The sequence below is a fragment of the Diplotaxodon limnothrissa genome, linkage group LG20 (genome assembly GCF_057381915.1).
Source record: "Diplotaxodon limnothrissa isolate DT_005_m linkage group LG20, D_limnothrissa_male_GT1.1, whole genome shotgun sequence".
NCBI classification, from domain to species: Eukaryota; Metazoa; Chordata; class Actinopteri; order Cichliformes; family Cichlidae; genus Diplotaxodon; species Diplotaxodon limnothrissa.
This window is the reverse complement of record NC_140615.1, coordinates 30,148,253-30,292,431: the sequence shown is the minus strand read 5'-3', so window position 1 is coordinate 30,292,431 and position 144,179 is coordinate 30,148,253. Positions and strand designations below refer to the sequence as shown.

At 41.9% G+C, this 144,179-nt stretch overlaps 4 protein-coding genes across 6 annotated transcripts; 3 read left to right on the top strand and 1 right to left on the bottom strand.

Annotated features, from left to right (window-relative positions):
* Window positions 1-41,743: 41,743 nt before the first annotated feature.
* On the top strand, window positions 41,744-59,053 carry LOC146611167 (mitochondrial carrier homolog 1-like). 2 transcript variants are annotated; one of them, XM_085345153.1, is made up of 12 exons: window positions 41,744-41,980; window positions 47,100-47,184; window positions 47,268-47,374; window positions 49,109-49,168; window positions 50,074-50,131; window positions 51,768-51,819; window positions 51,951-52,010; window positions 52,102-52,195; window positions 56,794-56,841; window positions 56,927-56,994; window positions 57,865-57,940; window positions 58,569-59,053. In XM_085345153.1, exons 1-12 carry the CDS (start codon window positions 41,828-41,830, stop codon window positions 58,632-58,634), a joined length of 927 nt encoding a protein of 308 aa, XP_085201279.1. In that variant the 5' UTR covers window positions 41,744-41,827; the 3' UTR covers window positions 58,635-59,053. The 2 variants fall into 2 exon arrangements, with proteins under 2 accessions (XP_085201279.1, XP_085201278.1); XM_085345152.1 differs by having other exon boundaries at window positions 49,106-49,168.
* A 4,264-nt stretch (window positions 59,054-63,317) lies between these two features.
* LOC146611166 (solute carrier family 2, facilitated glucose transporter member 1-like) lies at window positions 63,318-78,464 on the top strand. Its single transcript, XM_085345151.1, has 10 exons — window positions 63,318-63,335; window positions 65,062-65,154; window positions 68,191-68,351; window positions 68,479-68,719; window positions 70,338-70,500; window positions 70,838-71,025; window positions 71,387-71,491; window positions 77,035-77,136; window positions 77,529-77,732; window positions 78,258-78,464. Exons 1-10 carry the CDS (start codon window positions 63,318-63,320, stop codon window positions 78,462-78,464), a joined length of 1,482 nt encoding a protein of 493 aa, XP_085201277.1.
* Window positions 78,465-82,544: 4,080 nt separating this feature from the next.
* On the bottom strand, window positions 82,545-96,023 carry mthfr (methylenetetrahydrofolate reductase (NAD(P)H)). Of its 2 annotated transcripts, none has more exons than XM_085344467.1 (12): window positions 95,945-96,023; window positions 95,243-95,501; window positions 94,161-94,399; window positions 92,118-92,228; window positions 91,851-92,044; window positions 91,200-91,450; window positions 85,763-85,897; window positions 84,621-84,801; window positions 84,091-84,273; window positions 83,903-84,004; window positions 83,695-83,814; window positions 82,545-83,304 (listed from the first exon to the last, which is right to left on the bottom strand). In XM_085344467.1, exons 2-12 carry the CDS (start codon window positions 95,485-95,487, stop codon window positions 83,089-83,091), a joined length of 1,977 nt encoding a protein of 658 aa, XP_085200593.1. In that variant the 5' UTR covers window positions 95,488-95,501; window positions 95,945-96,023; the 3' UTR covers window positions 82,545-83,088. The 2 variants fall into 2 exon arrangements, with proteins under 2 accessions (XP_085200593.1, XP_085200594.1); XM_085344468.1 differs by lacking the exon at window positions 95,945-96,023 and adding an exon at window positions 95,641-95,931.
* Window positions 96,024-97,719: 1,696 nt separating this feature from the next.
* On the top strand, window positions 97,720-121,381 carry clcn6 (Cl-/H+ antiporter 6). The gene is made up of 23 exons (XM_085344141.1): window positions 97,720-97,812; window positions 99,107-99,163; window positions 99,308-99,373; window positions 100,701-100,766; window positions 100,842-100,908; window positions 101,394-101,500; window positions 101,708-101,834; window positions 102,715-102,782; window positions 102,930-102,988; window positions 104,482-104,614; window positions 105,108-105,221; window positions 107,152-107,318; window positions 109,978-110,086; window positions 112,088-112,217; window positions 112,351-112,504; window positions 113,956-114,112; window positions 114,198-114,304; window positions 116,289-116,475; window positions 117,433-117,593; window positions 118,937-119,093; window positions 119,177-119,284; window positions 119,371-119,496; window positions 119,610-121,381. The coding sequence occupies exons 1-23, from the start codon at window positions 97,738-97,740 to the stop codon at window positions 119,688-119,690; spliced, it is 2,583 nt and encodes an 860-aa protein (XP_085200267.1). The 5' UTR covers window positions 97,720-97,737; the 3' UTR covers window positions 119,691-121,381.
* Window positions 121,382-144,179: the final 22,798 nt, after the last annotated feature.

Here is a 144,179-nt window from a genome sequence, read left to right as displayed (position 1 = left end):
CAAGAAAGCTCCTGACCATGCATGGAGGGTTTCACCCCAAGTCCAGCACCCTGAGGCTGTACGCTAAGCGGAAGGAAGGGGGCCGGGGACTGGTGAGTGTCAGCACCACAGTCCAGGATGAGACAAGGAACATCCAAGAATACATTGGGAAGATGGCCCCAACTGACCGAGTGCTCAGTGAATACCTCAGGCAGCAGAAACCCAAGAAAGAGGAGGGAGACGAGGAACCATCATGGAAGGACAGGCCCCTGCACGGTATGTACCACCGGCAGATAGAGGAGGTGGCTGATATCCAGAAATCCTACCAGTGGCTGGACAAAGCTGGACTGAAAGACAGCACAGAGGCACTAATCATGGCAGCACAAGAACAAGCTCTGAGTACAAGATCCATAGAGGCTGGGGTCTATCACACCAGGCAAGACCCCAGGTGCAGGCTGTGTAAAGATGCCCCAGAGACAATCCAGCACATAACAGCAGGGTGCAAGATGCTAGCAGGCAAGGCATACATGGAACGCCATAACCAAGTGGCCGGCATAGTGTACAGGAACATCTGTGCCGAGTATAACCTAGAAGTCCCGAGGTCAAAATGGGAGATGCCCCCAAGGGTGGTGGAGAATGACCGAGCTAAGATCCTGTGGGACTTCCAGATACAGACGGACAAAATGGTGGTGGCTAACCAACCGGACATAGTGGTGGTAGACAAACAGAAGAAGACGGCCGTAGTGATCGATGTAGCGGTTCCGAATGACAGCAATATCAGGAAGAAGGAACACGAGAAGCTGGAGAAATACCAAGGGCTCAGAGAAGAGCTCGAGAGGATGTGGAGGGTGAAGGTAACGGTGGTCCCCGTGGTAATCGGAGCACTAGGTGCGGTGACTCCCAAGCTAGGCGAGTGGCTCCAGCAGATCCCGGGAATAACATCGGAGATCTCTGTCCAGAAGAGCGCAGTCCTGGGAACAGCTAAGATACTGCGCAGGACCCTCAAGCTCCCAGGCCTCTGGTAGAGGACCCGAGCTTGAAGGATAAACCGCCCGCAGGGGCGTGCTGGGTGTTTTTTTTTTATATATATATACACACACACACACACACACACACACACACACACACACACACACACAAACACACTTTATTTCTTCATATGTTGTCACATTTATGTCAGCTGCTACTTGGACTGTGTAAAATATAAATTAGTGTTAAATAATCACAGAGGCTCACAGAGTTTATTGTGAAATCTAAACTGGCTCTAAGTGGTTATAAATGTATTTGGCAGCCAGATGACTTTAATGTCACAGTGAATTAAAGTCTTCTGACTGACCTGGTGGCCTCCATACGGAATGTTTCCGTACTGATAACTCTTTGTCATAAAGTACCCCCTGGTGGCTGAGTGTTTAATGTTCCCTGTTTGGTGGATATAAACCTTCATGTTTTATGGTACAGATATTGTACCAGATGGAGTTGCCAGAAAGGCCATACAAAGAAAAGTACTAGTGAACCGATGGATTTAAACCCATCAACCTGTTGCATAATAACATGGTTGTTGTACCAATGTTTGTCTAAATCCACTCCACAAAAACGAGTTTGAAACAATGAATCCAATTCTTTGTCACCAAAGTGTTTTCAGTTAAAACTACATAAGAATGTAGTTTGACTAAAGAATTTTTTTTTTTAAATATACCTGTAAAAATGTTTCCGTAATACAGACAAAACAAGACTAAACAAAGCTAAAGACAAACAAAGAAACGTGTTATTAATAGATTTACTTGTTGTTTATCTTTTCTCTCATGTAATTTTGTTCTGTCTATAAAATGGAAATGAGCTGCATTTTTTCATTTGGAAGGAACCGTAACTAATTTTGGATAGTTATCACTGTCGGATCATAAATAAATGATAAATGTTTAGTAAGTGCAGAATAACAGTGACAGCCAACATGTGCCAGTGGTATGATGTACATTAGACTGAAACAAACATATACAGGGAGTGCAGAATTATTAGGCAAGTTGTATTTTTGAGGAATAATTTTATTATTGAACAACAACCATGTTCTCAATGAACCCAAAAAACTCGTTAATATCAAAGCTGAATGTTTTTGGAAGTAGTTTTTAGTTTGTTTTTAGTTTTAGCTATTTTAGGGGGATATCTGTGTGTGCAGGTGACTATTACTGTGCATAATTATTAGGCAACTTAACAAAAAACAAATATATACCCATTTCAATCATTTATTTTTACCAGTGAAACCAATATAACATCTCCACATTCATAAATATACATTTCTGACATTCAAAAACAAAACAAAAACAAATCAGCGACCAATATAGCCACCTTTCTTTGCAAGGACACTCAAAAGCCTGCCATCCATGGATTCTGTCAGTGTTTTGATATGTTCACCATCAACATTGCGTGCAGCAGCAACCACAGCCTCCCAGACACTGTTCAGAGAGGTGTACTGTTTTCCCTCCTTGTAAATCTCACATTTGATGATGGACCACAGGTTCTCAATGGGGTTCAGATCAGGTGAACAAGGTGGCCATGTCATTAGTTTTTCTTCTTTTATACCCTTTCTTGCCAGCCACGCTGTGGAGTACTTGGACGCGTGTGATGGAGCATTGTCCTGCATGAAAATCATGTTTTTCTTGAAGGATGCAGACTTCTTCCTGTACCACTGCTTGAAGAAGGTGTCTTGCAGAAACTGGCAGTAGGACTGGGAGTTGAGCTTGACTCCATCCTCAACCCGAAAAGGCCCCACAAGCTCATCTTTGATGATACCAGCCCAAACCAGTACTCCACCTCCACCTTGCAGGCGTCTGAGTCGGACTGGAGCTCTCTGCCCTTTACCAATCCAGCCACGGGCCCATCCATCTGGCCCATCAAGACTCACTCTCATTTCATCAGTCCATAAAACCTTAGAAAAACCAGTCTTGAGATATTTCTTGGCCCAGTCTTGGTGTTTCAGCTTGTGTGTCCTGTTCAGTGGTGGTCGTCTTTCAGCCTTTCTTACCTTGGCCATGTCTCTGAGTATTGCACACCTTGTGCTTTTGGGCACTCCAGTGATGTTGCAGCTCTGAAATATGGCCAAACTGGTGGCAAGTGGCATCTTGGCAGCTGCACGCTTGACTTTTCTCAGTTCATGGGCAGTTATTTTGCGCCTTGGTTTTTCCACACGCTTCTTGCGACCCTGTTGACTATTTTGAATGAAACGCTTGATTGTTCGATGATCACGCTTCAGAAGCTTTGCAATTTTGAGACTGCTGCATCCCTCTGCAAGATATCTCACTATTTTTGACTTTTCTGAGCCTGTCAAGTCCTTCTTTTGACCCATTTTGCCAAAGGAAAGGACGTTGCCTAATAATTATGCACACCTGATATAGGGTGTTGATGTCATTAGACCACACCCCTTCTCATTACAGAGATGCACATCACCTAATATGCTTAATTGGTAGTAGGCTTTCGAGCCTATACAGCTTGGAGTAAGACAACATGCATGAAGACGATGATGTGGACAAAATACTCATTTGCCTAATAATTCTGCACTCCCTGTATCACATATATCATATATCCCAGGATCCAAATGCAGGACTCAGAGACAAAAGATAAACTAAAGGAGGCAAATTTAATTCTGTTACTTAGAAACTCAAAAAGAAATATAAAAATACCAAGGGCAGGGCAGGAGGAAACTAGGAGGGGAAATATGGGACTGATGGACTACATTTGAGAGGACAACATGATAAAGAACAGAGGGAAGCTGGGGACTTAAATACATAGACAGGCTAACAAGAGGATGGACAACAGCTGGGACCACAGCTAGGGCTAATTACAGACCAAAGAGACAGAGGAAGCAAACTGAACACAATGCCCACGGGATGAGAGATCAAAGTAAAACAGGAAGTAACAAACACAGAGACCAGGACTACGACGTGAACACTGGGGCTGGGGATGAACAGGCATGGAGACATAACAGACAGGGGACAAACAAAGAGAGACTGGACATACGAAGGCCCCATCATCATGAGCAACCAAGAACTAGAAGTAAAGAAAAACTCAGAAGCACAAAGAGACGATATTATACTGAATACAAAATAATACAGACGGAACATAAATCATTTTTAAAAAAACAATAAGAATGAAATACACACACATCAACAATAGATATTAATATTTGTCTAGTCTCAGCTCAGCCCTTATAACCTGAAATAATTATGTCAACAATAAACTAGCAGGAATAAAATGTTATAAAAACAATAGCTTGTATTATATGTTACAATATAACCAATAAAATTATTATAATCAAACAGAACAGCTTTTTGGTGTTATCAATATATTATTTTAGTAAAATAAATATATTCATAAGTTGTCAGTGACTTCAGTTCTTATAGCCCGACGACTGTACAATCATATTTCTTCTCTCCATAGCCTCAGCCATCAAGAGCCGGAGTCATGTGACTGTGTCCTGGCAGCACCAGCTACAGCTGATTTGGGTCCCTAATTTACTGTTTACAGGTGATGGTATCAGTCACCTCCTCTGCATTTTTCAATTGTGCTTCTTTTGTGTTTTCCTCTTGTGTTACAACTGGGTAATGTCAAGGACACCAGCCAGTGAAGCTCCTGAAGGTTGAATAGAAACTACACAATAGAATGACAGGAAGCTTGGATGGGTTGTGGCACTGGCAGGATCCGTCTGGGAACAGGCAGGAGAGGTTGGAGATCTGGGTAGGATGCATTTAAAGCTTCAAATAAAGGTGAAGTCGACAAGATGAAGCCACTGGAGAGATCTGTCTTAGATGGGCCATCCGTGTTAGAGGGGTAGAAGAAAGACACAGGGAGAGCTCAGCTGGAAGTAGGCTCGCTGGGCTCAAGATAGAGCATTGCTCCAGCATGCTCTTGTCATGCTACTTGTTCATGTTTGCAGTATCCAAAAGTATTCTAAATAGTATTTTTTCCCATACAATAGTGTCTTTGGAGTGGCTCTCCGGTGCATTCAGCAAAGTATGAACGAGTGTAAATGTTAGATAGAAAGCACTTACAAAGAAAAAAGTGCTTGTGTGAATGGGTGAATGAGCCAAGTAGTGTAAAGCACTTTGAGTGCTCAGAGTAGGAAAGTGCTATAAAAGAACCAGCCCACTCAGCTCAGAAAATACTACAATAGGTACTCAGTTAGTTATTAACTCACCAGCTAGTGAGGATTGCACTATTCACCACTCGATAGTGGTCTTCTACATGATTTGTTTAAAATGAGGTCCTGGATGTGACGGTATCTTCTGGTCAATGTCAGTTTTAAGAATTGAACTTTATGGTTTTAATGTTACTATTACTGAAAGGCAGCAGTGTAATGAGATAAAATAGCTTATGCTCCATAAAACATACGTACTTCTTTGTACTCTCCACAGTTGTTTTTTAGCCTCCAGTCTGCCTTCCTGTAACTTGGTGGCTTGGAGGGAATCTTTTGACATATTTAGGCTCCCTAAGAGCAATTACATGTGTCTCTTATCTTGACAAGGCATGAGTTTTGCTATTACTACAAATTCATTCTGGAATGTTTATGTTTGAACAACTGTACCATATTTCTGCAGCTACTGTTTATATAGTTGCCTGTTTGATAAAACAGAAAGATATGTTCACAGTGTGTTTTAGACTAAGGGCTAAAAATATTGCAAAATAAACTATAAACCCTGTGTAATCCCAAAAGGACGCGACACGACTGCTGTCATGTTTTGTGGTTTTTATCGTTATCTGCACACAATCTCCTTTGTCACTCTGGCACTTTGCAGGTTATGCTGCCCTGGCTCCGATGCTCTCCTGCAGCAGCAGCCTCCTTCTCCCCGGCCCGGCTGCTACTGAAATAAGGAAGGCATGATTAGAAAATGCTCACCCCTGTCCCGTCTGTAACAACTGAAAATAAAATAAAATAAATAATAACAACAAAGGTCGATCAAATGGACCAATACGGCAAGGCCGTGATGATCCTTTTGGCAAAGTAAATCCATTGGGTATCCTTGTTGGTCTTCAGACAACAATTCTGATGGCTAAAGAACCAAATGGGCCAGGCAAAAAAAAAAGAAAATGCTCACCGGCTGTGAGACACCAGCTTCCCTGACACCACACCCTGAACCCGTTGCTCCATGCCTCCCCTGCAGCCGAGCCACCAACCACACCCTGTTTTCTTTTTTGTTGTTTCTTTTTACACTAGGTCTTGTAATATCGGCAATATTACTTCTCAGTTATATCTTAATGTAAAAGATTGATGTATATGTGGCTGTAGCTCAGGAGGTAGACCAGGTCATAATTGGGAGGTTGGTGGTTCGATTCCTCCAGTCTGCATGCCAAAAATCCTCGGGCTAGACACTGTGAATGTGTGTGAATGTGAGAATGAAGCAAGATGTATAAAGTAGAAAAGCGCTCTAAAAGAATCAGTCCATTTGTAAGGCATTACAATTTGTGTGTCTTTCGACATTAAAATAACAACATACCGCTCTGCATAATAGTATCACGCACAGAGGGTTTAGCTGGTGGTGCTACAGATGTCACAGTGCCTGTCATGGTCCTGAGTCTGGGGACCCAGTGTTTATGTTTTTGGTTAGTAATATTCTTTGATTCAGTTAGTTTCTGGTTATATTTCTGGTGATTTCTCATTCTTTAGTTTTGTCTCTGTGTCTCCTTGTGTTACACGTTTCTTGCCTAGGAGAGCCACCTCCATGGGACAAGACTCAGCAGTCCATCTGTATCTAAAGGTCAAAGGTCACATTTTGGACAGATGGTTTGAAAGAGGAGTGGCGATGCCATATCCTCTGATGGAAGGATTCAGGTTACTGCGTTATACTGAGTTACACTGTGGCAGCCACTGAAGTGCTGTTTAAAACTGTATGCTTTCATTTTGGAAAATGAAGTTTGATGAATTAACTACTGGTTACTTTTTGCTGTGTAGCTGTGGAAATTCTGACAGTTGTCACTGGATTATTTTATAGTTGAAGAAATCTTAGAAACTGGAGGATTCTAAGTTCTAAAGCCTCTGCGCTCGTGCACCATCAGTCTGATTTAATGTGATGCTGTAAAGTTCAGGAGCCACTTTAAGGTCAGGCTCTCTCACACCCCAGCCCGTGCTGGGGGGCAGAATCCCTCACTCCAAATCTGCATCAACAACCGTGAGAATTTCACCACACCCGTGTCTTGCATAGACGACAAAGGATCAAAATTTAAGTATGGATTTTTGTGGTCTGACCTGTGTCCAGCTACTGTCCAGGGATCTCATGTGCAAATCAAACATAAATGTGATCTCCTGTCATAATGGCATCACCAAGCTGTAAACAGATTTGGACTATACAAAGGTGAAATACAGCCCTGCCATCCCAGCTTTTGCTTATGAGTGGAAGCTGGGAGACGGGTCTGTGGCAGAGCACTTTGTGCAGGCGGTGAACCATTGTATGTCTCCAGATCACTGCTTCATGGCTGTTGGAGACCTCCACTGTATGTTGCATTACTCCCCACAAGGCCCTGATGACAGATTTGAGGTAGTATGGTGCAACAGAACCTGCGACTGACAGGCTACAGAGGACCCCACAGTGTTATTCTCCCTAGACTAAATACTTACAAGAAATTTATGTTGTGCACATTTCATTGTGTTTGCTCAGTCGAACTGGTGGACACAACGGCTTCACAATGTTTGGTCCAAACAACACACCCTCCAGACTTTATGCAGTCTCACCCACTGCTGGTAGAGGTCCCAGATGGACTGGGCCTCGTTAAAGTATGATATAGGATTGATTAAGATTACAATGGGCTGAGGAAAAGCCATCTGTGGGAACCTGGGAGTTCCTGTCCAAAAGGATTGCCGCGTGTCAATCCAGACCAAAAATGATAAACAATTGTTTTTTCTTTTCAATTCAATTCAATTCGGTTTTATTTATATAGCGCCAAATCACAACAAAAGTTGCCTCAAGGCGCTTCATTTGAGTGAATGCGTGTGAGTGAGTGAATGTGTGTGACTGGACTGATGATGTGGACTAAAGGTTTGACTGACTTGACACTGAGACAAAGACTGGACCAAGTTTAGGATTAGTAAATGTTGATAAACAATTAACCAAGTCGGGAAGAGAAGGGGGAATGCTTTGCTTTGCTTTGTTTTGCTTTTGGCAGGAGCAGGAGGAGAAGAGAGACCAGAGGGGAAGAGTGTAGTTTCACATGAGTGTGGAGCTGCAGACTTAACCTTTTGGCTGCTAATTTTGGGTTGCTGATGTTTGTTTTAAGAAAATTCTGTTTTATTGACTGGGTTTATATTATGGTATTACATTATATTGTTGGGGAAATGCCAAATGCTAATGGGGAGAAAATTTTTGATATAACTCATGTTACCATTAACCAAAGCAGGCCACTGTAGAAGTCAATGAAATTTTATAGAGGAAAACAGTTAGAACCAAAGCAAAATTTAGGAATTATGTAGGGGATTGGTAGAGTTCTTACACTGAAAATACAGTTAGGGGATAACAAACACTGGTCCAAGGGACCGAGGTTTATTCACTTTAAAAAAGTAAATTATTGAAAAGAGTACAATTGGGAAGGGTATGTGATACTAGCTGGCACTGGAGGAAAACAGGAGCAAAGTAAGGAAAGCAAATTCATTTTGGTAAGCTCCTGATTACCATGACACTCAGAGGATCAATGTGAAATTAAAATACAGGAAATTTTGCATGAAGCACATGACTGATAACTGTTCTGTTTTAAGTTTTGTTTCTTATAGCACAGATTGGATCACAGTGAAAGAAGGACAGCGGGGAAAACTGAGTATGAAATGTGAAGTTCAGGTTAACACACAGGTTTTGTTTTTAGGAAGTTCCAAGGATGCAGGCTCTGGATGGAGCCAGAGCTGCAAAAGATTTGACATGGTGATTAAATTGATTTTATTCCTTAAACACAGGTTTGCAGGCCTGGAGCAAATATACCCGAGAGGAGGATCGCTGAGGTGTTTTGAGAAATAATTTGACTAACCTTTTTCTTTTAATTTCCTAAGAGGTGGTGAAACAAGGTGTCAAAAGGGGGAATTTCAGGTTTAATTTGAAATAAGGGGTTATATGACCATTTTATGACTTTTTAGGTGTTTGATAATTTAGGTATGGTAAAACTCACGCATAAGTAATTGCTTATATGCTTACGCTTAATTGATTGAAAATGTCTGACTTCCCTTTGATCTCTTTCAGTAGAATAAACGTTTATAACCATTTTCATACACACATTGCAATCGTGCTCATAGGAGTTGCTACTCAGTCATGTGGAGGTCAAAAGCTTCGTTCAGTGTGATTGTCTGAACTGATATATTGTAGGAATGGCTTAGAGTACGGATGGGTAAATGCAAACACGCTTACACACACATAAATAATAATTAGGCTAATCCTGTTGATTAGAGAGTCCCGAACGTGATAGTCTGAACTAACTATGAATACCTGAACGAACAATTGATGAACACAGTAGATTATTGAGGTGTAGCAGAGAGAGGCGTTTTGTTTTCTATCCTTTACAGGAGAAGATTCCAGAACCAGAGCAAAACTACAAAGGGGTTGGCGAGAATCCAGGAAGGATCAGGTTGAACGGATCGGGCCAAGAGAGAGGGACACGGATGTGATCCAAAAGAAGAACAGAGCACAAAGACACCTATCTGAAGAGTAGTTGTTTACATTGCAAAGAAGATCAAAAGCTCGTTAGACACAGGTTATAACGGGAGCATAAAAGTAATGAAGAGTAATGAGAGGGACTTTAGTAATAGTTTGTAGGATTTCTATGTTATGTAAATTGCCCAAACACAGTGTTCAGGCCGGATATGCGCTACCCGTTAAAGGGGGCGAAGAAACCAGGACTAAGTTGAACTCTATAGAGGATGTTTCCAAAGAATGACAAAAGTAATGTAGGACCTGTTGACAGGAAAACTAATTATGTCGGTTTTTAGTTAACAGTAGTTATTGAGCGAGTCAGTTAATTAGGTTAACTAATAAAATTAGTTCTTCTGGAAGATGATTGAATAAAGAATTATAAATGTTTTGATCACTCCTGAGTCCGGTTTTCTCTGTTCTAGCATGGGGATCAAAGAATCGGGTTTGATAGAAACTAGCCTCACGTGGCCAAATGCACTTCCCCTTGTGCTAATGCGCATTAGGGCTGCCACAAACGATTATTTTGATAGTCGACTAGTCACCGATTATTTTTGCAATTAGTCGACTAATCAGATCATCCATCCATTGGACGTACAGCATACAGCTTATTGCACCAGCATGCATCTGCTCTTATATAACTATCATTAGCTTACAGCTTTAAGTGTTTAAGGTATGTGCTAACTAAAAATAAAGACAGGATGATAGTTTATTACATTTTAATGAAATTTTCAGATTGTTTCGGTGAAGTTTAATAAACTCCTTGCTATCTAAAATATAACAGGACACCGGAGTATATTCTCGAGCATCTCACACTTCTGATAATCAGTTGTCTGCTTGACGTTTATTCAGCTGTGTAAAAACTATAACTTTAATCTCAGCCAAACCGATTTACTCAGGAACAAATAAAATACTAAAAAAAAAAGCCAAATAACATTTTTAAGTTATCTAAGTGACTTATATCATGTTTAACCTGAGTAGCAAAAGACGGCGGTGGGTTTGAAAACGATTTGCCGGGAGTCCGGTGTTCTCAGCGGCTCTAGTGAGCTTTGCCCCCGGCTAGCTATCGAGCTAGTGGGTAACAGACGTCTCCGAAAACGTCGGAGCGCTTTTGAAAATATGTGGTGTCTTGATAAACTGAGCAGATATTTGAGGTTTACACAGCTACATTCTCGCCTGAAAATGTTAAACGTTTATTTTGTGACCCAGAAAGAATAATAAGAGTAATATTAAAACTAACTAGCTGCCACCATTGTTGGAAACTGAGCTGGGCTGCGCTATAAATTCTGGGACACAGCTTCTTCTTCTTCTTTGGGGTTTAACGGCAGCTGGCATCCTTGTACATGCAGTGCTGCCATCTTCTGTTTCAGTCCGTTATTACACTCTTAAATCCTACTACCTGTGTCTTTTGGGATCTTACAAAGCTTCAAACGACGCGTCGACTTTTAAATCAGTCGTCGACGATTTTGATAGTCGAGGTAATCGTGACCAGTCGACTAATCGTGGCAGCCCTAATGCACATGCGCATGTCAACCAGACCTCCAGCACACCTTAGCCCCTACGGGGTGTTGTATGGACGTCCTGCCAGAATGAGGGCAGAACCCCCACAATGGACAGGCATGTCCACCCAATGGCGTAACAGTGAAAGCAGCCCTGCCCAGACCAGAAGAAGGACCTCTACACCTGTTTAAACCAGGCGACTGGGTTCTGGTGAAGGACTTCAGGCTGAAACACTGGAAGGCGAGGTGCGTCCCTGCTGATACTGCTGGGAGCAGCCCTCTGGTGGATGAATGTGGTAGATCCCAAGCTGCCCACAACACCAGACAACAACGGGCCCAACTCCACACTCACCACACTCACTCCTTTGGAGCCCAGTGGTTGGACAGCAATTCTCAGAGTGGGTTGCTCCTCCACACAAGTGCAGCCGTATTTCTCACTGACCAGAGCTCAGGTGAGACAAGACGCAGCCACAGGAAAGGTAAACCCATTGATTCTAACAATCAAAACTGCAACACAAGTTCGTTTCACGACAGATTGCCAGAACAACGATCGAACCTACTTCATCCTGGGCATGCATTTATTACTTCTAGGTTGGACTACTGTTATTGGTATTATCTGGGTGCCTTGAAAAACTCCCTAAAATGCCTTCAGGTGATCCACAATGTTGCAGCAACAGTACTGATGAAACCTTTGTGTCAGAGCAGTTAGTGTAAATAGATCTTATTGGACATTATTTATCAAGTTCAGATCAGAAAGTTTAATAGGAAAGAATATTTTTTAGGCCTGTATAAAATAAACAGAGCTGTATTTTCCTGCTCTAATCCTTCATGTGTTGGCCTTTATGTCCAGAACACATAAAAATGATGCTTTACATTCATCTGGAGAGACTATAAGCCTTTTTGATTTAGGATGTGGCTAATCTTCTGCAGGGCTCCAACAGCTCCCACAGATGGTATTACTTTATCCTCAACCCAAGAGGATGGAAGGATGTTAGATGTCAGTGTATTAGAGGATGTTATTCTGTTATTTTCAATTACTTAACATAACATAAAATCTTTTGTAAATGTTGATTTTCAGTTTCTGGTGAGAAATCATCTCTTTGTGTTGCCACTGGTAAAGATAATCTCATGAATAGAAATAGCTGTGGCCTTTCTTAATTTTCCTCATGGCATATTATCATGTCAAGGTTTAGCTGTATCACTTTGACACATTCGATCTAACCTGGGAAATTCTGGAAAGAAACTGCATTTTCTCTCCAGTGCTGAGGAGCTCTCCAGTATCAAACACAAAATTATCACTGCAGCATCACCACAAACCTCATATAACGTACAGCTCTGGGGTACGTATGAAGTGTTGGGATACTCACAAAAATCATCTTTGTATTACATGTTAATTGTTAATTTTTAAAAAAGTAATGGATTATATTATACAATTTTTTTACCTTACTTTTTCAATAACGTGGCACATGCATCGTCACATATTTTCTGTTTTTTTCCTTTCAGCTGCTTCCTTTAGAGATTGTCAATTCAACCTAGTTTTATACTAACAGCCAGCCAAACAACATGGCAAAAATGCTGTTTTATTTGGAGCTATGTGAATAAAATTGAATTGACTTGGCTTGAATTGAATTAAAAGTGGTCATAATCGTGTGGAAGGAATCATCCAAGGACCTCCTCAATCCCACTGACATGAGACTTTGCCTCCTCCTGTGTCTTATGTTTTACGGAGTCGTGGCTCTGCGAGGACATCCTGGACAGCGCGCTCAAGCTGGAGGGCTTTCATCTGCTGCGCGCGGACCGGCAGGCCTCTCTCTCTGGTAAGACCAAAGGTGGAGGTGTCTGCTTCTACATCAATAGTGGCTGGTGCACAGATGTGACAGTGATTGCTCAGCACTGCTCTTCCTCTCTGGAATACCTTTTTATTCACTGCAAACCGTTTTATTCTCCGCGGGAGTTTGCTTCATTCATCCTGGCTGCTGTTTACATCCCGCCAGATGCGGATGCGCAGGCAGCTCAGTGCGCACTCGCGGAGCAGATACTCCACATGGAGCGGACATTCCCGGACTCTCTCATCATTGCTCTTGGGGACTTTAACAAAGCCAATCTGAGCCATGAGCTTCCCAAATACAAGCAGTATATTAAATGCCCGACCAGAGAGGAGAGGACATTAGACCACTGTTACAGCACGATCAGCGGGGCCTATCGTGCGGTGCCCCGCGCTTCACTCGGACTTTCTGACCACGTCATGATCCACCTAATCCCCGCGTACAGACAGAGGCTGAAGCTCTCCAAACCTGTCGTGAGGACCAAAAAACTGTGGAGCAACGAGGCTGTGGAGGAGCTTCGCACGTGTTTGGAGTCTACAGACTGGGACACAATGAAGGCTGCTTCTAACAGCTTGGACGAGTTTACGGACACTGTCACCTCCTATATCCACTTCTGTGAGGACAGCATTGTGCCATCACGCACCAGGGTGAGTTATAACAATGACAAACCCTGGTTTACTCCTAAACTCAAAAAGCTGTGGCTGGAAAAGAGAAAGGCGTTCAGAAGCGGAGACAGGGACTGCTACAGAGAGGCCAAGTACAGGTTTACTAAAGAAGTGGACATTGCTAAACATCAGCACTCTGAGAAGATGCAGCAGCAGATCTCAGAGAATGACTCGGCCTCTGTGTGGAAAGGTTTTAGGAATATCACCAACTACAAGCCTAAAACCCCCCACTCCACTGATGACTTGCTCTTGGCCAACACCCTCAACGACTTTTACTGCCGTTTTGACGAGCCATCAGGCAGCCTTCACACCTCCAACGGCCCCAACAATAGAGACACTTTGGACACTCATTCCCCCACCTCTCCCCCCTCCATAGAGCCATCACCACCTTCAAACACTTCACCTACAACACCCCCCTCCTCACCCCACACAAAAGAGGATTTCACACCACCTCCTCCCACCACAACTCTTCATATTCATGAAGCAGGTGTGAGGAAGCAGTTTAAGAGTCTGAATGCTCGGAAAGCTCCCGGCCCAGACGGTGTGTCTCCTGCCACCCTCAGACACTGTGCAAACGAGCTGGCCCCAGTGTTTTCTGGCATTTTCAACTCCTCACTGCAGGCATGTCATGTGCCTGCCTGCTTCAAGTCCTCTACCATAATCCCTGTCCCCAAGAAACCTAGGATCACTGGACTAAATGACTACAGACCCGTGGCTCTGACATCTGTGGTCATGACCCTCACGGCCCCCCTCCTGGACCCCTGCATTTTGCATACAGAGCCAACAGGTCTGTAGATGACGCCATCAACATGGCTCTACACTTCATCCTGCAGCATCTGGACTCCCCAGGAACCTACGCCAGGATCCTGTTTGTGGACTTCAGCTCTGCCTTCAATACCATCCTTCCAGACCATCTCCGAGACAAGCTTTCCCAGATGAATGTGCCTGATCCCATCTGCCGGTGGATCACTGACTTCCTGACGGACAGGAAACAGCATGTGAGGCTGGGAAAGAATGTCTCGGACTCTCGGACCATCAGCACCGGCTCCCCTCAGGGCTGTGTTCTTTCTCCTCTGCTCTTCTCCCTGTATACTAACTGCTGCACCTCCACCCACCAGTCTGTCAAGCTAATCAAGTTTGCAGATGACACCACCATTATTGGACTCATCTCAGACGGGGATGAGTCTGCCTACAGGAGGGAGGTTGAACGTCTGGTGTCCTGGTGCAGCCACAACAACCTGGTGCTGAACGCCCAGAAGACAGTGGAGATTATTGTGGACTTCAGGAAGCACACAGCCCCACTCCCCCCCATCATCCTGACTGACACCCCCATCACCTCTGTGGACTCATGCCGCTTCCTGGGTACCACCATCACCCAGGACCTGAAGTGGGAGCCCACCATCACCTCCGTCATTAAGAAAGCCCAGCAGAGGATGTACTTCCTGAGGCAGCTGAAGAAATTCAACCTGCCAACACGGACGATGATGCAATTCTACACTGCAATCATCGAGTCCATCCTCACCTCCTCCATCACCGTGTGGTACGCTGGAGCCACTATCAGGGACAAACAGAGACTGCAGCGTGTTGTGCGCTCTGCTGAGAAGGTGATTGGCTGCAGACTCCCATCTCTGCAGGACCTGTACACCTCCAGGACACTGGGGCGTGCAGCTCGGATCTCAGCTGGCCCTTCTCACCCTGGACACAGTCTGTTTGACCTGCTCCCCTCAGGCAGGAGAACCTCTCGCCATAAGAACAGTTTCTTCCCCTCTGCTGTTGGACACATGAACAATAAACGTACGACTGTTCCCACCACTAACACATGACCCTACGCTGTGTTCACTGCATCATTCCATGTTTGGCACTGATCACCACCTGCACTCATGTATATATCTATCTACTTAGCACTTTTAATTCTTATTCTTATTTTTATTTATTTATTTATTTTTCACGTCTATTTAAGCGTAATTTATGACAGTATGTTTGCACTGAAGCACCGCAGCAATTTCCTAATGTTGTAAACCTGCTCAACATTTGGCAATAAAACCCTTTCTGATTCTGATTCTGATGTCTTCTGTAAATGAATCAGAGTCTGGGGACGAGGGGAACGACTCTCCCATCACTAGGAGCGAGGTCACTGAGAATAGAATTAGAATAGAATAGAATAGAATAGAATAGAATTCAACTTTATTGTCATTGCACATGCACAGGTACAGGGCAACGAAATGCAGTTTGCATCCATCCAGAAGTGCTTAGTGATATAGATATATTACAATATATATTAGCAATAATATAGATATGTAAGTATATTACAGAAATGGGTCTATTATGTTATAATGTACACGGTATGAAGTATGTTGTGAATATTCTATAACTATAAGTATGTACAGGCTGTAGTGAGTACAAGCTATGTACAGGATATGGACAGGATATAAATATGAAAAACTATACAGAATATGAAATAAATAACTTTACAGGAATCTGAGATATACAGCTATACAGAAATGGGAACTATGCAAGTTGTAAACAGTTGTAGGGTTAAAAATTATCGTATGTACAGAATTATTGTTTACACAGGGCTATACAGTAGTGCAGTTAAGGTAAGTGAGGGTGTGGATAATTTCTACAGAGGCTATATAAAGTGCTAGTGGTTGTGAGTGGTGGTTCACTCCATGTTATTATTGTGTGTTTGAGGGTACAGTTGTCCATTGTGTGTGTGTGTGTGTGTATGTTCAGTCCATGAGTTAACGTGGGTCAGATGTCAGGAGGCAGAGTTCAGGAGTCTGACAGCTGTGGGGAAGAAGCTGTTCCGGTACCTGGTGGTCTTAGTCCGGAGGCTCCTGTAGCGCCTCCCAGAGGGCAGGAGGGTGAAGAGTCCATGTGATGGGTGACTGGGGTCTCTGATGATTTTCCCAGCCCTTTTCAGACACCGCTTCCTGTAGATGTCTTTTATGGCAGGAAGTGGTGCTCCGGCGATGCGCTGGGCAGTTTTCACGACCCTCTGCAACGCCTTCCGGTCCGAGGCAGAGCAGTTCCCGTACCAGACTGTTATACAGTTGGTCAGGATGCTCTCGATGGTGCAACGATAGAAGTTCACCAGGATGTCTGAGGACAGGTGGTTCTTCCTCAGAGTCCTCAAGAAGAAGAGGCGCTGGTGAGCCTTCTTGACCAGCTTGGAGCAGTTGGTCGTCCAGGTGAGATCCTCGGAGATGTGGACTCCCAGGAACTTGAAGCTGCTCACACGCTCCACAGCCGTCCCCTTAATGTGGATGGGTGGATGTGGGTCAGCATTCCTCCTGTAGTCCACGATGAGCTCCTTGGTCTTCTCGGTGTTAAGCAGCAGGTTGTTTGTGTCGCACCACTCAGCCAGACGATCCACCTCCTCCCTGTAGGCGGCCTCATCGTTGTCACTGATGAGGCCAATCACCGTGGTGTCATCTGCAAACTTAATGATGGTGTTGGAACCATCAGCAGGTCTGCAGTCGTGGGTGAACTGAGGCAGTTAAATAACTTCTTGGTGCCCAGGGCACTGGGGTAGATGAAGTTCACCCTGTGTTCCTAAAGGCTCTGGATGTTGTAGGGCTCTCCTGGTTAATATATTGCTACAATATTGTCTGGAGATCTTGGTGGTGCCTCTGGACTGGGAGACTGGGATTGTGGTCTCCATCTTTAAGAAGGGGGACCAAAGGGTGTGCCCCAACTACAGGGGGATCACACTCCTCAGCCTCCTTGGGAAGGTCTATGCCAGGCAGTGTTGGGAAGGTTACTTTTAAAATGTATTCCATTACAGAATACAGAATACATGCCCCAAAATGTATTCTGTAACGTATTCCGTTACGTTACTCAATGACAGTAACGTATTCTGAATACTTTGGATTACTTAATATATTATCATGCTTTTTACAACAATGTGAATGTACTATTGCTGTGATTTATTACTATTACTGAAGGTCCGCGACTCCGAACTGTAGTAAAGGGACCTCTGACTAATACGGCGGGGTCCCTGTCGGCTTGTAGCCGAAAAATAGCTTTACTTTGTTGTGTGGGTCAACTTTTCTTGCGAGAGACAGAGAGAGGCATTGAAAGACTGCTCCAACGGAACTTATTGTTTTCGGAGGAAAACACGAACACGGTGTACAGTCGAGTCTTAATAGCTTACTTACAACTGGGCTCGTCAGGCACTCTTCTTGGCTGAAGTGGTTATTATTATATTTACATGCTTCCAGCTCCCGTTTTTCCTCGATGACAACTCGTACCTTTCCACTCCCCTTTTTCTCCCTCCTCGCGCTCACAGACCCATAACGTGTATGGCAGTCCATTCTCCCTGCAACACGGACTACACTGCCCATGATGCTACATTCTTTAGAGCTATGCTTGTAGCATTCTGCCTGTTAGCTTAGCACAACAACAACAACAACAAAAAGGCGCTCTCTCACCCAGGAAACACACAGTCGCAGAGAGAGAGAGAGAGAGCGTCGCCCTGTAACCATGGCAACCGTAACGCTGCCGCCTGGAACAACAGACCGTAGCTGTCAAACAAAACCCAAACAGTCCTGACCCGCGACAAAATGAAACAGGAAAGTACCGCAGTGTAATCCATTTATTTCAACAAAGTAACTGTATTCTAAATACCACCTTTTTAAACGGTAACTGTAACGGAATACAGTTACTCATATTTTGTATTTTAAATACGTAACGGCGGTACATGTATTCCGTTACTCCCCAACACTGATGCCAGGGTACTGGAGAGGAGAGTTAGTCCATTAATTGAACCTTGGACACAGGAGGAGCTCTTTTCACCACTTTTCATCCTGGTTGCAGGGTTTGAGGGTACATGGGAGTTTGCCCCTACATGTGTTTTGTGGACTTGGAGAAGACAACCATGTTCCCCTGAAAATCCTGTGGGTGCTTTGGGAGTATGGGCTGTCTATTGCTAAGATCTATTCAATCCCTGTATAACCATTGCAGGAGGTCTGCACTGCAATAAGCTGGACTCATTCCCAGTGTGTGTTGGACTCTGCCAGGGCTGCCCTTTGTGTTCATAGTTTGTATGGATAAAATTCCTGTGTGTAGCCAGGTGTTTTTTGGTGGCCGCAGAATCTCATCTCTGCTTTTTGCAGATGTTGTGGTTCTGCTGGGTTCATTAGGTGGTGGCCATCAGTCTGCGCTTTTCACAGCCAAGTGTGAAGCAACACCTCAAGTATGAGGCCATGGTCCTCAGCCATAAAAAGGTGGAGTGCCCACTCTAGATCAGGGACGACATGCTCAAGCGGAAAGTAGCCTGTTGAAGTTGCTCGGGAAACTCACAAGGATGCCTCCTGGGTGAGGTGTTTTGGGCATATCCAACTGGGAGGAGGCCCCCGGGACAGACCAAGAGAGGGATTACTCTTGGCTGACCAGCTGCAGGAGGTGGCTGGAAAGAGGGATGACTGGGCATCCTTATTTAGGCTGCTACCCCCTCAAATAAGCAGAAGACGATGGATGGATGGATGGATGGATGGATGGATGGATGGATGGATGGAAGGTATAAAAATGGTTATAATTTTTAAACAGTAATAGAGTACTTTTGTTAAGTCTCTTGAATTAAAGTTGAAAAATGTGACTTCAAATTTGCTGTGGTGGCGTACAGAAGCAAAGTTCCAAAAAGCTATGGATCTAACTTTAACTACATGACCTGATTTCAGTACTTGCTTCAGTTATAATTAATAAAACTCTAAAACTCCATCTGTTCATCTTGCCCTGGATTAATCCCTCTTTCTATGCAGACGTCTTTGCAAACCCAGAGACCCAAAAAGTGACAGCACATGCGTTTCTGTCCACGGAGTGTCTGCAATACCATACCGTTTGCCTGGAAATATAATTGACTGTGCTATCCTGTTTCTCATTCATTCTCATTCACCAACTTGTAAATAAACTTTCTCTCCATTTATGTCAGAATAGACCTGCTGACACCAGCCACTGTTCTGACCCCATCTCCCCATTGAAAGAACAGGTTGAAAAGCACGAGTCAGTGCTTAGTGGCCTTGCTACAAATCAGTACGTTCTCCTTCCAAAGGTAAGAGGCTCAGCAGAATGCTTCAACTTTGTTTTGGACAATCTCAGCCGCTCCCCACAACGTTGCATGCAGCTTTCTGTTTGCTCCATCTGCTTTGCCTTCTCCTTCACCTCAATTTTCTTCAATGCAGCATCCTAAGTAACTTTACACATACAGTGTGTATGTGGAGGAAAAAGATCTCTATTGGGGTGATAGTGCACTATAAGGTCATTAAGTTCCCCCATGTGTCATTTCAGCAGGTCAGTTTGACTTAAGTTTGTTTGAAATTTTGTTAATTGTTATCTTGAGTTTATTGAGTTGACCTCTTTTATTGGTTTGCCTGTTTAAGTTTTTTGGCTTTGTTAAATATCTTCTCATATTTTGGGGTCAATTAAACCCCTTTTTTAAACACCTGTGTCCTTTATGCCTTACTGCTTGGTCCCTGACAGTCTGGTTAACAAACTGATAAAAAACAAAACATGCTTCAGATGAGTCAGTATCTAATCTGTTATGTCTAGTCAAGTGGTCAGGTTTCAAATTAACTGTGGCTATTTACTGTTAAATAAGTTGTTCAGTAACTATGTAGCTGCTGAGGCTAACTGGACGGAGAAGTACTGCAAAGTCAGCAGAATGCCAGGAGTTAAAAGTACTACAACAGTGTGTGCACCTCCCGAATGATTGTAGCTCTAAACAACTGCATAGACACTTTATGCCAGTGGTTTTTCAATCATATCTATGTAATAGATTCCAGTTTGATCATGTAAATGGAGAGTCCTCTTCACACACTGAGGTTAATTATGGATTTCCACAGGGTGCTAGGAATGATTTGTTTACAATATACATGCAGAGCATACGTTTTCACTGCTATGCAGATGACACACAATTTATTGACCCATTCAGCCAGATAACATACACCAAATATTGAAATTGCAGGAATGATTTAGGATATAAAGATCTGGATGGACTCTAATTTTCTGTTTTAGTTTTACTTGCATTGCAGGTAAAACTGACGTTATTGTACTCAGCTCTAATAATCTTAGAAATAAGGTGTAACTAGATGCTTACTGTGGATGACATGCAGCAGCATCAGTACTGACAGGGACTACAAAGAGAGAGCAGATTTCTCCCTTATTGGCTTCACTTCATTGGCTCCCTGTTAGATCCTGAACCAAATTTAAAATCCATCTCATCACATACAAGGTTTTGAATAATCAGACCCCATCTTATCTTAATTATGTTTGTAATTTCTCTTGGTCTGTGTGATGGTAAGCTCCACACCTCACCACCAGTTAATTCATTTTAGTTTACTTTGCAGTCACTACTTTAAATATATTCTACTTATTGTTCAATATCGTTTCTTTATTACATTTATTTTTCCATCACACCTTCCAATGTTTGTATGGTGTGCACACATATTAACACTGCAAGTTCTGTTTTATGTTGTATTAATACATCTTTGTTTGAGTTTCCTGGGGTTTGGCTTCTCCTTCCTGTCTGGCAAAGGCTGGGAGAGCTGAAGTACCACCGACTAATTGGATGAAACCACATGCTTTATTGCCTTGGGGGTGTTTCAAGTTGTTTAATTGTTTTGTATTAGTTGGTTATGTGGCAGCCATTTTGTTTCCCCCATGTGTGTCATTTGGTTTAGCTAAGCCGGTATTTAATAACCAAACAACCTTTTTGATTGCCTTTAATGTCTTGCTTTGGTTGTTTGTTGTTGTTTTGCAACTTAGAATTGGTTCTTAATTTTGAACAAATTAAATTGAATTGCCACAGTTTTTTTTTTTTTTTTTTTTTTTTACAATTTTCAGCTTTACTTGCTATTTGCTTGCCAAATCAAGGCACAAGAACATCATGTATAATTTAAAATTAGACCTCTGCCTTATGGTTTATGTCTCTGCATTTCTTAGTTGCTGTCTCCACTGTGCCAAGTTCACGTCTCTGTGTCATACTTCCTATTTTACTTTGAAGGTCCGTGTCTTATATGAATGTGTCCTGCTTTGCTTCCTTGTCTCGTCAGTCCTGATTTCTCCCAGCTGTGCCCTCCTGTGTCTCATTCCCCTCGTTACTTCCCAGTGTATTTAAACCCTGTGTTTCTCTGAGTCAGTGTTGCGTCGTCCCTCATGCCGTGTGGATCTCCCTGTGAGTTTAGTGTGTTATTCCCCAGTTTAATTTAATTTCCTTTGTATGCTCGTTTTTCTGCGGCCAGCAAATAAAGCTGTGGTTTTGAGTTCGTCCCTCGAGTCTGTGAGTCCTGCATTTTGAGTCCTCATCTCCTGCCTGCCACACAGCGTTTCATGACAGTACAACGCAACCAGACATGGACTCAGCAGGCTCCTCCCGGGAAAGCTATTTGGCCCGCATCTTCAGCCTGTGGAAGCGCGTTTCCCACGCCTCGGACACTAAAACAATGTCACTGGGATAAATGCCATCGAGGCAATTCTCAAGGGGAATCCCCATCTTCGCGAGCTCAGGATTTTCGGGCCTACTTTCCAATCTGCATAAAGCCAAGAAGGCAGTACGAGCTCGCGAGCTCGCCATGCCGCAGCAACAGTCGCTAATGGAGCTCGTCATACCGCAACAGCGACCGCCACAATCGGAAAACATTTCCACGCCGCTGCCACAGAACTTGTTTTGAAGGAAGGAAGGTTCAGGGCTTAAGCAATCAGCGTCATGGGCTCATCCGGTTAGAATAAGAATAAGCAGCCATCTAATTCAGAATTATTCACAGGGTTCTCCTTTTATTCTCAACTCAAATCAATAAGGCAAAGAAGGAAGGAAAGAAAGACACATGGACTGCTCTCTCTCAGCTGCCGCCCCATGTGGGAGTGAAGAAAGAGTGAGGGGTAGGTGAGTGCAGTCCTTATATAACGAGTGACAGGTGAGTGCAATTAAGGCCAAGCACCACACCCAATCAAAGGTGAGGAAAAGAAACAAGGTGCATCTGGTGAAGTGAATGTGCTAGAAGGTGAGCCTTTACAACAGCTGCCCCCATATTTCTACTGAGAAATATGTTCAAAGGATTAAAGATGCTCCTTTTCACAAAGCGGGGGCAGAGGAATTAGACATGCTACAGGTCTACTATAGGTTCAGGGGGTCGACCTAGAGATCGACAATGCAGGCTAGACAGTTCAGGGGGCCGACCATGTAACCAGCGGTGACGGCAAAGCAGGTCCAAATGCCAACCGCGTGGGATGCAGCGGCAGGCCCAGACCTGCAGACCGTTGGGCAGTTTTGCAGGTGCTGGGGGCAATGTACGGGGCTTGGCTGAGGCAGGACCAGGTGATGCAGGAGCAGGCAGCGCCCTGACCACTGGCGGAATGGCAGCCACAGGTGGTGGAACTGGTGATAGTGGCACTGCCGGTGACGACATAGGTACTGCTGATGGTAGAGTATGAGGTGGCTGAATGAATTCAGAGCCATCAGCGGACACAAGGATGTGCTGGAGCGGTTCTCCTGAACCTGAACTGGAAGATGTGAACAAACATTGGGCATGCGTGGAACTGCTCTGGGGTTGGAAGTCTGTGATTGGACCTTGGAGTGTCCATCCTAAGCGGGTTTTGACTGCTGCAGGAGATCCAAATGGTCCATGTCTAACTGGTGCAATAGGCGTAATAAGGTGGGTATGATCAGAGCCTATGAGCAGTAGTGGAGCTGCTTTGTTAATAAAGGTTAATGGGATACCTTGAAGGTGCTTGTATCTCCGTTGAAGAGAGGATACGGGGTAGGTGTGGTCTGAAAGTGCTAAGTGACTTGTAGTGAAGGCATTGTTAATTGTGTAAGTTTTCTCTGGGTGTGCGATGGGTGAGATTTTGAAACTTACAGAAGAACCTTTAATAGTTTCAACTTCTTGATGGACAGTTCTGAGTGATAATTTTTCTGCTTTCCCAGTGAGGTTGAGATGCTGTGCAGCTGATGTTAGAAGAATGGTACGCTGGGAGCCATCGTCAAGTACTGCATATGTTTCAAGGGTTCTTTTGCCGTTTCGCAGGAGCACTTTCACAACCTTTAAAAGGACACTAGGACAATCACTAGGTCTATCAAAGTACAGTGTCCTCACTACAGGATTAGTTTCAGTTTTAGATCTCTTATTTACATCACATAGGATCTGTAGATGTAGTCCCATACAGGTGGCACATGCTTTCCTCAGGTCACACTTTGCAGCCTGATGAGTCCTAGCACAACGCCAACACCATTTGTTTCTCCTTATCCAGTTTATTTTCTCATCCTTTGTCTTGTTAATGAACTCAGGGCACTTGCTAATGTGGTGTTCAGGTGAGCGGCAATATGCACATGTTGCCTTAGTTATGATCGGTTGTGCTGCCTGTACAGGATCATCAGATGTATTTGCTTCATGTAATATTGTTGTAAGTGGAGAGGTGTACTTACGGGCAGGTCGTGGCTGGTTAAAGGATGAAACAGGACTGTCCTCTCTTGGTTGACACTTGCATTCCATTTGCAACCAGGATGAGAACAAAGGTAAGTCATACATCATATCTCCTTGTTCCCTGTAAATGTGCCGTTTGAAGCGACTGGAATGCTCTGGGGGCAACTTTTCAAGTAGGCGATCGACATGGGAGCCACAATTTAGTTCTGTCCGTCCTTGATCACCCATAGTGCTAAGCAAACCAACTAAAGCTTGCACACGAAGAGCAAAGTTATCCAGAGTCCGACCATCACCTGCTCTGATAGGAGGAAGCTCCAGTATATTCCGTAGCTCTTTCAATGCCAGCTGTCTTGGTTGCCCATAACGCTCATCAAGAGCTTTGATGGCTTGAGTGTATGGGTCAGGAGCGTAGAAAAAGGCAAGAGCTAATCGTTTAGCTTGGTCTACTTTAAGGTGATCAAGAAGGACATGATATTTGAAATGCTCCGTCTCATGAGGGTCAAGCAGGTTAGTAAGGGCCATTCGTAACAGCCTATACTGGATTTCATCTTCTCTGGTAAGGTCTGGGAAAGAAGGACCCTCAAGTTTATACACATGTGTTCTAGTGCTAACAGGGTGACTAGAACTAGCAGTAATGGGTACTGAAGGGTTTTGTGCATGCAAACCATCAGATGTAGCTGGTTGCTGCTTTACAGGAGGGTGCTGCCTTGGTTCTGGAATGCAAACAAGAGGTTGAGCGGGGTCTTCATCTAGAGGAACAGCAGGTTGAACACATGAAAGCTGGTGGGGACCTTGCAGTGGCGTGGCCAGGAAATTAAAAGGAGTCTCGTCTGGTGTAGGAAAAACTGGTCTAGGCAAACCACTTGAAGGAACAGCAGCATCTAATATTGTTGAATTAGGGAAAGGAGGGCTAGCAGCCAGAACTGCACCAGAGTGACGGCTAACCTGGGGGGGCTGAGAGGGTGATTGACATGTTGCTGGATCAATCACTGGGAACTGCTCATGTTGCTGATGTGTTTGGGGAATGGCTTGTAAACCGCAAACAGAGGATTTGCTTTCATCAGAGACAGTGTGAATTGAAGATCTGGGGGAACTGCGAGAATGGGGAGGAGATAACTGAATCATGAGTTGCCTAATCTCCCTCATTGTCATCAGGATTTCCCTCATCACCTCATCTTGATTGGTGGGTAAAGGAGCAGGGGATGTCTCTGGTTGTCTTTCTGACTCTCCGACAGGATCCTGCAGCCCATGTGTGTCTGTGTCACTATGTTGGCATTCTGTTTGGCTCTCTGTCTCACATGTAGCTCTTCTAGCTCCAGGATACTGAACGTCATACTGCTGCAGGTAGGCAGGAGGTTGACTATCACGACTGGATCTTCTCAAACCTTCAGTCAATGGCTGCTTTGAATCCATGACGCTAATACCACTCCGCCTCGGAGGACCATGTTTCGAAGGAAGGAAGGTTCAGGGCTTAAGCAATCAGCGTCATGCGCTCATCCGGTTAGAATAAGAATAAGCAGCCATCTAATTCAGAATTATTCACAGGGTTCTCCTTTTATTCTCAACTCAAATCAATAAGGCAAAGAAGGAAGGAAAGAAAGACACATGGACTGCTCTCTCTCAGCTGCCGCCCCATGTGGGAGTGAAGAAAGAGTGAGGGGTAGGTGAGTGCAGTCCTTATATAACGAGTGACAGGTGAGTGCAATTAAGGCCAAGCACCACACCCAATCAAAGGTGAGGAAAAGAAACAAGGTGCATCTGGTGAAGTGAATGTGCTAGAAGGTGAGCCTTTACAACAGAACTCCTCTCCATCCACCCTCCGCTCTGACTGTCACTCACCCGCTGCTTTTCTCGCAGCAATGTGGTCGGAGGATGAGGAGCCGGCCGTGACCTCTCCGTCTTTGCCAGTTTCCTCCATCCCCGCACCTCCGGCTTCCCGAAGAAAACGGCATTCACGCCACCGACACCCACAGCCGGACCCCGAGACTTCTGAGGTACCAGCTGTGGTGAGTGGAAGGGACAATCAAGATTTTCCTGACTTTGGGACTGTTTATTCTGGGGCTGTGTTTGCTCACTCTGCCCAGCCAGAAGCTCACTTGGCTGCCCAGCCAGAAGCTCACTTGGCTGCGTCTCCTGTGTCCCCGCTAGCACAGTCATCAACTCCACTCTCACCACCACCGTTACTACAGACATCAGTTCAGTCCCCTGTGCCAGTGCAGACGCTCTCAGTTCAGTCTCCCGTGCAGTCATCTACTTCACCACCATCAGTAGCTCAGCTCCCCGTGTCTCCAGTGTTTGAGTTTCTTGTTTTCTGTCACTCTGTATTGTGCATTATGTTCTCATGGTTGGTCTTTTGTTACTCCCTCGAGTCTAGTTTCTTGTGTTCAAAGCTTAGTATTTCCCTCTGTGTATTTTGGTTCTTAGACCTCTGCCTTATGGTTTATGTCTCTGCATTTCTTAGTTGCTGTCTCCACTGTGCCAAGTTCACGTCTGTGTCATACTTCCTCTTTTACTTTGAAGGTTCGTGTCTTATGTGAATGTGTCCTGCTTTGCTTCCTTGTCTCGTCAGTCCTGATTTCTCCCAGCTGTGCCCTCCTGTGTCTCATTCCCCTCGTTACTTCCCAGTGTATTTAAACCCTGTGTTTCTCTGAGTCAGTGTTGTGTCGTCCCTCATGCCGTGTGGATCTCGCTGTGAGTTTAGTGTTATTCCCAGTTTAATTTAATTTCCTTTGTATGCTCGTTTTTCTGTGGCCAGCAAATAAAGCTGTGGTTTTGAGTTCGTCCCTCGAGTCTGTGAGTCCTGCGTTTTGAGTCCTCATCTCCTGCCTGCCACACAGCGTTTAATGACAAACCGTGATCGCCTTTCCACAGAGTACTCACTCAAGGTCAGAAAGTCTGGTTGTCTACCTAAAATATTCAGCTCCACACAGAATCTAAAAAAAAAAGTCTCCTCGTTTCATCAGCCCTTTTGAAATCTTGTCTGCTGATTATCCCCTAAACCTTCTGGGTTACAGGACAGAAAAGGCTTTGCACCACATTCCTAGTATATGCTAATGAGTGTCTCATTTCACAGGCGAGGGCATCTTTACTAATTAACTGATGCAAATGTTCTGTCCTCGTCAGTGATTGAGGGTAATGGGCGACTGAGTCACTGTGCCTGTTGTGAGCATTGGCACAGTCTCATCAGCTGGCCTGGTCTGCAGGGGTGAAGGACATTTAAAAGGTCTGATAAGAGGAGACCATCACAACAAAGGCAGAGGACTGCAGATCACAGGACAAAGGGGAACACTCAACGCAGCTCAACTGTAATCTTGACTGAGAGCACATGAAACCAGTAATTAAGACTGCTGTGCATTCACTGGTATTATTAAGGTGGCTAAATATAATTACGATTGGTGAGATGGTGTGGACAGAGGAATATGATATGAAATGAGTTGCAGTGTAAACATGGAAGCAGAGAACGATTACCAACTAGCTGCACAAACAGATATTGTAACTTTTCTGTTAAAAAAAATAAATGAACATTTCTGGTACTTTTATGGCACCTTTCTACTCCAATTGTGCACTCACAGTTTTCTATTGCAAGTGCTTTGAGTAGACAAGAAAAATGGAGTAGTGGTAATTTTACACTTTGATTGCAGCACTTTCATTAACACGCATTCATTGATATACTTGGTGCAACTGAAGGTTGTGCCTAAACATGAGGATTGGAGGAGTCAGGGCTTGAGCCACTGCCCATATTCCTGACAGATAACCCACTCTACTACCTGAGCCACAGACACGTGGAGCTGATTGAGGCAAATAGGTTTGGAGATTTAAGCTCCGTGCTGATGGCCCTTCTCCACCAGTTCATCAACAACTCTATGTTGGTAACCAGGCCTCATGTTTCATGCTTTCTATCCCAAGTGCATTACTTACCTTGTTGTCTTGTGCTCTAGTTTCTTCCGGAAACTCCACGGCTCAGAACTACTCCTCTCTTGGATTCTGGCTTCCTTACCTGCTCTCTGGAAATCTTTCCATACCTCACCTGCCTGCCCTCCTGTAATCTCACAATCTCAGAACAAACAGAACTCACATCAGCCAGTTCACATCGTCAAACTCACCCGGACCTACACCACCTCTCCCTCAACCCTTCTGTCACTCGTCCTGCAAAGTAAGCTGGGAAAAACTATTATCCTCCCCTTTTCTGGAGCTCACTGCTGGTTGCATTCTAATTCCATTCTCCTCTCTCCTCGGTATGTACCCGTCACGCCCTAGTTGCCTTCCCGGTCTTGTTTCTGTTTTGCCACAGCCACGCTACCACGGCACGTTCACCAAGCCACTGTATATTTTGTCACTGCCAAGCGTTAGTTCTGAAATTAAACATTGTTAAATCGTTCCTCCCATCTCTGCTCTGGGTGCACTTCAGTTACCGGCCTCCGGCCTTTTAACAGATATTGCTGTTGTTCTTATTGCACAAATAGACAAGTGTGCAAAGGTAGAATGCATACTGCATCAAGGACAGAAATAACAGCCTTATAATGCTAACACAACTCTCTCCCCTCTTTGCAAGCATCTCTGCAGACTTCATGCTAACAAAAAGCTAGCCAAGTAGTATAGCAAACTACTTTCTTAGGTGAGTTATTATCTGAACATGCGCAACACAATATGATTGTGTTGAGAATATGGCCTCTGGAGTAAGCACAGATCTCAAAGGTGTTCTTTGGACTCTGTATCCTTGTCCAGTGTGTTATGGCATTAGTGATATGCCCAAAGTTAAAATCTGCTTCTGATGCTTTTGTGCCAATGGGAACTACTCTACAAAAACAAAGTAAGAAGAGGTGAGCGGGAAGTTCTGTCCTGAGGCAGCTAAAGAGAAGTGTGAAATGACCGGACCCACACAGCGTACAATTAGCATGGTGTAAGCTTTATTTTTGGCCACAAGCACTCTTATTGAGTTCGACACTGTCTCTCTGCTCTGTCTGTGGCTTCCTCCGGGGCTACATCTGGCCGAACCTACTCACCTTTCCCCTCCCCCGCGAGCATGAGAGGAAATCAGCCACAACCATCTTTGTCCCTGGCCTACAGACCACCTTGAACTTAAAGAGCTGTTGGCATCCTTCATGCGGTGGAACCACTGCAGCGGGGCGTGGTCTGAGCAGAGCGTGAATGAGCACCCTAGGAGGTAATAGCACAGCCAATCAACTGCCCGCTGGATCACCAGAAACTCCTTTTCTATGGTGCTGTATAACAGGTGTGAATAACAGTGGCTCCCCACAGAGAGCCTCTTTGACCCGCACAAATGCTGCCTGGCACTGCCCTGTCCACTAGACCAGATCTGGGGCACCGTTACAGGTGAGATCAATCAATCGACTGGTCAGGTTGACGAATTTTGGCACGAACTGGCGGTAGAACCCTGCCAGCCCCATAAGCCGTCTCACCTCCCTTTTGGTCTTGGGTTCGTAGGCAGGATGTGATTGTTGCTGTTTTCTCCACCTGTGGGTGCACCTGCCCACCCCCCAAGTGGTACCCCAAATACTGTACCTCCCTCCGACCAACTGCAAATGCCCATGGTCTGCGTGCAGCCCGTGTCCACCAAAGCCTGGCGTACACCCCCCTTGACACCTTACCAGAATGCGGTACATCCTTCCTGGGCTGAGGGGAGGGTGAAACACCTTGCCCACCTCCATCAGCGGACACTCCCGCCTCAGTTGTCCTGGTCATCTGCACTTCCAGCACTCCTGTGACTGTGCCGCTCCCAATGGCTCGGGGTGTAGTGCCAGGCGCTTCCAGGGTCTGGAAGGGAGAGAGACAAACTGGTTAGTTGCACTCTCCGTCTGCGTCTGATTGACCGGGGCTGGGCCAGGGGGCTTCCTCTGAGGGTCCAGGCTGCAGCCACCTTGCAGCTTCCGCACCCAGGAGAATGGCTGTTCCTCTCCGGACATCCGACACCACCGATGGTCTTCCATGGAAAGCCCTAGACGATGGAGCACAACACGGCAGATGTCATCAAACTCCCTTCAGGATGCCGGCGGCAGACTCAGGGCTGTCATCTGGGCCTCCCCCCGACAGCAGCCGCGGCAGCCATTCCACCGCCGGCCAGCAACACGCCTCCAGTGTGGCATGGAACGTCTCCAAAAAGACCGCATGGTCAGTGGCGTTGTTTTTGTTTTTTTTAAATTGTCTTGTTGACTTGTAGTAATGTCTTGATGCCTTTTGTTTTAATAAAAGGTTATTGAAAAATCTAAAATCTCTCTGTCCCTTGGCCTCTCTCTCTTTTTCTGTCAGTATTTAGTCAGTCAGGACTTTGTTTACTTTTTGTCTGACAAATAACAAAACCTCTATTAACACACTCACAAATAAGCGCACAGCTTTCTCCATGCCCTTTATTACAATTTATATATATTTATATATATATGCTGAAATGCAGTTTGTCTGGCCACCTTAAAGTGTGTTCAGTTTCTGTTCAAACACCTATAAAACTGTCATCAAATACAATTTTTCTAAACCATCTTGTAAGTTGACCAAAACCTCCAGAACTTTAAACAATGAAACATATCATAAGAATAGTCAACAGGGTCATACTCACTCCTTCAATAGTGTGTTGACAGACGGCCCCTTCTGATGTAGCCACAAGAATGTGATGTGTGTAGTTGGTGAGTTGCACTTTCAGAAATGTACAGAACAGTTTGCATATAAAGAAAACAATAACAATCCCAAAACGCGATTCCCACAGCCATGTAGACCAAATCAACAGGTGCCAGTAACTAATAATAATAAAGTTTATGTTGACAGTCTCCACAGCCTCTGGGTATGAGCAGCTCTTTATCCGCTTCAACTCTCTGGGAGTTGTTGAGGATGTTACAAGTAATTTCAAATCATTAACACTGTAAGAATTGTGTGTTTGGTATGAAAGACTGGTGAAAATTTCTTTTATCTTTAGTGCTTTGAGATGTTTGTGTTCAAACATTGCTGCAAATTTCAGTGTCTGAAAAAATGGTTTGAACATGAGTTGGCCAACCATAGTTCAAAAACTTTGTCTTGAGAAGTATTCAAAATATGAAGATACAATTTCACTGCACTTATTATATATGTTTAACATTTGGACCATAAAACCTTTATGCAAACCGATTAAGCAGAAAATGCTCTAAAGTGATGAGAGGTAGAATGATCCGCTCAGTCATGAAGCTCTGAGTGGAAAAAAGCTGTTAGTACTTTTATTTCTGTATGCTGGTGTAAATACTGTTCAATCAAAAAATCAATTTGGTTTCAGTGCTCAGTTTGTTTTTTCCACCACATGTTCTGTCACCCAGGTTTATTGGACCTTTTAAGATCACCGATCCACTTACCTGCTCCATGAATATTCATCTCATCTTTCACATTTCTCTTCCAGCCCTCACAGTTGGCCTGTTGCATGTGCTCCTTAATCCTACAGGGAGTGCAGAATTATTAGGCAAGTTGTATTTTTGAGGAATAATTTTATTATTGAACAACAACCATGTTCTCAATGAACCCAAAAAACTCATTAATATCAAAGCTGAATGTTTTTGGAAGTAGTTTTTAGTTTGTTTTTAGTTTTAGCTATTTTAGGGGGATATCTGTGTGTGCAGGTGACTATTACTGTGCATAATTATTAGGCAACTTAAAAAACAAATCTATACCCATTTCAATTATTTATTTTTACCAGTGAAACCAATATAACATCTCCACATTCACAAATATACATTTCTGACATTCAAAAACAAAACAAAAACAAATCAGCGACCAATATAGCCACCTTTCTTTGCAAGGACACTCAAAAGCCTGCCATCCATGGATTCTGTCAGTGTTTTGATCTGTTCACCATCAACATTGCGTGCAGCAGCAACCACAGCCTCCCAGACACTGTTCAGAGAGGTGTACTGTTTTCCCTCCTTGTAAATCTCACATTTGATGATGGACCACAGGTTCTCAATGGGGTTCAGATCAGGTGAACAAGGTGGCCATGTCATTAGTTTTTCTTCTTTTATACCCTTTCTTGCCAGCCACGCTGTGGAGTACTTGGACGCGTGTGATGGAGCATTGTCCTGCATGAAAATCATGTTTTTCTTAAAGGATGCAGACTTCTTCCTGTACCACTGCTTGAAGAAGGTGTCTTGCAGAAACTGGCAGTAGGACTGGGAGTTGAGCTTGACTCCACCCTCAACCCGAAAAGGCCCCACAAGCTCATCTTTGATGATACCAGCCCAAACCAGTACTCCACCTCCACCTTGCAGGCGTCTGAGTCGGACTGGAGCTCTCTGCCCTTTACCAATCCAGCCACGGGCCCATCCATCTGGCCCATCAAGACTCACTCTCATTTCATCAGTCCATAAAACCTTAGAAAAACCAGTCTTGAGATATTTCTTGGCCCAGTCTTGGTGTTTCAGCTTGTGTGTCCTGTTCAGTGGTGGTCGTCTTTCAGCCTTTCTTACCTTGGCCATGTCTCTGAGTATTGCACACCTTGTGCTTTTGGGCACTCCAGTGATGTTGCAGCTCTGAAATATGGCCAAACTGGTGGCAAGTGGCATCTTGGCAGCTGCACGCTTGACTTTTCTCAGTTCATGGGCAGTTATTTTGCGCCTTGGTTTTTCCACACGCTTCTTGCGACCCTGTTGACTATTTTGAATGAAACGCTTGATTGTTCGATGATCACGCTTCAGAAGCTTTGCAGTTTTGAGACTGCTGCATCCCTCTGCAAGATATCTCACTATTTTTGACTTTTCTGAGCCTGTCAAGTCCTTCTTTTGACCCATTTTGCCAAAGGAAAGGACGTTGCCTAATAATTATGCACACCTGATATAGGGTGTTGATGTCATTAGACCACACCCCTTCTCATTACAGAGATGCACATCACCTAATATGCTTAATTGGTAGTAGGCTTTCGAGCCTATACAGCTTGGAGTAAGACAGCATGCATGAAGAGGATGATGTGGACAAAATACTCATTTGCCTAATAATTCTGCACTCCCTGTATTTGAGCTTAGACATGACAGTTTCTCCATCACATGAAACATTTAGGTCGCATTACTGAACACCTAAGTACTCTACTACATTTGAACAGGGGGTGGTTGTTCAACCTGCTTTATATCAATTTGTAGAGCAGACTTTTTCATTTCACAACCTACAGCTTTGGTGTGGATGATTTATGTCTGACATATCTGCTGTTTACCAAGTCAGACCCACGTCAGTACAGCCTCCTCCTGTGAGACTGAAATATTGAGATTCAGTCATTTTTTCAGAATTCACATTTCTATCCTAATAACAGGTTTTTGTCTAATTAAAGTCAGAATTCAACTGAAAGCTAAAAACCACATAAGTATAAAGTAGTATTCCTGATAGTGTAAACACTTTCAGAGACTATTCTAAGCCAGTACTCCTCAACCTTCCACTACAAGTTATGAGATTTATTAAAATCCAAAGCACTAATATAATTACATTTTTGAAGGTACCACTAATGCTTGACAGCAGCTACTTAAGCAATTACTTTTTGATTGAAAATTTTCTTTAGTTTGTTCTGTATGTTCAAACAATAAAATAAAATAAAAAATCTTCTTAAGTACAAAATAAGCAGTTGGTGATAAAGGATTTGAAAATGTCCCAAGTATCAAAAAGATCCCTGTTTGAAATAAAGATTTATAAGTTTGCAAGGTGCCATGAATTTAACTCCATCCATTTGCTTCTGCTTATCCTTTTCCAAGGTCGCTGGAGCCTATCCCAGCTGTCATAGGGCGAAAGGCGGGGTACAACCTGGACAGGTCGCCAGTCTGTCGCAGGGCTAACACATAGGGACAGACAACCATTCGCACTCACATTCATTCGCACCTAGTGACAATTTCAATTATCCAATTAACCTATCCCCACAAGCTGCATGTCTTTGGACGGTGGGAGGAAGCCGGAGTGCCCGGAGAGAACCCACGCAAACACGGGGAGAACATGCAAACTCCACACAGAAAGACCCCGGCCTGATGTTGGAATTGAACTCAGGACCTTCTTGCTGTGTGGCAACAGTGCTAACTACCGTGCCACCTGAATTTAACTCATTTAACTAAAAAAGCTAAAACCATCTAAATATTGGGAGGTCTGTTGACTGCCAAAACCCGGAGTTCCTGAAGTCGGCTCTTTAGGCTGACTTCAAAAACAAATTAGTCCTCAGTCTGATGAAAACATTTATTACTCTGCAAGCAACAACTAGCAGGTATCTGTCTGCACTGTGATGGCTAGTCTTAGCTCATAACTTCACCCTCATAATTAAATAGGATTGTTTTTCTAGAGAAGCTGGCATGGCAGTGGACAAATCCTAAATGTCAAAGTGGAAATTAAGTTTAAACAGGCTTTTATTGCAGACTAACAGAAATCTGCTTCCTTGGTCAGCACTAGACTAAGGCTATTCCTGATTTAGCTAAGCTTGTTTCCTGAAGGAAGATTAGAGCTAGTCTAGGCATAAATTAAAGTTTAAATGAAACCTCCCAGCAGGCGGGTTTAACTTCAGATTAATGTTGTTTGCTGAAGAAGACACATGAATCACTTAGAGCACAGGTGTCAAACTCCAGGCCTCGAGGGCCAGTGTCCTGCAGGTTTTAGATGTGTCCTTGATCCAACACAGCTGATTTAAATGTCTGCCTAAGTGCTTTCATGCACACTCCAATAAAGGCATCTCTGTCCTCCTCAGGAATACTGTCATGCAAACTGGAGCAGCGTTATTTAGTGTTGGTTCTGCCAACACTTCAGATTAGCATCACTTGGTTGACTAAATTTAAATTAAAGATATTGAGAGTTAACATGTCACACAGAAGCTCACACTCAAGCCTTTTAATTCAGCTGTATGTTTTTAATGAATACATTATAAATCGATCCATTTGCTTATCCTTTCCCAAGGTCGCTGGAGCCTATCCCAGCTGTCATATGGCAAGAGGCAGGGTACACCCTGGACAGGTCACCAGTCTGTTGCAGGGCTAACACACAGACACAAACAACCATTCGCACCTATGGGCAATTTGGATGAATCAATCCCTACAAACTGCATGTCTTTGGACGGTGGGAGGAAGCCCGAGTACCTGGAGGGAACCCACGCAAACATAGGGAGAACATGCAAACTCCACACAGAAAGACCCCGGCCTGATGGTGGAATTGAACTCAGGACCTTCTTGCTGTGCGGCAACAGTGCTAACCACCGTGCCACCGTGCTGCCCTACATTGCAGATCTGTATTTCTGAGTTGATTCAGATCTTTTTACTTAGAGAGGGTCCCACATGACTGCATTACTGGAGATTAAACAGAATATAAATTGTTTAAAGTGAGCAGTGAGCAGAAAGATATATAAAGATATAGAAATTGAAATCGATACCCAGCCCCAGGACTTGTCGAAAAAAGTGCTTGTACCATACTTTATACAGTAAAGTTACAGCAGGATACAAATAATATCAGGCTGATCCTGCCACAATTTGTTCCCTGGTTCAAACCACGGACAAACATTATCCCACAGCTGTTTATGTTTTTAAACCTATTTTGCACAGAGAGGCATTTTTTGAAAAATGTATTGATAGCAATGTTGAATATTATTACACAGGAAAAAAAACTCCATGTTAAATAATTACACCTTGACGCCTCTGCCTTTCTAAATGGAGGGACAGTAACTGCCTTTGTGTATGTAAGCTTGTAAAACCTGCAGATAGTCAGATTAACAGTATTTTGTCTCTATCTGCCATTCTGCAATTCATCTCATGTAAACAATAAGGTGGCGCACAGCGTGACGTGAAAAAAAGGCGCATACCTTTGACGTTGCATGATGAACTCTGTATTCCTTGTTCACACATAAACGCAAAAGGAGTTTTAAAAAAATCTCTGTTTTCGGTGATTCAAAAACGCAGTTTCCGTGTGGACGAAACAGCTGCGTTTTCAAAAATATCCGTGTGGGTGTGGACGTAGCGTAAAAGAGTCAGTAGTTTATTTTATTACTACCTGCAATTTGCAGATTACTTGTATTTGCTTAATTGTTTACTAAATGTTTGAGGTATGACATAAACCGCAATGGAGCAAAATATGGGTGTGTGTGGTTGGAGGATGTGTCTGTGCGCGCGGGGGGGCGCAACATTTTTCTTGTAAAACAAAGGGGGGCGCAGCAAAAAAGTTTGGGAACCACTGGTCTAAGGTATAGTGCAAAATGTATTGGTCCCAACACAGAAGTCTGTTCAACATGTGATCAGATATGATTGAACCACTGCAGCTCTAAATGTCTTTAAGATAATACGGTGGTCAGTGGTATAAAATGCTGCTCTGACGTCTAGAAGGACAAGCATTAGTCACTAATGCTGTTTAGTAGTACAGCCATACTGGTTATTAACAGGGCAACACATTTAATTTGACCAATGACCATTTGTATAAAGGCAAGGCAAAAATATTTTATGTCTGTTTTTCATTTAGTCATGACAGTAAAATCAGTAGTGTCAGACTGAGGAAAGATGCATGGACACAGGCTGTTGTGATAGAAGAAAAGATTGCACTTTAAGCCTAATTTTTACTACCTCTGGCTTAGATAGCAGCAGAATAAAATGGTCTAGTGAAGTGATGTATCTAACAGCAGTCTGAGGGCTTGTGTCTGTCAGCGTAAATGGAAATGCTCAGTGAGCTGAAACCAGCATCTGTCATGACGACAGTAAATCAACTGATCTGCAGTGTCTGCCTTTTACTCCATGCTTGTTTTTGAGTTGTTCACGTGTGTAGAATGAACCTAGCACTTAAACCTGACATCATGCAAGTGTGTAACAGGCACTCTGGTCCACTGTGTGAATGTCACAGTTTGACTCTATTTGAAGCTTGAAATGTGCACGTGTGCTCAAATCGCAGTAAGCTGCAGTACCAGCAGAGGGTGATATTTTATTTCAAACCAACATGAAACGAGTGATGGGAAAACATTTAAAGGGACGATACAAACACATGTAGATGTATATACACATCAGTCACCTAACTTAATGTTTCTGGCATAGAAGGCCTGTTATTACAATCATTATTGAATTTTCTTATTAATTCTATTGGTTAAACTTACAGATGATTTTATGATCAGTTTGTAAGCAGTTAAGGATAGAATAGAATAGAATAGAATAGAATAGAATAGAATAGCCCTTTATTGTCATTGTACATGTACAACGAAAGTATGGGTGCTCCACGCCAACTGTGCAGGAGAAAAGAAATGTATACATACATATATATATATATATATATATATATATATATATATATATATATATATATATATATATATATATATATATATATATATGTACACAAAAATAAGACATCCCAGATCTGAATGAATGAAATATTCTTATTAAGTACTTTAAATACTTTGTTTCAAATCACACAAAAATTATCAATGGAAATCAATTGAAGGTCTGGATTTGGAGTCACACCCAAACTCAAAGTGGAAAAACACACTACAGGCTAATCTAGCTTTGATGTAATGTCCTTAAAACACATCAAAATAAGGCTCAGTAGTGTGTGTGGCCTCCACGTGCCTGTATGACCTCCCTACAACACCTGGGCATGCTCCTGATGAGGTGGCGGATGGTCTCCTGACAGATCTCCTCCCAGACCTGGACTAAAGCATCTGCCAACTCCTGGACAGTCTGTGGTGCAACATGGCGGATGGAGCGAGACATGATGTCCCAGATGTGCTCACTTGGATTCAGGTCTGGACGGGCGGGCCAGTCCATAGCATCGTGTTGCAGGAACTGCTGACACACTCCAGCCACATGAGGTCTAGCATTGTCTTGCATTAGGAGGAACACAGGGCCAACCGCACCAGGATATGGTCTCACAAGGGGTCTGAGGATCTCATCTCGGTACCTAATGGCAGTCAGGCTACCTCTGGCGAGCACATGGAAGGCTGTGCTGCCCCCCAAAGAAATGCCACCCCACACCATTACTGACCCACTGCCAAACTGGTCATGCTGGATGATGCTGCAGGCAGCAGAACGTTCTCCACGGCGTCTCCAGACTCTGTCACATGCACATGTGCTCAGTGTGAATATGCTTTCATCTGTGAAGAGCACAGGGCACCAGTGGCCAAGTTGCCAATCTTGGTGTTCTCTGGCAAATGCCAGCACACTCTCCTCTGAGGAGCAGTAGAAGGCCAGCAGCAACTTCTGGTCCAGTTTATTTTTCCTCAGGACAGGGAGGAAGTGCGGCTGCTGCTGGGTCTTCTTTATCTGAGCGATGTTGTTGTGGGTCCAGGTGAGAACAGCAGAGATGTGAGTGCCCAGAAACCTGAAGGTGGAGACAGATTCCACCCATTTTCCATTTATATTCAGAGGAGAGTGGACCTGTCTGTGCCTCCTGAAGTCCATTATGAGATCTTCTGTTTTAAGAACATTCAGCTTCAGGAGTGGCCTCAAACTGAGCAAAGAAGTTGTTGAGCTCCTCTGCGAGTTTGAGGCTGCTGTTGGAGGGCTACTTTAGTTAGTTAGTGAGAGTCTGGATAACTCTCCACATCTGGCAGGGGTTGTTGTCAATGAGGAAGCCCTCTATCTGCCTCCTGTAGGCCTCCTTGGCCTGTTCGATGCCCCTCCGCAGGTTGGCTCTGGCAGTGCTATACAGGGAACTGCCTCTCAGCCTGAAGGCTGATTTATGAGTTCTGATCAGAGCCTGTACTTCACTTGTCATCCAAGGTTTTCGGTTAGGAAAAACCTAGATGGTTTTTGTCACTGTCACATTTTCTTAAAACACTTTATGAAGAAAAGGACAGACTGAGTGAACCAATCAGATCAAAACAGTCCTGTAGTAGAAGAGCATTTGCTCTTCTACTACAGGACTACTATTTATCTGGCCATGTTTTAATGACCCAGATGCTTGGAGGGTCTACTGATAGTTAATAGCATGATGAACTATCAGCAGATCCCTCCGAGTGCTTTGAGGGGTCTGCTGCATTGAAATCATTATAAATTATGATTCTGTGTTTAGCATCTACAACAATTTTAATACCATTTTTCTCACTCAGAATTGTGGATAATGCTGGGTGGAGACTCGTACTATCTTATCTTTCACATTCTTGCACTCACACACACACACACACACACACACACACACACACACACACACACACACACACACACACACACACACACACACACACACACACACACACACACACATCTGCCATTTCTCAAATTGCATTTCTCATTCAACACATTAATTAGATTTATACTTTGATTATATTTTGATTAGAGATGATTTACCTCTAGCAAAAGCACATATAGATGACATCTGTTTAGCACGCTGTATCATTTCTAACATATAAATAAATGAACTGATTCTTATAAAGCACTTGTCTACTCTCTCAGGGCTCTCAAAGCACTTTGTAACACATGCATCATTCACTCAGGGATATTTGGCCTGCAGACTGGAGCAGATGATTCGTCTCGATGACCTGACCTGAAAGTTTCTATAAACATTTTCTCATGATTATTTCATGTTGGCTTAAAATAAAAATATCTCCCTCTGCTTGTACTGTAAATCCTTGTTAAAAACATACCTGGCAACACAATGGACAATGCCAAACAACAATGCCTTGTGTAACTGGGGCAACTCAGGGTTGAGTATCTTGCCCAAAGACACTTTAAGATGCAGACTGGAGGGACTAATCCAACAACCTTCAGAAAGGTGCACAGCCTGTCATGGCTGGCAGGTACACAGATGTACCTAATTAATTCAATTCAATTCAATTTTATTTATATAGCGCCAAATCACAACATAAGTCGCCTCAAGGCGCTTCATAGATACAGAGAAAAACCCAACAATCATATGACCCCCTATGAGCAAGCACTTTGGCAACAGTGGGAAGGAAAAACTCCCTTTTAACAGGAAGAAACCTCCGGCAGAACCAGGCTCAGGGAGGGGCGGGGCCATCTGCTGCGACCGGTTGGGGTGAGAGAAGGAAGACAGGATAAAAGACATGCTGTGGAAGAGAGACAGAGGTTAATAACAGATATGATTCAATGCAGAGAGGTCTGTTAATACATAGTGAGTGAGAAAGGTGACTGGAAAGGAAAAACTCAATGCATCATGGGAATCCCCCGGCAGCCTATGTCTATTGCAGCATAACTAAGGGAGGATTCAGGGTCACCTGGTCCAGCCCTAACTATATGCTTTAGCAAAAAGGAAAGTTTGAAGCCTAATCTTGAAAGTAGAGATAGTGTCTGTCTCCTGAATCCAAACTGGAAGCTGGTTCCACAGAAGAGGGGCCTGAAAACTGAAGGCTCTGCCTCCCATTCTACTTTTAAATACTCTAGGAACAACAAGTAAGCCTGCAGTGCGAGAGCGAAGTGCTCTAATAGGGTGATATGGTGTCCACAATTTCTCTGATCATTAATGAGAGCACTGCTGTTAATGGGTGAGGCTAGTAACTGTGCTTAAGGCTACTCAGTGAGTGTATAAGCTCAGCTTCAGGACGTAGGCAAATAGAACTAGGCATGCCCCTCTGACATCGGTGTAATTAAGTCCCTAGCAAGTGATATTTAAAGAGTGACTCTTTAAATGGAGAGACGGTCGAGACTTCTCGTACTGGGGTTACTGGGAATTTAACAAGAGCCAGAGAAATTTTAAAAATAAATAAACAATTTTTTTTAGGTGAATTCTTTGAAATAAATAAATACAAAAATCTAAAAATGTAAAACATACATCTCATTGGTTGATTTGGTGTGAAAATTCTGCCTACATGACAAACGGTGTGGGAAAGAATAGGAAGCATAATAATAATAATACGTTTACTTATACTACTACTACTACTACTACTACTACTACTACTAATAATAATAATAATAATAATAATAATAGAGAATTCAGCTGACAGCAACATATAGTGAGATGTATTGCTTTGCAACCAATTACATTTTTTATTTGTTTTTGTTATCACTAGATTGATAATTTCCTGCTTCATCTCTTGTCCTTTTTACAAAAATGTTGCATTTTCCTTTTTATGTTTATCTAGTTTTTTTTTTTTTTTTTACTTTTGCACGATCTCATATTATTTGATAAATTGAGTTGCTTCGGGGATGTAACTGACTTTAAAAATCAAATAAACCAAAAACAAAAAAATAAAAACATTTGTTATGTGTTAGGTAAGTGAATGGATGGATGAGCTGACTGAGCCATGAACAGCACTGCTATTTTGAAGCATGGAAGGCTGATAGTCATGTATGTATGTAATTAGAAATGACCATATGCATACAACGTTTTTTTTTTGTTTTTTGTTTTTGTTTTTTGTGGTTCCTGATTTCGTCAGGAATATTTAAAAAATAATGCATCATTTTAAAAAAAAAAGAAAAAAAAGAAAAAGAAAAATACTGCTACTAAAATAAAATAGTGAGAAACAGCGAGATTAAGTCCGTCCAATCGGCTTCTTCTAGATCCAGAATTAAATTAAGCACTATAAGAAAAAATATACCAGTTTATACGTTTTTAACCAGCATGCTACACAAGCCTTTCAATATTTATTATTTATTTCTAGAATTTAAGGCAGACTACCCAAGAGGCGCTGTTAATCTCTGTCCACGCTGACAGGAAGCTCTCTGGCTGTGGCAGATAAGAAGTACACGCACGTGTTTTTATGACTTCACGAGTTTTGGTAAGAGATAGCTATTTTTAGACAGAATACGTTGTGAAATCTGCTCTCACTCACGCCTGCATTTTACTCACTAGAAAACGTCTCCACTTAAACTATTATTCTGAAAAGCGGAAGTTGTTTTTGTTGTTTGATACACAACGCTAATGATTCGTCTCCCTCGTTCACGGTAACTAAAGATGGAGTCGCCAGAAAACCTGCATGGTCCAGCAGTCGGTGTCGCGCAGGATGCTACACCAACCACCGTGGACGTGGACACCGCAGTGTTTCTGCTGGGAGCGGGTGTAACAACCCTCACACACCCGCTGCTGTACGTCAAGCTGCTAATACAGGTAGCCGATGTAGCTAGCTAACAGTCATCATAGAGGCTGAATATGAATATACAGCTTCCGTGCTGTTTTTGGAAATATGTCAACTCATGCTTCTATTTACTCATTTAGCTTAGCAGTGAAATGTAATCGCTTGCTGTGGGTTACATTTATAACCGCTATGGGCAGAAGAGTCTATAGTGTTGTCTTGTTTTCCTCATCGATACGAAATTGCGTTTGACTTTTAAATCCGAGCCTCACCTCAAAAATACTGTAAATCTAAGCAGTTATTTCTGCTCCGTCGAACCATTTACAAATGTACTGTTTATACAGGTGGAAAGCTGCAGTCAGCTGAGACTGAAGATGCCACTAATGTTTCTCCCACTAAAACGTCCAGATGAACAGAATAAACTTTTTAGGATTTCCTTACCTGGATGATGCATCAAGACATTCTGTTGTGCTCATTCTGTAAAACCCTCCAAACTTAGAATGAACATCCAGCATTGTTTTAAACACTGAAAATGTATTGCAAAAGCTGGATGACAGGAAAAACTATAAGCCCCGAGTCCTGTAGTCAAAGACTCTGATGGCTCTACTGTGAGGTCCGTTTTCCATTTTCTCCAAATTTTAAACACACTTGACTTGGAACAAGCTACATCTTTATTTTGGGGCCATGCTTTTGTTTACTTAGCCAGATGTTACAACTTGTTAAGGTCTGCAAGCACTCTCTTTTCACTATTTTGAATAATTAGGTACATATATATATATATATATATATATATATATATATATATATATATATATATATATATATATATATATATATTAGGGGTGCAACGATATTCGTATCGATATTGAACCGTTCGATACAGTGCTTTCGGTTCGGTACGCATATGTATCGAACAATACAACATTTGTAATTTATTTTATCAATTTTCCTTCTGACTATGCTGTCTGTGTTGAGCGCTCAGTGAATCTGCATTCGACTACTCCGCCTAGGCTCGACAGTGCAGCCTAGGCGGAGTAGTCGAATGCAGATTCACTGAGCGCTCAACACAGACAGCATAGTCAGAAGGAAGAGCGCAGGGCAAGCTAGCGAGACAGAAGTTAAGCTCTCCTTGTAACAGGCAAATTGAACCTCATTCAGATCTGGCGTTTGGAATTACTTTGGTTTTCATGTGACGTATGACCCTGAAGGTAAGCGAGTCATGGACTAAAGTAAAACAGTATGTTGGATGTGCCATGCAATGCTCAATTACATTGGTGTGAACTAGTGTGTTAGCGCAGTTAGCTCATTAACTTGTTGGCCAGAGATTTGCCATGTTGTGGCGTTAAGGTCATTTCAACGAGATTAACCTGAAAGCACTAGTGGGAACACAACGAATATGACTGCACATTTACGCCGACATCATCCTAGTGCAAAGACAAAAACAACAAGCATGCTACTAACTTTAGCCGAGTCATTTAGACAGCTGTTAGCACATGATTCTCCTTATGCTGCTGAGAATATAGCCCAGAAGAAGCGGATAGTATAGCTTTTATTTTGGAAAGAGACATTTCTCTGTAATAAACTCTCTTTTCCAAAGATGAGTGATTCCTCAATCAGATACAGGGCTCGCAATATCGCTAGCCCGACGTCCCGGAGCTAGCGATTTTTTCAGTCGGGCTACCAAAATCTATCTCTTCCCTGCCCGTCGGGCTATTGTAGGAAAAATATATGTCAATGCTTTTGCATTCTTTCAGAAATGTAGCTGGGTAATTATGTCATTGGCATCGGTGAGCCACTGTCAATATGTGACATATTGAAATCGCGTTTGAATTTGCGCTTGTTTTTTTGCTTTCACTTTGCAATCTGCGAACTGTGTATAGAGAGCGACAGCACTGATCTGTGAGTGATGATAATTTGTGCACCAATTCCTCTGACATCGTCTTATTAATCGTTAGCTTACTATGCAAACATGACAAGTGAAATCTCCCGCAGCTTAAACATGTGAGAGGTTGATCGCGCAGAGAATCGCTGAGCTTATGTGAGTGCGTGTGTAAAAGCAGCAGCATATATATTTTAGTTCTGCTGAGCCAAATAAGACAGGTCAGGGTGAAGACGTGACAGCCAAAGAAAAGCTTACCACAAAACGGAAAAGTTATGACAAATCAGACTATCAGGCAAAAAGAAAGTGCAGCTTTATGGTTTCATGGACAAAAGAATTTCTGTGGCTGCAATATGACGAGCTAAATAACCAGGGCTGCACATAAGTGGTCCGCAGGTGCGCATTCGCTGTCAAAATAAAAAACACGCACAAGGGTTAGGGTTAAATTTAAAAACTGTACTTTTGAGTTAAAACATATATATTTATAATTTTAATAAATGACAAATAAAAAATGCATGAACATTTTTTTTGTATCGAAAAAATATCGAACCGTGACACCAAAGTATCGAACCGAACCGAACCGTGAATTTTGTGTATCGTTGCACCCCTAATACATATACATATATATATATATATATATATATATATATATATATATATATATATATATATATATATATATATATATATGTATATATATATATATATATATATATATATATATATATATATATATATATATATATATATATATGTGTGTGTGTGTATATGTATATAGATAGATGTGTATAACTCCCTGCTCCCCCCTGCGGGTGGTCTATCCTTCAAGCTCGGATCCTCTACCAGAGGCCACTTCCTTTATCTGTTGGTGGTACATACCGTGCTGGGGCCTGTCCTTCCATGATTTTATGAGAGAGATAATCTCTGAATAATACTTAAATCTATTAGCCAGAACTAACCAACCAAGTCGGTGATGCCATGTGGCACAAGATGGCGCTAAACGTGTTCTGCTTTTGAAAGCAGGTCTCCTAAATGAACCTTTACTCTTGTAGTGTTTCATGTTCACTTTAATTAAAGCAATGTGATTTGTTTGGGGCCTCTTTAATGAAGCCAGTTCTTAAACATAAAATAGCTTCGATCCACTGCAGATGCTTGTGATGGACGACCTGTCCAACGTGCACTTTGGGTGTCACTCTGTGACAGCTGGGTTGAACTGCGTGGACTGATAGTTTTGTGTCACATCTGTAGTTTGAGGATGTGCTTTCAGAGTTTTTACTGTGTTTTACTTTATTCAAATCAAGGTTGGTGATTCCATAACTTTTGATAGGACTGTAGACTGTACACCTCACAGTCATTAGATTTCAGCGATCGCCTGTGAAATATTTTTGAACTCATGTGCCCAACAGCTCTCTTCACCATCTGTATTTAAGATTTATTTAAGTTTTTTTCAGTGCAGACTTTAATGTGAACATGCTGTTCTGGCACACTGATGTCCAAAAACGTGGAAATTTTACACTGATTTTTCTTCTAGCTTGTCATCTGTAAACCACATCACTTAACATGATTGGTCCTTTATTGTGATTTTTGCCTCTAAATAACAGCAAAACAAATTTAGTTGTTCTACACTTTATCTAGTTATTGGTGATTCTGCTTTAATCGTCTTTCAGGCGTCAGAGCAGATGACATTGAAGGAGACATGAATCTGCTGGTTCAGGATAAATATAGATTCAGTAAAATCATAATTCATGTTGGCAGTAATGACACTGATCACATCAATTGGAGGTCACTACAATGAATATTGAATTGGTGTTTAACTTTGCAAAGCAGTGTCAAACAGTTTTTTTTCTGATTAAATCCCTTGAATTAGATTATCTAATGAACCCACTCTGAGCTAATGCTGAGTTTTCAGATCTTGTGAGGAAGAAGGTTGGAGAGACAGTGAGCACAACTGGATCTGAAGATGTACTCATCCTTTTGTTCCGTGTTGATTGGAAATCCAGATCCTAACCCAAACCCGGATTCTTTCATCTAACACCGGAAAAATAAGCAAAAGGGTAAAAAACAAAAACAAGCCAGTGTGCAGGTTCACAGTGTGGACAGCATCCCAACATCCCTTTAGTGTCTTTGCTGGAATTTTCAACTGTGAACTGTTCCAGTCAGCTTAACTGCTTATCTTGCAGAAGACAAAGGGATAAACCCTGAATCTCTTCTTCACCTAATTTTTATACCTCTGTTACAGAATGGCACAGCTTCTCAGGTGACATCTGGCCTCACCCATTGTGACATCCAGTCATGTGGTTGACAACTGATCAGCCACCCTTATCATTCTCTCTCTATCTGTTTGACTTTTCCACATAGCTGATATAAACCAAAGTTTAAACCTCCATCCACCCATTTCCTTCTGCTGATCGAGGCAGCAGCCTAAGCAGAGAAGATCGCACACAAACATTTGTACAGAATACACAGCACACTTACACACTGTATTTAAGAAGTCAGACGTCCTTTTAGATTAGTGCCTCGTTGGTGTCACTCACTCCCACACACGTCACATCTTTTCCACACACACATGAACACTTACTTTCCAAGGTTGTTTCTACACAGCTTCTCAGTAAGAGGACTGTGATTGGAATCATTGTTATAGATTATATTTTCTTATTCATGATATTGGTCAAAGCTACACCTGATTAGACTCTGATTAGCTTTAAGCTATAATTAACTATCAGCAAAAACACATGTGTTATGGTTCAACACCTGATTCAGAGTCACACTGCTGCAGTCGTATGCAGACGCTAATCTGCACGGGCCAAATCTGGATCATGTCTGCAAAAATCCAGCCATGAGAATAATTTTCATACTCAACCCATTTCTCATTTGACATATTAGTCAGACGTGTACTTTGTTTTATGTCTTGATTAAGAATAAAGCTGATTTACTATTAGCAAAAGCACATCCAGATAAACTGGTTTTTATTGAGGGCGGCGTTTTTATTCCAAAAGGCAAATTGATGACACGTTGCTGAGATGGTCATCTTTCTTTAATTTCATCTCATTCAGTGTTTACATTTTTTACTCTTTCATTTTGGCTCATTATGTCTGTTTTTCAAAACCTGAATTGTTCTGTCTGTCACTGATTTAAAATAATGATTTAAATGTATTTTGGTCAGTTGTTTAAGTCGTCCAGTCTGTTCTTGGAAAGCAAACACCTGAAGCTGTAGTTGAATAAAAGAAAATGGTCATGTAGAGAATCTGTTTAATTGAAACTGCTGTTGTCTCCAGGTGGGACATGAGCCTCTTCCCCCGACTGTGGGAACAACTATGTTTGGAAGGAGAGTTTTATACCTGCCCGGCTTTCTCTCTTATGGTGAGTGAAGTGGGATTAATGGATGACTTATCGTCTAACTGGACAAAGCATGAACATTTTACAGGACATGAATTTGTTTTCAGCGCAGCATATTGTGAAGGTGGATGGAAAGAGAGGACTTCTTCGTGGCCTCTCACCACGTATTGTATCCAGTGCCATCTCTACTGTGGTGAGGAGCAAAGTTAAACAGGTAAGCAGGAAATGAGATTAAGATGGTACAAAGGGTACAACCCTTCTTGCTAAGATGAATAAGCAGATGTTTCTCTATAGCTGGATCCATCAGAGGTGCCTGTATAAGTCATTTGAATTAGCAGTTCTGACAGTGTGACCTCCATCAAGAATCTCTGTGATTCAACTTGAACTTAACATTAAACTGTTAAAACTGTTAAAAATTCCCTTTGTTATCTTTAGATTTCAACCTGGACAAGCTGGAGTATTGTATTGATTGTAACTCTTTAAAATCTGAAAGATAAAGAACAAAAACGGAGCTGCATATGTTCTATATGTTCTATTGCAAAGGCTTATACAGAAGCACAATGATGATAGCCAATGATGAGGGCACGCTCTGTACTTTACACAGAGTGTGGGAACCAAACTGTTAAACAGCTGATATTAGACTTTCCTTACCAGCCTTCGTATTAAAAACGAATACGTAGAAACACTACACTCTGACTTTTCCCATACTGCAGTGTTACTGAATTATTACTTTAACATGCTGCTGAATGTTTCACGTCACAGTGTTTCAGATACAGCACAGGGTCACTGTGCTTATATTTATGTGGCCCCAGCAGGGCCATGCTGCAAATAAGATTTTGCCCTGTGTATTTAAATGCCTCTAAAACAAGAGGCATTTGCCAAGTGTGTGAAGATTACAGGCACTCGTCTGACACTATACTGCACTAACACAAGTACAGTTTTATGAAATGAAATCAAATTGTCATTGTTTTCCAAAAACCTGTGGATGGAATTTAAGATGATTAAAACTCGAGACATGCCTGTGGTCTCAATGATCTGTAATTGGCTGAAACAGCTCGAACAGGAAGTGATTTATTTACTGCCACCTTATTATTAAAGCTAAATTAATAATATTCAGTGTTGAATAGAAACCTTGGGTTTTTATCGTTCTCCTGTATGAATCACTAACAGCAAGCTCTCCCAGCTTTGCAGGCTGCTTTTGTCTGGAGGAAAGTCTCCTGAATCAGTGGGATGCCATTTCCAGTGTTTGTGTTCCCTTTTTGTTGTGATGTCCTGACAGAGGACAAGTTATTTCAGGTTTCATGCCAATGTTGTGCTAATGTTTTGGGGTTTTTTTTCTTTAAATAATATTTTTAATTTGGTTTTTATTGCTGCTCAGTGTTGTTGTCATTACTGGTTCAGTTTTTGACAAAAGCACATTCAAAGCTTTTTCCCATTCAGTGAATTTTCATAATGATAATAATCCTCTGCTGTCACATTGCTGTAACATATGGATTTTCAGCCAGGGCACAGTTTGATAGCAGAAGTGTTACAATAGGAATCAATTTCAATTCCTTTTTATTATCAATTAATTCATTTTTGCCTTTCATGTAAACATGGTCTGTAATTTTCTGTAATCTTGCTGCAGTTTGTAGTCAAAATATTAGTGAAGTTCAAAGGACTTACATGTTGTTTATTTGTTACCAGTTACAAATAAGAACAGCTGATGTGCTTGAATAGGCCTTTGAGAGATGACAGGCAGTAAAGTGTAATCACTGTGCTCACGCATATGATTTTATTTAAAACATGCATAAGAATTTGTGGTTCTGCAAAAATAAACTTGGGTTTTTAAGTGATTGTGCAGGTGGAGCTGTAGATGATTGATGTTGTCGATGAATGTTATGTTCTTTAAATATCTGATTACACAATAGTGTGTTTTGAAGGGTAATCGGAGTTCTTTGTTCAGCAGATAGACGTCCTGTTTAAGAACGGCGACCAGCAGAATTCACTCAGGAAAGTGGTCAAAGAGGTGAGACAACTCTGTGAGGGCTGTTCTTCACTTCTTTCATTTTGAGTGTAGCTGAACTGATGTACAAATGTTTCCTTATTCATAAGTTGTGAAAAAGACAGAATACGATGATTTGAAAATCATTTAAGCCCTAAATTTAAAGGGTAAATGGTTCAATGATGATCAGTATCAAATGCTGTAACTGATAGATTTGGTTTTATTTGAAAACAATATTGGATCCTTTTTGATTAATCAATGTATTTCCAGAAAATTGTGAGGGCACAGCGTAAAACCTGAAATGTGGTATCATGCCACAAAATAAAAACCTTGCAAAACATCTTAGAACTAGTTACTACAAGTTTTCCACTACTTCCTACTGGACCTGGTTTTTAAGGTTTCCCATTGGTTTCCCAATTTGCAAATTAATGATCAAGAAAAATGACCTCAACGCCCACTGTCCGTCAGTAGTGCTAATTATAGTCATTATAAAAAAATGTAATATTTATAACTTTATACTGTTTATATATGGGGAAACCTGCCGTCATTTGCAGGACCGTAAATGGACCAAAAGCGAGTTGGACCTCCTTTTGCCTTCAGAATTGTCTTAATTCTTCATGGCAGATTTTCAACCAGGTCCTGAAAGGATTCATCAGAGATTATGTTCCTTAAAAAATGCCAAAAAGTGTCTAGAAACAACCTTCATCCCTAAAATACTTTTTTGAGAAACCAAATGTTGGTAGGGACCAGAAATTGTGCATAATTCCTGTTAGGAAGTTCTTATATTTTCCCTGGAATTTCTCTGGGCAAATTTGAGACAGGCAAGTGGTGATCAAGTGAAAAATCTGGAAAGCAGAGGATATTTGTAGACATTGTCTTGCTATTTCTGGCTTTGAAAAACGTTCTCTTTACATTGCTTTGTCTCCCAGACCTCACATGAGATGATCATCCAGTGCCTGTCCAGAGTAGCCACCCATCCTTTTCATGGTATGTCAGCAACCGGAAATGTTTATTCTGCCATGAAACATTTCTTTTGAGTAAATAAAAAAAGCTAGGCAGAGATTAGTAAAATAAAATAGTGCTGCAGTCACCTTACAGGAAGAGATTTCCTGGTTTGAACTCCAGCTCCTGAGCGTCCAATGGGTTCTGTGGCTCCGCCCACAATCTAAAGAGACGCATGTTTGTGAGTCTAAAGTGAATGTAGGTCTGAGGTAGATAAAGTGCTCAAAGTTTATAGAACAAAGCACTCTGTCAACATATGATTAAAATGTGACTGTATTCTAAATAAATGTGTGTCGTCAGTATAACTAAAAAAAGTACTGTGTTCTTTTTCTGTTGTTTTTAACTACTGATTAAGTATTTTCAGTGTTGGGAAGGTTACTTTTAAAATGTATTCCGTTACAGAATACAGAATACATGCCCCAAAATGTATTCTGTAACGTATTCCGTTACGTTACTCAATGACAGTAACGTATTCTGAATACTTTGGATTACTTAATATATTATCATGCTTTTTACAACAACGTGAATGTACTATTGCTGTGATTTATTACTATTACTGAAGGTCCGCGACTCCGAACTGTAGTAAAGGGACCTCTGACTAATACGGCGGGGTCCCTGTCGGCTCGTAGCCGAAAAATAGCTTTACTTTGTTGTGTGGGTCAACTTTTCTTGCAAGAGACAGAGAGAGGCGTTGAAAGACTGCTCCAACGGAACTTATTGTTTTCGGAGGAAAACACGAACACAGTGTACAGTCGAGTCTTAATAGCTTACTTACAACTGGGCTCGTCAGGCACTCTTCTTGGCTGAAGTGGTTATTATTATATTTACATGCTTCCAGCTCCCGTTTTTCCTCGACGACAACTCGTACCTTTCCACTCCCCTTTTTCTCCCTCCTCGCGCTCACAGACCCATAACGTGTATGGCAGTCCATTCTCCCTGCAGCACGGACTACACTGCCCATGATGCTACATTCTTTAGAGCTATGCTTGTAGCATTCTGCCTGTTAGCTTAGCACAACAACAACAACAACGAAAAGGCGCTCTCTCACCCAGGAAGCACACAGTCGCAGAGAGAGAGAGAGAGCGTAACCCTGTAACCATGGCAACCGTAACGCTGCTGCCTGGAACAACAGAACGTAGCTGTCAAACAAAACCCAAACAGTCCTGACCCGCGACAAAATGAAACAGGAAAGTACCGCAGTGTAATCCATTTATTTCAACAAAGTAACTGTATTCTGAATACCACCTTTTTAAACGGTAACTGTAACGGAATACAGTTACTCATATTTTGTATTTTAAATACGTAACGGCGGTACATGTATTCCGTTACTCCCCAACACTGAGTATTTTTAATTGAATTCTGTCTTTACTGCGTGCTTTGAAAATTTGTAACTCCTTTTAATGCCTGATTGTGAACAGTGGCCTAAAATGTGAAGGTAGTGATTTGAGTCGTCACATGAAGCAGGAATCTCATGTTGGACTAACAGACTTGTTTACATATTGAACTATTCTGAGGCATCAATCTTTGTTTGCAGTTTACAGTATGTAGCATGTTCCCAGTCCTCATGAAAGTGTTATGTTGTCTGAATGAAATGATCTGATAAACCTTTCTGCGTTGGCAGTTATGTCGGTACGCTGCATGGCTCAGTTTGTTGGCAGAGAAGTCAAGTATGGGTAAGACTTTGGTTTATACATAAATTTCATACAAGTGTTTTGTAGATGAAGAAAGTGGATTAAAAGAAACATTCTACACTCACATCTACATAAAAAAGCAAGATGATATTAAAGGTCTGTCTGATTTTTAGTGGGATGCTCAGCTGTATGGTCAAGATTTTCAAGGAGGAAGGAGTTGCTGGCTTCTATGTGTGAGTCATGCTTTTATTAGTACAGTCTGTCCTGCTCAGATATCGTGATCTTTCACCTCCAACCATCATAGCAGTGTTTGTGTGTTTGCAGTGGTCTCATACCGCATGTCCTGGGAGAGGTTCTGTTTCTGTGGTGTTGTAATCTCCTGGCTCACTTTATTAACACCTATGCTGTGGATGAAAGTGTAAGTCTGTCACCTTTACCTATTTCAACAAGCTTTGACAATAAATATAATTTTATAATAGTACTGTATTTTTATTAGGAAAACTATTGTATGTTCTAGGTGGGCACTTGAAGAGCATGTTCAACACCCGCTCTACCTCCTGAGCCACGCCTACCTTTGAGGTTGTGCCTCAGAAGGTAGAGCGCCCTTATTTTCCACAAAGCAAAAAAACAGAATTTAAAATGTAGTCAAAATGCAAAAATTAGATAACATTAAGTGGCTCAAGTGTAATGGACAGTACAGTGCAGTAAGGGGGATTAAACAATGGGAGGTTGCACACTTGACAGATTAACAGATGAATCTCTGTATTATACGTATTATCCTGTTCATGTGGTATCAAAGATTTCCTGTGTACATTCAAAAACATACCGTAAGAGCTACAATGTGACAAACAAAAGAGCTCTCATGCAACTTTAAAATTCCTGTCATAATTTAAAATCTGTTAATATAATCCAATTTGTATCCCTTCAACAAAATAAGACCAGATTCCTGTCAACGGAGCAAAGGCCCGGAAGTACACCGGAATATTATAACACTTAATTTAGAAAGAAATCTAAACTTTATATAAATGATTGCAAATCTTAGAAATCTATTTGGCCAATGCTGCTAATCATACAAAACACAAAATATTTTCTTAAAGTTGACACTGGCTATCCTGATGTGATAATGGACTTGCACTTATATAGTGCTTTTCTGCTCCACTTGGCCCATTTCCACACACACAATCTTACAAGTACATTTTTCTATGTCTGAGTGCTTTCTATAGAAAAATATATTTTTGACATCTGACGTTATTAGCCATTTCAGGGTCAAAACTCTTCTTTAAAGAGTTAAAAATGGTCTTTTATCTTCTATAAAATGATAGGTTTGGCTGTTCTCCCAGATGTTCCAATCAAATTTAACACTGAGGCATCCATGAAAAAGAGGATTCACAAGGTTCAAAGAAAGTTATCTCACTGAAAATGATATGCCATGTTCTGACTGAAGGATTTATAAAAACAGCTAAAAGTTGTAGCTCTGCTATCACTATGAATATAATACAAGAAACAAAACATTCTCATCTTAATGTAACAGTTGAAGTCTTAGTTAGTCGAGTGGTTCAGGGGGTTGGGAAGCTCATCTTGTAATCGGAAGGTTGTAAGTCTTGGTCGTATTGGTCGTTGTGTCCTTGGGCAAGACACTTCACCTACCACCTACTGGTGTTGGCCAGAATGGCCGATGGCGCGATATAGCTGCCTTGCTTCTGCCCCAAGGCAGCTGTGGCTAAAACTGTAGCTTGCCTCCACCAGTGTGTGAATGTGAGAGTGAATGAATAGTGGAATTGTAAAGCGCTTTGAGGATCTCGAAAAGCGCTATATAAATGCAATCCATTATTAGTCTGAGAGTCCTTTTTTTTTTCTTTTCTTTTCTTTTTTTAAAATTTCAACATTCAAATATTTGGCGTCTAGCGGACTGTGAGCCCATGGATTCTAATTACATCGTAAGGTTTTAAAAACTGAGCTTAAAAATGCAGTGCACATGAATAGTGCTAATAAAAAAGCAGAGAGGCCTACAGTGAACATAGATTATTTTTAAGGGGTTTTTTAGTATTGTTTGTATTAAAACAAAATACAAAGCATTACAATACATGAAAAAGACAATAGCATTAAAAAAGGAGGAGTTTGGACCCAGAGGCAGGGTTGTTACATCATCACTTAACAAGTGGATAGTCTCATAGACAAAAAGCTAAGCTAGTGTTTATGGCAGAGGTATTATTATCATCATCACCAGCTAGACAAAAGCCTGGGCTAGGCTAATGACAAAGTTGCCTTATTGCAAATAAACAACATACAGAAGAGGCACACTTGATACATGCAGACCATTAAGCAGTGTTGGAACACACTGTGGTACCATACGCTCGAAAGCATCAGTTGAACAGAAAGTAGTGTGATGGTACAAGAATGGTGAGAAAAAGGTGATTAACAATGGAAGAGAGACAGACCTTCATATAAATGTCGGTCTGTCCTACAGAGAAACTGCAAAGAAAGTCAAGGTGTCAGTGAGTTTAGTTTCCTTCAGCATCCAAAGGCTCAGAAACAAACTGACAGGAAGAGGTCTGCAGACCCAAAGACACGACTCAATCAGAGGACAAGTTTCTGAGAGTTAACAGCTGTGTGATAGGCGGCTGACAGGACAACAGCTTCAAGCACAGCTTAATAGTGGTCGTAGTAAGAAAGTCTCAGTTTCAGCTGTGAAGAGAAGACTTTGAGCTTCAGGTTTGACAGGACGAGTTGCAGCAAGAAAGCCAGACGTCAGAATAAGACAAAGAGGCTTGGCTGGGACATGAAATACCACCATTGGACTACTGAAGACTGGAAGAAGGTATTATGGACTGATGGATCAACATTTGAAACCTTGTGTTCATCACACAGGATCTTTGTGGTCGAGTAGGTAAAGGATGGTTCCACAGTGTGTGGTGTCAACCGTCAAACATGGAGGAGGAAGTGTGATGGTCTGGGGCTGTTTGCTGGATCCAGGGTCGGTGACTTGTACAGAGTGAGAGGCTCCCTGAACCAAAACACGTACCACAGCATTGTGCAGCACCATGCAGGACCCTCTGGTATGAGCCTAGTTGGTCAAGGCTTCATCCTACAGCAACATAAAGACCCAAAACATAGATCCAAGCTGTGCCAGAACTACCTCAGGAACAAAGAACAAGGTGGTGAGCTTGAAAACATGGAGTCCAGCACAGTCTCCAGACTTAAACCCCATCGAGCTGGTTTGAACTGGACAGAAGAGTGAAAGCAAAGCAACCTACAAGGTCCACGTTTATGGGAACTTCTGCTACAGATATGGGAGAATATTCGATTTCTATTGTAAAAAGAAGCCACGACTGTCTTCAGCTGTTATATCTGCCAAAGAAGGCTACTCTGATGGGTTAAAGGTTAGAATACACTTTGGTCTATAAACTGATTCCATGATTTCTTTTTTAACTCCAATTACTTATTTGTGCTATGCTTTCATTTCAGAGTGCAATCAGACAATAAACTGCGTAATTTTCAATAAAGAACTTGAAAATGTGGTGTTCTAAAACTTGTTACTGGTAGTTTATGAGGATTGCTGTGAAATTTTAGCTTCATATACTAGTTGTCTTTTGCATTTTACCAGATAGGTTTATTTTTTTAATTACCCATTACTCAGACATTTTTATATGTCTCCTATAATACATACAGTACATCTGGAAAGTATTCACAGAGCTTCATTTGTTCCACATTTTGTCATGTTACAGCCCTATTCATTGTTCACTGCAAAATGTTAAATACAATAACCTATAAAAGCAATTGCTTGAAATTCTTGCAAATTTATATTCATAAAGAGAAAAATATAACAAGTACTTAAATATTCACAGCCTTTGCTTAATACTTGAAACACCTTTGGCAGCAATTACAGCCTCATGCCTCTTTGAGAGTGATGCTACAAGCTTTGCATACCTATTTTTGGGCAGCTTATTTCCCATTCTCCTTTGTGGAACCTCAGCTGGGGAGCAGCAGTGCACAGCCATTTCTCTCCAGAGGGTTTCAGGCAGATTTCAGTCTGGGCTCTGGCAGGGCCAGACATTCACACAGTAGTCAGGCAGGTTCTCATGTGTCTTTTACTGAGAAGTAGGCTTCACCCTGGCTACTTGGAGTACAGGAATGGTTGTTTCTGAAAGCTTCTCCTCTCTCCACAGAGCAATGCTGGGAGCTCTTTACTAGAGTGCCCATCGGGTACTTGGGCACCTCCCGAATAAGGCCCTTTTACCCAGATCATGTAGATTGACATGGTCAGTTCTGGTGGTTCCAAACGTCTTCCATTTACGGACAATGGAGGCCACTGTGCTCATTAGAACCTTCAGTGCTGCAGAAATCTTTCTGTAGCCACCCTCAGATCTGTGCCATGATACAATCCTGCCCCTGAGGTCAATTCCTTGGTCTTTATTGATTACAAAATCATCCAGTGATCTATAGTGTCCGGGTACCATGCACATGTTCATATGTCTTATCAATATTTCATTCCTCTGCAGCCCATCCTGTGAGAGTGGTGGTCCCACAGTAAACCCACGTAGCTTTTTCATGCTGATCCTTGCCAGGCTGTGAGCTCAGGCTTGGCCAGCAGACGTTCACCCATAAGCCTCTATCCTGTTCCTGGTGACAGGGTAGGATCCCCGCTGACCCTGTCCCGAGCAGGCTACATTGAACCTTTATTAGATTTATTATACTGCGTAGGGTGTCTGGCTCCTCACCCAGGACCAGTTTGATTTCGAAGACCCTACCAGTAGCAAATTGCACTTGACAACAAAGCTTCTGGGATTACTGGAGCACACAAACCCATCACCCTCACACACCAAAAACGAAAATGATGAATGAAAGAAAACGTGTAATACCGGTGTTTCAGAGACACTTGTATATGCTTACATGGTAATTTGTTGTTTATTATACAAACGATTGTAACTATTGAACTTTAAGTGCATTAGTTTTAGTTTCTGGAAACATGTAAATTCCTTCAATAACATTTCCCCCTCTCTTTACATTTCTTTGCAGTTCAGTCAGGCCTCTGCAGTGAGAAGCTACACTAAATTTGTGATGGGCGTAAGTTCTCTCTTCAGACCATGAAAGGTTTCTCCTGTATGTCATAATTCAGTAATAATGCAGTGTGCGTTTTGTGCCTCATTAGATTGCAGTAAGTGTCCTTACATATCCATTCATGCTGGTTGCTGATCTTATGGTGGTAAACAATTGTGGGTGAGTCATTAAGCTAAACACAGTTATGAACTTAAAATGTAATATTGATTTAAACCTGATGCCGTAGACTCTTTCAAGGTTTATAATTAGCTTTTTATCGCACTCATATTAAATGGTTTCAGCGATTGTTTTTTTTTCTCTCACCAACTTGAAACATGATGCTGTGATTGCAGGTCTGTGGAATACAAAAGAATAAAAAGACAAAAGTTGCACAAACCTTCTGGAAAAGGTTAAATTTAGTCAACAAAGATTAGAGAAACTGGAGCTCATATCATTTATAACTTTTTAAGGGTAATTTCAATCAGATGGCAGTTGGATTCCTGATCTCATAGATTTTTTTCATACAATGATTAAGAACAAAGTGGTGAAATTCTAAATGAGGAACTTCCTGTTTTTCATATGACTGCCACATACATGTTTTCTAGCAGCTTAGATTTATATATATATACTACGAAGGAAGGGCTTTAGTATGTGCTTTCCAGGTTATGTCCAATAATTTCAGCAGAACTGAAGTTGTAGAAATATTTCAAGGACCACTGGTAGACAAAGGACAAGCACCAGTGCTCATAACAAAAGTTAAAGTTTTAAATATGTTTACAGATTCCTCCATGAACTGCTCTTGTGTTACCATGTAGGCATTGATTGGAGTCTGACAGCATTTCCAAATCACTAAAGATCTCGAAATCTGACTAATGTGAGGCTCATACAATAAATGGTTCATCATTTTTACACTTGAAGTTTGTCTCCAGAACAGGGGCTTTTTGTGCTACATTAAAGTCTTTATTATGTTTACAGTAAATATGCTTTTAATATTTTTTTGCAAAATAATCGCTGATGCTTCAGTCTGACTGCTGAGCTTTGTCTTGTCAGACTGGCTGCAGGACTTCCTCCTCTGTCGCCCGTCTTTAGCTCCTGGCTGCACTGCTGGAATCACCTGAGCAACAAGGTACACTCACTATGTCACATGGCATTTGATTCCTTAATGCCATTTTATTATTCCATGACCAATTCACTGGAACTCAAAATAGAGGTAATAGAGATGCTGATGGATGCAGAAGCTTTAGGAATGTTCAAATTAACAATCTGTAAAAGAAGGAATGCACTGGCTGGTTCAGCAACACCAAAAGGCCTGAAATACCACAGAAGACAACTGAAGAGGTAGAATTCTTCCTTAGATCAGAAAAAACATTCACAGTATGTAGCCATGTCAAGAAAGGAGGTAGTCGGTCTATCACTGTCAAAATCTATAATCAAGAAACACCTTTGTGAAGATAAATGCAGAGGGTTCACAAAAAAGTGGAAACCACTTGTACACTACAGTAGGATAGTGGAGAGTAAGCAGGACACTGCCTGTCAAATAGGGTGGAGGTAGTGATGCAGCATGTGCATGTATGGATGCCAAGGGAACAGGTCACTTGCTGATAGAAGTAGCAGGGTGAACTGCGACGTGTACAGGCCTATGCTCTCTGCTCAGGCAAAGCATACTGCAAAAGCCAGTCAGAAGACCAGAGCTGGAGTTCCCCAGTGCACTATATATTTTCCTATATTCCTTCTCTTTGTCTCCCTCACGCCAGGGTCACCTCTTTAGAGGATCCAGTTTCTTTTTCCGCCGAGTGCCCTTGACCTCCATCGAGGACTAACATGGTCATCGCCACCACCTGCTGGGATGTTCTTCACCTTTTGCTCAGAAACATTTTCCAAAGATATCGATCCCTTCCTTTGTCATCAGCCTGCTGTATCCATCCAGACAGCTGGAGCAGCAGAACCTTTTTTGAAGTATGAGAAGCACATTCATTGTTATGATTATACCAGCTTCTACTCCTTTCCTCCCTGCTTCCAAACAATGCACCAACTATGGGCACCGTTTTGTTGCTGAGACTCACAAAGACATTTTAGAAATGATTCTCACATGAGTGAGTGAGTTGACTGACTTGCAGTGAGAACAGTACTTCCAAATTGCACCAATATGTTTGTTGGTACCTCTGCTATAGTCTGCAGCACTTTAAACATCTCTGGTTGTTTTAAAACTTGTCATTTTGCTTGATTTTAGATGTTATTAATCCACTCCAGTGTTGCAGCTGAACAGATGATCTGTTTTCAGTTTCTTTGCAATTAAAAACCTCTGTCTTTTTCTTGATGTTGCTCTTGCAAACTGAGTAAAGAGGTAATGCTATTTTTTTAAGTAAAAAATATTTTCTTTAAAAGAGGTTGGAGAAATGTATGAAAGTCAAGAAGCTCAAGATATTATATATGCCAGAGTCTAATAAAACGGAGAAATATGATTTTGAAGTTTGTACAATGTTTTCTTTTTTATCAGTCAGCCTTTAAACCTTTAAACCTGCCAATCGAGTGGTTTAAAAACCTGTTAACAGTCTGTTAGTTCTGAAAGCGTCCATGTTCGCTGATACATGTGACTGATAAATGAATTCTGCTTTATGTGTGTGACTCTAGTAACAACCCCACCTGCCTGTTTTTATTGATAAAAAATAAAATCTTTGCCACAACAGTGTTCACTTCATATTCAAAATGTGAAATATTATATAAGTTGTATACTGATGCTTTAAGATCCAATCTTAAGCAGTAAATAAGAACATATTGAGGGTTACTAGATATAGAATAGTAGATATAGAATAATAGAATAGTAAAGAATAGTTCATTGCCTGGGCCACTTTTTTTAACATGAATAAATAACTCACCGTTTTTCTAAGGCGACAAGTTTACATACTTTTTGAAGTTCTCTGAACTAATGAGGTTTTACAGTGATGAGCAGATAATCCATAGGTAAGTTTAAATTAACTATTCATTAGCTTTCTAACAGCCTGATATTCTGAGGCTTTGTAATATAAACACTGTAATAAAGGTTGCGAGCTTGAGTGCTACAGAACATCAGAGCTGATAATAAATTACGCCTGTAGTGTTCCCCCAACACAGGACGGCTCTGTTTAAAAAGTCCCAACCTCTGATCAATCAAGACTTTATTCGCCACATGCAGGTTGCCCTGCAGTGAAATGGGACACACCCCCCCCCCACACACACACACACACACACACACAACACATATCACATGGGGTTACAGGTCGGAGATCGGTAGCGTTACAGAAAAAAACACTGAAATATACACTACAATGGGAAAGTACAAGAGGAAAAAAAGAGACCTCTACTTGTGCTGGGCTCCTGGGAGGACAGCATGAGAACAGGAAACGAAAAAACTCCTCTGCACAAAAAGAAGCACATGAATGTCCACAGCACAACATTATGGAAGACGTGACAAGCCACAGGGTTGGGTAGGGGGTGAGGAATAGTTCGAAGCAACGCAGCAGCCATCCTGCCCAGCGCTACCATTCCAGCGCGGGCTCAGACCCGCCATGTTCCCCAAGAGGGAGCAAGCATCGAAGGCGTTTGGAAAGGCAGGGGGATGAGTGTGTCTGCGATCCTGTGGGACTTGAACAGTAAGTAGTATAGAGCCTGATGGAGCCCAACATTTACTACCTCTGTTGTCCAGTCGTCTACCCTGACTCGTCTGTTAAGAAAAGAAAAAGCCAGTAACACCTGTGCACTTGGTAATTAACTGGGCCCAGTTTAGTGGCCTGAACAGCAGGCCCTGAGGTTCTGTAACTTTTAAAAGGCTCCAGTAACCTGTAGGAGCTATTTAAACTGAGGATGAATATTCAGGGTTTGCTGTTTCACAAATGATTAAAAGGAGAATGTCTACAATTTAGACTTTGGTGGATATTACAGGATATTTTATTAAAGCAGTTTGGCATGAGCAGAGCAGAAGCAGAGTCAAATAATAATAAATAATAAGCTGTTTGCATCATGGTGTTTCATATCCATGTTTTTAATCACAAGCTGGAGAATAATACTCAGACGAGACCCAGACACGGACAATGTCAAGGACTGGAGACTAGTTCGTGACATCGGTCATTCGACCATGGTTCTTCTTAGAAAGAAAATAACGACAACAACAGTGTTTAAGGGTTTCAGCACCTTTGTGTTTTTTGCATTTGACAGTGTTGTGATGGCTGCCTTTACAGCAAAACAGCACTCCTGCTTCCCAAGCTCTTCAAATAGCTGCACAAGCTGTCAAATTGTATTGTTTTGGTTTCAAAGAGACATGAAGCGTTCTTTCCAAAGTCTCACCTGCATCACCCCATTGTGTTCAGAGTGAAGGTAGGGCAGGTAGGTGATCTTTCCGATCCTTTTTGGATTTCCAGTGAGCAGTGGATAGGCAGCAGGTGAGTAGTAGCAGATAGCAGACCAGCTTCAGACAATCTGAGGAAGTAACAGGTTAGCGTGGGGAGTGATCCAAAGCACCGGTGACAGGAGACACAAGGAGCAAAACACTTAGCACAGAAAGTTACGAGGAGTTTAAAGCAAGCATAGAGGCCGATTTAGCAGTACAGAACATCTGACGACCTGGCGAACGTCTGAGGAGGTCCTAAATACATCCAGGGTGACTGCTGCAGATGACCAGGACTATGACAGATGTCACTTTGAGACAGATGCCCTCGATCCGTGTGACAATGATTGAAAAGATTTTAAGGTGCCAAATCTATAAAGTTCTAATCTCAACAGGTTTGTCCAATAAGAAAAGATAGTTTCATAAGAAACTAAATTCACTTCCAGCCCTATTTTATTGAACAGGAAGCGTTTTCACAGGGTTACACATCCATAAGATAGGGGGTGTTTGCCGTGTGATGGAGTGATACTGTGGTTTAGTCTCAGGTCATACTGCTCATTGAACAAAAAACACACAAATCAGGTGTTAAAATGCTAAACCTTGGGTTTTACCTCCACTGAGAAGTGAGGAGCAGCAGTTTTGAAAACTGAGCTGAATGTTAGCGGGAACGAACATCTCCAAAAACGTTGGAGCAGTTTTACACATGGAGTCTGTCTTGTTAGACTGACCAGAAGATTAGATCATTAATTTCTAGACTAGAAAATATTCATTAATATGAATTAATAATTAATTAAATGTTTAATAATAAAATTAACTGATATTTATTTAATTATTTATATATACTTTAATTGATGCCATATTTAATTAATACTTCATGATGTATTTATTTAATTCATTTTGGCACACATGGCCCTCTGTATTTGTCAGCCTGGCTAAAGCTCTGAAAACAAAGCCGGGGTTATTCCCATCTTATCTTTTTCAAGATATGTATTTACGAGTTACACCAGGGAGTCAAGTACTTGTGATTTGTGGATTTCTTTGTTAGTATCCAGATGTATGTAACACTAATAACACAACAGCTGACCTCTGTGAGAGCAGAGTTGAGGTGGCTGCTCTGCACTGTGTTGGCACATGAAGAAGATAACACTGGAGGGATTACATCCATACACTCAGTTACAGCACTTTCAAAAAGACATCTCCTATAATGTATTCCCCGCTGCAGTGTAATTCATTATTGTAAATTTAAAGTTATTAAGAAGTGATTATGCAAAAGACGGTTTTCAGGAAACACTGTTAAATATTCAGTTTCTATCAGAACGAGAGCCAGAGTGTGATCGGAGAGGTGGGTGGGCTAATTTACACTTTGAGAGAGGCCAAGTGAGTCACAGTATGTTCAACACTGAGGCTGTCATTTTCAGCATCTACGTGTAACTATTTTATCTGAACTGTTCACTAAATTAGATAAAAGACAGATGGAAGAGTAAAAGAGTTCCTCTGTGTCCACTGTGAGTGTCCATCATTGAACAGCGCGGCGGCTGACCACACCAGCTGTCTGCCACTTACAGTGTAGTTTTGACCTTAATAGGTCACATGACAGGGTGAGGCAAGGTCTCACAGTGTTTTCACCTGAAACCTCAGGTGATCATTACAGACGCCTTTTTCACTCCTTGGCTCAAGTGACGAGGCTCGTGATTAATAGTGGGCCAACAATCCTCTTAAGAGACAACCCCCACTAGGGTTTTTTTTTTTAAATTTAATTTGTATTTACATTTTTTTAATCATCTATAAGAAGATGTACATTGAAAAAAATGTGTGAATAATTTCATTTTTTAACTTATTAAATGCATCTAAGACTAAATCAGTCAGTGAATGTATTACAGCTCTGAGACTTCAGCCCTAGGATGTCAACATCATGATAGTGCTGCTTTGCTGGGACCTCAGCAGCTCATTAAGATCCACTTAGTGCTGACGTCACTAAGCTGCTTACTGCTGCAGGTGAATGGAGGAAGGAACTGAAAAAGATTTGTTTACACTGATGTAGGACTCAAGTCTAGCAGGCAACATCATGAGCACTGTTTTATTGTAGATAGTAAATTACCTGACTGATTACTGACAATCCGGATTTTGGATTTTGTGGGCTGCCATGGAGTGCAGTGGCAAGGTAACTGCTGCTTGATTCATACAGGATGAAGATTTTGTTTGTTGAAAAAAGAAATAGGTCAGGAATACAATTAAAAGGCTCCAGTGTTTAATCCATTATGTGGCAGCACGTTTTCACAGCAGACACCATGTCATAGTGAGTGAAACAATAACTTCAGATATAAAAATTAGGATGTTTTAATGGTGTGTTTGACCTAAATTCAGCAGCACAGTCAGGACTTCTACTCCTTTTCTTACAGCTGTAAGCAGTGCTTCCATTTTCTTATTACACCGTGAGATAGTAGCAACAGAAGATAAATTTAGTCTTTGTCTTACAAATGTTTTGCATAAACACTGTTTTACAACAAGTGATTCAAAATTTATGTAAAATAATAAAGTTTGATCAGTCTTAAACTGTCAGTAAAGAAGTAAAATTGATGCATTAATATGTGGATTAGTAGTTTTTTAAGATGGTCTGCGTTTAAGGATTTAAGTACTTTTATACAGCATGCCATGCAATTTTGTGTAAAGTTGTGTTACACATCATAGGATCTGTGTACATTCGTACTATATATGCTGATGTATTTGACTGTACAGCAGAAGCAGCACTCCTGACATGACAGGGATTAGACTTTAATTTTATTACAGGCTTAGCTATAATAATAGTTAGCTTAGAAGCTATAGCCCTGCAAATGAAAGAGCAAGCACACAAATAAATATAAACTATATAAAACAAACTTTATTATAATTACTATTATTATTAATTTCTTTCCTTCACCCTGTCACATACACAATGATACAATGCTTTCATCTACACTGATAACACTTTGAAAACAAGTCAAGAAACACAGGATGTCATATTGTTAAATGGAAGGTAAAAGTATCAGCCTACAGATGGATGAGATCAGTGAAAACAAATCAAAGTGAAAAGAACAGGGCACCACTGAAGTCACTGGTTGGTGGGAGACATTACTGGCCTTCTGGTGGTCATTTTGTAGGACTATGGCAGCACTCACCCAGTTCCTGCTTGCAGAAAGAGGCAGATACCAGTACTGCTGATGGGTTTTTACCTTCTATGAACATGTCCAGCTCCCCTGTATGCTCTTGAGTCTGTTCAGGGAGACACAGCAAACCTTGTTTGCCTTGTTTGTACCATCCTGGAGGAGGTGAACTGCCTGTTCAACCTCTGTGGGGTCCAGGTTTCCTCATGCTACCAGTGGTTGCACTGACCCTAGGCAAATGTAAAACTAATCAAAAATAGTCAGAGAATATGAAGAGGGACAGATGTATTCATATTTTGGGAGTTGTCTCAGTGCTGCCCCTCTAGTGCACCTGTTGTTAATTTCATTAACACCAAAGTAGCTGAACCTGATTAACCTGGGCAAGATACTGTACACCATGTTTCCACAATCCATCCATCAGTGAGTGTGTGAATCTTAGACAAAGCAAAGGCATATATTGAAAATGCTGTGCTGATGCATGAACGAGTTTTGCAGCTAGAGAAATAAAGTGCTACATAACTACAAAATATCAAAAGAAAATGTAACTTTTGCATGAATCAAAATGATCGAGAGAAATGAATGTTATCAAGTGATAAAGTTAATAGAATAAAAAATAGCTTCAAGAGAGCTCCAAATTTGATCTTTTTACCCACACACAGTTTTAGGAGGGTTGTAACATGATTAAAAAGGGATTTTTCCTCTTCCAACAGTAATTATCAATCTTCTCTTTCTGTCTTATAACAATAGGTGACGCCCCAGCTGATGATCATAGTAGGGACAGCTGTGATTGGCTCGCTTCAGTTTGGCTACAATACTGGCGTCATCAATGCTCCTCAAAATGTGAGAGTTTCATTGTCTGAATGAAGAATGTAAAGGAGGAAAAAATATACATATTTGAAAATGTGTGAGAACAAATGGAATTAGAATAGCGATACAGTAGTTAGTTTCACTGATGAAGATCAACTCTTTTTTTTTCAGTTAAGGTTTTGAAGCTGAATCCATGTGGTATATTTACTGTTTTCACATGTATTAATTTATGTGGCTTAAACATTCCCATCTCAAACAAACGCGTCAGTGTTAAATGCTGTTAACACATAGTGAAAAGCTCCGATGACTTAAAAGAACATTTTTATGAAATCACAATGCCAGTTGCACTCCACACGATGACTTCAACAGGGTTAGCAGTTGTCCTCTGAGACCCACCACCCTGCAAGTAGATAGCCAGTGGTCACTCCAGCCTCTGCAACTCCGCTGCCTTTAAGCTGTGGCATATCATAGGCCCTGGCCTGCACAGAGAGACAAAATAACACCTCCACTATATAATTCATAGCACAAAACCCATCCATCCCAAATATATCCGGTTTCATCACATTACATACCTGCACAGAGAGACAAAATAACACAGCAGTGTTTGTAGTGTGGGCTATAAGTAGACCAGTGTATCAGTGCAATCAATTACACCTGCCTAGTAGTCCAACCACATTACAGCCATTGGCTCACCAGAAATGTGACACACACACACACACACACACACACATACTCCCAACCCAGTGCAACTTCACACAATAATATGGAGATGAATTAAAACAGGCACATTAGTGTACCATGTTACACTCTGGGTCTCTCCTGAATGACTGAACTTCTCACCTTATCTCTAACGCTGATTGCAGAAAACTAATTTTTACTGTGTGTATCTGCAATCCGATTCTATCGGTCATTACCCAGAGCTTGATGCCATCAGTGAGAGTAGGGACATAGAGTGACCGGTAAATTGACAGCTTTACTCAGCGCTCTTCATCTCAACAGACCAGAAAAGCACTCAAATCTGCAGTGGTGTGGAATCTCATTACCTCCCCCCTTACATGTGACCAAGAACCAGAAATACTTAAACTTCTCCACATGAGCCAACAACTTCCCGACCCTGAGTGGGCATTCTACCCTTTTCCTGCTGAGAACCATGGAGTCACATTTGGAGGTGCTGATTCTCTTTCCCGCTGCTTCAAGCCACCACCTGGTTAAGGCAAGAGAACCATGTCATCTACAAAAAGCAGCCACAAGATCCTGTAGAAGGCGTCTACCAAAGTAGAAGCCTGCTGCCACTTGGCTCCACCTACAAATTCTACCCATAAAAATTCTGAACAAAGTGGTGACAAAGACTCACTGTAAACAAGTCAGACTGAATTCAATCCCAATCATATAGCACCAAAACACAACAGTTGCCCCAAGGTGCTTCATATTGTAAGGTGAAGACCCTACATTAATACAGAGAAAACTGCAATGGTCAGTAAACCCACTTTGAGCAAGCACTTGGCAACAGTGGGAAGGAAAAACGCTCTTTAACAGGAAGAATTCTACAACTGTGCAAGAGAGACAGATAATAAATATAACTAAGGATTAAATGAAGAAGAAGAAGTATTCCTTCCATACCACTGATTTTACTGTACCACTGATCCTCGGTTGAAGTCCGCGGTGCCTATACTATACAGTGTGAGTAGAGCACCCCTCCTGAGTTACCTGACATTTAGCCAGAACTGCTTTAACCTCCTAGAACCCTGCGTCCACATATTTGGACATCACATTTTGGGTTATTTAGACCAAAATACTCAATTTTGCTCTACAATGGCCTGATATCCACTTGCAAGGACATTATACTGCCACTGTTCTATCGAAATTTTAAACGAATATCCTCATTTGTGGCTCTCATTTTTCTTAGAAACAAAAATCAGGTAAAAAAAAAAAAAATCTGGTAATTCTTTGTTTTTACATTTATCGGGCCCCAATATGCCCAAATATCAAAAAGAAATTAAAAATGCATGCTGTGGAAGACTTTGGGTCTTAGGAGGTTAAGGCTGAAGAAAAATCATCTTTAAATTGTCACTGGGTCCCAGTGTTTGTGAGTTTCTTTGTATTTTGTTATTCATTTGTGTTCTTCATTTCAGCTTATCTAGCTAAATTCTGCCACACCTAGGTTACAGTTCATGGTTTATCAGGTTCCCCTTGTGGCTCACCCCTGTGTTTTAGTCTCCCTTATTGGTTAGTGTATCTAATCTGTCATGTCATGTCTGCGTCTTTTTATGGTTCCTGTTTTACTTTGAGGGGGTCTTGGGGTCCATGTTCATTGTTTTAGTTTCACTTCCACTGTGGCATCATTAGGTTCATTCTTGTCAGCTGTTTTTCCATGTGCCTCCATTTCCCCTAATAACCTTATGTGTGTGTTTAAGTCCTCTGTCTTCCTTTGTTCTGTATCTGTGTTCTGCGTTACCTCCATCATGTCACAGTTCTCATAGTCATTATCTTGTTTCAGTCATAGTAAAAGTCATGGTTTTCCCAGTGTGTGTTTAGATTTTCCCTCATTTTGTTTGTTGTGTTTTATGTTTGTGAGTTTCAACCCCAAAATAAAGGCTCGCTTTTTGTTCAAGTTTAGTTTTGGCTCCTCGTCTGCGTCTGCACCTAGTCCTCCTCACACACTCCACACGGTCTGCCTTTGCAGGCCGTGACATGAATGTAGCTACATACATGCGCATGAGGTATCATGTTCACCAAGTTAGAATGGTATCAGAAGGATAATGACTGACTGTATTACTCTTACATATGACCTGTTGATGAAAGTTCTGGAGAGAAAGTTAAAGACCACCCAAGTCATGAAGTCTGAAAGAGTTGGAAATATTAGACTCTGGAAATTAAATGACAACGCAGTGTATCCAATATTTGTCTTCGTATTTCACCCTGAGCGTAAAGTATTAAATCACCAAGGGTCACTAAGCAAAAGTTGGGATTAAAGTGCTGTTGTGTACATAAGAGCTACTTCACTTTACTTTAATCTGTCTTTATGTGTCTTACAATAAGACTGTTACTGCGTACTGTTTTATGTTTTAGATCATTGAGAGCTTCTACAATGAGACATGGAGCAGCAGGTTTTCAGAGCCCATCCCTCAGACCACTCTAACAGCTCTGTGGTCTCTCTCTGTGGCCATCTTCTCTGTGGGAGGGATGTTTGGCTCCTTTTCTGTCGGTCTCTTTGTTAACCGCTTTGGCAGGTATGACTCTCTCCGTTGCTAACAAGATCTATATACATCCATATTTTTTTTAAAATTAAATTTAAAAATTAAATTTTTTTTAAAGTTTTCTTATTAAAGAGCATTTATGGTAAATTATTTTTTAAAGGAGGAACTCCATGCTCATGGCCAATGTGCTTGCATTCATTTCTGCAATATTTATGGGATTCTCCAAATTGGCTGCTTCCTTTGAGATGCTCGTTATTGGACGTTTAATTGTGGGTGTCTATTCTGGCCTGTCCACTGGTTTTGTGCCCATGTACATTGAGGAAATCTCACCCACATCTCTCCGGGGAACATTAGGAACGCTGCATCAGCTTGGTGTAGTGATCGGCATTCTCATGGCACAGGTGAGAGCCTTACATTTTTAACCACAAATACTCCCACCATTTACCAGTTTGAGTAACAGTTGATTAATAATGCGTATAATCACTTTCATAAGTTCCTAGATAATGACATATTTTTTGTGATTTTTGCCTCTGTACACTCTGCACACCACCACAGGAGAGTCCAGTGTTACAGGGCTATACTCTGCTCACATTCAGCTAAATGCTGTAAAAATATTCATTATCCACGTGCATTGTTTCGCAGTGTAGACCGCAAAAGCCACCCAAGTGTTATTCAAGGCAAAGAAACTGTATTCGCTATGACCAAGAGAGTCACCTGATTTCAATCCAATAGATTGTGCTTTCTAGTTAATGAAGACAAAATGAAGGCACAGATGCCAACAAACAAGACAGCTGCAGTGAAGGCCTGGCAACGCATTGACAACACTGCAGTTTCTACAGGATAAGACACAACTATACTGTAGATAATTTTAGTAACTTCCAGGTAAACAGTAGAACAGCACCACCAAGGTTGGAGATGGGACAATACTGGAAGAGCATATGGGAGAAGGACGCAACACATAGCAGCAATGCTCAGTGGCTAGTGGATCTAAGAGAAGACCACAGCAAACTCCCTGAACAGGGTCCAGTAACCATCACACTGGCAGACACCCAAGATTCTCCAATATGAAGAGTCAGACAGCACCAGGCCCCGACATAGTTCGCGCCTACTGGCTGAAGAAGCTGACTGCACTCCACAAGCGTCTGGCTGCAGAAATGAACCAGCTGCTAGTGGATGAGAGACACCCAGAATGGCTAACCGAAGGCCGGACAGTCCTGATCCTCAAATACCCCCAGAAGAAACCAGTCCCATCCAATTACCAGCCAATAATCTGCCTCAGTACCACATGGGGGTTCTTGTCAGGCATCATAGTGGCTAAGCTGGATAGGCACATGGGTCAATACATTAGCAGGGCAGAGAAAGGAATTGGTAAGAATACCAGAGGCACAAAATACCAGCTACTGGTAGACCGAGCAGTCAGCCAAGACTGCAAGACTGACCAACCTATGCACTGCCAGGATTGATTACAAGAAGCCCTATGACTCGATGCCCCATACCTGGATCCTGGAACTATACAAGATCAACAGGACCCTAAAAGCCTTCATCAGGAACTCAGTGGACAAGCAGAAGAAGACAGCTGTAGTGATAGACGTAGAGATACCAAATGACAGCAAGATTAAGAAGAAGGAACACAAGAAGCTTGAGAAGTACCAAGGGCTCAGAGAAGAGCTGGAGAAGATGTGGTCCCAGTGGTAATCAGAGCACTACATGCAGTCACTCCCGAGCTCGGCGAGTGGCTCCAGCAGATCCCAGGAACAACACTGGAGATCTCTATCCAGAAGAGCACAGACCCAGAAACAGCTAAGATACTGTGCAGGACCCTCAAGCTCCCCGGCCTCTCGTAGAGGACCCGAGTTTGAAGGATAGACCGCCCGCAGGGACGAGAGGGAAATTTAATTTTTAAAAAATATATAAATGCTGACACTTCAAGCATTTGATGTCGTTACTAATTTACTGTTGTGTATATTCCAAGTCTGAAAGGGGCTTTCAAATAAGGAGTCTATTGTATACATTGTTTAGATTTTTGGGCTTGAATCCATCATGGGGAATGCATCCCTATGGCCCCTCCTACTGGGTTTTACTCTGCTACCATCTGTGCTGCAATGTGTCCTGTTGCCTCTCTGTCCTGAGAGCCCCCGATACCTCCTCATCAACTGCAACGAGGAGAACAAAGCCCGCGGCGGTAAGATGAACACACTGTCATGAGAGACGACGAAAAAATCAAATGCAATCAAACAGGAACATTTGGGGATTATAGATTACAGTACAAAGAGGCAGGCATGTTCTCAAATGTCCTGACTCCCAATGTCTAAAACTAAAAATTGCTATTCATTAGAATAAACACAGAAGAATACACACATAGACACTCAAATACACAATAGAGACTCATTGTAAACAACACCTATATCTCAAGTTACACAAATAAATCTTCTTTTATCCACACAATTTCTGCCAAAACCATCTAATATACTGCTAGACAGTTGTAACATAACATCATAGAAATAACTACTGTCTTCCAGTCCTAATTAAACTACGGGGTACTGATGACGTGAGTGAGGAAATGGAGGAGATGAAGGAGGAGAGCCAGCAGATGATGAAGGAAAAGAAGGTGACCATCCCTGAACTTTTCCGCTCCCCCGTGTACCGCCAGCCCATCTTTGTTGCCATCATGCTGCAGCTGTCACAGCAACTGTCTGGTATCAATGCTGTAAGTCAAATGAGCAAAAGAGAACTTGTGCATTCTATTGTAGTGAATGCCATCGAGTATAAAACAAAGGGTATAAGATAAAATGTTTTACATCTCTTAAGCTACATAGATTACAAATGACCTAAACAATAACTTTAACGACCATTAAGTAATGAGATCCTATTTAGTAACATGAACTACTGCTACTACTACTGTACTACTACTACTACTAAAATGATTAGTCATAACTCATGTTCTTGAAATCATTATTCATTAACAGTGCATTCGAGTTGAAGTGCAAGGTGTAGAGAAGAAATTCATGCACAGAAAGATATAAAGTTCAAGTATCGCACCTGTGTCTTGTGTCTGTCATCTTCTGTAGGTGTTCTACTACTCAACTATGATCTTTGAGCGAGCAGGCGTGTCCCAGCCTGTCTATGCAACTATCGGCACAGGAGTGGTCAACACTGCATTCACAGTTGTTTCTGTAAGTTGCAAAAGAACAAGTTGAAACAAAAAAATAAGCTCTATGTATATATACATATATAAATCCTATATATATCCTAGGAACAGCTAAAATACTGCACAAGCTCCCAGGCCTCTGGTAGAGGACCCAGGCCTTAAGGATAGACTGCCTACAGGGACGAGAGGGGAATTTTATATTCCAGAATGAGAGAATCTCGGTCGGAGGGTAGGCGGCTAACAGAGGTGTGCAACAGTATCATTAGAAAACAGGTCCTGTATGAATAAGATACATAACTGTACATAACTGAGGATCTATAAACTGCCAAACAAAATACCAGAGGTCAAAAGAATAAATAGCCTGTCCTCCAAAGACCTATCCAGGGTACAGTCCCAGCTGCATGGGAACAATAGTACAAGAGCAGACCCATGAAGAGCTAATACTGAGCAATGTTGGAAAAACACACAGGAGGAAGGAATTCTCGTGGAAGACCTAAACCAATACCAGGTGGATAGCTGGGAAAAATGATTAAGGAAGAGAAAAGATTTTGGTATACCGCGGTGTTCTTTTTAGCCTCCAGAGCTGTAAACTGGCTACATTTATTAAATGTATCATTTATACTAAGGAAGGCTGAGTACCTAAACATGTAACACACTGAGCAGGAAAGTGCAGCTAGCTAGTTGGTTATGAACTAAGCTAAGCTGACAAATCCCTAAAGTCACAGTGAATGAATACTGTGAATATTAGATAGATTCAACAGAGAGTGTGCTTTGAATAAGGCACATGAAGATTAAACTATAATAATAACAATAATAATAAAAATACATGTTATTTAAAGGCGCCATCCTCCTGCAAGTCCACCACCTGCAGGAGGCGCCATAGGGGGTCGTGTGCATTGTGTGGTGGGCAGCGGCCAGGAGTGGAGGCCCTGGTGGACTGATCCAAGACTGGCATTTGGGACATGGAATGTCACCTCTCTGGTGGGGAAGGAGCCTGAGTTAGTCCGTGAGGTTGAATGTTCCTGGCTAGATATAGTCAGGCTCACCTCAACGCATGGCTTGGGCTCTGGAACCAGTCCCCTGGTATTTTAATATCTCCTTGGCTTACTGCCTGTATGTTGGGGTTCCTCCCGGTGGATGAGAGGGTTTGTTCCCTGCACCTTTGGGTCGGGGAACAGGTCCTGACTGTCATCTGCGCTTATGCGCTGAGTGGCAGCTCAGAGTACCCAGCCTTTTTAGAGTCCCTGGGTGGGGTGCTGGAAGATGCTCCGCCTGTTGTCCTAATGGGGGACTTCAATGCTCACGTGGGTAACGACAGCGAGAACTGGAGGGGCGTGATCTGAACCCAAGTGATGTTTTGTTATTGCACTTCTGTGCAAACCACAGTTTGGCCATAACGAACACCATGTTCGAACATAAGAGTGTCCAAAGTGCACGTGGCACCAGGACGCTCTAGGCTGCAGGTTGATGATCGATTCTGTAATCATATCACCAGAGCTGCGGCCATATGTTCTCGACACTCGGGTAAAGAGAGGGGCTGATCTGTCAACTGAACACCACCTGGTGGTGAGTTGGATTAGACGACGGGGGAGAACACTGGACAGACCCGGTGCACCTAAACGTATAGTGAGGGTGTGCTGTGAACGCCTAGCAGGCTGTGCTAACTGTGCTGTGGCCGCAAGGTGGTTGGTGCCTGTCGTTGTAACCCCTGAACCAAATGGTGGACACCAGAGGTGAAGGGAGCCACGAGGCTGACGAAGGAGTCCTATTGGGCTTGGCTAGCCCAATAGGACAAGTGGAATGTGGCTCCGGCAGTGGCTGAAGCAAATACTCAGGTGTGGGAGGAGTTCGAAGAGGCCATGGAAAAAGACTTTCAGACTGCCTCGAAGAGATCCTGGCAAACCGTCAGGCGACTCAGGAGGCTGTATGCGGTACTGCGTATAGTGCTGGTGGAGCGCTACTGACTTCGACTGCGAAAATTGTTGGGCGGTGGAAGGACCTCCTCAATCCCACTGACATGTCTTACGAGGAGGAAGCAGAGTCTGGGGATGAGGGAGGTGACCTGCCAATTTTGGGGGGTGAGGTCACTGAGGCAGTTAAACAACTCCTTAGTGGCAGAGCCCCTGGTGTGCATGAGGTCCGCCCTGAGTTCCTGAAGGCTCTGAATGTTGTAGGGCTGTCCTGGCTGACACACCCCTGCAATGTTGTGTAGAGGTCAGGGGCAGTACCCCTGGACTGCAGACCGGGGTGGTGGTCCCCATTTTTAAGAAGGGAAGAAGGGAACTGGAGATCAACAGATGGATTGGTGCTGCGGCTGCAGTGATGCAGATGCTGTACCGGTCTGTTGTGGTGAAGAGAGAGCTGAGCGTAAAAGCGAAGCCCTCAATTTACCGGTCGATCTACGCCCCTACCCTCACCTATGGTCAGGAGCTGTGGGTAGTGACCGAAAGAATGATATCGCGGATACAAGCAGCGGAAATGAGCTTATTCTGAAGGGTGGCTGACTTCTCCCTTAGGGATAGGGTGAGAAGTTCAGTCACCAGAGAGGGGCCCAGAGTAGAGCCGCTGCTCCTCCACATTGAAAGAAGCCAGTTGAGGTGGTTCAGGCATCTGACAAGGATGCCTCCTGGGCAATGTTTCCTCTAATTTAATTAACTCCCTGAGCGGTCCCTTGGACCACTGTGAGCAACATTAGATGTGTGCACTGTGGACACGCCGCATCGAATCCATCCAAGTTACATGGTTTATTAAAATAATCAAATTACAGCATTTACATTTATGTTAGACTACTTTTAATTAACTGCTTTAGTCCACTTACAATGAGAATTAAAAAAAAATCTTGTTCATGACCTGTGTAGTATGTTAACACTATTACAAGTAAAAATAACTTGAACTCCAATTTTGAAAACAAAACTTTCTTTCTTTCTTTCTTTCTTTCTTTCTTTCTTTCTTTCTTTCTTTCTTTCTTTCTTTTTTTATAAAGCTCTGACTTGTATTATGAGTCTGTGGTCTGGGAGAGAGTCCTGTAGCTCTCTGTCTGCAAAATACAGTATATTCAATTCAATTCAATTTTATTTATATAGCGCCAAATCACAACAAACGTCGCCTCAAGGCGCTTCATAGATACAGATATAATGAGCAATGCTGGGCAATTAATTATATAGTTACTTCTTCAAAAAAGTAACTGAGTTATGCAAACAACAAAGTTTTTTGCAGCAGTTTACCTAAAAATGCAGCCAAGGCGTTTTTTAAAATAAACATTTTAAACTATTTACAGAACAATCAGCTGTTCTGCATCAAATTTGATGCCACACAAATTATTTGTGTCACTCCAAAAATAATTTCTGTCCACTATGAGATAAAGGAGAACATCAAAAGCCTGATACCTGCAGGCCTGACAACAGGAGATGTATCACTCCTGTAACACCTGTAACATTCAGTAGTCGCCGTATTGTTCTGACACACACAACAAAACTATTTACTACACTACACACTAACTGCACAAGATTTTCCCTAAATGTCGCAAATCTCTCACATCTCAAAACACCGCAGTCACTCCTAAAACTTCCCCCTCCCTAAACAACTATGTGCCATGTTGCCATAACATTTTCTGATTGGTCGACATGGTACATTTTACGACCAATAGGAAAGGGTGGGGGTTTTTCTTGGATTTGGCTTTGACCGTTTCTTCCCGCAGTAAATATAAACAATGATAGTATTCAGGAAGAAAACCAAACATTGCATATATTTTTATCTTTGGTTTTACGTGGCCTATCAACACAATTTAAAAACTGGTATAAAGTCAACACATTTTCCGTCAATTGTTCTGTCTGTCCTGCTCACATCTCCAATAGTTGTACACGTTGTCATTTACGTGGCTTCACTCCACATCAGCCACGCCGCTTTGCTAGCTAAAGCACCGGTGTCGGCACATAAGGACGCTGTCATAGACGAAGTTGATTAGCTGCCTATATACGAATGTGAATCGCATAATTGGCTGGACTATGGGATAAGGTGACATCGTTCTAATCCCATACTGGAGCAGCCAGTCACTCACTGACTATCACTGCAAAACAGAATTGTTAAAGTATTAATTTTAATTTCAATTCAGGTTAGATTTTCTGTGCGCAGAGACCGTGCCACCAGTGCGCAATTATGCATGCGCGCAGCTTAGAGGGAACATTGCTCCTGGGCGCCTCCTGGGTGCGGTGTTCCAGGCATGTCTCACCGGGACGGGACCCGGTGCACACCCAAGACACACTGGAGAGATTATATCTCTCGGCTGGCCAGGGAACACCTTAGTGCAGCGGTCCCCAACCTTTTTTGCGCCACGGACCGGTTTATGCCCGACAATATTTTCATGGACCGGCCTTTAAGGTGTCGCGGATAAATACAACAAAATAAAACTAGTACCGGTACCGAAAAAAAAGAAAATTTATTCATAACACACGTGAAAAGACCCAGGAAAACAGAGTAAATGATAAAAACGATAACAAAATAACGCTGAAAACCGATAAAAACCCTGAAAACTATACATTTCATACCTGAGCCTCAACTCTCGCGGCCCGGTACCAAACGACTCACGGACCGGTACCGGTCTGAGGCCCGGGGGTTGGGGACCGCTGCCTTAGTGTTCCACCGGACAAGCTAGAGGAGGTGGCTGGGGTTGAGGGAGGTCTGGGCTTCTCTACTTAGGCTGCTGCCCCGCTACCAAGCCCCGGATAAGTGGAAGAAGATTAATGGATGGATGGATGGATGGATTGATGGATGGATAATATGAAATAAGATGTTATCTAAAAGTTTCAATGAAATGGGCTACACAGATAAACAACACAAAACACCACTGTGCATTGCAACAGGAACAGGAAGTGACACTGTGTCGCAGAGAGAGCCAACACCAAGTGAAACTACCCAATGAATAAGAGAAAGGAAATCTGATTTTATTAAATGAAATATGGCATCACAGAAGTTCTGGCACAATCTTGTGCTTTTAATGTGTAACATTATAACATATAATGGAGTCATTATATGCTGGAGTCAGTGTCCGATGACCTCGAGTCACTGAGCGCAGCACAGGCATGACATGTCCTATCTGTGGTTTGGTGAATTAAGGTTTGCGTGAAGCCCAAGTCCACTTGTGGCTCTCGTGAACCCCCTTGGCATCTTACTAGAACGCTATATATTCCTCTCAGCAACACAGAATACTGGACTGAACGTAGCATCTCAAGCTGGTGCTGGTTCACCACCACCTGCTCTGCTGCATAGAGGCTAGCTCTGCTACCATCTTTGCCAGTGCCTGGACTGGCTGCGTGGGTTGTGGGTACATCATGTTGCACTGAGTTTTATGAGTTTTAAGTTTTATTCCATATATTTTGGGGGATTTTTTAAGTACTGTTGAACAGTAGATGATTATATTACTGTTTTTATGATGGTTTCCTTTGGGCATTTTAAATATTAAATTTTTTATTAATGGATTACAGTTATGATCCATTGATATTACCTCCACTGTGAATACTGGTATTATGTTTGGTTTATGTTGTCATTTTGTAACATCTGTATGTCTTGTAGTTGTTTGTGGTGGAGCGTATGGGCAGGAGACCCCTTTACCTCATTGGTCTGATGGGAATGGCCGTTTCAGCAGTTTTTCTAACCGTGGCCATGGCATTGTTGGTAAGTGTTTGTGGTCACCATTACTGAAAGCAGGCCTTTTGAATTAAAGGGTAGGAGTGCTACAATGTTACTGTAGATCAGGGGTCCCCAATCCCATACCACGAGGGCCGGTGTCCCTGCAGGTTTTAGATGTGTCCCTGATCCATCACAGCTGATTTAAAGGCTAAATTACCTCCTCAACATGTCTTGAAGTTCTCCAGAGGCCTGGTAATGAACTAACCATGTGATTCAGGTGTGTTGACCCAGGGTGAGATCTAAAACCTGCAGGGACACCGGCCCTCGTGGACTGGGATTGGGGACCCCTGCTGTAGATCAAGAGTAATAAAAATCTGACCATGTAAAAAAAATAGACCATGAAACTGATCATTTTCTGTGATATGCTTTTCTCTAAGGACCAGCTAAAGTGGATGTCTTACATTAGCATTGTGGCCATCTTCAGTTTTGTAGCCTTTTTTGAAATTGGCCCTGGCCCCATCCCATGGTTTATTGTGGCTGAACTCTTCAGCCAAGGGCCCCGTCCTGCTGCCATTGCAGTTGCTGGTTTCTCCAATTGGTCTGCCAACTTCTTAGTGGGGATGTGCTTCCAGTACATTGAGGTAAGACAGCTTTTATTTAAAATTTTGTTTGTTTGTTTTGGGGCTCCTATTTTCAGTTGTACAACTGAGTGCTTTTGCTCCATGGATTAGACAACAACAGATTCAGTTGGCTACAGGTATAATCCGGTGAACATAAAAACTCTGTAAATATGCACTCTAACAGAAGATCCAATCAGAATTCACAATTCAGTTTGAATTGACTGCCCTTAAAAGACAAAGAGCCAATTTTTTTTTTTTAAATAAATTTGGTATTCAAGCAATACACTCTCAGCACCGGTCTAGGAAAGTCCTGTTCTGTGAGTGTCTTGCGGACCATTTGTATTTCAATTTCTATAGCTCCAATTCATACACACACACACACACACACACACACACACACACACACACACACACACACACACACATATATATATATATATATATATATATATATATATATATATATATAAAATGTATAATGTATAATGTAATTATTAGCTTGTTGTCTGCAACAACAACAGAATTGAGCCTTTCCCTTTAATCCAGCAACTCTGTGGCCCCTACGTCTTCATCATCTTCACCATCTTGCTGCTCGGCTTCTTCGTCTTCACCTACTTCAAGGTTCCAGAAACTAAGGGCTGCACTTTTGATGAGATTGCAGCGGGCTTCCGCCAGACAGCAGGTCAGGGATCTGACAAGTACTCAGCCCCGGAAGAATTCAACACCCTGAGGGGGGATGACCCTGATCTTTGAAAGTTTGTTCATGTAGGGACCACTGTTGTCCATGTTTTAGATATTTCATCCATTAATGTTAGAGCCAGTAATCCACAGTGTAGGGGCTTTCACACAGAGTTACCATGGGCTTGATCTGTAGCACAGCAAACTGTTGGTCACTAGTAAAAATGACATCCCAGTAGGCATTCAAAATGAACCAAGTGTCATTTTGTAACAGAAAAAAGCCGGGTTAAGTATATGGAATCACTATATAGAACCCTCTCCTTATTTATTACGGGAAATAGAGTTTTGAACCTTTTTTTTCTTTTTGCCCACACGTCTCTTTCAGTTTTGGAGTTAATGATATAAAACATTAGATGGACTGTTTCATGTTTGATAGGTGACAGAAAATCTTGGTTGTGTGCTTTTTTATATACATTTGATTTTGTTTAATAATTAAGACTTTAGTCAAACGTAATATGTTAGAACTACAAATGTGTTTACATGTGTGTCAAACAGAGAAAATGAAACTTAACAAAGTTTAATAATTGATTTTTTTTGTCTTTCTGAGTTATTAAATTAATACCTATAAAATGGCACTGGATGTGATGTGACATACATGAAGCTTGACTTCTGCATTGTGTGGCCTCACTGCAAATGCATGTTAGTGTTTCGTCTCCCTGTACGCTCCCGATGTTCCCACTCTGCCTGCAGAATATCTTTGGAGAGTCTCCAATGCTTTTAAATGTTTTTCCTTCAATTCAAGTAAAAAGCATAGACGAAGAATCTTGTTGAAAAGAAGTTAGTCTTCTTAGCCTTTGGTTTATATTGAAAAATGGATTTTACCCTCAACTATAATCTCTGGGAAACCTATCCAATTATTTTGGTGCCTAAATCTAACCACACACATGTTGTTCAGCTCCATGATGACAAAGCTCTAACTATTCCAAACATTAATACTTTAATTAAACATTCAAAAAATAGAAGTGCTAGATCTCCATCACTCATTTTCCAATTCAGTCTTATTTATACAGTGCCAAATCACAGCAACAGTGATCTCAAGCCATTTTGTATCCTAAGGTAAAGACCCTTTATTAATACAGCCAGATGGCCACCTCTGTTCAAGCACCTTTGCAATAGTGGAAAGAAAATCTTCCTTTAAACTAGAAGAAACCTTTAGCTGAACCAGGGTTCAGGGACAGGGTGTCTGTCTCCCGAATCCAAACTGGAAGCTCGTTCCACAGAAGAGGGGGCTGAAAGCTTAAGACTCTGCCTCCCGTTCTGCTTTCAAATATTTAAATAATATCATTAAATATACCATACTAACGTTACAGGACCAAAACTTGTGTTTCAGTTTCTCTCCTCTATGTTAAGTACATTGCTCCCTTTATTTAGAAAATAGACATAACAGTGAAAACACCACTATTCTCATGCTAACACACGTTAGCATGTTGGACACACTGAGTGTGAAAGTCAAGCATGCTGTAGAGGTATTTTACAGTTGTCAGAGAAAACACTGCAAACATCAATGCGTGTGGGAAGGAAACTATTTACTGAGACCACTAATCTACATAAACACATTAAACATCTTTTTCAGCAACATTATCTTACCCATATCGTATATTTAGACATTCAAATAATATATTTGGCCCATTTAAATGTGTTTATTTTATTATAAGTGAACAAATAGACCTCAAGCATGAACTGTGAAAATGCCTGAATATAGGCCTTTTGTGTTAACCAAAGTCAAGTCACTGTCATTTATATAACATTACGTGTATAATTACATGGTTCACATGCTGCTCCAAGGCAGAGCTGAGCTCTCTGGAGCTGCACGGCTCCCCCTGCTGGTCCTTAGAGCTTCTAGGGGCAGGGGGCCAACCACAGCAGAAGTATACCTGATGGGACCTGTAGTTCTTTTGATGGGCCTGGACACGGTGATTAGAAACACTCATACTTGTTGAACAGGTTCAGTTAATGAAATACTGGGAGTACCCGGAATGGGTAGACTGTACAATTCACATTCATCTCTCATTATGACCACAGGGTATGTATCTGTACATGTCTGCATTTTACCCAACTCCTCAGCAAGTGGGCAAACGAAAACCAATTATTTTGTCCTTTTCTATCATGCTCAGCATCCTCATGCAAGGGCGATGTTGGTTTGTCTGTTTGGATTTGTTGAAAGCGTTACATTCAGTGTGTGTCACCTGTATGCAGTTTTTGATACGGGCGACACGGGCGGTTGCCCGGAGCGGCATCGTGGTGGGGGGCGGCATCACGGGCATCGGCAAAAAAAATAAATAAAAAAATGCTCGTACTCATGCTGCCCCGACGTCAGCCAGCACATATTGGGAATGGTACAGGCACCAATCGGTTTTCTATTGCCCATTTGCTGGCAGTAAGGGCGCCCTCCGTTTGCGAGGTGCCTGCTGCTTGCCGCACAGGGAGGAGAGGGCGGGGCGGCGGGGGATTCTCTGACTGGCTGGAGCAGCGTCTAATAACCAACTCGCAAAGTAAACAAAATAAAAACAAAACAAACACGAAAACACCAGACATCATGATACAGACTTATAATTTGCTCGGTGCGCCTGCTCGCTGCTGAAGTCAAAGTAAACTTTATTGTCATCTCCGCTACATACAGTCCAGTATATAGAGAGACAAGACGACGAGGCTCCAATTACAGCAAGAAAACAATAAATATAAGAAGAGTAAGAAAATAAATATACACTTTAGGACTCGGGGTAAAGGGATCAATAACAATTTAAAATTTATAATTTACAGTTTGATGATTTAAGGTCTCACACACAACCCGTTGAAAGGGGGGGGGGGGCTGCTTTCAAATAGAGCACATTTCATTCATAATGATGTAAATCCAAGCCCATTATGTATTCACGATTTGAATCCTGGGTTGTGTGAAATCCCAGAAATGCACCTTAGACAAAGTGAATCTGTGAACTAAGGTGTAGGTGTGTTAGGTTATGTTGTGGTGATCCTCGAGTTGGGGGATGGCTGTTCATGGAGTGTAAAATTAAAACCAATGGAAGATGGACAGGAAAAGTTCAAAGCCATCAGGTGCTCAGTTTAGAAAAAATAGAAAAGGAGGAGAAACGAGCAAAAGATACAGGTAAGCAGATGTGTCATTGGATTATGGCAGCTCATCCTGAAACAATCAGTCAGAATACTTTATTAATCCCTAAGGAAATTATGTGGGTTACAGTTGCACCAAGAAGAATTGGTAAAAATAGCAACAGTTACAGAATAAACTCCAAAAAAATACCTTATGTTACAGATTTTAATATTAATTAGTCATTGTTAATTGTTGATTTGTCCTGTTCTCATTGTATGACGAATTATGATGGCTTTTTGGTAGCCGTTTGCATACCATGCATATCTGTCTCTTCATATGTGTATGTTTCTCTGGTGAAATACAGTATGGTTCCGACAACAGTTTTATGTTAATGTACAATCCTTAATAAGTTGTGTGTGTGTGTGTGTGTGTGTGTGTGGGGGGGGGGGGGGGGGGGGGGGGGGCGCCAGAGGGAGTGTTCGCCCGGGGCACCAAACAGGCTAGGACCGCCACTGCCTGTATGTTACTGACCAGTCAACATTTATATTTGCAATAGATTTTGAGTAATCACTAAAAATGGAACGTAGATTTAGAAACTACACTGCAAGCTAGTGCTGATTATTCTGACACCCATTCTAACATGTCATAAAAGCTTAACTGGACTTTTAAATAAAAATAAAAAAAACTCACTGGAAAATACATTTTGCAAAATGATAGAAATTTTAAACTTTAATTGCTTCTTCCATTACTAATATTTTTTGCAGAAATACAAACTATACTTTAAACGTGTCTTCTGCTTGGCTCAACATGATGTAGGTGATCTGGTCAATAAGCTGTGACATGTACATTTACACGTTGAATTACTCAATATGTGGAAAATCCCCACATGCCACTTGGCTGCTGGAGTGTCATGTACTGTATGACCTGGACTTTGAACTTGACGTTAGCACTAGCACCTAATAAAGCCACTTGTCACTACAGACCAGCGTCGATGCCCAGCTCCATACCTCCCACCCACACAGTTACTGGACAAGTTACGTAAGTGAAGGAAAAGTATTTAATAAGTATTATTAATCATGTACATAAGGCAGCAGGTGCTTTAAGTGTGACTCTTGTCATGACATCAAGTTCATCATAAGGTGTAAGATTTGCACACATCTTACATATATTTGATCACTACACTAGGTTCTCACCTATAATAACACATTAATGCTCATTCTTACATGTAGGCCATCTGAACTCTTTGTAAGAGTAAAAGTGAAATGTTCACAATTCATGTTCTGAGGTCATCGTTTGGAGGTTTAGTTGTTTAGCACAAGTTTCCCTTTGAACAAATGATCAGCTCCACATACGTAAAAACAAAACAGGTTAATCTGCCTGACAGTGACATTACTCATCAGGAGCCAACATGACCGCACAATTTCATTGATCATTGTTTCCTATTCACTCAAAGGTTTGAAAAATCAATAAAAACATCTTTACAGTTTGATATTCATACCCTGTAACGTTAATGGCATTTTTTTTTTTTTAAAAAACTCAACTGTTCTTAGTGTTTTCTTTTTTTTTCTTAAAAAAAAAAAAAAAAGACTTTATTCAGACAGTTTCTTCACTGTGAAGCTCTGGAGGAGCGTCGAGCAGCTCAAACATGTCATCGATGACTTGCCACAGGCAGTTCTCCAGAGGGAAGTCATTGTCCACCAAATTGACGAGGAAGTAATTGTCATGGATATATTTAATTATCATCCGAGAAGGAGACTCGTCTTCATAGAGTTTGCCCCACTGCTCAATCCACAAGGCAAACGCCTCATCCTGAGAAGATATGAGAACATCTGGGTCAACACAACATGCCAGAGCTTTTACATCACACTGCACTCTGTCTTTAAAGTTAAAGATTATACAAAAATACAGAGAAAACAAACAATCAGATAAGCCCGTATGAGCGAGCAGCTAGTGACAGTGGGAAGGAAAAACTCCCTTTTAACAGGAAGAAACCTCCAGCAGTACCAGCAGCAAGGAGGGGCGGGGCCATCTGCTGCGACCGCTTGGAGCTGGTTCCAGAGCTCCGCCTCCTACTCTACCATTAAACGCAGTCATACTTTATTATTACCCCTTTAAACCTTAAATATTTCAGTCATTTAAAAACACGACACAAGGTTTAACATTCCCCAAACTGTGGACAGAAAGAAGACAGTGTCTCACCTTCCAGTACATGAAACTAACTGGGTCCACTACAGTCGGCTGAACAATCTCCCTTCCGGCGAAGATCCCCCAAGTCACAGCATTTGGTTGCATTTCAGGGGCGTTGGTCAGGTTACGGCCCTGCATGCAAAATGTTCACCATGACCAATGTTTACACACACACACACACACAACCATGGAGTGACTGATGCTTTGTGAACAAACTTACATTCACATTAACAATGTGATAATTCACACGGGGCTCGTACTTCTTCAGTACTTTAAGAAGAGCGGTCACATTTTCACTGGAGGTGAAAAACTCCAGATAGGCCTGTCGGTTGAATAACATCCATATTAACAATAGCAGACTCTGAGTATCCCATCTGAAGGTACTGAAAATACTGTTAGTGTTTGTACCTTCTGGAAGACATAGCCCCCTGGAGGTCCCCAGCCCACAATGGGGTCTGTGGAGGGTTTGCCATTGATGTTGGGCTGAGAATTGATGGTGAGGACTCCTCGCCTGTTCACTTTCTCCAGTTCATCCTTCAGAAGGTTGGTCTCTGGGGCCAGAGGCTCGTCATTCCAAGGCAAACACATCACCTACAGCAGAAGAGAAAGCCTTAGCCTGCTGTTACTGCTGCTATATACAGAAGACTTGCTGTGGAAGAACGAGTGGCTACGTGGGGTATGGTTAAAAACAAAAACCTGTTCTCAGAGTGAGTGTCAGTGTTTCCAGTGCACTCAGGACAGGATTCATTTAAACAGAGTAACAATGGCACACCAGCCAACCACAAGGTTAGTTTTCACACTTGACTTATCTAATTTAGCTGGAACATACAGTAGACAACAGCTTTGTATACTTAAACCAAGGACAGATATAGGAAATCTGTGGTGCCACAGGCTGGGAAAGCTACGAGTGACCGAGCTCCGTGGTTCATCCTGGATACCTTGTGTCCGCAGCGATTTGGCTGAGCTGTAATGTAGCAGGTAAAGACTTCGAAGACGCTCTCCTCGTTTTGTAGCTCTTCACCCCACATTTGCAGCAGTGCATCTTTAGATGATTTGCTCTTCAGGTAGAACAGGTAATAGTCATTCAACTCCCCAAAAGCTGGAGACGAGGAATTTCCCCTGAGGACGAAAACAAGACTCTGAGCTAAAGTTCAATAAAAGCTGAACGAGGTTCCAGAAAGTGATTAGATTAAAAAAAAACAAGAAACAATAATAATACAATTTAACGCGTGTGCACATTTCATAGTGTCAATGTGAGCGCTCGAGCAGAGTAGGAAACAACCAGTCCATCTGAAGAATGAGTCACATATTTAACCTCCTAGGACCTGGCGTCCACATATGTAGGAATCACATTTTTGGTTGTCTAGACCAAAATACTAAATTTTGCTCTACAAGGGCCTGATATCCACTTACGAGGACATTATACTGCCTCTGTTCTATTGAAATTTTAAACAAGTATCCTCATATGTGGATCTCATTTCTTAGAAACAAAATCAGGTTTAAAAAAAGTTAACTCTTTGTTTTTACATTCATCAGGTCCCAATCAGCCCAAATATCAAAGATAAATTAAAAATGCATGCTATGAAAGCGTTTGTGTCTTAGGAGGTTAAAGGAGAAATGCATAAACAAGCAAGCAACAGGGTCTTCTGATGGTGAGCTTTTGAGCAACAGCGAGCCTAAAACCTGCATCATACTTCCCACGTCTGCCAGTCTGCCAGGGTCCACTCAGCTCAGAGTGATGGCAGTTTTCTTGTTAACACACAGTGAATACAATGGTCATGAGGACATCAGTGTGTTTGCCGGTTTAATACCGAAAAAGAAAAACTGCAGCTACAAGAACACACATTAGAAAACTTATCACATAGAACAGCTGTTAATGTAACTCCAGTATGCACTTAACAGAGTCAAAGGCTGGAGATGAAGGATGATCCCTGTGGACAACAGCACGACTCACAACTCGTATGCAAGTTCTTACATACACTTATGCAATAATTTGCATAAATTGAGGCATTCAACAAGAACAGCCCTCATTTAATGTCTGAAATGCAACAATGAGGACATCGTGATAAATGAACCCTACCATCTGCCATTGGGGAAGTCGTCCCAGTCCTGGGTTCTGTAGATGTAGCTCTTGGGCCTGGAAGCCCAGAAGATGGGTCGAACATCTTCTACCTTCCGTTTGGGATGGGCGCTCACTGCCCAGGGCAGAGGCCGCCTGGCACAGAAACACACTGTCAGCCTCTACAGCACTCTCTCAGGGCAGGAAAAGAAATAAAGGCCTGCTCTACAAAAGACACTGCTCAGTGAAATGAAGCAAATACTTTGGTCACTACTTTGATCACACATGAGTTCTTGATGAACGAAGCATTCAAGCTGAAATACTTTACTCATGTAACACTGTAATGTAATGATAATAAAATTGTCAGTGGAGATGTAATAATCAACCTTTTAAGCAGATTCAAAATTACACCTAAATTGGAGTTAGAACTTACAGTTTGATTCAACACAGTGTTAGCATGTCAACATGTGTCACGAAAGTTGGTGTGAGGCAGTAATGTTTATGGGAATCTCCTCCCAGACTTTGAAAAAGGCATCAGTGAGCTCCTGAACAGTTAATACAACCATCGGCAGATCTGCAACTTGAGCAAATCTCACTGTGGAATCAAATTCCACCCAAGATGACTGGTATAATATCCTATTAGAGCGATTAGAACATGCTGGTAGGTATTACAGGTACTGCGCTGCAGTGGTTTGTATCATATCTATCTAATAGACTCAGATTTGTTCATGTAAATGGAGAGTCCTCTTCACACACTGAGGTTAATTATGGTGTTCCACAGGGTTCAGTGCTAGGACCAATTCTGTTTATATACATGCTTCCCTTAGGCAGTACTATCAGAAGACACAGCATACATTTTCACTGCTATGCTGATGACACCCAGCTCTATCTGTCCATGAAGCCAGATGACACACACCAATTAGTTAAACTGCAGGAATGTCTTAAAGACATAAAGACCTGGATGGCTGCTAACTTTCTGCTTCTTAATTCAGATAAAACTGAGGTTATTGTACTCGGCCCTGAAAATCTTAGAAATATGGTATCTAACCAGATTCTTACTCTGGATAGCATTACCTTGGCCTCCAGTAACACTGTGAGGAACCTTGGGAGTCATTTTTGACCAGGACATGTCCTTCAATGCACATATTAAAAAAATATGTAAGACTGCGTTCTTCCATTTGCGCAACATCTCTAAAATTAGAAATATCCTGTCTCAGAGTGACGCTGAAAAACTAGTTCATGCATTTATTACTTCCAGGCTGGACTACTGTAATTCATTATTATCAGGAAGTCCTAAAAACTCCCTGAAAGCCTTCAGCTAATCCAAAATGCTGCAGCAAGAGTCCTGACAGGGACTAGAAAGAGAGAGCATATTTCTCCTGTATTGGCTTCCCTTCATTGGCTCCCTGTTAAATCCAGAATTGAATTCAAAATCCTGCTCCTCACATACAAGGTCTTAAATAATCAGGCCCCATCTTATCTTAATGACCTTGTAGTACCATATCACCCTATTAGAGCATTTCGCTCTCGCTCTGCAGGCCTACTTGTTGTTCCTAGAGTATTTAAAAGTAGAATGGGAGGCAGAGCCTTCAGTTTTCAGGCCCCTCTTCTGTGGAACCAGCTTCCAGTTTGGATTCAGGAGACAGACACTATCTCTACTTTTAAGATTAGGCTTCAAACTTGCCTTTTTGCTAAAGCATATAGATAGGGAGGATTCAGGGTCACCTGGCCCAGCCCTTAGTTATGCTGCAATAGACGTAGGCTGCCGGGGATTTCCATGATGCATTGAGTGTTTCCTTTCCAGTCACCTTTCTCACTCACTATGTGTTAATAGACCTCTCTGCACTGAATCATATCTGTTATTAATCCCCGTCTGTCTTCCACAGCATGTCTTTATCCTGTCTTCCTTCTCTCACCCCAACCAATCACAGCAGATGGCCGCCCCTCCCTGAGCCTGGTTCTGCCAGAGGTTTCTTCTTGTTAAAAGGGAGTTTTTCCGTCCCACTGTCGCCAAAGTGCTTGCTCATAGGGGGTCATATGATTGTTGGGTTTTCTCTGTTGTATTATTGTAGGGTCTACCTTACAATATAAAGCGCCTTGAGGCGACTGTTGCTGTGATTTGGTGCTATATAAATAAAACTGAATTGAATTGGTGAACACTGAGGAACCCAGCATGCCATAATCATCATTTTACGTGACTGGAGGCCTCTCACATAAATCATCACTTTAAACAGATGACATCATCTTACACGGTGCAAACCCCGTCTCGGCAATTCTCAACACACCAACTCGATTTGGGAAACTCTCAGGACACAAAATTAATTTTAGTATATTATTATTATTTATTTATTATATTACAGGCCCAAACGTGTCATATCGCATAGACGAGGATCTGTCTGACAGAGGTGAAGTATGGCTGCGAGTCGAAAAGGCAAGATAGTAATGTGCTTTGGGGAGTCTATCGCCATATCCTCTCATTATACCCACATGGTCAGGGTTTGATTTCCAGTCTTTAAAGTAGTAAATGCAGCATCATTCCAGACTCCTTACAAGCACGTGTCAAACTCCAGGCCGAAATCATTTTATACAGATTTATTATTAGTGTTATGCATGGTGATATGAGGTGCTAATAACACAGAAACTACAGATCCCATAATGCAGCGCTGTAGCCTCCTTGCCGAACGCTAGGCTAACTGGGAACATTCCTGCGTCAATCAAGTCAAACTTCTGTTATTACAAAGCTAGCCACTCACAATGGCGAAGCGAAAAGTCGATTCTGAAAGCAGAGCCTTTCAGCACCGGTGGGAGGCTGAATATATGTTTACAGACATTGCTGGTAACCCCGTGTGTCTTATTAGTGGAGCTAATATGCTGTAATTAAAGAATTTAATTTAAGACGGCACTATGACAAAAAACATCAGGATTAGCTGAAAAACCTAAATGCAGAAACTACAGAAGGTAGAAGAGCTAAAGAAGAATCTAACATTTCACCAGAGAAAAATCACAAAGTGAAGCTGTTGTGAAAGCAAGTTTTATTGTAGCAGAGGAGATAGCCAAATCAGCCCGGCCATTTATGACTCTGAAGAGCTGCATGATGAAGCTGTGCGACGTCATGTGTCCAGACAAAACGCAGATTTTGGCAAATGTGAGCCTGAGCAGAAACGTATGTCAAAGTGTAACCGACATTAGGGCTGGGCCATATTATACCGTTCACGGTAATACCGGTATAATGTTAGGCAACGATAGGAAAATGAAATATCGCGATAGAATGGGAGTAAAACGCGCATGCGCAGTGCCTTTGTTTTCATACGCACATGGCCGATTGTTGAGTGAAACAGATGAACCAGAATTGGTTTGTAAAAATGGTGCAACTTCAGTGATGTGGAACTGGTTTGGTGTTTGTCCACAAAGCACATTTTTTTGCAGAACATGCAAGCGGCCGTCGGACTAAGATGCCCTTAAATCTGGGAGTAATCTGGGTCCTAAACTCCATCTTTTTCAGGTCAAACGAACACTGCAGCATCACTAAGAGTTAAAAACTGTCTAAATTCTTTCATCTTTAATAAAACGATCAGCATTGCTGCTTTACCAGGTGTAACTATGAAGTTTAACTTCCAGGCATCCATGAAAACAAAATGTATTACATTTAACGGAGTTAGAAGCTAGCAGGAAGCTAGCGGAAGTTAGCTCGCTAGTTACCTAAGCATGATATTGCATGTTCTGACTAAGAGATTTCTGAAAAAAATCAAACGTACAGCTCTGCTATCACTTCCAACATAAATGAAGACAGGAAACTAAACAGCAGTGACGTTTGTAGGGTTACTGAAGTTGGGCTAGCTGGTATATAATGATGTGCTACGTGATCGCTAGCGACACAGCTATGTTAGCATAACATAAACAGTGAAGCTGGAGGACAAACACTAACACTTTTCCACTTATAAAAGTTAACGTTAAGGTTCCTCATGGTTAGAGACAAATGCAATCGCATGGCAGGATGCTGTAAAAGGACCAATCTTCAGTCAGGAGAACAACTGAGATAATCCATCCACAATACGAGGTTAGTCATTAATATACTGCAACAACATGGGAATAGAGCAGCTACCAGAGAATTCAACATTAATGAATCAATGGTACAGAAGTGGAGGAAGCAAGAAGAATGAGTTTAATAAAGTTTGATTTATCTGACTGCTTTGTTTCGCTTAATGTGCCTTATAATCCCGTGCACCTTATGGTCCGAAAAATACGTACTGCACACTGCAGTTTAATGTTGCAAAGCACCTCTTTTTAACTTCAGTGGATATTATACATGGTTATGCTCAGGATATGTCAGCCCATTTCTACTGGAAATGCCTTTTGGTTAAACTTTCAGCAAGGAATTTGCATTTGCACTGTTACATTTTTATAAAGCTTTAATGTACATAAAAACCAGCTTCTTGTTTAAGTGAAAATAAATGGAAGGTTGTCTTTTTGCGCTAGTAATGTTGTGGAGTTGTATTTTGTCTCGCATCAATTATATCGTCAGTTATATCGTTATCGCAAATTTTCAAATATATATCGTGATAAATATTTTTGGCCATATCGCCCTGCTCTAACCGACATGAAACTGCCCCGAGACAAACAACAGATCGAGCGCCGGTGTTGTCGTCAGGATGCGAGTAAAGATGCAGGAGAACTGTATCGGCGAGTTAACAGCATACTGCATCACACACCAGGAAAGGCTGTGTGGTAAAGTCCTAAAAATGGAGCATGTAATGATCACCGTAACGCAAACCGTAAATTTTATCTGAGCTAAAAGTTTAAATCACCGTCAATTTCAGTCTTTTATGTGGGAAATAGATTCAGAGTTTGCTGACATTCCTCATCATACAGAGGTCCGTTGGCTGAGTTGGGGAAAAGTTCTCAATAGAGTTTTTGAGCTCAGCAAGGAAATCTGTCAGTTCATGGACATGTATGATGTGGTGAAGGCATTTCAAGTGAAGCTGTCACAAATGCACCAGTGCAACCTGCCCCACTTTCCCTGTTGCCAAGTAATGTTGAACCAAGTCAGCGGACTTTGCTGATAAACTGAGCGCACTGCGCACGCCCGGCGCTTTGGTGACTTTGAAGCACAAAAAGAGAATTTTGAGCTGCTTCGCAACTCATTTACGTGGAAACTGCACCTGTGCAGATTCAGATGGAGCTGCAGTGTAATGATACACTCAAGGCAAAGTACGACACTGGATGGCCCGCACAGTTTATTAGTTCCATTCCTGAAGCAATGCCCCAGCTCCATCTACATGCGGCTCCAACCTTGTATATGCTTTCATTTATTTTTTCTGTGGTTTTTGGCAGCATGTTCATATTTCTAACTTAGAATCGGAGTTAATATTGTGTGGAGATGGTTGACGAAACTACATTTTCTTATTAAACTCGACTGAATCTCACTTTTGCTCAAAGCACTGGTGTTTGATTGACTGACCTGGGGTCTTCTATCCACAGGCCCAGCTGTCGAAGCACCTCCATGGTCGCAACTTCACGGTTCAGCGTGTAAAAGTGGACACCTGGCACCTTGCCACTATCCAGCAGCACACGGCACATCTCCACTGCTTGCTGTATCCCATAATTACGGATAGCAGCATCGTTGTCTTTGATAGGCTCGATGACTTGGGTGATCTCCTCTGGGACCTCAAGCTTGGAGAGCTTGACAAGCTGACGCAGAGACTGGTAACCCTGAACAACATGAACACACGAAAGTTGAGATCCACTCCTGTGCAGCTCTAACAGAACGTACTGTTATCCAGCAGCTTTACGTGTGGTCAGGACGCACTGCTGTCACTGTGAGACTGCTAATGCTACAATGTCTGTCTGAAACATTAGCTCCATCGAGTAGTCTTTCCCTGTGTGGAAGGCAAAAGGGAAATCTGGACCATGACGAGTACATTTAACACTCTTTAGTATCACTGCAACCAGCTACCCCTTTGACTGCTCCATGGTTCAGATGACGAAAGAGGAAAGCACAATCACAGGGAGTGTAAAGAGTAACAGAACACAACACTATCACTTCAAAGAGGAGAAAATTGCTTTGAAGATAAAGATAAGAGGATTCCTGTTCCTAGAAGAACTTAGTTACCTGAATGGGGAAGATTCCTGGTAAGATGGGACATGTGATGCCAATGGCTCTGCAATCATCCAGGAACTTGAGGAAAGTGTCGGGCCTGAAGAACAGCTGGGTGATGACAAAGTCTGCTCCAGCATCCACTTTCTCCTTCAGGTGCCTGAGATCAGCTTCATAGCTCTCTGCTTCAGGGTGGCCTGTGGGGTAGCCTGGACACACACATTTAAATTAGCGACAATCCACTCAAACTGCATCCTGCTGACCTCGACGGTGAGAACATACCAGCGACGCAGATGTCAAAGTAGTCATCAAACTCTGAGCGGATATGTTTGACAAGGTCGATGGCATAGTTGAAACCATCCTCCTCTTTCTCCCAATCTTCTCCTATTGGGTCTGTGAAGATATTTGGCACATGCCTAAGGTTTAAAAACATGCACAGCTGGATGAGACAGGTCGCATCCTTGTACAACAAACTAGATGAGCTTTGAGCGCCGATTAAAACAAAGAGGGAGATCCATTAGTTTGTATGAATCGGGGAAAGTGCAGCTGAATCGAGGACGTGTTACGGTGAAGGAACGTCTCCACAGATTGGGAAGCATTAGCAGTGGGAATGCATCGATTTTAATTGCCAAAGAAAAACTCGTCCGTCAGCGATCAGATTGTTGACATTCAGCCATCAGCTGATTCAGATGTAGCGTGTGACATCACTCGCTGCATGTAGCATGCCTGCTAACGCAGCATTTAAGTGCTTTTATGGTTGTGACCGATGATTTTAACAAAGTGTCACAGAACATTACAAACAGGACATAAACTGTCCGCCTCTGCAGAGCACTGCTCGTGCATGCGGCGCTGTGTTAACAGTCCATTGTAATGTCTTGATGGATGTTCAGTCATCCAGGTAAAGAAATCCCAAAAGTTGATTCTGTTCATCTGGACGTTTTCAGTGGGAGAAACGTGTCGTCACTCATCCAGGTGACTTCTTCAGTCTCAGCTGACTGCAGGTTTCCAACCTTATAAACATAATGATCATTTGCCTGAACTGAAACTAGCACCACTGAAGGAACAATGGGCCGGGAGGTCAGTTCCTTAATCATAATTATGCAAATTCTCATGAGCATTGATCAGCAACCATCAGGCCAGGACTCTGCAGTCTATTTACACCTACAGGCCAGAGGACACTCTTTCAATGATGAGGATGAACACATCCTGGACAGGGAGGAATGCTGGTTTGAGGGCGGAGTCAAGGAGGCCATTTACGTGAAAAGGGAAAGACCATCTCTGAATGGAGGAGGGGGTCTAAGGGTACATCTGTCACCATCTTACAATGCTGTGATAGCTGCCATTCACCAACTCTGTGAATCATACTCATGACCACTGATCAGTGGCTGTTGATCAATGGTCATGAGAATTTGCATAATAATGATTAAGGGACTGACCTCACAGCCCATTGTTCCTTCAGTGGGCTGGTTTTAGTCATTATGCAAATGTACTGTTTATAAGATTGGGGAAACCTTCAGCTGAGACTGAAGAAGTCACCTGGATGAGTGATGAAACGTTTCTCCCACTGAAAACGTCCAGATGAACAGAATCAGTGTTTGGAGAGTCCACTGTAACCCACGCCAGTGTGGAGAACACAGTCCACTGTTACACCGAGCAACTTCACGTCACCTGACATTTGTCTTTACTACATTTTTTAAGCCATTCGAAATCATGCTGCTTGTTGATTTTCAAATATTTTTCTTGCTTGCAGTAAGACCAAAGTAAAGGAAAAAGTAGGTCTGACATTGTGTTTCTAATTCTCGTCTCAGAAGCTGAATGATCTGGAATATTTCAGAGCACAAACGCTGCAGCAGGATGTCTCCATCAGGTTTTACATTTGCAGTTTATTAGGAGTTTTTTTTTTCTTTTTTTCCCTTTTAAATAAATGGTACATCCTGAGAGATTTAGTACATCACAGGCTGTACAGAAAAATGGATGATTCCATTAATAATGCATTTAATTTACGAGTACGAGTGTTGTTGGCGTGCTGCTGTGTGAAGACATGATAAAAATACTCGACAGCCAGTGCTACCCTTCAGTGGGTACGCCTCTCTAAATCCCACATCCTCTTGTTCTCGAGTTATTGCATTCACAGGATGACAATGCCCCATCAACCTTTATGGCTGCTGAGCTGCTGCAGCCCAGGAAGTACAGCGGATCATCTAATGACTGAAAGGTTGATGGTTTGATCCCTGGCTCATACTAACCCCAAGCTGCTCTCTGGTTTATCTGTTGGAGAGTAAGTGTTAAACAGAAGAGTGCTGGTATGGCTACCATCAGCATTACCTCCTCTTAGTGCCATGATATTCTTCAGGCCCAGGTGCTTTGCTTTTGCCAAGTAGCCAGTGATTTTCTCTTTGCTTTGATTGCAGCAGGTTAGGTGGAGGATGCTCTCCAGGCCACAATAGTTGACAGCTGTGCTAGCAATCATCATGGATGAAGTTTCCTTGTCTGAACCCGGGTCGCCTGCTGGGTGCCAGGTAATGTCGATGAACAGGGGCCCACCAGAGCCCATACGGTCAAACCTGTAGAAAAAACACAAAGGCACACTCAAACCAGGGGTGGGAGTGAGGTAGTAAAGATGAACACATACATAACAACTACAATCTGGACTTGAGGGCTGGGAGCCAAACCGGGACACGTTTTCCCAGATGGGCTCAGTAAGGTGTTTTCAGTTTTGCAGATAAGATCATAGTGTGTACAGTGTTATGTTTCATGAAGCTTTTATTGTCACACATTTGAGGACGTCTGCTGTGGAAAATTCATATCAATGTTTGTACTTTTTTGGTGGATTGTTAATTAGTCTGTGTTGGTCTGCGTGTTGGGTTTATTAGTCTACCAAGAACTGGATGTGCTCCAGACAGTGAAGAACACTGTTTTGTGTCTTAGAGTTCCCTGGATACATATCAGAGAGATCACATACTTCATAACAGAACAGCTGTCAAATTGCAACCTTCTGTTGATTTTGCTCATAAAAAGGATTTTTGTGATTAAGTTAAAGAAGGCGTGAAAAGGTCCCAATCGCGAAATCGGTCAATTTTATAAGCATTAGAATAAACATCCTGAGATAGTGGATGCTGCCTGTGGACCAAAACATGAGTTAAAATAAATAAATAAATAAAAGCAGGACTGACCGCCATCATGACTTTTTGGGATATGTTACTGCCAGAGTCTGTCACTTCTACTGGATCCCCCCCCTACACACACACACTATCATCTCTCCTGTTGCTATACATAGCCCTACTAGCACACTCCTGCCTTTCCTTGTCCCTCTTCAGTTCCCATCTGCACCACCAACAGCCCCACCAGCGGTCGCTGTTAACCCAGGGACGTCTCATTCTTGATGCGTCCCGTTTAAGTTCACATACCGTGATATGAGGTTAACAGCCCCACTGGCTGTGCGTGGAGGGAAGAACTCCAACGAGAACCAGCGGTCTCCGGACTCCATCCTTCTGCGCATCTTGTCCCGCAATCTGTCCGACCGGTACGCATCCAGCACCGGCGTGGAGCACCGGGAGCTCTCCTTGGAGCTGTCCCCGCCACTGTTGCTGGCCCCGCTGGAGTCGCTCTTGCACTGGCAGGTGCCATCCCCTCGCTGAACCTGGTTCACCATGACTGTAACTTACACTGGGAAGAAGAACAGATACGGCGGTGTGTTCAGATTTAATGTTGCCTGCATGAGAAAACGTGTTAAAGCACAACTTTAGCTAAATGTTCTCCACGAAACTTTTCCACATCCCGCATATAACAGCTGTTTCGGACTTACCACTATAGCAGGCAGCACGGCACTCACACACTCCTACCTCTGACCCTTTACATCACGGGTTAATTATGGTCTGACTGAATGGTGACCGACGGCTGTGATAACGTCGGTTGCTTAACAGCGACGCGAGCGGCTCGTTATAGCTCTTGCGCGCACGCGCTGCTTAAGCTAGCTGTCCGGCTCAGCACGTGCTCAGGCTGCATTCACACGTAAACGCAGAATCGACACATCGAGTCAACCGAGTGCGCCTAACGCCATCGTGCTGGACTGATTTACACTGGTGCAATGTGCAGATAGTTTATACCACCTCCTCGGTCCTGCTGCCTTTATGCCCCTGAGCTCCCATTCGTCCACAGCCACAAAAATAAGCACTGCTACAGCTGCTGCGAACTTTACGCTAAACTGCTTCCTCTTTGGAGTTTTCCAACAGTTTGCATCCTTTACAGTTGCAATACTGCCCCCTTCTGTTCTTAGTGCTCATTCTCCAAATGGTCTGCAACACAAAGCGCTCTTCTGAATCAGAATTCTGCTACACGATTTGGTCTTTCGTGTAATTATCAGCTTTATGTTGATCTTTCCAGATTCTGCTGCCTCCTTTCGATTGATCCCATCCTCCTCCTCCTCTGACGCACAAACTCTCCACATGCCCTCCTTCACTACATCCGAACTTTCAGAGGTCTTCCTCTGTCCCTCCTGCCTGGCAGCTGTCACGTATCCTCTCTGCACGTGTCCAAACAATCTCAGCCTTGCATCTCTAACGTTGTCTCCACTGGCAGCTAAGGAGAAGAGGCTGAGGAAGAATCAGTAAGGGCCAGCTCGTCAGTTAAGGACTGAGTGAGACACGGGTGGAGTGGAGGATTTACCCAGAGGACAGGTGCATTATTACAAATGATCCCACTGCATAAACTAGAATGTGTGACACCTGACCGTGGGCTGTGTGGAAGCACACCAAACATCATTTCCTATCCCGAGCCCTCTGTCCTATGTGCTTAAACGCGCGTGTCCTGTCACATCATCAGCTGTGGCATGTAGGCTCAGACACGGAGAAGCTCATAATCGCTGTGTACTGAGAAAAGACGTACATACCTGCAGAGACGCCACAAGAACCCGAAACACACTTCCTCCTGCTGGGCTTCAATACAACACGGGAGGCCTGTGACCCTTTACTGGGATCAGTGAATCTCCTTTTATTACCACGTTAACGTCCCCACAGTGCCGTTGGGACTGCGGCCACTCCTGCTGCACCTCTCCATGGCTGATGGGCTCAGCCTATCAGGCCTGGTTGTTGCTGGTACTGCTGTCCACGGTGCTGCAGCAGCCACCCGACAGCTAAAGTGGCGCTTAATTGGACACATACAAACAAACAAATGTGTGTGTGCTTTTTTTCAGGTTCTGCCGTTAATAATCTTATAAATCGCCCTGGTGTGTTTCATTGTAATATTCTCCTCCCGAATAATATCCGTGTCTGTGCCTCTCTGTCGTAAAACTGACGCTGCGTGTCTTCTTAAACCCGAGCGGGAGTTTTTAAAAAGGCTCCCGCTGTCGTGTTAGTAACAGCAGATGACGCCATTATAGATTAGAGTCACAGGAGAGCCACAGCAGGCAACCAAGACACTTTTAAAGTGAGCCTATGAAGCTGCAGCGTTTAGTTTAAATCTGTGCCGTTCGACTCTGAAGTCTGTCGCAAATCCATCACACGGCTACCACAGACGAACAGTCGCAAAACGTTCATATTCAGTATGGCCAGTTCTGTGTACTGTCTGTTACAGAGCAGACATCAACCGAGGTTGGCACTTTAAGAGGAACTGTCACTTTCTAATTTTCTACGGGAAGCAAACGCAACATTGTCCTCACGCGAGACTTGCGTTGTTGCGTTTACTTGTCATCGGAAATCCGCAACTCAAACTTACTTGGAACGTTATTTGTTATGAATACATTTTAAAAATGTAAAACGTTAGAATTCAGCTATATTCAGATATGTTCGGTTATTTTCTCCGTTCTTTGTTTTACATTGTTTATTCTACTGTATTTTCAAAGTCGTCTAAAACAACCTTTACTTTTTATGACAGCCCCTGAATACAGCATGACACAACAACGAAAATGGCGTGCTGTGGAAGATGTTTTTGTTGCCAGTGTTGTTGTAGAGAGGGAGAGACACGGACCCCAGAAGAGCTGGTAAAGAAAGACGTGATAACAAGCACAGGAAGCATCATCTGCTTATGTTGTGTTTACTTTGGGGTTCTTAGGATTTCCTCTGAGCTATTCTAAGCGCTTTATTCTGGCTGAGCTGCTCCACCCCGCTGCTCACTATGTTCTCTTGTCTTGGTTCTTTTGCAGGAAAGCGAGGAATACTTATTAATGCACATTATGAATGTATAGTCGTTAAGTCAGCTGTAATATTGCTGCTTACAGAAGAGAGAGCTTCCCGTTTTTCCGTGTGACGATATAGTCCGTGGACCAAACTCCATTTATAATTTCCTCAGATTAAGCAATCTTCTTATTTTAATCAATTTAATCTCTGCCTCATTTCATATGGTTTTAATCTTTCAGTAGGTGTGGGAAGCTATTGTGCAATGCGGCGTGTTTGTCGCGTGGAAAATAACCTCTTTCTATTTATTTCCCCACATTTTGAATGTTGTGATTACACCAAGCAAAGGCGTAGTCTTACAGGACCTCCGAGAAGTATACTGCGAAGGCAGTATGGACATAGCCCGGCTTTATTTGCGTTAGTTAAACATGTAACCTGGAGTTTGTGCATTGAATTGAACGCTGCTCTTAAGTAAAGCTGTGTAATTCTAACGGGACAGCTTGACATGAAAGCTCTGAAACTTTCAACTACATACATTTAAAAAGTAAAGGTTACTAATCGCTGTAGTTTGTAACCACAGCAGAGTAAATGGAGTTTATTGATGGACTAGGAGACCTACTGTGGAGACAATTACCTTCCAACTGTAACTGTTCTAGTTCCACAATGTAAAACAGATTTAGATCAGATTACAACCAAATATAAAAACTTTCATTGATTTTCTGTATTGACAGTTTAATATATGCAAATTCCAGCAACAGTGCTGCTTATGTCTTCATTTTGTGGTTTCACTGAGGCACAGCTTCACATGTTGCACATATAAAACATATTCCATGTCTAAGAATCTGTGAACAAACTGTTGCTTCTCGCTGGTTTTAAACCATAAGTCTGAGCATCACTTCCTACAGGAACTAAGTGTGTCCAGTGTTGGATGCTTTGGATGGTGGTGCAGGAGTCAAGTACTAATTCCACACTCATTTCTTTGTTTATTTCCTCTATTTATTTGTTATTTATTATTTTTTCCAACATGCAGGCGCACACATTTAGCTGAACTTTTAGTAGGAAGCTTAATTTGTGGTCAAATATCCTTGTGTGTATATGTAAATACATACATAATTATTATTGTTATTTGTTTGTTTGTGTGTTTGTTTGTTTACCCCCCAGACAATCCTTGGGGAAATCCCAGACGAGGAACAGATTCTACCCAGGAAAGACTATGAGGTGAGACTTGCTGGAGAAAGCCTTCAAAGAGATATTATATTATGTGTTTAGAGCAGAAATGCCAGAGCAGATTAATTTTTTTCAGTACTGGACACAATCGATGTGTGAGGCAGGAAATAGTCACACAGTGTTTTGTGTCCACAGAGCTTGGATTATGACCGCTGCATCAGTGAGCCTTATGTGGAGGTCCTGGAGGGGATGGACAACAAGGTAAGACAGGTTAAATGTGTCATCTGCTCCTGTGTGGATGACGCCTGTGCAAAGGCTGTCACCGATGCACGTTTATTGTTTTACATCACATGATGAGATCACTGATAGTAGGACTTGTGCCAGCAGCTGATCTGTTAAACTGTATGTGATCTGTATTAAAGTTGATGTTCCACAAAGCTCTGTGTTTTTAATCTTGATCAGTGTTACTAATCAGCTTTTCATATTTGATTGCACAGACACACAGAAACCACTCTATTATAAATATTGAGCTAGCTCAAATATTTTAATATTAATTTGAACAAACCTCCTTTTAAAAATGTTTCCTATTTTCTAAAAGTTGTGAATGATTCATTATCAGATTAAGGAAACATTTTCTATGCAGTGTTATGTTAGAACAGGTCACGTGGGATCTGTCCACTTTATTGGGGCAGATCTCAAAATCCAAAGAAATATGACTGTAACAGTAGTTTGAATCTAGAAGTCACGTGGATCGTTGATGGATTTAAACTTAGACAGCATCACGATCTTTTAGCCTCCATTTAATCAAAGTTTCTGTAACATGTCACGGTCACTGCAGTGATAATAACAGTGTTCCAGGAATTAGGAAACACAGCAGAGAACAGCACTCACCTACAGCTGGGAGGAGGTCAGGGATGAAAGCAGCAGGGCCGTTAGGATACTGTCAGACAGTACTGCTACACATGGCCACAAGAATATCAATGAAGACTCTGAAGAATTACTGTGAATTATTTGTGAGCATTACGTTTCCATTTATCCAGTCATAGAGATATTGATGCGACTGCCCTGGAGTGCCACTGTTACGCCACCATACCTGCAAACGTTCTAGAGCTACGTCATTGTCACCAAGCTTTATTCTTCGGCCCTACATTCGATGTATGAGGCATATACAGATGGCAGCATTTGTATACAGATCATTGAAAGTCCTGCGGGCTGTACTACGAAGCACGATTAGCATGGTTAGCTAAAGTTAGAGGGGTTTTCTGTATCACTACAGTGGCTCTCTTTTTACCTGCTAAACCACTATAGTAGCTTATGCTGAACACAGCCTGGTGACAGGGAGGTTCTGTTCCACGTCTCCATCACTTTTATTTACAGCATTTTTAATCCTGTATAGATTCAATGCTGGGGGAATACATTTAGTATGTGGAGCTTGTGAACTCTCACTAAAACCACAGAATAAAGCACAAACTGTGCGACTGGGAACGTGTGTGTATTATTCATCCAACGCAGAAATGTTTTTAGACTCTTTTTAGTCTCTTATATATGAGAGAAAAAAACTGTTTTTTATTTTCTTGTCTGCCAACAGAAAGCCAAAAAATATGAGGCGGTGCATTGGATGATGGTGTTTGCGATCGGGGTCACAGTGGGCCTGGTAAGGTGCATTCTGGGTCTTCTTTTTGTTTTGCTGGATTTCAGCTGCTCAATAAGAAACGTTGCTCTCTTTCAGCTGGGCCTGTTTGTGGATTTTTTCGTACGCCTCTTCAACAAACTAAAGTTTACTGTGGTTGGTGATTGTATCCTTTAACATGACTCTGTACGTGGAGGATGGGCAGATACCAAAGCAGCTAAATATTGGGCAGAAATGTTGTGCCTTAGAAGATCCTCGCACAGAAGGAGAGCGTTTGTAAAGTTGCACAAAATATTGCATTATTTCCTTCAGAGATTGCTGACAGCAGGTGCGCATTTTTATGCCCTTTTTCTTTTGTGTTTGTTTGAACATTGTCCAGAGTTGGTCCAAACAAATGTCAGGTCTATCTTTTTGTTCTAGAAAGAATTCAGAGTGCGTTCATATGATGCAGATGCTGTAATAATAGTGTGAAGTAATGTTTGGTTCATCCTGTGCTGTATATGTGTGTTTTCATGCCTGGGTTTGATCCCTTCGCTAGTATCTGTCATATGGTTTCTATTTACTGCCTGACTCTTCATCTAAAGAGTGTTACTGTGTGTAACCACACTTTGTTTGTTGATGTGGTGATTCTACTTTAACTGAAGCCTCCAGCTATAGAGAAGTGCAGTGACAAAGGCTGTCTGTCTTTGTCCTTGCTGGAGCTCCTGGCGTTCAACATGACCTTCGTCTTCATTGCCAGTGTACTCGTCCTCATCGAGGTAAACATCTCAGCTGCAGCTGACAAACTCAGGAAAGAACTCCTGCTTTAACAGTTAAAGTGTGCAAATTCTGCGGTCCTTGCATTTGAGACCTGTCTACCTGCATCTCTACCTGTCCAAGTTTGTTAACTGGTTGTAGCATGTTGTTTCATTCTGGTATGTTTGTGATAGTAGATTACACACTGACCTGCAGTATCGTGTTTTCAGCCTGTGGCTGCAGGATCAGGGATTCCAGAAATCAAAAGTTACTTGAACGGAGTGAAGATTCCTGGAATTGTTCGACTACGAACTTTTCTCTGCAAGGCTGCTGGAGTCCTGTTCAGTGTAGCTGGAGGTAAAGTGCGTTTGACTCCCTGACATTTACTGTACGGGGCGATCGTGGCTCAAGAGTTGGGAGTTCGCCTTGTAATCGGAAGGTTGCCGGTTCGAGCCCCGGCTCGGACAGTCTCGGTCGTTGTGTCCTTGGGCAAGACACTTCACCCGTTGCCTACTGGTGGTGGTCAGAGGGCCCGGTGGCGCCTGTGTCCGGCAGCCTCGCCTCTGTCAGTGCGCCCCAGGGTGGCTGTGGCTACAATGTAGCTTGCCATCACCAGTGTGTGAATGTGTGTGTGAATGGGTGGATGACTGGATATGTAAAGCGCTTTGGGGTCCTTAGGGACTAGTAAAGCGCTATATAAATACAGGCCATTTACCATTTACCCAATAATAATATTATCAACAACCCAGGGTAGATGCACACACACAACCTCCTCCTCCTCCCTGGCTACTACTGTTGTTTCCTTCCTGGAGGCGCAGGGTAGACTCTGTGTAGAGTTTTCATGTTCTTGGGCTTGTTTCTGAAAGTTGTGTAAAATATGGACGTCACAGATGCCCTGCGGTATTCCCTGCGTGATACTTGTTAAGCATCTACTTTTGTAACCTGCAGACACCACAGGCAGTCCTGTACTCTGACAGCAAAGCACTTTATTGGAATATTTTGTGTTGTGATCATAATGACTTCATATGGGAGGTGCAGAATTGGGAGCAAACATAGAAGAAATATCTTTGTGCTCCCGGTGGTGTTTTAGGTTAACTAAGGCAAAACAAGATCACTAATGAGGTTTTATACTTTGAGTCAAGCAGTGTCAGCTTCTGCTAACTTTAGAGCAAAATGATGTTGATGATGAATGATGAGCCAGGGTCAGAAGGCTGATGGACTGACTCTGTGTGCTCAGGTCTCTTTGTGGGGAAGGAAGGTCCAATGATCCACAGTGGAGCCATCGTGGGAGCCGGCCTTCCTCAAGTACCCCAAAGCTTATTCTAGTTTGCTTAGTTCTAGTTGTTGTTGTTGTTTTGTGAAACATTTTGGACACTAAAAATAGCACTGGTGTTATTCTTGTGATTTGTCTGGTCGTACTTGTGGATATCAGACCTTTTCTCTCTCCATCAGTTTCAGAGCATTACTTTCAGGAAGATCAAATTTGACTTTCCCTACTTCCGCAGCGACAGGTATGTGACAGTAACGATCCTGAGTCAAACTAAAGTTGGAATATGGTGTAAATGTAAATAAAAACAGAATACTAGGATTTGCTCAGTGCTGTGTGATACACAGCAGACCTTGATATCCTGAAAACCTCAGGGACCTGCTGGGGACCTACAGATGTAAATCTTTACTGATCTGTGCTGCATAATTGCCCAAAGTTAAACCAGACTCTTAAACTGGACCCTGACACTGACTGGGAGCCAGTATAACTGCTTTTGCAAGGGTGTGACATAAGTTTACTTAGAAGCCTTGTAAGTGACGAACTTGCAGATTGTGGTCCGTGGCTCAGCTGCAGGAGGCGTGGAGCAGTGGACGCATCGTTGGAAGAAGCTGACCGACACAGCTTCATTCAAGGAGAGTCTGTTGAGAAAAAAGAACAAGGGATTAATAATCTGGATAAGATGAAACATGGGAATGATTTCTAATACAGAGCATGGTGTGAATTCACAGCTGCACTCTTGTCCTCCTTACTAATCCTCTGCAGTTCCTGATTCACTGACTTTGCTCCATCCGTCCTCTCTCTTCATTCCTGAGCCCCTCACAGCACTCCTACCATCTTCTCAACACACTCTCTCCACTTGTTAGTAGATTTCAGTTGTTATTGTTAACCACACTAACCTGCTGTGCATCCTTTCCTTTCCAGCTCATTTTCTCTTTGTAGACAATCAGTACAAGTCCTTTTGTCCTTCGTTATCATCCAGCCTCGCATCCACATCCTAACCTCGCCTGTGCTCCCGGCTGCTTTGTTCATCTTTCTGCCTAGGCCACATTTTCTTTGACTATTTCCTCATCTTTCTCTTCTGACTTCTTCACTCACCTCTTTTCACTCTCAGTTTGTTTATGCAAACCACTTTGCATGTAATCATTAGTTACTACTAAGCTTTGACTCTTTTCCCCTGCTCGTCTTGGGCCCTGTCTCCTTCCCTTCACCCCCAGCTGGTCGCTGCCCCTCCCTGAGCCTGGTTCTGCTGGAGGTTTCTTCCTGTTAAACAGGAAAAACTTAACAGGAGGCCAAGTGCTTGCTCACAGGGGATCTTCTGAGTGTTGCGTTATTATACTTTCTTTACTGTACAATATAAAATGCTTTGAAGCAACTGTTTTTGTGATTTGGCACTAAATAAAACAGCATTCAACACCACCCCTTTAATTTCCAGCTTCAGGCTCATGATCCTGTATGACGCTGTCTTCACCTTCGCATTATTTATGTGTCCTCTCTTAAAGATTATCCCTACTCTGGTATAACAGAGACTCTCCAATATTATCGACCAGCTCTCTCTCTGTACTATACAAAGTCTATTTTTAGTTGTTCAAAGAGTTTGAATAATCTCCAAAGCAACGAATTTTCTTGTAATTTGTAGTTTACACAATGTTCCAACTTTTTGGCACAAACACTGTTACTGCCTCCTAGCAGTGTAGCATGTGTGACATGTGACTGACAGTTTTCTTACCTGTTCTTTAGGGACAAGCGAGACTTTGTGTCAGCTGGTGCTGCTGCTGGAGTAGCTGCTGCCTTTGGTGCGCCAATCGGTGGCACCCTCTTCAGTCTGGAGGAGGGCTCGTCATTCTGGAACCAAGCCCTTACATGGAAAGTGGTAGGTCACCCTTTATAGTTACTTCACCACAATTTCTTTGATAAAGATGCACGGATACCTCTTTGGATATCATATTTAGGAGTTACACTGAAATGCTATAAAATAAAAATTCATTCTATTCTTCTATTTCTATTTTACCTGCTTCATTTGTCATCAAATAACAAGAGAACAAGCTTTACTTGCTCGTCAGTCAATTGTAAAATTGAGCTCTGAAAATGTGCAAAAACGTCTTTAAACCTAAACAGTTGATGGTTTTGACCTAAAGCTGAAAGTTTGCACGACAGATTAATGTTTGCTTTGGATCAGAAGTACACCAAGAGGATAAAAGTACATGAAATTTGATCCTGTCATTTTTCCCTTATTTGCAACAACAATCCATCTGCTTTATAGATATAGCCAGGTAGACCAGGACACAGTGCACCATCCAATCTCTCTGACCTTTACTGACCAATGAGTGTGATTAAATGTTCCTCTTGTCTATCTACTGTTTTAGCTCTTCTGTTCCATGTCGGCCACTTTTACTCTCAACTTCTTCCGTTCGGGAATCAACTTCAGCAAGTGGGGCTCCTTCCAGCTGCCTGGCCTCCTGAACTTTGGAGAGTTCAAGGTTAAGAGTTTCTTATCTTGTTATTCCATGTGGTACAAAATGTATCTTCAAAGATTATATATAGTATTTTATTTTTTATATAAAGTATGATGCTGAAATAACAGACTTTAGGTCTACACAGTGACTCATTGTATTGATTGACTCATTGATTTGATTTTGAGGACGGCTCCAAAAGCAACATGCCAACCCTGTGGGTAGGGAAACACTGATCTGGGGTGACTAAACTTTACCATATGGTACTTTTTTATGTGGTTTCTTCCTTTAAAAAGGGAGTTTTTCTTGTCGCCAAATGCTGTTCACAGGGGCTCACGATTGTTGGATTGTAGGGCTTTACCTTACCGTATAAAGTGCCTTGAGGCACCTGTTTTTGTGAGTAGGTGATATGTAAATAAAACTGACACAAATGAAGTTAAAACATCTGAATCTCAACTAATCTGTTCTGACATGTTTACATATGGATTTAAAAAACAGAGTCTGTGGGGTCACCATTAGCCCAACTGTTCCACCATCTCACCTCATATCTGCTCCTCACATCATCGTTACTGCCTCTTCCTGTCTGTGATATCTCTTGCAACCGACCCAGTTAATACCCGCTGTGCAGAGCTTTCCAGTACTCGATAACAAAGTTGATGTTGAACTGATGTGACAGCTGCTGACATGACTAAAGATCTGCAGGTCATGCACCACTCAATTTATGTAACCTGGCAGCTGTGTTGAAGACGCGAGTGTCGGATTTCGCAGGTCTTTAGCCCAATTTTAATGATGTGTCAGTATAGATGTGCAGAGATTGACAGATTCTACAGAGGGAGATGTTGCAACACTTTGCAAAGATTAGACTTTGTAGAAAAAAACTTGGAAAAAGAAGCTTGGTGATTCGTTTGCTTCCAGTTTTGACTTTTCCTTCTGTACCCACATGATGGCACCGGTTCTGACATAAACGGTAGTAACCAGACCGAAAAGCAGCGCACATTTCGGTGCTTTATTTCGGTGCTTTTTTTTTCCTGAGCTGTGATACACTTTAGATTCTAGCCAATCGTTTTACGTTTCCGAGGATAGTAGGCGGGGCCAGGTACGTACGTTCTGTTAGAGCAGAGCTACAGATTAAAAATGCCCAAGGCAAAGCGGTCAAAAGTCTGGCTGTACTTCACAGCAAAAGATGCAAACTCAGCAGCAACAAGAGCTTTAAGGTGATACTGTGATACTGTCAAAAGAGGTAACACCTCAAATCCGATGAAACACCTGGTGACGCATAGCGGGGTTTTTTTAAAGCCGAGAAATGCACCGTATTTGATAGCTTGCTGCGAGACCTCACACCAAGCACATCTACTGCGGGTGGGTTGCCTGTTATCGGACCCGGATTTAGCAACATCCCCCAAAAACACGGGTCAGTGTAGCAGAAATGATGAGGATGATGATGCAGCAGCAGCCGTTCTTCTCTGCGTGAGTAGCTTAATGTTGTTCGTGTGTAATTTACGTTGAGTAGGCTAACCACGTTATTACATGAATGCATGTAAGGTGAACTAGCAAACACCGTCGTAGTTACATGCAGCTGTCTTCTTGTTTGATGGCAGATACTCCCTTCACCCTGGCCAATAAGGCTAAAATGACCAAAGAAAAAGTGGAAAACAGTTAAACATGAGAGGTTTTTGGACAAAGTTTGTGTTTTTTCCATTGTTTAAGCACTGCTTCCAGCCAAGAGTGATACCATATATGCCCCATAGCTGCAGAAAAGACTAACATTGTTATCTTTTTACAAAAAACAGCTGAACATGAGAGGTTTTTGGACCATTCTTTAAGCACCGTTTAAGCACCGGCACCGTTTCAAACGCACCGGTTTGGCACCGGTATCGGATAAAACCTAAACGATACCCATCCCTAAATATCAGCCTGATGTAAATATTATTATGGTTTTATTCCTCTTGCTGACCAGTGTCCAGATGGAGACAAGAACTGCCACCTGTGGACAGCTGTGGATCTTGCCTTCTTTGTCCTGATGGGTGTGGTGGGCGGCCTTCTGGGGGCGCTCTTTAACTGCATGAACAAGAACCTGGCCAAGTATCGCATAAGACACATTCATCCTAAGGCCAAGTTTATCAGGTGAACTGTTTGACCATCTTTGATCCCATCTGTGCTTTTCATGTTCATCAGACTGTGACACTAGGACGCGAGCAGTTTGGTGTAAGACAAACATGAACTGAAGTGAAAGGTTTTTAAAGTGATCAACTGATAATGCATAAATGTGTGAACAGCATCTACAATTCAATTTTATTTATATAGCACCAAATCACAACAAGAGTCTCAAGCTGCTTTATATTGTAAGGCAGACCCGACAATAATAATGTTATCTCAGAGCCAAGCTGCTGTTCACAGTTGGAACAAACATAACAGGGAACGTTCAGAGCAGGACAAACGTTAGAAAGGCAAAGGCTTTATTACAAACAATTCCTCAGTAAATTCCTGAAATCTGTGTATAACAAGCTGGTAGATGTGTGGTTGGTCAACACCCAGAATATTACCTGAACGTTCCTGTGTTACATCATAGCATAAATAAGCATACCACTGTCATTTTGTTGCATGGAGTATAAAGCTGCATGCAAAGGAATGGAAGAAGTCTCACATACTGACATCTGTAGAGAAACAAACAAGGAAGCCTAGAATGGGCCATAAAGCCTAGATACAAGACCTGTGTGGCGCACACACACTGTTCCCTGTGTGCCTGCACGGTTCCTCTCCAGGTATTCCAGTTTTCTCTCACAGTCCATGCAGCATGTGTAATAGAGTCATTGTTCAGTCTAATTTGACCATGCATCAGTAAGTGGATCGAATAAAACTCTGTATGAATGTATGATTAGATGTAAAGAGGACAAGATAATATATCGTCTGAAGCACTTGGTCACATGGTCAGTAAGACTAGAAAAGTGCTTTATAAGTACCAGTACAATGATCTCCATGGTAACATATACAAAAACCTGGAAAGTAGAGCAGGGCGATATGACCAAAAATATTTATCACGATATATACATTTGAAAATTTGCGATAACGATATAACTGATGATATAATTGATGTGAGACAAAATACTTTACAACTCCACAACTTTATTAGTGCAAAAAAACCCATCAATGTATTTTCACTTAAACAAGCAGCTGTTTTTATGTGCATTAAAGTTATATAAAAATTAACAGTGCAAATGCAAATTCCTTGCTGACAGTTTAACCAAAAGGCATTTCCAGTGGAAACTGGCCGATATAGCCTCAGCATAACCATGTATAATATCCACAAAACTTAAAAAGAGGTTATACACACACAATACAGTAATATTATGTTGAAGCGCAGTGCGTATCACTCTGCGAGGCTCCTGCCTACGATAGTCGTAATGCTCCGACAATCCATCAAGCGGTGCGGCTTCGTAGCTTAGCAAAGTTGTACTAAAACATTTGACAGATTTTCGAGCACCGTGTGCCACATAAAATCGTTTCGAGGTCAGTAAACACAACCAGAATTCATACATAAGACACACGGGATTATAAGGGGCACTGTTGATTTTCAGAAAAATCAAAGGATTGATTTTAAGTGTGCCGTATTTTCCAAAAAAAGGTAATAACGACGGCCCGCTAGCATGCTCTACCAAAAATAGTGCTTTGTTGTGTATCTGATGGACGAAATCTAAACCAGTTCTACACCACTGGAGTTGCAGCATTTTTTAAAACCAATTCTGGTTCATCCGTTTCATTTAACGATCCGCTTTTGCCCTTCACATTCTCCGTCGCCGCCATGCTTTTTCCGCCATGTGCGTATGAAAACAAAGGCACTGCGCATGCCCCGCAGGGGACATGGGAGAAAAAAAAAATTAAGACGGACTTTTGCGAGATCTCGCAAAAGTTTTAGCCACATTCTTCGGATGCCGGCTCGAAGCCGACCGGGAGGTCGAGGCACGATGTGCGGTGTTCCTCCCGGCTGTAGTAGGTCTCGACGCTAACGGGAGGTTGAAGGCCAAAGAATGCAGCTAAAACTTTTGCAAGATCTCGCAAAACTTTTGCGAGATCCCGAGTTTGTTTTGCGAGATCTCACAAAAGTCCATCGTAATTTTTTTTTCTCCCATGTCCCCTGCGGGGCTCCGTACGTTTTACCCATATTCTATTGCGGTATTTCTTTTTCTTATCGTAGCCCAATATTATACCGGTATTACCGTGAACGGTATGATATGGCCCAGCCCTACTGGAAAGTCACAAACCGCTCTGTTCATTATGGAAAGTAACTGAGTTGTGTTTAGAAACTCCTTCTGGTGATCCATGTTATGTATCAGGACCAGGAACATGCAGAACGGGTCTGTAAACATTTGGACCAAAGATTTCACTGTTGTTTCACTGCCACAGTGGTTAGAGTGACACTGCCCTCAAAGCTGTGATACATCCACATTTTCCACTGGAAAATACATTTCTGTTCTCAGTAGAAGCTGGCACAGATATGTCAGACTCAAACGAGATTCGTCTCCTTTACAAACAGCACTGTTAGTAATGAATGAGCTCCCGTCCCAGTTTTCTATCATTTGTTTAAATAGATTCTTCCCTAAAATCTGCGCACTGAGAGAAAGATGATGTATTCTGCTGAATAAATTAACGAGGCGCTCCTTTTAATTGATAATTTTCCAATCAGTTACTGTAATTGTGTTTCTTTTTATAAAGGTGCAAACTGTCGTTAAATATGTGCCTAACTTTGTTAACCAGAGGATAATAAACGATTGTTCTAATGTTCCAGAGTTTTAGAGAGTCTGCTGGTTACCATGGTGACAACAATTGTGATTTTTGCGGCTTCCATGCTGGGTGAATGTCGTGACCTGTCCACTCCCACAGCTCACAACACCACGGTAAGAATTTTAATAATCTTTGCATTACTCAACAAAAACACCACAGGTGTGTTTTCACTGGTCTAAACGTTAAACGTATGTTATGATTACTGTGATATTTTAGCTTCAAATACTCTTTAAGATATATTTGTGTGAAAAACAATCTGTCAGCCCACTTTCAGGCCTTTTTTTTCCTCAGATTGAAATCTGTCACACCATTTGAATGGGAATAATTCAGAAACTATTAATGACAAAAGCCTGACATTTCCATGAGCCTTTCTTACCATTAAAATGAACCAGGATCTGTAATCTGGGGCCGATGTATCAAAAAGACACTGGCTAATTAAAATATCAAAACTAATTCAAGAAGTCTTGCAAAGTTAGCATTAAACTACATGACAGTTTTTATTTAATATTGTACTGACGTCTTAATGGTGCATAGTTAAATTTACTTTACATTTCAATGTTCTTGCTGGATTGAGCAAATATGAAAAGTTGTACCACAAAAATAAGACTGTCCTGTTCAAACAGAGCAGGATTCTTGAGTTTTCAGATGCTTTGCTAACAGAAAATACTTTAGTTCAATATGTTTTCCTTTTTCATTCCATCTGTAATCATCAAAGTTTCAGAATATTTTCTGCTCAAATATTTACTTAAATATTTATGAACATGTACCGTGAATACCATCTTCAATTCATTGGCCAACATGGTAAATGGACTGGTTCTTGTGGCACTGGTCTACTGTGCTGGAGCATGTAAGTGCTTTCTATCCAAAAGTCTCACACATTCATCAGAGAGTATCTTGGCCCAGGATATTTGGCATGCAGACAGGGATCAAACCTCTGATTAGTAGGTGACCTGCTCTACCTCCTGAGCTGATGCCACCCCCAGCACAGCTGCTTGCTGTTGGCTAGAGAGAAGCCTCAAACCATCAGACGGCCTTTTCAGCTTTAGACTGAGACTCACACACGCATCAAGAGAAGTTCCCAAACCATATGACACCAACCTCATTGAGGCCAGATATGGTACTTACAGCTATTTCTCCCTGAAAGAGTCCTTGTAGTTAAGCTTACAGTTCCCTGTGAGGATCGTGCTGGAAGAAGCAAACAAATGCAAACATCCAAAGTACCGAGAACTTGTAGATCAGTGCCGGTGGAGAGGCTGAGTACATGTGAGTGAGTGACTATAAGTCCATAGAAGCGGGATCCCGAGGTTTTCCTGCCTGCTCCCTGTGTACGACCTACGACCTTTCTTGGACTACAAGTGTTTCTACCATTAAAATAAATGAGGATCTGCAATTTGGCACAGATGCATCACAAAATATGAGTATTGGCCCACTAAAATATGGAAATTATTTCAAGCTGTCTGGTAAAGACCCATACAGTATTAAACTTCACATTTTAATCAGTGATGATGTCTGAATGATATATAAGCTTATTAATTTTTTATTTATATGTTTAAACTTTAAATCATAAAAGTTTTATACAAATCAGGTGGTCAAGCAGAACATCTCCTAAAAATGTGCTGATTTATGACAGAACGATATATTAAAAATGACAACACAGCATTTCATCTGTTATTAGACTCAGTTGGCTTCTGTCAAAATGTAAAAGAACCCACCCACCACTTTAACCACACTCCACATCTTGTGTTAACATATGGCATAGAAACTGAACATTTAACAGTGTTTCCTGAAAACCCTCTCCTGTCTGATCATTTCCTGATAACTTTTACATTTACAATAATTGATTACACAGCAGTGGGGAGTAGACTTTATCAAAGTAGATGTCTTTCTGAAAGCGCTGTGACTAAGTTTAAGAATATAATCCACCCACTGTTATCATCTTCAATGCCCTGTACCAACACAGAGCAGAGCAGCTACCTGAACGCTAGTCCAACAGAGGTCGATCATCTTGTTAATAATTTTACCTCCTCACTACGTACGACTCTGGATACTGGAGCTCCGGTGAAAAATAGAGCCTCACTATGTGACCATGTTAACCTGTGACGTATGTTTTTTAGCTGGCTGGCAGTGAGGACATCAACTCAACCATTCGACAGTTCTTCTGCTCAAACAAGACCTACAATGACATGGCAACACTGTTCTTCAACCCACAGGAGGCAGCCATCCACCAGCTCTTCCATCAGGATGGTTAGATGAGTTCACACATGATTCATTCCATGCATTACTCATGTACCCCGTACAGTGAAGTGGCATTTTAGGCCATTTTTCAAAAATCAAGTTCAATTCTATCAATAAACTGGTTTCTAACTCTCCCCCTCAGGTACCTTCAGCCCTGTGACTCTGTCAGTGTTCTTCTTCTTATACTTCCTGCTGGCCTGTTGGACATATGGTGTGTCTGTCCCCAGTGGCCTTTTTGTTCCCTCACTGCTGTGTGGGGCAGCTTTTGGACGCTTGGTTGCCAACGTGCTCAAAGTGTAAGAACTAATTAGAATATGCTTTTTCTCACTTTTTCTCTGTCACAGCCTTGTGTTGAGCTGAACTGAGAGCAGTCACTGTTGATACAAGCACTTTTTTCTGCTCAAGTGTTTTCTATCTAAGGCTACGTTCACACTGCAGGTGAAAGCACATCAAATCTGACTTTTTTGACCCTATGCGACCCATATCCGATCATGGTATGACAATGTGAACAGCACAAATCCGATATTTCAAATCCAATCTGGGTCACTTTCATATGTGGTACTGAATCCGATACATATCTGATGTTTTAGAAAGCGACTGCTGTTTGAATGGTCATGTCGCATTATATCCGTCTTTTACGTCACTGACACAAGACAGACGCCAATTATCAGCGCCGGAGAAGACAAACGAGAAAGCATGGCGGCCATTGTTAAAGCACGGCTCTCTGTTTTCTCAGTGTCCTTCTTTCTCTAATTAATTTGTCAAAATTCTGTCGGTTACGACTGTGCAGAAATTGATAGACTGCTGCAACAACACCTACTCACTCTGTAGCCGCCATTTTTACTTCCGTAAACAGAGCGCGTTGTCTGTGACGTCTTCTTTTGCGCATGCGGCCGCTTTGAGGGCCGTGAACCGTTCACACTAGAGCGCGTTTGCTGTCACATTTTATTTGTAGTGTGAACAAGCAGAGAAAAAAAAATCGGATTTGATCAAAAAATCGGAATTGAGCATTAAGACCTGCAGTGTGAACGTAGCCTAACATTCACATCTATGGGTGGATGCACCAGAGAGCACCTTGGGGTTAGTGTATGGCCCAAGGATATTTAGCAGGTGTGATATTTAGGTATCAAACCGCCCAGCTTCCAGTTAGTTGGTGCCCCTACACTTTATATTACACCCCAGCCTAAGACAGCCAGAGAATACCATAGAAGTAACTCCTTGTTCCTCACTCCCAGTGCTGCGGCAAGATTTGCACTCCAAACATTTTGGTGTATTTTCCACTTACAAAAGGTCAGGGTGGGTACAGCTGAAACTCACAGTGTTCTCAGGGGAATTACCCCAAAAATAAACAAAAGCAATGCAGGACTCTTACATCCTTCGCTAACAGAAACAGGAGAAATGTGTTTACCTGGGCTATTTGTAGAGAACTGACAGTACATACAAAGCTGCTAATCCAGCTCTTCTAGATTCAGACATTTCTTGATTCAGAAACACGACACAATCTGTCTGGGAGTCAGGAAGAAGGTGGAGCCAAACTGGTCTGGATGGGTATCAATTAAAAGGTGGTGCATCCAATCTCCAACAAGCTGCCACCTGCAGCTTACATGATAGAAAAGACTGAACAAAATGAACAGACATTATCGACCTTATCAGAGTAAAAACAAAGCAAACTGAGTCGTAACACTTTCAGTTGTCACATTCTCTCATAGTGGTTATACTGGTTCTTAATGAGTCTGTCCTCTGTTAGGAAACTGGGAATGGACATCTACTCAGGAACCTTTGCTCTCATTGGAGCTGCTGCCTTCCTTGGAGGTGTGGTCAGAATGACCATCAGCCTCACTGTCATCCTCATTGAATCCACCAATGAAATCACATACGGGCTGCCCATCATGATTACGCTAATGGTACACAACCATGTGTTTTTGCACTTTGCACTGTTCGCCACTGTGACCTGAGTTCATGTGCAAATTCTTTTGTGTTGACTGTCAGGTTGCCAAGTGGACTGGTGATTTCTTCAACAAGGGCATCTATGATATACACATCCAGCTGAGAGGAGTGCCTCTGCTCGAGTGGGAGACTGAGGTAGAGATGGACAGGTAAGAATTGTTGTTGGCAACAAAAAAGGACAGTTGGCCCTTGTGGTGGATGAACTGTGTTGTCAGCATTGTCAGTAGGCGTTGGTATCCCTCCTTAGCCCAGAGCAGTTCAACTCTCCAGATCAATGCAGCTGCCAACCTCAAGTATCTATTCGTTTTTTTTCTTCTGTTGCCTACATCATTGAACTTCTACAGCCTTATGTTCCTAGCAGGTCTCTGAGGTCATGTGATCAGGGTCTTCTTGTCATTCATCATACAAAGCTGAGAACTAAGGGAGACAGCTTTTGCCACTGTGGCTCCCAGACTGTGGAACTCTGTCCCACTGAGCATAAGATCTCTGGACTCAGTAGCTTCTTTCAAAAAACAACTAAATCACACTTTTTAGAATTGCATTTTGCTAACTGTTGTCTGTTTGTTTTATGCTTTGTTATCCTTGTGTGAAGCACAAGAAAGGTCTAGAAAGGTGCTATATAAATAAAGTTTTACTTACTTACTTGCTTACACAAAGCACAGGTCTGATACTTCATTGTTCCATTCAATGCTCGTCTGGGGCCGGATTGTGGAGCTAGCACCCTAAAAGCAAGAATGCCCAGAGCTCCAGCTTATCTGCGGGAACCACAATCTCATTCTTTCGATCGCTACCCAGAGCTTGTGACCACAGGTCATGTAGGGATGTAAATCGATCAGAAAAGCTTTACTTTTATGCTTCGCTCTTTATTTACCAAGACGAATCGGTACTGTAGACGCAGCATCAACCCATGTGTTAATCTGCCTCTCTTCTCACTTGTGAAAAACACCCTGTTATGACCCGGCTTGAAAGCCGCAACATAAATATGGAGACGAACACCAGAATTTCAACAAGAATAGTTTTTTCTAAAATTACATGGCAAGTTGGCTAAAGTAGCTGGCACCACCAAGGCAAAGACTAGTGATCCTCCCTGAAAGCCTGCCTCAGGTATGCCTTTATCCACACCTGACTAGGTGTGGTCAATTAGCAACAGCTGAACACTCTTGCACTGTCACTGCAAAGAGATTAGGGACTGCAGAGGGGCGTAACACACCCTGAGACCCCGAGACACAATGCTCGGACCTTTATGGCGCCTCCTGCAGGTGGTGGGTCTACAGAAGAGAGACGGGCTGAGTCCGGCCAAACCCCATGGGCTAAAGCCCACCCACCAGGCACTCTCCATCGAGCTACCTCCCCAGGCCTGACTCGAGGGTGTGGCCCCAGTAATCCTGTCCCGGGGAGGGTACAAAACGAGCCTCCTCAACCTAGCATCACTGGAGCACACAAACCCCTCCACCATGGTGGGCAGCTGAAGGGTTAAGGTGGAAATTGAAAAATGAGGTGGTTTATGACAAGACTTTATATTGCAGAGCTGATCTGTCAGGGGATTTGATGTTGCCTTTCATCGGTGAATACACGCCTCAAACGGTTTAGATGCTTGAGATTTTTGCAAATAGTTGAAAAAAATGTAGGTGAAAAATGAATTTAGTCCATTTTGGTGAAAGGCTGAAGCAGTGTCAAAGCTTCCTCGATGCACTTCATCAAAAAGACAAAGCTGTCAGTCTCAGCATTAGCATGAGAGGCTCTGTCTTGTTTTCTGCCTTTACAGATTCTAGGAACCCCATGATAGGGGCAGGGATAGCTCAGTAGGTAAAGTGGTCGCCCCATGATCGGAAGGTCGGCGGTTCGAATCCACTTAACAGCTACCCTGAGGTACCCCTGAGCAAGGTACCGTCCCTACACACTGCTCCCCGGGCGCCTGCTTAGTGGGCTGCCCACTGCTTCACAGAGTGAATGGGTCAAATGCAGAGAAAAACAAGTAATTTCCCCATGGGGATCAATAAAGTATCCATTATTATTATTATTATTATTATAAGCCTGCAGTGTGAGGGTGAGGTTAAAAACCCAAACTGTGTGATTCGAGCATGGTCGCTCTTCCTGTGGACTCAGGTTGTCTTTATCTCTCATTTCTTCAAGGCTGACAGCCAGTGATATCATGGAGACCAACTTGACTTACGTGTACCCCCACACCCGAGTCCAGTCTCTAGTCAGCATTCTGCGCACCACGGTCTACCATGCCTTCCCCGTAGTTACTGAAAACCGTCAGAATGAGAGGGATTTCATGAAGGGCAACATCCTGATCAGCAACAATATCCACTTCAAGGTATGTCCTGCTCTTTTACAGAGCTCAAGCTCAAGCTTCCCGTCCAAATGGAGGTGATTAAGGCTCCCCCCACCAGGGGCAGCAGTGACTTTGAAACATTTCTTTAGTGACACTGTAGCCCCTCCAGCAATGTCCTTCAGGTTGCTTCTGCTTTTTTCTTCGTTTTTTCTAATTCCTCATTGCTCGTCCCATAATATAGTTTTGATACAGACACGTCATCGATTTAACAAAGAGCATGCAGACTTTTACAGCAGTCAGTAATTTGTATAATTCTGAAAAGAATGTGGATTTGTTTCCCTTCCAAGATTAAGAATTAAACAACAGTAGAAACTATGATTGATTTGGTCAGCTCTATTTTGCCGTGTCATTCATGCAAATTGATCCTCACAGTGTAAACCTTTGGTGTATCAGTCTGTCCAGTAAGGAAGCAGAAACCAACATGCATCAGTTTCATCTGCTTGGGTGCAAATGAAAGTGTGAACATGAAGAGAACGGGGAGCCACCGGTGGTCTTCACATATGTATGTGCAGCCTGAGTGTGTCTGCAGTGCACTTGTTGTCACTTGTGAAGCAGATCAAATGGATTCATACGGTTTGTGCTTCCTAACAGGTCAGACTGTGATGATCGAGTTTTCTGTCACTGGTTCTATCATTTCGATGGTCTGTGTTGAAGTAGTGTTTAACAAAACCTAGAGGCAGCAGGAAATGTTACTGAGCTAAATAAAGTATAAAAACCAAAGTAACATCAGCTACCGAGCTTGTATTTTTGTCTCCAGGGAGAATCAGTGGGTTTGAAAGTGCGAGCCCATAGGTTTGGCTCTGTAGTGAGCAAAGCTTTGCAATATGTTGATGTGCAGATAATTATTTAAGAATTTCATGTTTCTTTATTTTTGGATGAAATCATTGTTGTGGTTTTTGAAGGCTGTGTTTTCTTCTAACCCTTGACTGTTACATGTAGAAATCCAGTGTTGTGTCACGTGCGGGCGAACAGCGACGGCGCTGCCAGTCCATGAAGTCGTACCCATCGAGCGAGCTGAGGAATGTTTGCGATGAGCAAAGTGCTGCAGTCGAACCTTCAGAAGAGGGAGAAGACCTGCTGCAGCAGATGTTAGAGAGGAGGTAGGCCAGATAAACACATCCAGACAGTCTCTGAAGTTTTACCTCTAAATTTGATCTCAGTGGATTTTAAATCAAACAATCAAGTTGTGATTAAAGTGCAGACATCAAGCTCTAATTCAGGATGTCTGATAACAATACGGCAGTAACTATTAATACTTAGACATTTATAGTTTCAGAGGGCCAGAAGTAATTAGACAGCTGACTGACGAGCACTCGGCCTAGTGTAGCATAGCAATAACAGAGTTCAGGGTCACCTGATCCAGCCCTAACTATGTGTTTTATGAAAAAGGAACGTTTTTAGACTAATCTTAAAAGTACAGACAGTGTCTGTGTCCCAAATAAAAACTGGGAGATCCACAGACGAGGGGCTTGAAAGCTGAAACCTGGATAAAATGGGGCCTAATTATTTAAGGTTTTGTATTTGGTAAATGGACCGAAAACACAAACATTTATACCGGAGTTGGTCAGGCTTAGCATCTTGCCCAAGGTATGTATTTGTCATGCAGACTGGTGCAGCCAGGGAATCAAACCACCTCCCGATTAGGAGATGACCCGCTGAGCTACAGCTACAGCCACCCCTTGAGAGGAAAGATTTAAAATTCAGAGAAGTTTGAATGTTACAGATTTGATTACAATCTCTTGTCATCATCAGTGTCAGAGGTTTGTTTTTTGTTTTTTGAAGTTTGTCCGAAATAATTCTTTAGACCAAGAGGAGGCAGTATAACCAAGGGGACCCAGAAGCAGCGCTCAGGAGCAGGGGTGGGAACTCCAGGGGCCGCTGTCCTGCAGGTTTTAGATGTGTCAGCTGATTTAACCCTCTCAGGCTCAAATTAAGTTTTTGTTGCTAATGCACAAAAGAATACCTGCAGTGGTACTTCTGAGTAAAAAAAACCTCATAAAATATGTATGTGGGGTAATCAGGTTGTTAGCTTTTAACTGTTGCAAATCTGCAACGCCTGCCTTGAGAGGGTTAAATGGCTAAATTACCTCCTCAACATGTCCTGAAGTTCTCCAGAGGCCTGGTAATGAACTGAACATTTGATTCAGGTGTGTTGAACCAGGGTGATACCCAAAACCTGCAGGACACCGGCCCTCAAGTCCTGGAGTTCCCACCCCTGCTCCAGACAGATGACAAATGACCAGAGAAGCTGATGTCGAATGGCGTAGTATAATGAGTTGAACTGCTAATATTTACCACAAGTTTTTGAATTTACTCCTGATGCTGTCAGTGCACATAGTAACTACAAGTATTTGTAACACTGCCTTTCATTCTGTCTGTGTTTTCTTTGTGGTGCATAATAACTGCAAATAAATCTGGCACTCCTGTGATTTCTGTGCTGCAGGCATGCTCCCTACCCTAACCTGTACCCAGACCAGTCTCCCAGTGAGGAGTGGACCATGGAGGAGCGCTTCAGGCCGCTAACCTTTCATGGTCTCATCCTTCGCTCCCAGCTGGTTAACCTGCTCATACGAGGGGTGTGCTACGCCGAGAACCAGTCGGTCAGTCATTGACACACATGTGTAGATAATAAATGAGATGACTTTTTCTTATACGAGCAGTTTCTCTGTACCCTCTGACGCAGAGCACCAATCAGCCTAGGTTGTCGTATGCAGAGATGACTGAAGATTACCCACGCTACCCTGACATCCATGACCTCGACCTCACCCTGCTCAGCCCTCGCATGATAGTGGTACATTCGATTTACCCGACTGAGACAGAAAATAATCAAGCAGAAAACTCAGATTCATTAACAGGCCGTCCTTTCTGTGTACCCAGGATGTCACCCCCTACATGAACCCGTGTCCCTACACTGTTTCACCCAATGCCCGCATCTCCCAGGTGTTTAACCTCTTCAGGACTATGGGCCTGCGACACTTACCCGTGGTTAATGCTGTTGGAGAAGTAAGTGATTTGGGCTTTCATGCCTCTAGTAAACGTGTGAGGAAGCCACAGAGTTGTTGTGTTATGTTGTCCTCACCAACTCAACTCTTTTTTTTTTTTTTTTTTTTTTTTAGATTGTGGGAATAATCACACGACACAATTTAACCCACGAGTTCCTGATGGCCAAACTGCGACAGCACTACATCACCATTTGACCCAGCTGCCTCCCCTCAAACCTCCTCCATCCCTGATAGCGTTCTGACACACACACATGCACATACATCCTCTGTACAGTAGGGGGCGTCGTTATCCAGGTAACGAAACCTTTCAGCTGTCAATCACTGCAGTCTTTTTGGTCTTCTTCAGTCCAACCTCCAGTGTGCTCACACACACACACACACACACACACACACACACACACACACACACACACACACACACACACACACACACACACAATAAACCATAAACCACAGATATCGATGCTGATTATTCAAGAACACTTGCTGTGCATTCAAGCTGTGAGCCGCAGAGAGTCATCCTGCCATCTGATGAAACAGCTGCAGAATGATTGATAGCATTAAAAGCATTACACACGTTAATGCGAGATTCTCACTAGTATTCCGATAATTCTCAAGGACATTATGTGTTCCCAGAGGAGGAACAGGTCCATGCACGTCCACCTTCCTACAAATATTTAACTCTAGAAGTGACGGCAAGGATTTTTCTGTCATATATAAACATGAAGCAGCTTGTTTATCCAGTGAGAATGCACCATTAACCCTGTCGTCAGTACATTTGGTGAACATTGTATCATCTTAATTTGTCTTTTGTTTTGCTGAGCTTCCAACGTGTCTCCACTGGTTAAAGAGTTGATACTAAAAAGAAAGAAAAACTCAAAGACCCTACAGTACTAGAGGGAGAACCCCAGCAGTCAGCAGCAGCAATGGTAAGAAGGAAGAGCCCCCTTTAAACGGGAGAGATCTTCGTGTGGTTTGAGGGGGAAACCAACTGAACAGCTCTTAGACAGAAGGAAGATCTGCATCTTATAATAAATTCAAACTAGCATGTCCGTCTCACTCTAATCATCTAAAAGCAGCAGTGGCTTCAGTGCGTTGCTGATTGTTTTTCTCGCAGTTTGACGCACAGGACACAAACTTCCAAAATGAAATGTCATCTACTGAGGATTCCCGAATGGCTTCATGACTGAATGTTGCTTTTGATGTTTTGATTTTGCTTTATCACTATAGCACTTTTATTTTTGTCTGTATATTATTTGAATCTTTGTGATGAACTGGATATGTGCACTAAAAGCAGGCGGATGTCCCCACGGTCTGACACTAACCCAGAGCTCAGCAGTAACGTTGTGACCTTGTTGCACATGCCGTACTGTAACATTTGTAACCACTTGAGCTGTCTGTAAATCCATGTTTGTGTTCACAGAGTTCAGTGTTGGACTTGTGAGGGCTGTGATGATCAGGTTTCACTGACCAATGTGTTATGTCATTTAAATATTTTTTAATGCAGAGCCATATTTTAGAAAAACAAATGTCTATTATGTATTTTGTTTCTCATACTATTACTTTTTTCAACAATATGTTTCTAATCTGATTTTCCGGTACATCATTTCACTGTCATTCCTAAAAGGGACTAAAGATGTGAGTAAAGGCAAGTCAAAGAGATGAAATTCCTTTATGTGTATGGTTATTTTATTATTGGCAAGCACAACAGCACACGTGTACGTCAAACATTTCTTATTTTAGTGTAGCCTCTGCGCTGTGGTTTATTTTTATACAGTTTTATCTTTATGATTTACTGACTCTAGTCTGAATCGCTCACTGATGGGCCGAGGCTGCCCTAGATCGTGGTCACATACTAGAGAACGCGCGATGTAAAACCATTCTTATGTTGCCCTCTGTTCTATGACTTAAATAAAGATCCTTGTTTTGTGTGTTTGTGTTTGTTTTGGTTTAAATAAGATGTACGGTCCGTCCTTTCTGAAAGCATTGGGGCGGTGTGTAAAACAGAATGTAGTGATTAGCAATAAAGGCATCGTTTATTCAAAACAGAATAAAATCAGAGTTTAAAGTGAGGAAATGTACCATGATGGCAGCAACATGTCTCACTGGACGTTTACTGCCGTGAAGCATCTTCTCTTGTTTTCATTTTTATAGTTCATCTTGTTTCACATTGTGCCAGCTGTCTTTAATTGGTGAAAGATCTGCATTGCAGCCAGGCAATTTCAACACTTTTTTTACTATTGTACTACGAAGCCATGCTGTTATAATAGATGCAGTGTTCCATGTAGTTCAGTTCAATTCTATTTATATGCCACCAAATCACAACAACAGTTGCCTCAGGAAGCTTTATGTTGTGAAGTAAAGACCCAACAATCAAACATCCCCCTTGGAGCAAGCACTTGGCAACAGTGGGAAAGAAAAACTGTTTCAGCATGAGAAAACCTCCAATATGCAGACAGTTTATGGAAGTGAACTTTATGCTATGGACAACAATGCAAAGTGGGGATGAAAGGTGGTTTTACAGTAACATTTGTAGTGCAGAGAACTAACATGGTCCATATAGAGCTTTGTATTTTGCCTGAGAAGCAGTTCTTAAACGGTACCGTTGTTTTTGTTGTAAAATATGCGTGGTTTCTTAATTTCGTGTTCATTTTGGGATCTAAATGGGTAAATCATTTTATTCAGTAATCACAGAAGCTGCACTTTACACAAGAGGGCTTGGAGGGAATCTGGAGGCAACCACTCCAGTGCTGCATGGGCTGTTTTTGTGGGGGGATTATACATCTGTGGGGCAGCTTGGAGGGATGAGGGAGGTGCCTGGTGTTATATATTTCTCCTAGTTCAGTGTTTTATTAGGAGGAGATCTTATTTCAAGTTGTTCACATTTATTTTTGGTTTTGTTTTACTGTATGACATTGATTGTGGCACAATTTATTTTGATAACCCTTATTTTGTATGGCAGTGGAAATCAATCAGAGACATACATTTACATGACTAATTATATAAGATTTCTCTCCAGGGCGCTGGACCTGGGGTGAAACACTCCATGCATAGTCAGGAGCTTCCTGGTCTTGATATCAGTGGGTTCTATCTCTTCCTTTGGCCAGCTTATTATCCCAGCAGGTTACCTGATCAGGTGTTGATAGCCCGGATCTTGTTCTTACCGTTCAGCTGACTCCTCAGGACTTGCCTGACCCTCTGCAGGTACTTGGTGGTTGCAGCTTTTCTAGCAGCCTCTTCATGGTTCCCATTTGCCTGTGGGATCCCCAGGTACCTGGAGCTGTCCTCTGTGTCTGCAATGTTGCCTTCTGGTAGTTCAGTCCCTCAGTTCTGACTACCTTCCCTCTCTTTGTTACCATCCAACTACACTTCTCCAGTCCGAACAACATTCCGATGTCCTTGCTGTAGATCCTGGTGGTGTGGATCAGTGACTCTCGTTCATTCTTGGCATACAGCTTGATGTCATCCATGTATCCGTAGAGTGTCTTGTCAATGATCTGAGGGGGTTCGGGCCTATGCAGAACAGCATAATTTGCGCTTTGGCACAGTACTACTGTTTGCTCTTGACTGAGTAACTTTGTTGGCATGTTTGTATGTCTCCATTTTGGCCAAAGTTATAATGTTATACCATAACGATGCACACATCCTATCCTGTTTCTCGTTATGATGCTTCAGCACTAAAGTAATCCAGTGGCAGTTGTCAGTATTGCACTGCTACAAACCATAACTGTGGATAGTTAGCAGTTAGCCAAACGTCATTTCCCAAACAGATACAGTTTAAAAAGGCATTTATGTTGCTATTGTGGTGTAACATGTATGTGTCATTATGGTTTGTTGTTTGTAACACTGTCATCCTAGATCAGCCGAGGCTGATGGCTAACCTCTGAGTCCAATTCTGAGGTTTTTACCTGGTAAAACTTTTTTCATCATGGAGATTTCAAATAAAATCACTAGCAAATAATAAAAACATAATATGTCAGTCTCTTCGATGCTATAATGACGATGTGACACTTTATACTCTAACAGACCCTTCACACTTGAACATGATGATGAGAGGTGATGGTATTTATGAGAGGCTCTTTCCATCTGACCTGAGCTGATTGAATACAATCCTGTCATTTACCTCCAGCCATTAAAAAGCGTCACCCGTAACCAGCAGGGTAATCAAAGGATGGCTTATGTAACAGACTTTTTAATAGGAGAAATACAGATTATTATGATGGATTATTAAAATAAGACTAGAAAAATCCTCGTACTGCATGAAAAATGTAGCCAGACTGCTAATGGTGATGATGTGGCTGTAAGCTCTTGTAGAAGAAGAAATCTGGTGCTATGCATCATGTTTGCTTTAACAGATTATTCTGTTTTACATAGATACGGAAAGTGGACTAAAAGAGCATCTTAACCAAATAAATCACTAAATCTGACAGGCTTTCACCATGTAATGACTTGATTCATAAGAACTTCTCCATGAGTGACATTTAATAATTGTTACATTCAAAGATTATTTTAATGTCCTAATTCATGTTAGACCCTGGGTTTCTATATTAAGTGTTGCTGATGTTATCAGGTTATTTTATATTGGAAAATATGTTGAAAAACATATTCTGATTAATTTTAGTGTTTATTAAATGTTGTGTGAAATAACTAGGCAGCTTAGAGCAGATGAAACTGTTTAGTATCATGGTGCAGAAACAATAACTCGTGCTGCTGTCCTCTCAGGGTGAATCACAGACCATGTGTCATGGCTGAAGAATTTCTAGCAGCCTGAGACGGTGCGTAGCACAATTACGAGCTTTGCTTTTGACAACATAAATAAGGCAAAACAAGGAGGGAGAATCACAGCTGACACTACACGTAGCACTGGCAGTCAGGGAGCGTCTGCAGAGGAGAGGCAGGATTAGTGTGGACAGGAAGAGTTGGCTAAGGTTACGGCAGCTAGTGACTCTTACGGACTTCTGAGAACCGGGGAAGAATTTCCTGTAGGAGACTTGTGAGGATGACTTGGCAGGAGCCGTGGAGAGCTGGGAGGCAAACCCTGCCCATCAATCCACCTGGTGATGAAAGAAGAGGGAAAAACATCCAGTCTGCCCCGATCCTGACACCAAACTAGTCTCATATTGGTTTCTTGAACACCACAATGAGGTCATCACATCCAAAAGCCAGTGTGGAGTCTATGCCACAGATAAAGCAGCTCTAAAGGCTGAAAGAAAAACTTCAGACACAGAAATATAGATAGAGTATAACAACAAAAACCTAAACCCATTACCAAGGCAACAACTTTTATTTATCTATTCTACTTATTGCGGTCAGGCAGGAAGTCTCCCCCGTCTTTGTTTCTACCTTCAGATCCATGTATTTTTTTCTCTTTCTGTTTGCTCAGCTGCATGTTTTTCTTATTTTTATCAATCTAATCTTTCCAGAGTTAAACATGGCTTCTCTCTCTGTACTCAGTGAGCTGTGAACTGCATCTGGACATACAGCACCAGTTATGATAACTTTACTTACAATACTAGTTGTTGACAGTGTTACAGTATATCAGATAAACACTTCTGTGTTTACATCATTCACTCTCATCTCATTAATGCTGCCGTTCTAACAGGTGTCTTTGTTGGCTCACTTTCATACATGACTATTTTTTTTCCATCTTTCGTCCTTTTCGTATACGTATTATCCTCCTCTGCTGCCCTCCCCTCTTCCACACTCATGTCAGCCACACTCACTTGTCCTGAGGTGTGGAAGGTGGCTGAGATCGTTAGGGGAAATGACTCTTGTGCTGCATTCCAGCTCTGATAATAAAACTGCCACAAGGGGGGACAGCGTGATGACTGCAACACTGCAGTGATTAGAGCGAACACGCTCTCTGTCTGACTCGTTTGCTGCTTCTTTCAGTTGCTCTGTGTCAGTCGGTTGGTTTTTCCTGCCTTGCTTATATAAGCTTTTTAATGATGTCAAAAGAGAAGCATCACTTTCTGAAATATCACAGTAGCTGAAACTTGCATAATTTGACCACTAATACGTCTCACAAAGGCTTTCAAAGAGCAGGTCAATCATTTCATTTCTTCAAGAACAGAGGCAGCAGCCATTTAGCCTGCTTGTATTATATTCATATTTATGTAACATGTAGTTCAGAGTTTAAATGTGTCATTTCAGGTTGTGTTTACCTGTTATAAATACAACTGTGCCTTTCAGATGCACATTAGTTACTAAAGTAGCATGCACACACTAGCAGTGGCGTGTTCATCCAAGACTGCGAAACGAACTTTGTTGAGTGTGATGACAGTTAGTCCCTAAGAACCCACAGTCTGGAATGTCCAGAGTGATGGGTGACCCGTGCTCGCGCACTGGAATTAACCACGCCATCACGCAGTCATCATGTCAAGCTTTGTTCACTGTGGCTTAAAACAGCAGCTTTACCACACATACAACATTTATTAAACAATAGTTATTAATATCAGCTGATGTTTTATCAAAACACTTTCAAATTTACTTCTGCCTACTCCTTTTCAAACAACTGTATGGAATGATTTTATGAAACGTTGGTGAATGTATATGTTTGAAATAAAAAAGAACTGAACTGCACTGAAATTTGCAGTCAGCTTCAAGTCTCTGTTTGTTAAGTCCAGTTACGCACACACCTCACCAGTGGCTCACAGTTCTCATACATGTCTGCCACCAACCTCACATACTTCTTATCAGAGGTGGCAAAAGTACACGCTTTCTTTACTTAAGTAGAAGTACAGATACCCGTGTTTAAAAAATCTCCAGTAAATGTTGAAGTACTGAAGAAACAGAGAGTGAAAAAGTACCAGCTCTGAAATGTACTCATTATTATTATATTCTATTATATTCTATAGTCTACATATTATTCAAATCTAAATTCTGAGTCCCGTGTGGACTTTTATGTTTTTAAATATGTGTGAATATGCTAAATGATTGCATTGTAAACATTACTGGAATCTGCTCGGGTGCTCTAGATCTCAGAATGGTAGCAAGAGAAGGTCTTGAAAATCTCTACGTGCCTGTATGGGAATATGACCCAGAGCAAGGTGAGATTCCTGATGAACAGTCACAATGTTACACAATGCACACTGTTTCATGGAATATCACTAATCATTTCCCAAATGACTTTAAGTGCACCTATTTATTTTTCTGCCAGGAGAGCCAAGGGCATCTATTACTCATTACACAATAACACGCCCAGTTTCACCAAACTTCACAAAGCGGTAAAGTTTGGGCAAATGCAGAAGCTTCATAAAGATCTGGGAAAGAGAAAAAACAAAACAACAGTGTGAACATTACTATGAAATCATGATAATAAATCATTTTTACAAACTTTAATATCGTGTGCACTTTCCTGAATGCTGTACAGTCCTGCGTTTTACGTCTGCGTCTCTAAACCTGAACTCTAAAAGAGACACAAGCATACTTGATTTTAATTTCTAGTAATGTGATATTTTATTTGTTAAAACTTTGTGATGAAAACATCATGTAAACAGTGTCTGCCTGAGGTAATGCTATCTGGGTTAGTTACATGCGGGCAGTGTCAAAGTAGGAAGTGGGAGTGGCTGAAACAGAGACAATGTAAAAATAATCACACAGCTCGAGGAATGATGGAGGCGCCACACAAGTCGAGCAGAACAGTCCTGTTTGCACTGGAGTAAATGAAATACTACATACACAATCCTGTCATCAGGGGCTGTGTCACTGGAGCTCGTCACACAATTGTCTGATAATTTTGATACAGCATCAACTGTATCAGCATCAACGAGTCTGTGTGTTACATGTATGCACTCACAGACATACTGTAAATCTGAATATTAGACTTAATGGCGCATGTTTATGATTGAAACAAGGAGAGTTACATACATTTATACAGCGGTGACGGTTCCAGGGATTCCAAGGGAGGGTCCGGGGCAGGGGATACACGCTCCTCTTCCTACAGCCCGTGACAAGAAACACACTTGCACTCATCCAGGTTGGGTCTAAGGGAAACAGGCAAAGGTCCAGGAACATCTGTACATGGAGACAGAGGCAGCCTTTGGGGGAGAAGAACCAGGAAACACAAGGAGGTACGCTAGAGACAGCCGGGGCTACACTTACAAAGGTAAGTACAACGATCCAGTGAGGAGCCACGATCCACTGAGGTCTTGACTATTGTCTGGATCATTCAGCAGTGATGAGCAGCAGGTGAACAGTGCGTGGGTGTGGGGATCAGTAGGAAACTGGGGCCCCGATGCCGCCCTGGCGGAGTAGGTGAAAAACAGCACACCAGAGAAAGCAATGGAGGACCATGAGAGTTAGTGAGTGTGACCAGATTGTTGTGTTGTCTTCTTTTCTTTGTATGTTGTAACCAGTCCATTAGGAACTGTTGGAGTCCTGGAAGCCGGAGGTAATGCCATCAATATCTGTCAGCACGCAATAGGAGGTCAGCAGTAGGGTGTGTGTGTGTGTGTGTGTGTGTGTGTGTGTGTGTGTGTGTGTGTGTGTGTGTGCAGGGAGGGGGGGGGGGTTAGAGGTTTAATGACATTGTAAAAAGCTCTTTTTCTCATTTTTGTCAAATCTGTGTCTTACATGCAAATGTAACAGACTCTGAGTGTGTTTTGTTGCCTTGAGGAAACACTAAATGGAAAGAAGGAGCTCTGTGTACCACTGTTATATGGGGCTTTATAAAACACACTTTTGTTTTCTTTCATCTTTTTATATTTTCCACATATGAATGTATTTCCACTGTACGTGTAGTAAGACACTCAAATGCAAATTGTCTTGTTCTTTGGCTATTTCCAGAGCGAGCTGACTGAGCCAGCTTCTGATTTGGTTTCTCCTCCAATGCTACTGGTATAAAACCAGTCTTTGCTACTTCCACCTTCGTAACATTTATAGACTTTGCCCTTTTCCTGCTCTGGTCACCTCTCACTTGGATTACTGTAATGTCATTCTCTCTGTCTAAATGGAACACTACTGACCATATTACACTATTCCCATCCAGCTTCACTGGCTCCCAATTCCTCAGATTTCTCAATAAAAGATTCTGCTTCTTACTTTCAAAGTCCTTAATGATTTGGCACCTCCCTATCAGTCAGACCACCTTCAGCCTTACACCTCTTGACATGCTTTATGCTCAGCATCATCCTGAGTGCTCCTGGCTTCAAACCAAACATCATGGCGACACCTTCATCAGTTTGATGATTTTACAAAGTTCAAGTCTCAACTCAGAATCCATCTCCTTTGTTCAGCATGTCAGCTATACCCATCCTGCTTTACGATTGGATTATTTCTGGATTTCAAATCTCTTTTATTAATATTATTATTATGATGCACGATTTTGTGCTTCCTTCAATCTGAAACATCGTGCTTTGAAAATTCAAAAGGTTCAACGGGTCTATCGATTACTTAATAATAAGCTCAAATGGTATGCTAATAATCTTTATAAAAGATTTAATTTAAATATAGCTTATAACAAAGTTCTATCTCTCTACAGGTGAAAAGAAAAAAGATAACAATAATAATGAAATCTGTTAACTGATAGAAATCCAGAGTTAATTAGAGGCCACGATAAAGTTTCCAGCAGCTGCTACAGTGAAGCATTTTAATAACTCAATAAAGTAAATCTACAACACCAATCTATATAAAGGCCTGGTGTAGTTAAATCAGACTGTTAGGGAAATATTTAAACTGCATGTAACACCTGATTTTTTATGTGAACAGTAAGAAAGACCGGTAGTGACAAAAAGTACGTCCTTGCTGTATTTAGGCCATTTGTGTTAAAAATAACATGAACTAATGCTAAATATATGCATTCCCACTCCTGTTGTGTGAAAATAGCCTTATCTGTTCAAAGGTTGCACTAGAGAGGTCACATTTACAACATGTGTATGCTAGTCTTTCCAGAGCCAGAGGGAAGGGGAAGGTATGAGGTGTCATGTGCATCTGGGATCAGTTTAGGACAGAAATATACAAGGATTGTTCACTGAAGGTTAGAACAGAATTTGCTATAATTTCAGAAAGGTGTGCCTACTGACAATGAATTACAGTTAGTTTTTAGGTTTTTTAAAGCAGACTAACAAAGTGCACGTGTATGGAGCTACCAGGAAGTCAGCAGGAGGCTTTCTTACACATACTGCAAAGACTGCAGCATCTGAGTCCCTCAGAGAAGAGGGGCATAAAGATGATGTATATTTGATCAAGTTGAAATATTTGAGCTGTCATTTTGTCATCCGATATTGACTCATAAATGAATCCATGAATAGCCACAGTGAGCCAGGTATCACAGCTCACTAACTGAGGACACATGGCCTCCACATGCATTTAGATTTTGCATGTTCTTTCTTTTATTGTCATGCTTAACTTATATGCGCATCTTGAAAAAGAAAACATGGTTCATAGTAGGTGGGTTGTTCCTTTGTTTAGGATTGATGCTAACGTGGCATCGATTGCACACCAGGAACAACCCCCGAGACCTGCAGCTCTGAGAATGCTCTGATATTGTTGCCTGCCATCACCATTAGGGGCAGCTGTTTCTCAGGAGGTAGAGCAGCTTGGAAGGTTGGTGGTTCAATCCCCAGCTGTTCCAATCTGCATGTTGAAATGTCCTTGGGCAAGATACCAAATCATCCATCAGTGTGAGTTTGATGGTTAGAAAGTGCTTGTATTATAAGAGTGTCTGAATGGGAAAATGTGGCTTATAGACCAAGAATAAAGGTTTTTGACCATATAAAGTAAGAACAAGTCCACAGTGCGGCCATCTGTCCTGCTTTCAACACATCAGCTCAGAGCTGACTGACTTGCTTCGTAATATAGAAGGGTACAGGTCAATTGTAATCAAATTTATTTAAATTACCTCCTGATAGGTGTGTGTGTGTGCATATATATATATATTAGGGGTGCAACGATACACAAAATTCACGGTTCGGTTCGATACTTCGGTGTCACGGTTCGATATTTTTTCGATACAAAAAAAATGTTCATGCATTTTTAATTTGTCATTTATTAAAATTATAAATATATATTTTAACTCAAAAGTACAGTTTTTAAATTTAACCCTAACCCTTGTGCGTGTTTTTTATTTTGACAGCGAATGCACACCTGCGGACCACTTATGTGCACCCCTGGTTGTTTAGCTCATCATATCGCAGCCACAGAAATTATTTTGTCCATGAAACCATAAAGCTGCACTTTCTTTTTGCCTTATAGTCTGATTTGTCATAACTTCTCCGTTTTGTGGTAAGCTTTTCTTTGGCTGTCACTTCTTCACCCTGACCTGTCTTATTTGGCTCAGCAGAACTAAAATATATATCCTGCTGCTTTTACACACGCACTCACATAAGCTCAGCGATTCTCTGCGCGATCAACCTCTCACATGTTTAAGCTGCGGGAGATTTCACTTGTCATGTTTGCATAGTAAGCTAACGATTAATAAGACGATGTCAGAGGAATTGGTGCACAAATTATCGTCACTCACAGATCAGTACTGTCGCTCTCTATACACAGTTCACGCGATTGCAAAGTGAAAGCAAAAAAACAAGCGCAAATTCAAACGCGATTTCAATATGTCACATATTGACAGTGGCTCACCGATGCCAATGACATAATTACCCAGCTACATTTCTGAAAGAATGCAAAAGCATTGACATATATTTTTCCTTCCTACAATAGCCCGACGGGCAGGGCAGAGATAGATTTTGGTAGCCCGACTGGAAAAATCGCTAGCCCCAAGACGTCGGGCTAGAGATATTACGAGCCCTGTATCTGATTGAGGAATCACTCATCTTTGGAAAAGAGAGTTTACTACAGAGAAATGGCTCTTTCCAAAATAAAAGCTATACTATACGCTTCTTCTGGGCTATATTCTCAGCAGCATATTAAACATATCAGGTCCCCATAAGGAGAATCATGTGCTAACGGCTGTCTAAATGACTCGGGTAAAGTTAGTAGCATGCTTGTTGTTTTTGTCTGCTTCCACTTGTCTTTGCACTAGGATGATGTCGGCGTAAATGTGCAGTCATATTCGTTGTGTTCCCACTAGTGCTGTGAGCATTAATCTCGTTGAAATGACCTTAACGCCACAACACGGCAAATCTCCGTTAACGAGCTACCCCTGACCGTCCCGTGCGTGGGGCTAGACGGCCAACACGTTAACGAGCTAACTGTGCTAACACACTAGTTCCCACTAGAGATGGACCGATCCGATATTACGTATCGGTCCGATACTGACCTAAATTACTGGATCGGATATCGGAGAAAAATAAAAAATGTAATCCGATCCATTAAATATCACGAAAGCACCTCACAAAACTTGCAACACGCTGTAACTCACCTCAGAACGTTAGCACGTCGGAGCAGTATGCATCACGTGATAGAGCGGCTGTGGCATGCGGGACCTGTTGGCGGTCTGGATACCATTTGGAGCTTCGCTACCAACCCGGCATGTCATCTCCGACAAAGTTATCCCCGAGAGAAGTAAAGCAAGTGTGTAAGTCCATCTCTGAATGTATGTAAAGCATTCCTGCGTTAAGCTTAACAAGCGACTGCCTCTCCTGCTGCTACTTCAATCATGAAACTGCTTAATGATCAGCTGATCGGCTTTTCTGTCGCGAGTGAGTCCGTCTCTCTGGTTTGTTTTTGGTCCACTTTGCACCAGAAAGAGGAAACCAGTGGCTGAACAACAGCAGCACGTTTAAGCTTGATAAGCTGTTGTTAGAATTTATTTAATATTACTTTCTACTCGAGGATCTTTTTCTACGTAGCTGACGGCTGGTAACTGTGCAGGGGCGGATCTAGCAAAGTTTAGCCAGGGGGGCCGATAGGGCATTAACAGGGAAAAGGGGGCACAAAGACATACTTTTCTTTCTTATTCTCATTTAAAATGTCTAGCTTTTAATAAATAATTATCCGAATCTTACACCCAAAGTTTTAATTTGATGTAAAATGAATAGAAGTCAATTACTGTATATAGTATATAGTGACTATTAAGTCTAATATATATACCCTAGTAAGCTATAGTACTTTTTCCTTTGGAAAGGTACCATCTGTGCAGTCTGCAATTTTGTTGAAGAAAGATGTTGAATCTATTTAATATTTCTTGAAAAATAATTGATTTCTGTGCATTTTTTTTCACACTGAATCAAATTAAGGTTGATTACGTCGATTAAGCATCATGAGGTGGAGTGTGAGGGGTGGTTCCCTATTTTTTATTTATTTATTTTTGTTGTTGCTGGGAGTTGGAACCCTATTAGTTAGGTTGCTTAATATTTATGCTAAGTACTCTTTAAAATACCAGAATAGGGAGGATGGTGTAGGTTTAAGTTTATTAGATTGATCAGTATTGCTGAACTATGAAATTTTTTTTTTTGCATACAGGTATAACAGAATAGCTTTAGTGTAGTTGTTGTTTTAAACTTGAGTATGAACTTATACAAAATGCAGCAAGATATTTAAAAAAACAGTTTTGTTGATTAAAAAACACTATATCGGATTCATATCGGTATCGGCAGATAACCAAATTTATGATATCGGTATCGGTATCGGACATAAAAAAGTGGTATCGTGCCATCTCTAGTTCCCACCCATGTAATTGAGCATTGCGTGGCACATCCAACATACTGTTTTACTTTAGGCCATGACGCGCTTACCTTCAGGGTCATACGTCACATGAAAACCAAAATAATTCCAAACGCCAGATCTGAATGAGGGTGGGGGAGGTTCAATTTGCCATGTTGCAAGGAGAGCTTAACTTCCGTTTCGCTAGCTTGCCCTGCGCTCTTCCTTCTGACGATGCTGTCTGTGTTGAGCGCTCAGAGGATCTGCGCTCGACAGTGCAGCCTAGGCGGAGTAGTCGAACGCAGATTCACTGAGCGCTCAACACAGACAGCATCGTCAGAAGGAAAGTTGATAAAATAAATTACAAATTTTGTATTGTTCGATACATATGCGTACCGAACCGAACGGTTCAATATCGATACGAATATCGTTGCACCCCTAATATATATATATATATATATATATATATATATATATATATATATATATATATATATATTTATTACAAAAAAAATGTTCATGCATTTTTAATTTGTCATTTATTAAAATTATAAATATATATTTTAACTCAAAAGTACAGTTTTTAAATTTAACCCTAACCCTTGTGCGTGTTTTTTATTTTGACAGCGAATGCGCACCTGCGGACCACTTATGTGCAGCCCTGGTTATATAGCTCGTCATATTGCAGCCACAGAAATTCTTTTGTCCATGAAACCATAAAGCTGCACTTTCTTTTTGCCTTATAGTCTGATTTGTCATAACTTCTCCGTTTTGTGGTAAGCTTTTATTTGGCTGTCACTTCTTCACCCTGACCTGTCTTATTTGGCTCAGCAGAACTGAAATGCTTTTACACACGCACTCACATAAGCTCAGCGATTCTCTGCGCGATCAACCTCTCACATGTTTAAGCTGCGGGAGATTTCACTTGTCATGTTTGCATAGTAAGCTAACGATTAATAAGACGATGTCAGAGGAATTGGTGCACAAATTATCATCACTCACCAATCAGTGCTGTCGCTCTCTATACACAGTTCGCACGATTGCAAAGTGAAAGCAAAAAAACAAGCGCAAATTCAAACGCGACTTCAATATGTCACATATTGACAGTGGCTCACCGATGCCAATGACATAATTACCCAGCTACATTTCTGAAAGAATGCAAAAGCATTGACATATATTTTTCCTACAATAGCCCGACGGGCAGGGAAGAGATAGATTTTGGTAGCCCGACTGAAAAAATCGCTAGCTCCGGGACATCGGGCTAGCGATATTGCAAGCCCTGTATCTGATTGAGGAATCACTCATCTTTGGAAAAGAGAGTTTATTACAGAGAAATGGCTCTTTCCAAAATAAAAGCTATACTATCCGCTTCTTCTGGGCTATATTCTCAGCAGCATAAGGAGAATCATGTGCTAACAGCTGTCTAAATGACTCGGCTAAAGTTAGTAGCATGCTTGTTGTTTTTGTCTTTGCACTAGGATGATGTCGGTGTAAATGTGCAGTCATATTCGTTGTGTTCCCACTAGTGCTTTCAGGTTAATCTCGTTGAAATGACCTTAACGCCACAACACGGCAAATCTCCGTTAACGAGCTACCGCCGATCGCCCCGTGCATGGGGCTAGACGGCCAACACGTTAACGAGCTAACTGCGCTAACACACTAGTTCACACCAATGTAATTGAGCATTGCATGGCACATCCAACATACTGTTTTACTTTAGTCCATGACTCGCTTACCTTCAGGGTCATACGTCACATGAAAACCAAAATAATTCCAAACGCCAGATCTGAATGAGGGTCAATTTGCCTGTTGCAAGGAGAGCTTAACCACTGTCTCGCTAGCTTGTCCTGTGCTCTTCCTTCTGACTATGCTGTCTGTGTGGAGCGCTCAGTGGATCTGCGCTCGACAGTGCAGCCTAGGCGGAGTAGTCGAACACAGATTCACTGAGCGCTCCACACAGACAGCATCGTCAGAAGGAAAATTGATAAAATAAATTACAAATGTTGTATTGTTCGATACATATGCGTACCGAACCGAAAGCACTGTATCGAACGGTTCAATATCGATACGAATATCGTTGCACCCCTAATATATATATATATATATATATATATATATATATATATATATATATATATATATATATATATATATATATATATATATATCCCAGTTTTGGGTGTTCAGGAAATAGCTAATGATATTTTAAAGCAAAAATATTAGGTTAAAGTTACCTTGCATCTATAAAAACTGTGACCATTGAAAAAACTTTCACCAGTGTCGAAAATAGGTCAGTTCGTCTTTTTAATTTATTGTACAATAAAAACGTTTTTTATCGCTCATGCATAAACAGAAATTGTAAAACAGTTTAGATTAGCTCGACCAAATCCTGCTGAGAGTGGCAACACTCTGTTGCTGTACCGTTGTTGGTGCTGTATCCTGCAACTGCAAATCTAAATGGTTCAAGTCTCATTCCAAACTTGTCACTGATGATCATTTGGCAAAGGCCCCTTGATGCCATACTTCAGTGCACTGGGTAACTGTTTAAGATAATGTGTTTAATTAACAGGGTAACTTAATAGTCCCTTCATGCAGAAAACTGTAGCTAAATGTGTAATGTGCTAAAACATCACTATGGTAACACAAGAGAAGTCAGGAGAAGTTTAACTTGAAATCTAACCAAAACTTAACAAGATGTTTTCACTTGAAGATTAATCAATAATCATTCATGAGAAGTTGGGGTGTCATATACAATGATGGTGCATAGCATTGCAGCGGATTCTTAGTTTTCAAAGGTATGATGTACAGAAAGATTGACCTCACTGAGATAAGGGAGTTTAACCATAAAATCCCTAGAGCACACCCTGGTACAGCAGCCAGGAGGCAATAGGAAGCTTATGCAATGGAGAGATCAGGAAGTTGGCTTGATAGCCATTCCAAAAGCTAACAGACTGATCCTGTCTCTTTTTCTGGTCCACTCACTGGACAACAAGGTGGACAAGGTTTGGGGTTTTCAGGAAGTTGAAGAACTGTGCTGTACTTTGACTTTTGGGAACCTTGCTAAACAGCAGCAGATTCAACCATCCAGATCGATGGCATGCCACGCTTTCATGTGTATCGAGACCATCTGGCAGGGAAATATCCAGGATGTGTACATAAACAAAAGTTGGTACAAATCTTGGTTTTGGTAAACAGTCACGGTGTCGAGGTCCTGAGAATATTTGACTGTCAAAGCCGGCCGCACTGTCTTGCAAGTTTACAGTGGTGTTTTTCACGATTGTTTACATCTAATAGTAGTTAAAGAAGAAGTACAGACAGGTTTATTGTGAAATGCTCCAGTAAAAGCTCCACTGGGTTTTGTTGTGCTGCTGCTGCTCTGAGGGTTACTGTTCTTCATGGGTCTAAACAACTAAATGAAACATAAATGTTGTTCATTTATGCTGTTTAATCTGTTGGAGGTGCTGACTGAAATCCCGGACGCCTCTCTCTCACAGGCAACAATACCTGCCATAATCACCCTCATTTATATCATTATAGGGTCTTGCCCATACAACATACAGCTCCTCGAGGCAGCTGTTATTGTGATTTAGTGCTATATAAGTAACACTTGAAACTGAAATAAATTTATTCTAATTGAATTCCCAAAAATGACTGAATGACTAAAAGATGGTGGCCTCCACCCTCATGGTCACGAAGTACTTCAAACGGCTGGTTATAGCCCTGATAAAGGACATCGATGTCACTGTGGATCCACACCAGTATACCCACAGGAAAAACCATTCCACAGACGATGCCATGTCATCAGTAGTTCCTGCATTTTTCATAAACCTGAAAAGTTTATGCCTGCTCTTTCTTTCTTCAATCTAATTTCTTCCATCAAAATTCACAACATTTACTCCTCTCCCATCATCTTCAGCACGAAGGATGCATGAAGGATGTTGGCAGCAGCCTCTTGATGACCTTACATATACAGCAGCGTCCTGTATTTTTAAAGACGCTCCTCACCCAGGAGATACACCTGTCCCCTCCCATCAGGTAGGAGGCTGTGAAGAATCAGGTGCAAAACTCTGATTTTCAGAGGCTTCAGAGGAAATGTTTACCCAGCTTCTGGAATACTGCCAGGGCATAGTTAATGCTAAAGACTCACAGGAGACATTTACAACCTGTTCCCAACATTTCCCAACATGGAATGTTTGGCACAAGCTGTGAGCCAACCTCTGTAATGAACTGTTTGGTAAATTCTTGTGCTAAAATGCCCAGTGACTGTAAGTCTGGCCAACACATCCCCAGAGACAGGGCTACAGCCCCCAGTTAGCTCTGCCCCCCTGGAGAATCTAAAGCAAGAACAGCCACAGTCCCTGTCCCAAGTTAAGCTCGTTGGGTTCTCTGCTAAGCCAGCCCAAGCCAGAGGTGCGTCTCCTTGGCCATCGCCATTGTAGGCTGCCATCGAAGCCACTTGAGGGTCTCCCTCACCATCATCAGCCGCTGGCCTCCATAGTTACTCCATCTCTGTTGATGCCCACTCAGCGAGCCTCCAGAGTTTCTCCATCTTAGCTATTGACCTCCTGGCAGACCCCGTGAACTATGTTGTCAGCAGTCCCTGCCTCTGAATCAAGCCAGTGTTCAAGCTGACTCCCTGATCTGCGCTGCCTTCTGTTTAGCTCCATGGACCAGGCCCCTGGACTATATTTGTTGTTTTATTTGAGCTCAGAGACTCTTTTGTTCTGATTTTATTCCCAATGCACCCCCAAACCATCAGAGATGCAACCCTTTGAACTGAGCACTGATAACAAGATGGTCCTCTTTTCTGTGGTCTGGAGCATGCAGCATCCATGTTTTCCAGAAAAATGTTAGAATTGTCTGACCACACAACTCTTTTCTTCTTTGCCTATTTCTATTTTAAATGAGCTTTGGCCCAAAGAAGACAGCAACATATATAGTACGCATGCATGAACCATCAGTTGCTCCTGCTTTTTTCTCCATACTTTAACTTTTCTTTCTCTTTTACTCTTACTTTACGTTTTCTCTTTTACGTAATTTCCTCAGGGACTAATAAAATATTATGATTCTGATTCAGTGTGTCTGGATCATTCTTCTTCTTTGCATCATACACTATATTATTATTTTTTACAAAGACTTGTGAAACAGTGGGTTACTTTCAGCAGGTCCAAACTTTGCTTCAGGTCCCAAAGTCAAACTAACACTGAGAGTTACAAACTGTCTACAAACTTTCATCTTTAAGAAAACGATCAGTGTGGCTGCTCTACCAGGTGTAACAATTAAGTTTAACATCCAGGCATCCATGAAAACAGAATTTATGAAGTAGCCGTGCAACAATTTACTTCAATTTATCCAATTATGAATTCTCCTACTACTTGATATTCCATAGTCAGCTGTTAGTGGTATTATAACAATGCTGAAGTGAAGTCAGCCTTGAATACAGATCTGTTGCCAGTTGAACTAATAACTGGATAAATTTTCCCGTAGTGGTTTCTTTTTAGGACTACTTACTTTTCCACTAGTTTGTTCCCTCTCATTCAAATGAGCTAATGTTTTTCATGAGAGTTATATTGTCTCAGTTTAAACATTTGGTATGTTTTCTGTGTTAGACAATGTGAATAAAAGTGAATAAAATACAGGTTCGTGATATGTGCAAATCATTGCATTCTGTTTTATTTACATTTTACACTGTCCCAACAATTTGGGAATTGGGGATGCAGATGTTATTAAAAATGTGTTAGCATAGCTACTGTATATAGTTTATACATATATCAGAATCAGAATACTTTATTGATCCCTAGGGGAAATTATGTTGGTTACAGTGCTCCAGTACAAACAGTAACAAAAACAGACAATTCAAGAAGTTAGAAATAGCACAATATATATACATACATATAAGTCACTTACTGATTAATATCTGAAAAAGAAAGAAAGAAAGAAAGAAAGAAAGAAAGAAAGAAAGAAAGAAAGAAAGAAAGAAAGAAAGAAAGAAGAGCATGTGCAGAAAGGGTGTAGCTATTGCAGTGTTTACAGTGTGTTAGATGGAGGAGTTGTACAGGGACCTGGCCACAGGCAGGAATGGTTTCCTGTGTTGTTCAGTGGTGCTTTTTGGTAATCTCAGTCTTTTACTGAACGTGTTCCTGTGACTGACCAGCATGTCATGGAGTGGGTGGGAGGTATTATCCAACATTGTCTTTATCTTGGACAACATCTGCCTCTCTGACACCACCTTAAGAGAGTCCAGCTCCATCCCCACAACATTACTGGCCTTGTGGATCAGTTTATTGAGTCTGTTATCATCAGCAACCCTCAATCTACTCCTCCAGCATGCAACAGCATAGAGGATTGCACTGGCCAAGACAGAGAAACTGTAACAGGCCACATGCTGGTTGGCGCATGTGCACTGATATGACAGGAATTTTGGGCTTTTATATTTTTATCCATTCATTGTTAAGTTCTTAGACACTTATTGGCAACATGATAGACAACAGGCATTGACTTCCTCTTCTCTTAAACTAAAACTGACAAATTAAAGTTGTACTAGCTGTTTCTTTCATACTTTTATTGGCCATTTTCTCATTTTAAACATAGATTTTGTTTTTAACTAATTAGATTCATGTTATGGTTAGAACTCATTTTAAAGTTTCTTTTTATGTAAAAGTGCAAAGGAGCTAGAGCTTCACTGGCACTTGGTTTTCATATATGCTTGAGAAATGAATGATCACTGTTCTGGTTCCCGCTAAAGACACAAATTGCAAACCTACCTGCCGTTAATGTGAGTTATAAGCTTTGAATCATGCCCTATTATCCTGCATTGTCTTATCTAACGTTGCAGTTCTCTGAGCCATCAAGGTCACACGCTCTCTTCTTAGAAAGTGCACCACAATGAATTTACAATGAATTCTTGTTAGGGTCTTTGTGTTGCAATATAAAACAACTGCTGTTTTGAATCGGTGATACATAAATAAAACTTGAATAGAATTAAATTGACCGTGATGATGTAAAAAGGAAGAAAGGAAAGCACGATGCATAAAAGTCGACACAGCCAAAGTCCTGTTATTTCTACACTCAGTTTCATATGTTGCTGCTTTTCTCACAACTAAGAAATGGCTTTATTACAGAAACATAATTACCCTGTGGGGGGGTTGCAAGTCAAAAATAGACACAAGCTGGTAATATTTGAAACATTCAGTGTCTACCAACAAGTTAACGAGTTAACTGAAGCTGGCTTATTGTTTATGGAAGTGAATTTTGATGGCTATTTTTGGAATGGTTGTGAATGATTAGCAGTAGGTGGAAATGTCTAAGCTGTGGGCTGGAAGAAGGTCAGAAAGAAACTACACAGTCATAAGAAAAGAAAACAGAAAAAAACAGACGTTTGTCAGCAGTCAGTTTCTTTAATATCTTGGTATACTTTGTGGATTTCTTGATGAACAGAAATAAATACATTTAGTAAGTGCAAAAAATATCCACACACATGCATAATGATCTCCAAATGCAATACAAACAAAGGCATTGTGTCTTAATTAATCCACTTCTTAAACCAAACCTGTATCCTCGATTTGGACTGGGCACTATTGAGGTCTTCCAACACTAATTCAGCTCAATTCAATTCGGTTTTATCTGCATACACTGAATCACAACAAGAGTTCATTCAAGAAGCTTTACATTTTACAGTCATTCAGAGAAAACAATCCCCCTATGGGAAACCACTTTGCAACAGTGGGAAGGAAAAACTCCCTTCTTAACAGGAAGAAACTTCCAGCAGAATCAGGCTCAGGGGCAGCCAGCTGAGGGTGAGGGGAGGGAGATTAATAATAATTAATGGTTAAATGCTGAATAGTGTATAAACACATGGTGAATTAAAAAAGATGAGTCATGAAGAAACGTAACACTGACATCTAGTTACAGTACTGCAAAAAAGTTCCTTTGGTTTATATTATGCTATGAAAATAGAAGGCAGATGCAATGACTGATAGAAATATGTGCAATCATACGTGGAAATGCAGTTATACAAGTCAAAAGCGGAGATTGTACAGTTCTAGCAAGCTTGAAAGTCATCTTAATTCTTCAACACAGTCTGACATCTTTAGCCAACATTTCTTTAAATAGCTTTCATGCTGCCCCACACCATGAAAGTGCCCCCACTGTTTTTTACAAATGCTGTAGACGCTCACTGTTGTACCCCTTTTGTGACCTCGTACATACATTTTGACAACTTGGCTTCCTCACCTTGTAGGACCCGTTGCTACTGATTTTCAGTCCAGTTTATTTTAAATATTGTTTTCAGCAAACATTGTAAAACACTTTCACATTGCAATGTTTCTATGTATGAAACAACTAAAATGAAACAACTTATTACTTCATTCATTCAGCCATGTTTCAATGGGAAAGCAGGCTCATGTGGGGTTGAGGAGCTGCTTAAAGCACACAGCTGAGAGTTGTTTCCAGCAGTGCTTTGGCAATAAGCTAAATGATGACAGGAAGCTCAGAGGATCATCCATGACTGACTGTCTTTCAGTCACATCCTGTATCAGGTGCTGCGTTTCTTACTCACAATACAGCTTTGGACACTGAGAATAGAATAGAATAGAATAGAATAGAATAGAATAGTCCCAGCCACTGTGCAAAATGAAACTGTGGGTGGTCCACACCAACCCTGCATGGTGTAAAATATAAGCAGTAGGACAGCACAAACACATCAGAGGACAGACAGCAAAGTGCTTGAAAGTAGTGCAAAGGACTTAGTCTGAGTAGAGTGTGTGTGTGTGTGTGTGTGTGTGTGTGTGTGTGTGTGTGTGTGTGTGTGTGTGTGTGTGTGTGTGAGAGATGGGGGGGCAGAGGGCAGCCAATATTTTTTTGGGCGGTGTTAATGACCCTTGGTACAGCCTTCCTGTTCTCAGTAATGGCCCCTGTGTACCAAACACCAGCAGCAGGAGAGCATGCTCTCCACAGAGGAGCGGGCGAAGGCCAGCAGCAGCTCCTGGTCCAGGTTATTCTTCCTTAGGTCATGGAGGAAGTGCAGCTGCTGCTGGGCCTTCCTTATCAGGGCACTTGCGTTGTGGTTCCAGCTGAGCTCAGCAGATGTGGGTGGGGGTCACCATTGGGATTCTGATCTGCTACGATGGGTCACTGGAGTCATACAACTTCTTTATCTCAATAAATCGCATTCAGTTCTTTCAAGTGATCTCCTATTATTTAAATTCTTTCACTAGACCCACAAAGGATTCCTTAACCTAGTTTCAACAGTTCCTTCCTACAGTTTCATAGCTCACATCCATCCATGCTATATGTGCTATATAAATGTAAAATGTAATCTTTAGAAGGAGACATGTGCATTAATATTATTATGGTATGTGCACACATCAGTTAAACATGGGGTAGTTGGTTGCATGCCTGTTGTCCACAAGAGTCCATAGTCTGGGTGAAATACTGTAGAGGCCTTGTGAACAACAGGCTTGTTGACCTGCTTGCTGTCTTTCACTGGTCAAAGACCACGTCTACCTGTTCTCTTTACATCATGCTAAGTTAGAGGTGTTTATAATTAATCATAAATGTGTAACTGTTGCTTTTTAAGAAAGAAAGAACTACTTAGCCCTGTTTGCTTTGACCTTACAACCGAGTGCTTTTTTTGTTTTATTATTTTTAAATTTTTTTATTATTTTTGGTGTCTGTCTGAAATCCCAGTGATTTTTGATTAGTATTTATCCAGCAACCTCCAAAATATCCTAAAATGTTGTGTGTTCATGTACCTAACCTGATGTTGACGGTTGTTTCAGTTTTGCTCCATAAAGCTGCAAACTTGGATATTTAATCATGCACAACATGAAGGTCAAATTTTCTTTCTTATGACTCTATTAGCTTTAGTGTGTGTATAAAGAAACACAAAGAGCTAAGAGACCGAGAAAAGATATTTAACCATCATGTTTCATCATGTTTCTTCATCAAGCATCTGCTAGTAATGAATCATACCCCATTGAGTGGCAGTGCCCAGTGACAGCACGTCATTACTGGGCGGGTCATACAGTCTACGAGTGCTTAAACACATGATTGGAACAGCAGCCAGTTTGAACCTTGTCCATACATGTAAGACTAAAAAAATCTGAAAAGGAAAATGAGAATAAAATTAATTGTAGAAGCTGCCCGTCAACTTAGAATACATATAGTGAACACTGAAAAACACTAAAAAACATTGCTTCCATTAACGTCTGTACAAGTACAAGTGCAATAAAATGTCCACTGAAAGAAGAGTTGTACGAGTTGAACAATGACATAAAACATATTGTCAGTTTTGTACAGTAGCTTAGCCATTTGACTGATATTAACCTGACTGAGCTTCCACTGCTGAAAATGGGCCAAGAGGCAGAAAAACCCTCCAATAATCAACAACTAAAGAAAGAACTAAAAATGGCAGGACAAAGTTTCTCAGCACAGCATTAAAAAATTGCATTTTATCTTTTATCATGTAACTATTGCATATAAGCCCCAAAATTAAAGCACAGTGGTTCATACAATATGTTTGTTTAGTTTCTTAAATGCTGAGAAACAAAGGCTCTAAATGCCTGTCTTCTGTCTGACAGCATCACATCTGGCACATGTAGACATGTAGTATCTTTGTCTGTGTAACAAATTAGAAAAGTGCAGATTTCTTCCATAAAAACCATGTGAATTGTTCACTGCTGCCTGCGCCAATTTCATATGATAGCCCTCCAGCTGAGAACCTGGTGAAATGTCAATTAGCCTCCATCCACCTCCACACGGTGTGCTCAGCTTCATAGGGTTCAGGGCTAATCGCTCATCATTTACCCCTGGTACATGTCTGCAGGGAGGTGAGCTAGGGGCAGCGGTATGTGCACATGTGGCTCATCACTTCAGAACACATTAGTTTGACTGGGCTTCGCCAAACCTTAACCAAACTTTATTCTAATCTGGAGTTGAGGAACAGTTACTCCATTTTTATCTTGCATTTAAAAGTGCTTTAATACAAGTATTTTTCATACGCCACCTTAATTACCTAATACAGTTAAATGTCATTTACATCACTTCAAAAATGCAAAATGTTCAACACAACATTTCGACTTGATAACCCACAATCAGGTCTGAGGGATTAGCACTGGTCTGGTACTAAAAAACTCCAACAAACAA

What these genes read in the sequence shown, in the direction of transcription:
- LOC146611167 (XM_085345152.1), top strand. Translation starts at nt 41,828, where the DNA reads ATGGAGTCGCCAGAAAACCTGCATGGTCCAGCAGTCGGTGTCGCGCAG. An exon ending in TCAGGAAAGTGGTCAAAGAG is followed by an intron (nt 49,169 to 50,073) that starts GTGAGACAACTC and finishes TTTGTCTCCCAG; the next exon opens with ACCTCACATGAGATGATCAT. An exon ending in CCTATGCTGTGGATGAAAGT is followed by an intron (nt 52,196 to 56,793) that starts GTAAGTCTGTCA and finishes ATTTCTTTGCAG; the next exon opens with TTCAGTCAGGCCTCTGCAGT.
- LOC146611166 (XM_085345151.1), top strand. An exon ending in TCGGCATTCTCATGGCACAG is followed by an intron (nt 68,720 to 70,337) that starts GTGAGAGCCTTA and finishes TACATTGTTTAG; the next exon opens with ATTTTTGGGCTTGAATCCAT. An exon ending in AACTGTCTGGTATCAATGCT is followed by an intron (nt 71,026 to 71,386) that starts GTAAGTCAAATG and finishes CATCTTCTGTAG; the next exon opens with GTGTTCTACTACTCAACTAT.
- mthfr (XM_085344467.1), bottom strand. Translation starts at nt 95,487, where the DNA reads ATGGTGAACCAGGTTCAGCGAGGGGATGGCACCTGCCAGTGCAAGAGC. An exon ending in CAGGAATCTTCCCCATTCAG is followed by an intron (nt 91,451 to 91,850) that starts GTAACTAAGTTC and finishes CATGTTGTTCAG; the next exon opens with GGTTACCAGTCTCTGCGTCA. An exon ending in ATCACATTGTTAATGTGAAT is followed by an intron (nt 83,815 to 83,902) that starts GTAAGTTTGTTC and finishes TTTTGCATGCAG; the next exon opens with GGCCGTAACCTGACCAACGC.
- clcn6 (XM_085344141.1), top strand. Translation starts at nt 97,738, where the DNA reads ATGGCGTGCTGTGGAAGATGTTTTTGTTGCCAGTGTTGTTGTAGAGAG. An exon ending in CCCTACTTCCGCAGCGACAG is followed by an intron (nt 102,989 to 104,481) that starts GTATGTGACAGT and finishes CCTGTTCTTTAG; the next exon opens with GGACAAGCGAGACTTTGTGT. An exon ending in GTTGCCAACGTGCTCAAAGT is followed by an intron (nt 112,505 to 113,955) that starts GTAAGAACTAAT and finishes GTCCTCTGTTAG; the next exon opens with GAAACTGGGAATGGACATCT.